Below are 124,691 nucleotides of genomic sequence, written 5' to 3'. Positions count from 1 at the left end.
TGCAAATATTGCAGAAGTTAAAGAAGAAAAATTGAGGGGGGTGTCAAGACACTTGGGGTTGATACCAAAAGAACAGTCTGACCTGGGGACAATTGTGGTCCCCTCCCCAGATGTGGACACCAAGGGTGGTGTAGGAGCTACCATATTGATTTTGAATTTTGAGTGAAGGGTGTGTATGTAATTAGGTGCATGTAGTATTGTGTGAAGGAAGAGAATTGTCTTTAGAGGACAGGCTGTGAATACCCCCTTATATTGTGAGACACAAAGGGAAACATTCAGAGAGGTAACAGCTGGGTTTAATGATAAGTTCACAGCATCCCTTGATCCAGTGCTTTAGACATCACTGGGAGTAATTATCATTTTGGCAAGCCCCCTTATATTGTGAGACATGAAGGGAAACATTCAGAGAGGTCACAGCTGGATTTAATAAGTTCACAGCATCCCTTGATCCAGTACTTTAGACATCACTGGGAGTAATTATAATTTTAGCAAGTATCTATTGCCTCCTCCATAAAGTAACTGTACTTGTACTTGAAAAATATCCATGTACTTGAACTTAAGTGTAGTCACCTGTACTTAAGACCCAACCCTGTCAGCCATATTTCTTGTTGTTGTCTGAGCACTACCTTAGCCAGCTTGAGCTACCTCTAGTGGTGGCTTAAATCTTGTCATCTGCTAAGGCAGGACTAAATCACACTCAACAGATCTGTCAGGTTTGAGACATTTTATAAAACAGGCTTAGCCTTAGCATTTCTTCAAACTAAGACCATGCTTAGCAGGTATATATATACTAGCTCTGGAACATAAGCAGAGGAACATAAGTGAACAAGGGAAAGGGATTAAGCAAGTGAATAAACTAATAGCAGAGGCAAATTATAAGTTGAAATTATATTACATTAAATTATATTATTAAATTATAAGTTGAAATCAGAGGTGGACTAAGAAAATGTTACATAAACAGAAAAACAGAAATGAACTAAAGGAAGGAGTTGAAAATTGGAGAGTAATGTAAATCAATGTGAATGGTATTATATCAGCACTAACAAAATTAAATAACTACTGGAGAAAGAATAAGCCTGACACTGGGTCTGTTTAAAGTAAATTATGAGACACAGTGGAGACAATAAAGATAGGGTGTAAAGAGGTATAGTACAGAGAAGAAAGGAGAGGGAATTATGTTCTTGGATATAATGGCAGATAGAGCTGAGCAGAAATCCTAAAGAATTAAGGGAAAGGGAAGAAAAAAGGGAAATTGTGTAGTGGTATATGTGCCATCTAAGACCAATGCTTGAACCAAAGAAGATTATGAGAAAATGATAATAGATACATACATATGTTTAAAGATGTTAAAAAGAGACTGATAATAATGTAGTGATGGGAAATTTTACCTGAAAAGAGTGTGGGGTACATCTAAGGAAATAAAAGTCATCTGTTAGTCTTCTTTATGTTAATGGGAATAGATTTAATTCTTTAAGATGCTCTTTGTAAGATTTGTTTCTTAGGCTTGATATAATTTTTGTTACTCTATGCTGAACTCGTTCCAATTTATCTATTTACTTCTGGTAATAGGGGTACCATGCTCAAATCCATTATTCCAAAAGGAGGTGGACCAAGGAGTTATACTGAGTGAGAATCATATCTTTAGATTTATATTCAAATGATTAAGCCAATTATTTTGTTCGCTTTCTTTACAACTTCTGAACATTGTTGGCAAGGTTTTAGGCTGTTCGATATTGTTAGTCCTAAAATCAATTTCCCTATCTACACTTTTAAGTTGGGTATCATTCATAATATACTTTGCTTTCTTGTTTTAATACCCTATATAAAGCACTTTACTCTTCTCTGCATTAAAACTCATTTGCCAAGTTTGCCCCCACTCTGTCAATTTGTCTAGATTGTTCTGCATTTCTTTTACTTGTTCATCTGAGACTATGGTATTTGCTATTTTGGCATCATCAGCAAACTTCAATATTGTACCAGTAACGGCATCATCTATGTCATTTATATAAACAAGAAAGAGAACAGGTGGCAACCCATTGAGAGAGAGAGAGAGAGAGAGAGAGAGAGAGAGAGAGAGAGAGAGAGAGAGAGAGAGAGAGAGAGAGAGAGAGAGAGAGAGAGAGAGAGAGAGAGAGAGAGAGAGAGAGAGAGAGAGAGAGGGAGAGAGAGAAATTAATTTTCTCATATTTGTACCGTGATATATGGAATAGCTATAACCACAAGTTTACACTAAAACCATTAGAGAACAAACTTGATACATATACACACCTAGGTGACAACGGAGACGCAAGTTGGTGGGTCCCTGGTGTGGTGTGATGTGAGAGTCTGGATATAATATGGAAAAAGCTGCATTACCAAACACACAATCATTCATCATTGCTGGGAGGCATCCTAGAATTATCTCAGCAACCCCAGGGCAACTGTGGCAATTTGAGGTGATGATTTTCCCTTGATCAACGAATGGAAAAATACACCAGTGTCCTTGAAGGATGCTGTTATTCTTCCAACCTGTTGTGTCCCCTGATTGGAGTCTGCTGAAGACCTTCTCAAATTCTTGTGTTATTAGTTCAAAGTTGAGTTTGAGAAGCTTTTGCTCATTTGTGAAGACATCATACTCATTCCAGTTAGGATTGGCTGATAAATCCATAACATGGAATAATGTTGGCTTTTGGTAAAACATCTGTGTCTTCAGTTTTTCTTGTTCTCTTTTATTTTCAACCTTATCTTGCATAGTTTTTTCCTTTTCATTTTTACTGCATCCTTCATTCTTTTGAGTCTTTTCTTCCTCATTAATTTCTTTGTTCCAATCTTTCATTTTTCCATTATTCTGATTAAGGGAACTGGTTTTATTTTCATGTCTTTTCTGTTTTGCCCTATACTTAAGTTTTCCTCCAGTCTCTTCTCCAGCTTTCATTTTTCTTTCTTCATCTCCTTCATTTTTTGCAACATCAGCCATTTTTTCACTTTTCTCCATTTTGCCTTGCTCCTCTAGTCTCCTTACAGCTTGTTCCACCCGACCTAATGATTCTATGACTGCTCTGCTCTTCCATCTTCTCCATCTTTCTATAATCTGCTGTTGCAGTTCACCATACCTCTGGCATCTCACACACTGCACATTATTACACTTGTCGGTTTCAGAATGACTAGCTGAGCATCCACTAGAAGGTAGGTGAAAAAGCAAGCTCCTGACCAAGTGGAGAAGAATATCATTGAGTGGGAGATTAGTCTCCTTCTTGTATAGGTATAGGAGGATCAAGGAAGCAAAGATGGTGCCAAGAAGGAGAGCAGGCAGGAATGGAAGGGAAGGATCAGGAAGCATAGTGAGAAAATTGGAGCAACAGTCTAAGAATCCCATTTTTTTTTTACAGCACTTTTGTTATATTGTTAGTCCATCTGCTGATCTATGTCTTTTGGTTTAGTTTGGTTGCAATCTAGTGAATCTGCCATCAACACACTTGTCTCTTGTGGTCAGATGCTGCTTGTCTCTCTTCCCTTTATCTACTTTATGGGATGTTATGGCAGAATAATTACCAGTATTTCTGAGCTTGCTTGATCTTGTTATTGGTGGTACTACTCAACACAGCACTGCAAATATGTCTGAAGAAGGTCCTTTATAAGTTCAGGAAACTAAATATTTTTTTAAAGTCTTATATAAATCTCTGGAGTAGTTCTTACTGAAATATCACACATCAGCACTAACAGTAGATGTTTTGTTTACATTCTCCTCCTCTCTCTCTCTCTCTCTCTCTCTCAGTGAGCTGAGGCTTGAAACTTAAGCTGGAAGTCACCCAGTAAAGACTGTCGATGTAGCCTTTGGAGTAGCGTTCTTTACACACACCTGCTGAAAAAAAAAAAAAAATGTAAAAATTAAGAGTTCCTTTCCCCTTTTCCTACCTCTCTCATCCTCAAGCCTATACTATTCTCTCCAGTATTAGGGAACCCCTATCTCTCATTCTCTTCCAAAAATTCATTCTCTTAGAAATTTCTCATATTTTCAACCACACACATATCTCTTTTCCCCTTAATATGCAACCCCAACAAATACTCAGTTTTCTAATTAGAACTTTTCTCTCATCCCATTCCCCTCTTCCACTGTATTCTACCACTATCACTAGCATCTTTGTTCTTGATACTGGAGTGACAGTCCAGTTCACCAGGGTGCCTTCTCAAGTGGGCATCCAGCTAAAGAAAATGCAGGATGTCCTTCAGGATGACACAGTTAACCCTGCCTCAGAGTACACCCTGAGTTATGTTTAGAGTAAAATCAAGCACCATATAAATACAGTTTAGAATCCCTTATCTGAAATTCCTGGGACCAAAAGAATTTGGATTTTTCTGGTTTTTGGAATATTTTCACTTAAGATGGGACAGCTTAGGGGGATTACATCGAAGTCTAAACACAATACAGCTTGTACGTATACACTGAATGTAGTTTTACAATGTTTCTTACAGTTTCTTACTGTAATTTCTCTGGAAGAGGCCATTAGGCCTATTAGTCCAGCTCTGTATTTCAGGGTCGGTTGTGCCAGTAGTGGTGGCAAGTCATTATATTTTTTATACTGAATTTAAGTTTTATGGTTAAAGATCAAATCCTGATTTCCCCATGCTCTATCTTAATCAATTTCAAACTTTATCACTGTCTCAGCATTGATTACATATTTAGATAGTCCATTCCAATCATTAGTAAATCTATTACAAAAGTTCTTCCCTCTATCTAGCCTTAATCTTTATTTATAAATTTTCATGGGATGCCCTCTCATTCTCCCATCTTCCCATATTATGAAGATGTCCTTACACATGTCCTGGTTATATACTCCAGACAGAATCTTGTATGTCTCCTCAAAGTGTAAACACGACAGTGTGCCCACAGGAGGAGGCAGTAGACACCTGCCGAAACGATAATTACTCCCAGTGAGGTCTAAGGCACTGTTCAGGGGGTGCTGTGAACTTATCATTAAACCCAGCTGTGACCTCACTGAACGTTTCCTTTTGTGTCTCACAACACAAGGGGGCAGTCACAGCCTGCCCTCTAAACACAACTCTCTTCCTCCACACAAAACTACAAGCACAAGCAAATTATCTTGGCAACTCCTACACCAGCCTCGGAGTCCCCATCTGGGGAGGGGACCATAAATGTCCCCAGGTCAGACTGCCTTTCTGTCGACGACCCTAAGTGTCTTGACACCCCCTCAACTTTTTCTTCATTAACTTCTGCAACATTCATGGTCTAAGATCTAATTTTCAATCTGTAAAACACCACCTCTCCTCTTCTAAACCTCATCTTCTTTTCCTCACTGAAACTCAGGTGTCTGAGGTAACTGAGAGTAGCCCCTTTTCTGTTCCCTCCTACTTTCTCTATCCTCTCGTACCCACGTTCTTTAATCTTTCGAGTTTTCCCCCATCTGGCTACAACTACAGAGTCACTCTCATACTGAATTTATCTGTGCTGTATACCTCTCACCTAACTCCTCTGACTATGAGAAATTCTTTGACCACTTAACTTCCAAAGTGGAGCACATTCTGACCCTCTTCCCTTTTGCAGAGATCTCCACTCTTGGAGACTTCAATGTTCACCACCAGCTTTGGCTTTCCTCTCCCTTCACTGACCATCCTGATGAACTAGCCTACAACTTTGCTATCCTCCATGACCTAGAGCAATTGGGGCAACACCCTACTCGTATTTCTGACCGTCTTGGAGATACGCCCAACATTCTTGACCTTTTCCTGACCTCTAATCCTTCAGCTTATGCTGTCACCCTTTCTTCTCCGTTGGGCTCCTCCAATCACAATCTCATATCTTTATCTTGTCCTATCGCTTCAATCCCTCCTCAGGATCCCCCTAAGCGAAGGTGCCTCTGGCGTTTTGCCTCTGCTAGTTGGGGGGACCTGAGGAGGTATTTTGCTGATTTTCCTTGGAATGACTACTGCTTCCGTGTCAGAGACCCGTCTTTGTGTGCTGAGCGCATAACAGAGGTGATAGTGTCTGGCATGGAGGCGTACATTCCTCACTCTTTTTCTCGTCCTAAACCTTCTAAAGCTTGTTCTCGTGCTATACATGATAGAGAGGTGGCCCCCAAAAGGTACTTAAGCCTTCCATCACCAGAATCTCATGCACTTTATATTTCTGCCCAGAACCATGCCAAGTCTGTTCTCCAACTAGCGAAAAACTCCTTCATTAACAGAAAATGTCAAAACCTTTCAAGATCTAACTCCCCTCATGATTTCTGGCATCTAGCCAAAAATATCTCCAATAACTTTGCTTCTTCTTCTTTCCCTCCTCTACTTCAACCAGATGGCACCACTGCTATCACATCTATTTCTAAAGCTGAACTCTTTGCTCAAACCTTTGCTAAAAACTCTACCTTGGACGATTCTGGGCTTGTTCCTCCCTCTCCTCCACCCTCTGACTATTTCATGCCACGTATCAAAATTCTTCGCAATGATGTTTTCCATGCCCTCGCTGGCCTAAACCCTCGGAAGGCTTATGGACCTGATGGGGTCCCTCCTATTGTTCTCTGAAACTGTGCCTCCGTGCTTGCATCTTGCCTAGTTAAACTCTTTCAGCTCTGTCTGTCAACATCTACCTTTCTTTCTTGCTGGAAGTTTGCCTACATTCAACCTGTTCCTAAAAAAAGGTGACCGTCCTAATCCCTCAAACTACCGTCCTATTGCTTTAATTTCCTGCCTATCTAAAGTTTTTTAATCTATCCTCAGCAGGAAGATTCTTAAACATCTATCACTTCACAACCTTCTATCTGATCACCAGTATGGGTTCCATCAAGGCCACTCTACTGGTGAACTTCTGGCTTTCCTTACTGAGTCTTGGTCATCCTCTTTTAGAGATTTTGGTGAAACTTTTGCTGTTGCCTTGGACATATCAAAAGCTTTTGATAGAATCTGGCACAAAGCTTTGATTTCCAAACTACCCTCCTACAGTTTCTATCCTTCTCTTTGTAACTTCATCTCAAGTTTCCTTTCTGACCGTTCTATTGCTGCTGTGGTAGACGGTCACTGTTCTTCTCCTAAATCTATTAAAAGTGGTGTTCCTCAGGGTTCTGTCCTGTCACCCACTCTCTTCTTATTATTCATTAATGATCTTCTAAACCAAACTTGTCCTATCCACTCCTACGCTGATGATACCACCCTGCATTTTTCCACGTCTTTTCATAGACGTCCAACCCTTCAGGAGGTAAACATATGCAGGGAAGCCACAGAATGCTTGACTTCTGATCTTTCTAAAATTTCTGATTGGGGCAGAGCAAACTTGGTATTGTTCAATGCCTCAAAAACTCAATTCCTCCATCTATCAACTCAACACAACCTTCCAGACAACTATCCCCTCTTCTTCAATGACACTCAGCTGTCGCCCTCTTCTACACTGAACATCCTTGGTCTGTCCTTTACTTATAATCTGAACTGGAAAATTCACATCTCATCTCTAGCTAAAACAGCTATAAAGTTAGGTGTTCTGAGACGTCTCTGCCAGTTTTTCTCACCACCCCCAGCTGCTAACTCTGTACAAGGGCCTCATCCGTCCATGTATGGAGTATGCTTCACATGTCTGGGGGGGGTTCCACTCATACTGCTCTTCTAGACAGGGTGGAATGAAAAGCTTTTCGTCTCATCAACTCCTCTCCTCTAACTGACTGTCCTCAGCCTCTCTCTCACCGCTGCAATGTTGCATATCTAGCTGTCTTCTACCGCTATTTTCATGCTAACTGCTCTTCTGATTTTGCTAACTGCATGCCTCCCCTCCTTCCGCGGCCTCTCTGCACAGGACTTTCTTCTTTCTCTCACCTCTATTCTGTCCACCTCTCTAACACAAGAGTTAACCAGTATTCTCAATCATTCATCCCTTTCTCTGGTAAACTCTGGAACTCCCTGCCTGCTTCTGTATTTCCACCTGCCATTGACTTGAATTCCTTCAAGAGGGAGATTTCAAGACACTTATTCATCAATTTTTGACCACTGCTTTGACCCTTTTATGGGACTGGCATTTCAGTGGGCATATTTTTTTACTGGATTTTTGTTGTCCTTGGCCAGTGTCCTTCCTACATAAAAAAAAAAAAAAAAAAAAAAAAAAAAAAATAGAGCAAAGTTTTGATGCTCAATTTATAGCCACAGGAGATATCAAACGGTGGCAAATTGTCACACATGGCAACTTGCATGCCCTGAAGATGTTATGCTCAGTTTCTGAGTCAACAAGAGACTGTAAGATGCAGTGGGGGGAGATGTTTCTCCTACACACTCATGCCTGTTTCCTCCTTGCTGCTACCTTCTCATTTCATCACTCACATTTAATTCTTCTTTCATTATAATGGGTCTTGGTAAGCTTAACAATAAAGAGAAGAGTGTTGTAATGGCCTTTGTTTGAGAGGGGCTTGGTAGTTGTGAGACTGCAAAGATCAGTGGCAGCCGCAACATGGGTGGCGAAGAGTGCACTGGCGCTGGGAACAGCCATCACTCCCAAGAAAAAGAAAGGCTCTGGGTGAAAAAAGGAGATATATAGAGGAATAGTAAGTTGAGAGGACATATGCCTTGTAAAAATAGTTGCTGCACCCTCTTTCTATCAATCAGTAGAGGCTTGTGAGCTGCAAGGTAGCAGGGAGTGACAGTTGCTCCAACCGCTAGCGTAGCTTTCACCACCTATGTGACAGCTGCTTCTGATCTTCCTTTCAGTCAGACAATTATTGATTCCCCCCTCAAACAAATGCCATTAGAACATCTCTTCTTTGTTGTTAAGCTTGTGAGAACCCATTATAATATAAAAAAGAATTAAATGTGAGCAATGAAATGAGAAGGTCACAGCAAGGGAGAGATAGGCAGGGGAACACGGGAGAGACGTCTCACCCCACTGTGCCTGACAGAGTTGCCATGGATGATAATTTGCCATTTTACAACTTCCATAGCAATAAATCAATCAATGAAGTTTTGATTTATGGACACACTGTCATGTTTATAATTCATCATTTTTTGTTGCTGTGTAAATCTCCCACCACTTTATGAAATTTTCCATCTGTGATGTATAATAACACCATTAACTCATAAACTGCAACAGTCCTCATGTGAGGTTATCTTCAAGATTGTGGCAGTCCTCAATTGATCCTGGGGTTTTAATCGCATTCAAAAACTGTGCTGACACTAGTACCAGGCTGAAATTCCGTCTGGATCTACTGAAACATGGCAACTCGCCATTCAATCACACCCCACATCACTACACATGCCAGGACACACTCAGCAACCATGAAGGGAAGACATGGTGTAAAAGCTTGTTTTTGGCCACCAGCACCACAACCATCACCATCACCAGCACCTCCACAGCCACCATCAGCATCTCCACAGCCACCACCACTGCTGCACCACCAAGAGCAAGCCAGAAGTGGCCATGAGGTGCCGTAGCTGTACCAGGAGGGAGAGGGGGTAGGGGTTGCAGTGGCCTTGAGCTAAAAAATATATGACCAAACACAGATTCAATCAGTCACTCTAAAGACAACCCTCTTCCTCCACAAAAAAACTACAAGCACCTAATAACACACACACCCTTCACTCAAAATTTTAAAATACATGGCTACTCCTACACCAGCCTCGGAGACCCCATCTGGGGAGGGAACCACAAATGTCCCCAGGTCGGACTGCCTTTCTGATGACAACCCTAAGTGTCTTGACACCCCTCAACTTTTTCTTCATTAACTTCTGTAACATTCGTGGTCTAAGATCTAATTTTCAATATGTAGAACACCACCACTCCTCTTCTAAACCTCATCTTCTTTTCCTCACTGAAACTCAGGTGTCTGAGGCAAGTGATAGTAGCCCCTTTTCTGTTCCCTCCTACTTTCTCTATCCTCATTTTCGATCCAAAGCTGGATGTTGTGTTTATGTGTGCAACGATTTAACCTGCTCTTGTGCCCATGCTCTTGAATCTTCCGAGTTTTTCACCATCTGGCTAAGACTAAAGAGTCACTCTCAAACTAAATTTATCTGTGCTGTACAGTAAAATCCCTCTTATCCGGCATCAACGGGACTGCTGACATGCCGGATACTTGAATAGAAGTGAAATTATGTCCACAATCACCACCCTACACTCATGCATCTTACCATAACAAAGATCAGCTGATCTTAATCAGCAGCTGATATGATCAGCTGCTTAAGTGTAAGCACAACACGTTTCCTCTTTTCTACAATTTTAGGCATGATGAAGGCATCAGGCAATAAACAGTGCACACGCGGGACTGAGTCACTGAGTAAACACAGTGCAGTGGGCCGCGGGTGGCGCGAAGCAATGCGCTCTGGTGGTGAGGGGACAAAGTATGCCTCACGCAGGAATTTTAATCAATTTTATGAGTGCACATTGATTTTTTATTGATTTTAAGGCGCAGGGAAAAATGTGCCGGATACTCGAAACTGCCGGATACTAGAATGCCAGATGAGAGGGATTTTACTGTATATCTCTCACCTAACTCCTCCAACTATAAGAAATTCTTTGACTACTTAATTTCCAAAGTGGAAAACATTCTAATTCCCTTCCTTTTGCAGAGATCTCCATTCTTGGAGACTTCAATGTTCACCACCAGCTTTGGCTTTCCTCTTCCTTCACTGACCATCCTGGTGAACTAGCCTTCAACTCTACTATCCTCCATGACCTAGAACAATTGGTGCAACACTCTACTCATATTCCTGACTGTCTTGGAGATACGCCCAACATTCTTGATCTTTTCCTGACCTATAATCGTTCTGCTTATGCTGTCACCCTCTATTCTCTGTTGGGCTCCTCCAACCACAATCTCATATCTGTATCTTGTCCTATCACTCCAATCCCTCCTCAGGATTCCCCTAAATGAAGGTGCCTCTGGTGTTTTGCCTCTGTTAGTTGGGGGACCTGAGGAGGTATTTTCCTGATTTTCCTTGGAATGACTACTGCTTCTGTATCAGAGACCCGTCTTTGTGTGCTGAGCACATAACAGAGGTGATAGTGTCTGGCATGGAGGTGTACATTCCTCACTTTTTCTCGACCTAAACCTTCTAAACCTTGGTTTAACACAGCTTGTTCTCATGCTATACATGATATAGAGGTGGCCCACAAGAGGTACTTAAGCCTTCCATCACTAGAATCTCATGCACTTTATATTTCTGCCCAGAACCATGCCAAGTCTGTTCTCCAACTAGCCAAAAAAAAAAAAAAATAAATAAATAAAAAAAAAAAGTGTCAAAATCTTTCAAGATCTAACTCCCCTCATGACTTCTGGCATCTAGCCAAAAATATCTCCAATAACTTTGCTTCTTCTTCTTTCCCTCCTTTATTTCAACCAGATGGCACCACTGCTATCACATCTATTTCTAAAGCAGAACTCTTTGCTCAAACCTATGCTAAAAACTCTACCTTGGACGATTCTGGGCTTGTTGCTCCCTCTCCTCCACCCTCTGACTACTTCATACTACCTATCAAAATTCTTCATAATGATGTTTTCCATGCCCTTGCTGGCCTAAACCCTCGGAAGGCTTATGGACCCTCCTATTGTTCTCCAAAACTGTGCCTTCGTGCTTGCACCTTACCTAATGAAACTCTTTCAGCTCTGTCTGTCAACATCTACCTTTCATTCTTGCTGGAAGTTTGCCTACATTCAGCCTATTCCTAAAAAGGGTGACTGTTCTAATCCCCTCAAACTACTGTCCTATTGCTTTAATTTCCTGCCCATCTAAAGTTTTTGAATCTATCCTCAACAGGAAGATTCTTAAATATCTATCACTTCAAAACCTTCTATCTCATTGCCAGTATGGGTTCCGTCAAGGCTGCTCTACTGGTGATCTTCTGGCTTTCCTTAATGAGTCTTGGTCATCCTCTTTTAGAGATTTTGGTGAAACTTCTACTGTTGCCTTGGACATAGCAAAAGCTTTTGATAGAGTCTGGCATAAAGCTTTGATTTCCAAACTACCCTCCTATGGTTTCTATCCTTCTCTCTGTAACTTCATCTCAAGTTTCCTTTCTGACTGTTCTACTGCTGCTGTCACTGTTCTTCTCCTAAATCTATTAACAGTGGTGTTCCTAAGGATTCTGTCCTGTCATCCACTCTCTTCTTATTATTCATCAATGACCTTCTAAACCAAACTTCTTGTCCTATCCACTCCTACGCAGGTGATACCACCCTGCACTTTTCCATGTCTTTTCACAGACATCCAGCGCTTCAGGAAGTAAACATTTCATGCAGGGAAGCCACAGAATGCCTGACTTCTGATCTTCCTAAAATTTCAAACTTGGTATTGTTCAATGCCTCAAAAACTCAATTCCTCCATCTATCCACTCGACACAACCTTCTAGGCAACTATCCCCTCTTCTGCAATGACACTCAACTGTCCCCCTCTTCTACACTGAACATCCTCGATCTGTCCTTTACTTATAATCTGAACTGGAAACTTCACATCTCATCTCTAGCTAAAACAGCTTCTATGAAGTTAGGTGTTCTGAGACGTCTCCACCAGTTTTTCTCATCCCCCCCAGCTGCTATCTCTGTACAAGGGCCTTATCTGTCTATGTATGGAGTATGCTTCAAATGTCTGGGGGGTTCCAATCATACCACTCTTCTGAACAGGGTGGAATCAAAAGCTTTTCGTCTCATCACCTCCTCTTCTCTAACTGACTGTCTTCAGCCTCTCTCTCATCACTGCAATGTTGCATCTCTAGCTGTCTTCTACCGCTATTTTCGTGCTAACTGCTCTTCTAATCTTGCTAGATGCATGTCTCCCCTCCTCCCGCAGCCCCGCTGCACAAGACTTTCTTCTATCTCTCACCCCTATTCTGTCCATCTCTAATGCAAGAGTTAACCAGTATTCTCAATCATTCATCCCTCTCTCTGGTAAACTCTGGAAATCCTTCCCTGCTTCTGTATTTCCACCTTCCTATGAATTTAATTCCTTCCATAGGGAGGTTTCAAGACACTTATCCTTGAAATTTTAACTACCTCTTTGGATCCTTTTCTGGGACTGGCAGCTCAGTGGGCTTTTTTTATTTACTGGATTTTTTGTTCTCCTTGGCCAATGTCCTTCCTAGATAATAATAGAAAAAAAAAAGAAAAAAAAAAAAAAAAAAAAAAAAAAAAAAAAAAAAAAAACTGAGCTGGTAGACCATACATGATTCATACTAGAACTTATAATAATAATAATAATAATAATAATAATAATAATAATAATAATAATAATAATAATAATAATAATAATAACAACAACAACAACAACAATAATAATAATAATAATAATAATAATAATAATAATAATAATGATAAAACAAAAATTGAAATGCACACTTTAACGTACAAATGTGAAGACATTCCATACATTTCCTTCATCCACACATACATACTACCACAATATCAATGCTATAAACAAAAGAATATAATCTTGCACTCAAACTAATTTGTGTATCATATATCTGCCCAAAATTGATTGAAAATATCTAGAAGATACTCAACAGTTGGTGGAATGTTTATACTCATCACACATCCATCATAATAATGAGTTGAGTTGTAATAGCCTGAGAATTCTAATTTATGTGGTTTTCATTTCTGTCACTTTCCTAAGACACGTGACAGCATTTTAGTGCCATGTGCACTGTCTTTTAATGGCTGAATTCCACTCATTTTTTTCCCATTACAATGTCACAGTATCATTAACATTGACAATATAAAAGTATGCATAGAAACAATACATAATGAGTCACAACATGGAGGAGATCACAACAGCAGGGTCTTCCTGCACGTGCACATCTCCATCCCTTTTGCCCATTCATATCCTATAACTAGATGGTTGACAGGGATAAAAATTATATGGGTAGATGCAAGAGAATGAGACAAAGATGCTCATGTACATTACCTTGAATTCTGTAAGTTGCAAAAAATCTGAATCTGCCACTTGACAGAGATAGGCTATGTCAGGGGTCCCGCAGTTTATGGGTTAAAAACTTTTGGATTTTGGAATTTCAGATTAGGGATTTTCAACGGTAGTAATATAAGTGCTCTGTTGGTGCATTGCTATCACCATGGCAGTCCCAGCAACCTTTACTGTGTGTTTTCCAGAACAGTGATTATACTTATGGGAGACACATTACATCTCGTGATGTGGTGGCAATGCAGCTCAGGCTAAGCTATTGAAATTTCTGAAAGGTTAGTAATACCCTGTTTACTAACCATGGTTTCCATCTAACTACCTAATATTAAATCACTGATCTCATAACCATAAATACATCATGTACACATTACAATACTCTGCATATGGTAAACACTTCAGTCATCCTTATTGCTAATTCTCAGTCTTGTATTAGAATTATACTGACAGGTATACCTGCAGATATGTGCTGCCCTTATATACAGTATTTTATGGCTTACAAGATGCACTTTTTTCCAAAAAAATACCCTGAAAAATATTTGTGCGTCTTTTAAGATGAATGTTGCATTGTGCTTCACTGTGTGTATTTACCTACGGTAGTTTTATTTATATAGTTGTATATTTGTATTGAGTGCTCCAGCAAATTTGTGATGAGTGCTGAGACAATAGATAGTTTTATGAAAAGGTTAAATGAATTTATGGATAATGATGATAGATGATCAAATGTAGGTTTACAGGAGCTGCCTTGTGTAGGTAAACCAGCCTCTTGCAGACTCCTTGCTTCTTGTGTTTTTATGTTCAGTGGTGGGGTATATGGTGAATGTGTTCTTGTATGAGAATGACTTTTTTTTCCTAGAAATTTCTTTCCAATATTAGGGTGTGTCTTACAAGATGCAGCGTCTTGTAAGCTGTAAAATACAGTACCTCTTTGCACTGCACTCCTATTGCTATCTTATGTGCTAACAAAGGGTAGCCAACCAAAGGCCACACACTGTAGCACTATGTCAAGCAGTGTCCACTTACTGCTAAATTTATGTCAAACGGGCAGCATGACCTGTCTGCCCTTATCTATTGGTTCCTCAACTCTACCACACTAACAGATATTCTTGAAGAATATCCAAAGTTTGCCCCCAGATGGTGGTGCAGTGTGTGTGTCTTTCATTGGCCAGTCCTTCGGGTTATGATTAGTTAGCTAAATATAAGTTTGATTTCGATTTTTAGCAGCTTTCAAAATTTTTTATGTGCAATTTCCTTCATATAAATACTTTTATCTTATGCCCAGAGTAGGTTGGCAGGCTCCACCCTTTTCTTTTGTTGTACTTCTATATACAACAATAAACCTACAAATCAGTGTTACTGGCAAGCTAGGTGAGTGTAAGGGAAAAAAATTGGGACCTAAAGAAGAAAAATGAAGGGTAATTGAAAGCAGATTTATCAGGGAAATTAGTACCATATTTGCCAATGCATTAAACACATTTTTTCTAAAAAAAAAAAAAAAAAAAAAAAAAAAAAAAAAAAAAAAAAAAGTATCAAATAATTAGTGTGCATCTAATGCAGCTGTAGTACAGATGCCTAAGCCTGAAAGCCTAGGCTGGTATAGCTGTGGAGCTAAAGCAGTAATACACTAAACACAAATATTGTTACTAATAATATTACTACTAATAAAATACTGAAAAACAGCCAAATCATCACATTAGCACTAACTTCCTACAAATCCACCAAAGATGTAAATAGACAGAGGAATTTACTGGCATAAGGAAGCTCACATATCTCATGTACCTCCTCCTCAGTATATGCAACCTACACTAAATATGTCTTACATTATCTAATGGCTACTATTTCTTAATAAATGTTTACAGTATCTATAAATAAAATAAGTCATGTAGAAACATAAAAAACAGAGATGTGAGAACCACCAAAGCAGTTTGTCTGTCGTTTACAATATTGAGTGGATGAGAAACCAACACAATGGTGAAGTGCTACTGATGTTTGATCATGGCAATACAAAATATCATGGCAAAAAGAAACAAGTTTCACATCCTGTCAGTATTTCTCTTGACCAAAATATAAACAAACCACAGAGCAGCTCCAATTGCAGATAGGAGTAGGTTATGAGTTTATTATGTTAACAAATTCTTTACTGTTAATTTTGCCAGAATTCAAACCCATGGTGGAAAAGAAACTACAGCATTGCTAAAACATTAAATTTAAGCTAATGTAGTAGCCTACCAGTATTTACTGTTACCAATGTATTTCTTTTCAGATATGGTAACTCTGATTTATTTTCCTTTAAAGGTTAATATAATGATAATCCAGTATAAACTGTATTTGCATTAATAAAACTATTTATTTTCTCCTACAAATTTTTTTCAATAAATTTATGAAACATAATACATTTTTTCCCCAAAACATCCTTATAAAACAGGGGTGTTTCATGCAGAGGTGCATCTAATATGCTGGCAAATATGGTATATATATATATATATATATATATATATATATATATATATATATATATATATATATATATATATATATATATATATATATATACTTTGTTACTATTGGACTGATACTCTTATAACTTACAATGAGAATGATTCAATCCTACAGGAACATACCTTGTTCTTGTTCTTGTTGGGGCTCTAATGGGCCCATGCAGGCTGTGGTGCCACAGCCTCTAGTGCCCCAAAAGTGCTGGGAGCAGGTAAGTTATCTGGTTAGATTCTGGTGAGTTGTCCAGTCTTCTGGAGGAAGATTTAGGTGTGCATGAGTGTCCTGAACCACCCAGATCTGCTAATGATGCCCTGTGGATGTAGAATGATGCTAGTGAGTGGAGGAAAGCAGTGCAGTGAGAGTGATAGCAAAAGCAGTGTAGCAGCAGGTGTTCTGGAGTGTCTGGCTGTGGAGCACCAGGGGCAGTGTGGGGTGTCTATTAACCCCAGCCTGTGCATGTGGGCATTGAGGTGGCTGTGTTCTATCTTGAGTTTGGTGACTGTAGTGTCTAAGACACAACTGGAGGAGTGGGTCCACCATTGGTGTTATTTGTTCTGTCTGATGCATCCAAGTGTTGTGTACTGTAAAGCATCTTTCAGGCGCCTTTCCCAGGGTAAGTTGCAGTCTTTCTGTAGATTGATCAAAAATCAGTCTGGTCCACAGTAAGGTCTACAAGAGAGGGATGGGAATGGGCCTCAATTGCTGCTCTGTCAGCCATGGTATTCCTCACAATGCTGATGTGGGAAGGGACCACTGAAGGTGGGGGTTGATACCTAAGGTGGTCAGTTGGGATAGGAGGGTCTGTATCATGAAGCAGAAAGAATGGTGTGCCTTAGAGATGTAATGCTGAACAAGTTGAAGGGCAGCGAGGGAATCCAAAAATAGAGTGACTAAGCAAGGGGGCTTAATGGTAACAACAAATTTCAGGGCTTCCTGAATGGCAAACAATTCTGCAGTGAGTATGGAGACAGTGGCTAGCAACCTCTTGGCAGTTACAAGGATCTGAAGGGGATCTACACCATAGCACCTACTGATGGAGGGGACAGGAGACAGGAGCCAGCAGTATATATGTGTAGAAAGTTGTTGTAGTGAGTGTGTGATGTCCTGCCAAGCACTTGGCAGCTGGCCTTGGCCCATGCTGTCTGTATGTGGAACACCCAAGAAACTATTGAAGAGAGAGAGAGAGAACCAAGAGCCCTGTGGGGAGGTTTTCTCTACAGTGAGAAAGGAGGGTGGGGTAACCTGAAGGATAGTAAAGGAGAGGGCTGTATCTAAAAAAAAAAAAAAAAAAAAGAGATGTGGGCTTGATTTGGTAAAGGACCATGATGTGGTTCCCTACACTATTGGAGGAGAGAGAGGAAGGCATGGCTGCTAGGAGTGAAGTTTGGTATAGGCACAGACATGGAGGGTAGAGCATCAGTGTGACAATGAAGATAGAGAGGACTCTGCCTGAAGGGCTGTGACTGGGGAAGACCTTAAAGCTACAAAAGCAATGCAGAGGGATGAATTTCTTACTACTTCCAATTTTTTAAGTAGAGAGGGTGAGGCCACTCCATAAACCTCAAATTTGCAGTCCATGCGACTGGATATAAGTACAATAAAAGTAAAGGGAAATACACCTGTCTGCATCCTGCTTGACACCTGCAAGAGACTTAATGAAGTTAAGCCTACTGAGGCAAGAGGTCACTAGGTACTTTATGTGGTGGCTCCAGGTTAGGCAGGGGCCATCCAACAGTAACCCAAGGAACTTGTGGTGGATTTTGAAAAGGATGGGGAACCAATGATGGTGACTACTGTGATGTTGGGAATATGGCTTTGGGTGAGGCAAAGAAGGATAGACTTTTGGGTACTCACTGTCAGGCTACAACACATTGTGGACATGAGTGGATATTGTCAAGCCCATGCTGAAAGTGAAGCTGAGCCTCATGGAAGCCAAGCAAAACAGGAATATGTTATCAGTATAGAAATGCTTGTGTGCATGGCAGCAAGGGAAAATCAGAAAGTAAGACAGTGAAGAGGTGAGGACTGAGAGAACCCTGTGGGACACCTCTGGTGATGGGATAAGGCCTGGAGTAGGTATTACCTGTCACCAGAAAGGACATGGAAGACAGGAAGGACTTAACCCAATTAAGAGGGGACCCTCTGAGTCCCAGGAGGGAAAGTTTTACAATAATGGCATCATGTGAAGCGGAGTTAAATGCTCCCTTAAGATCAAGGGTTAATCTAGAAAAGACACCCATGTAACATACAAGCACAAAACTCACATGTCACATAGAAGGCTCGGTGACCTTGCCATAAACATAAAAAATTTGGGGAGATGTGTCTAGTATGTCTGTAATAGCACTCAACTGTGGTGAAACTCGACATTTTCTAAGTCCAGCAAGCTCTACACCAGTCAAGAGTAAAAGTTTAAATTATTTTCTATTGTTAATAACTGGGATTTGTGGATGGCAGCATATTAAGATTTCATGGTGTCTATAGAGCTGATCCTTCCAATCATGAACTGCCATTCATGAGGCCACTAATTACGGCTTTCCACAGTAGGTTCAATCATACTTTTCATTTGTTTTAGAGACACATCAGGCATTCTGACAGAGGCTCACTGTCATTTAATGTTAATGTGGCTAGTCAGTGGAAGGTGATGTGACATTGTGCCAGTGTTTAGCAGGAAAATAAAGTCACTATGAGGGATATTTAACAATATTGTTTATAATGTGATATATAGACATAAAGAAGAGGTTCCACATATTCATTAAGGAAGCTGCCAAATTCTATCCATCTCAATCACTTTGATAATCTCCACACCACATCAGTAACTCACACCAGTAAGGCATAATGGTATAATTTTTGAGGTCCCTCATTAAGTTTGGTTAGTTATACTAGGTTAATTTCCTAGCAGGGTTAAAAAGGGGCCACAGTCCCCTTGCTAGGTTTGGTTAGGTTAATGTCCTAGTAGGGGGATGGTGTCCAGGGGAGGGCACAACCTTGCTGGCCAAGTTAGGTTAGGGTCCTAGGGTCCTTGGGGGTAGAGCTCCCAGCTACGTTTGGGGCATTAAAAATATTAAGGGAAATTCCCTTTGATTTTTGAACGCCCATATTTCACTTATTTCCCCCCCCCCACACACACAAAAAAAAAAAAAAATACAAAAAAAGAAAAAATAAATAAATAAAAAAAAATCCCCCAGGACCCCAAGCTTGTTTGAGGGGTTAGGCGGGGTTGGGTGGGGAATTTCTTATTGAGAAATACCAAATCAAGAAAGGATGAGTGAGCTGCTTTTGTCAAATTCTTCCTGGATGTGGTACTCCTGGTGGAGTAGGGCAGCCTGGGTGCCCCTGTGTGACCGAAACCCGTACATGTGTGTGGAAAGGTGTTCGTGTTCAACCACTGTTAATCTGTCCTTTACAATGCGTTCGAGGTTAGAACGAAAGCTAACAGGCCTGTATGAGGAGGCCTCTGAAGGGTCTGGAACTTACCTTAGCAGACTAGCTAAGTACCCTCAATCATTCTATCTGACGCGTAACCTCCGTTGGTCTCTGGGGCAGGAAAATTATTTAGTTTGTTTATTCATTTGACTTTCAGCAACAATACTCATTAGATCTGCCCTAGTATTGGTTCCCACTTACTGTCGGGTTACTACTATCTACTTCTTGTCCTCTTCAAAGAGCTGATGCTGATGCTGTTCATTCGGCGCAAGGCAACAAACGCGAGAACTATCGAATCTTTTCTACCGGACATTGGTAGCTAAAATTTTTAGCAACCCTCCTAAAACTGAAAATTACTAACAAACTCTAGAAAACGTAAGAATAATATCAATGAAAGTAAGCTGCACTAATTTCATATAATTTCAGCCGAAATATAGCCATTAAAAATGCCTTTACTCCGTGGTGAAGAAAATGGTAATAAGTAATAGTACATTTTGTCGTCTTATTTTCGAGATCCAAACATAATGGTAATAATCATCACCATTTTTTTTTTCTATAACACACTCAGCTAATTTTCGGAGCTAATCAATAGCGAAACGAAGTGTTGTACGGAACAGTTCTTTTATCAGTTACCCTGAACCGAACATAGATTGTTTTACACACATAAAGCGTCTCATAAGGGTTTCGATTTTCTGCTTCTCAGAGCTCCGCCCACTTGAACACTGAAGAACAAATCAATTGGCAGTGGAGTTGCCTGACGTGATGCCCAAGGAAAAAAAGTGTCGTATATTTCAATGACAATGAGTCCTTCATATTGACCCCAACAGCCTTAACCACTCGCTCCGTGAAGTTTATGTTATTTAAAGGTCTTCCAGGTCTTGTGATATTGTCAGTTGAATTAAAATAATAATTTAGGGCCATTTTTTTTTCTCTCTCTACCTGAAGGAAAGAGACAGGCAGACACATTAATCATTCTCAGTGATCTGCAGTTCTTCACAAGCGCCTCGGAAACAGGCATTTTCCGACGCATTACTTTGATGCATGTCTACTGGGAGCTTCGGAACCTTGCACCCCGGGCCGCAAGCTTTCTAAGGCCTTGCGAGAATTGTGAGCGGGCAGCGGGGCGGAGCGAGACACAACCACTCGAGGGCAGCGATTTTTTTTTTTTTTTTTTCATATAAGAGGGACACTGGCCAAGGGCAACAAAAATCCAATAAAAAAAAAATGCCGACTGAAATGCCAGTCCCATAAAAGGGTCAAAGCATTGGTCAAAGATTGATGAATAAGTGTCTTGAAACCTCCCTCTTGAAGGAATTCAAGTCATAGGAAGGTGGAAATACAGAAGCAGGCAGGGAGTTCCAGAGTTTTTTTTTTTATGTAGGAAGGATACTGGCCAAGGGCAACAAAAATCTAATAAAAAAAATGCCCACTGAAATGCCAGTCCCTTAAAAGAGTCAAAGCAGTGGTCAAAAATTGGTGGATAAGTGTCTTGAAACCTCCCTCTTGAAGGAATTCAAGTCATAGGAAGGTGGAAATACAGAAGCAGGCAGGGAGTTCCAGAGTTTACCAGAGAAAGAGATGAATGATTGAGAATACTGGTTAACTCTTGCATTAGAGAGGTGGACAGAATAGGGGTGAGAGAAAGAAGAAAGTCTTGTGCAGCGAGGCCGCGGAAGGAGGGGAGGCATGCAGTTAGCAAGATCAGAAGAGCAGTTGGCATGAAAATAGCAGTAGAAGACAGCTAGATATGCAACATTGCGGCGGTGAGAGAGGGACTGAAGACAGTCAGTTAGAGGAGAGGAGTTGATGAGACGAAAAGCTTTTGATTCTACCCTGTCTAGAAGAGCAGTATGAGTGGAACCCCCCCAGACATGTGAAGCATACTCCATACATGGACTTATAAGGCCCTTGTACAGAGTTAGCAGCTGGGGGGGTGAGAGAAACTGGCGGAGACGTCTCAGAACACCTAACCAGAGAAAGGGATGAGTGATTGAGAATACTGGTTAACTCTTGCGTTAGAGAGGTGGACAGAATAGGGGTGAGAGAAAGAAGAAAGACTTGTGCAGCGAGGCCGCGGGAGAAGGGGAGGCATGCAGTTAGCAAGATCAGAAGAGTAGTTAGCATGAAAATAGCGGTAGAAGACAGCTAGAGATGCAACATTGCGGCGGTGAGAGAGGCTGAAGACAGTCAGTTAGAGGAGAGGAGTTGATGAGACGAAAAGCTTTTGATTCCACCCTGTCTAGAAGAGCAGTATGAGTGGAACCCCCCAGACATGTGAAGCATACTCCATACATGGACGAATAAGGCCCTTGTACAGAATTAGCAGCTGGGGGGTGAGAAAAACTGGTGGAGATGTCTCAGAACACCTAACTTCATAGAAGCTGTTTTAGCTAGAGATGAGATATAAAGTTTCCGCTTCAGATTATAAGTAAAGGACAGACCGAGGATGTTCAGTGTAGAAGAGGGGGACAATTCAGTGTCACTGAAGAAGAAGGGATAGTTGTCTGGAAGGTTGTGTCGAGTTGATAGATGAAGGAATTGAGTTTTTGAGGCATTGAACAATACCAAGTTTGCTCTGCCCCAATCAGAAATTTTAGAAAGATCAGAAGTCAAGCGTTCTGTGGCTTCCCTGCGTGAAATGTTTACCTCCTGAACGGTTGGACGTCTATGAAAAGACGTGGAAAAGTGCAGGGTGGTATCACTTGCGTAGGAGTGGATAGGACAAGAAGTTTGGTTTAGAAGGTCATTGATGAATAATAATAAGAGAGTGGGTGACAGGACAGAATCCTTAGGAACACCACTGTTAATAGATTTAGGAGAAGAACAGTAGCAGCAGCAGTAGAACGGTCAGAAAGGAAACTTGAGATGAAGTTACAGAGAGGATAGAAGCCGTAGGAGGGTAGTTTGAAAATAAAAGCTTTGTGCCAGACTCTATCAAAAGCTTTTAATATGTCCAAGGCAACAGCAAAAGTTTCACCAAAATCTCTAAAAGAGGATGACCAAGACTCAGTAAGGAAAGCCAGAAGATCACCAGTAGAGCGGCTTTGACGGAACCCATATGGTGATCAGATAGAAGGTTGTGAAGTGATATATGTTTAAGAATCTTTCTGTTGAAGATAGATTAAAAAACTTTAGATAGACAGGAAATTAAAGCAATGGGACGGTAGTTTGAGGGATTAGAACGGTTACCTTTTTTAGAAATAGGCTGAATGTAGGCAAACTTCCAGCAAGAAGGAAAGGTAGATGTTGACAGACAGAGCTGAAAGAGTTTGACTAGGCAAGGTGCAAGCACGGAGGCACAGTTTCAGAGAACAATAGGAGGGACCCCATCAGGTACATAAGCCTTCCGAGGGTTTAGGCCAACAAGGGCATGGAAAACATCATTATGAAGAATTTTAATAGGTAGCATGAAGTAGTCAGAGGATGGAGGAGAGGGAGGAACAAGCCCAGAATCGTCCAAGGTAGAATTTTTAGCATAGGTTTGACCGAAGAGTTCAGCTTTAGAAATAGATGTGATAGCAGTGGTGCCATCTGGTTGAAATAGAGGAGGGAAAGAAGAAGAAGCAAAGTTATTGGAGATATTTTTGGCTAGATGCCAGAAGTCACGAGGGGAGTTAGATCTTGAAAGGTTTTGACACTTTCTGTTAATGAAGGAGTTTTTGGCTAGTTGGAGAACAGACTTGGCATGGTTCCAGGCAGAAATATAAAGTGCATGAGCTTCTGGTGATGGAAGGCTTAAGTACCTTTTGTGGGCCACCTCTCTGTCATGTATACCATGAGAACAAGCTGTGTTAAACCAAGGTTTAGAAGGTTTTAGGTCGAGAAAAAGAGTGAGGAATGTACGCCTCCATGCCAGACACTATCACCTCTGTTATGCGCTCAGCACGCAAAGACGGGTCTCTGACAGGGAAGCAGTAGTCATTCCAAGGAAAATCAGCAAAATACCTCCTCAGGTCCCCCTAACTAGCAGAGGCAAGACGCCAGAGGCACCTTCGCTTAGGGAGGTATCCTGAGGAGGGATTGAAGCGATAGGACAAGATACAGATATGAGATTGTGATCGGAGGAGTCCAACGGAGAAGAAAGGGTGACAGCATAAGCAGAAGGATTAGAGGTCAGGAAAAGGTCAAGAATGTTCGGCGTATCTCCAAGACGGTCAGGAATATGAGTAGGGTGTTGCACCAATTGCTCTAGGTCGTGGAGGATAGCAAAGTTGAAGGGTAGTTCACCAGGATGGTCAGTGAAGGGAGAGAAAAGCCAAAGCTGGTGGTGAACATTGAAGTCTGCAAGAATGGAGATCTCTGCAAAAGGGAAGAGGGTCAGAATGTGCTCCACTTTGGAAGTTAAGTAGTCAAAGAATTTCTTATAGCCAGAGGAGTTACGTGAAAGTTATACAGCACAGATTAATTTAGTTTGAGAATGACTCTGTAGTCGTAGCCAGATGGTGGAAAACTCGGAATATTCAAGAGCGTGGGCACGAGAGCAGGTTAAGCCATTGCGCACATAAACGCAACATCCAGCTTTGGATCGAAAATGAGGATAGAGAAAGTATGAGGGAACAGAAAAGGGGCTACTGTTAGTTGCCTCAGACACCTGAGTTTCAGTGAGGAAAAGAAGATGAGGTTTAGAAGAGGAGAGGTGGTGTTCTACAGATTGAAAATTAGATCTTAGACCGCGAATGTTGCAGAAGTTAATGAAGAAAAAGTTGAGGGGGGTGTTAAGACACTTAGGGTCGTTGACAGAAAGGCAGTCCGACTTGGGGACATTTATGGTCCCCTCCCCAGATGGGAACTCCGAGGCTGGTGTAGGAGTCGCCATGATGATTTTGAAGTTTTTCAGTGAAGGGTGTGCGTGTTGTTAGGTGCTTTTATTTTGTGTGGAGGAAGAGAGTTGTCTTTAGAGGGCAGGCTGTGACTGCCCCCTTGTGTTGTGAGACACAAAGGGAAACGTTCAGTGAGGTCACAGCTGGGTTTAATGATAAGTTCACAGAACCCCCTGAACAGTGCTTTAGACCTCACTGGGAGTAATTATCGTTTCGGCAGGTGTCTACTGCCTCCTCCTCCTGATGCAAACGTGTAGGTGAAAACAAGCCGATGTGCGTGTATTGTTTTCAATAAAAATCTCAAACATACAGAATTATATGCATACAAGTCAGCCATGAGTGAAAACAATTATTAAAACTGTGTTGCGTGAATTGTTTCAAATTAAGAGAATTGCTTGCAATGAGCGTGAAACAGTCTAGCCTTTCAGTGGCATGCGGCATTCTGACAGACCAGGTAAAGGTGTCTGAATGGCTTTCCTGTCTTAGGCCACGACTTCCAACACATCATTGTGTTCTGGTATAATGTCATAATGCAGTGTGAGGTCATGACTGATACAACCAATTCACGTTAAAATACTCTGCAGAGTGGCCTGTATTTGCACATGTCATGAAGTAAGACAGGTGTGAAGAAGCGATACACGAGATAGAATATTCCCTTAACATGGTGGAATCTGAACAGCAGGTCAAGGGACCTCGCTCTCGCCCTTGTGAATAACCTGTGACCTGAACAGCTGCTAGACGTGCTATCTAGTACGTCACAGTTTCCCTTGTTCCATAATCGCCAATAAAAGACCATATTTCGTTATATTATAATACTTGCAGTCTGTCTAGACGAATAGTAAACAGTAAATAGGGACATCTAAGAGATGGAACGATTATAAAACGCGGAAATAGTGTGAAAATACCAGGAAAGAGACGCTTTGATATTTCATTTCATAATTGCCGTATGTACAGTACCATGCCAGCAAGTTTTATTCATATTTGGCCAACATCAAGCATCATTTTGACCCGGAATATCTTAACCAGGCTACGGCATATTGCTATATGCCTCTTCTTTAAATGTAACAACCATTAAACAAGAATAACCAATGTTATGTCTGTTTCCTTCGATCGGAAAAAAAAAAAACAATCGGCTTTATACGATCACTTTTATTCAATTGACAATATCACAAGGCCTGGAAGACCAGCTGTTCACTTATAAATAGCATAAATTTCAAGGAGCGGGTGGTTAAGGCTGTTGTAGTCTCCGTGAGAGACCAGTTCATTGCCAATGAACTGTAAGACACTTTTTCCTTGGGTAGCACGCCAGCAACTCTGCAGGTCTGTTCTTAAGTGGTCAAGTAAGCAGAGCTCCGAGGAGCTAAAAATCTAAACCCTTATAAGAACTGAAGAAGACGCCTTTTACTGAAAACAATGCAAGCACATTAACTTGTTTTCACCTAAAATGTTTGTATCGCTGCCCGCGAGTGGATGTGTCTTTCGTTCCGCCCTGCTACCCGCCTACGATTCTTGTAAGTCCTTGGAAAGCTTGCAGCTGGGATCAGACCAAATTTGAAAGGTTGGGTTACACATATAATTGCTGCTCCCTGGGAGGCTCTCAAGATCTATCAGTACGTACCTTCAGGCGGTATCAAAAGATAAGTGAATGTGTGAGCGTGAATTGGTCGTGTCAAGAGGAGGCAGAGTGGGAAGTGAATGGAATGTGAGAAAATGCAAGAGTGAGATAGACACAGAAGTGAAGTGCGTGAGACCGAATGAATGGAAGAATGAGATGAAACGAAAGAACACTCTGGAATGGTACAAGGAGAAAGAGGCCCCAATGTATGAAAGGTGGTATGATGGAAGCCTGGGTGGTGATCTCTTCTGAGCTAGGGCACAGTGTGAATGTGAATGCAAGGAATTACAGATGGTCTCAGTACCGCAGCAAAGTATGCTAGATGTGTGACATGGGAGATGAGGAGACAGTGGAGCATGTGGTGCTGAAGTCTTTTTTAACCTGTTTCGCTTTGTATCGCTTCGTAGGTTATCTAAACTTCTTTCGTCTGTCATTAACTTGTCAATTTTCTGCAATTATCCTCTGTCTTTTTTCCCCAACTCTGCATCAAAAACTTTTTCTTATATTTCACAATTTCATCTAATTTCTCTCTCCAAACAAACCTAAAACCGTGGTAATCTCACCATCCTCTTCTACTAGTCTCCTATGCCATTCTTCCTAACCTATAATGGTCATAACCTCTTCCTTCAGCTGACTTCTCTCTCTTCCTCATACTCATCACATTCTCCTGTCATATGCTCCACTGTCTCCTTTACTCCTACACACAAGCTGCAGCTATGCTCTTGCTCCTCCCTTTTCCTACTATTTACCTCTAAGCTGCCTGTCCTTGACATAAACAACAACTTGCTTATGTGCCATCCTATCTTCTCTGGCTTTTGTTTCCTCGCATGCCATTTCAAAGATTTTCTCTTCATCCCTGTCTTCCATCTTCTCCATCCATTTTCCTCAATCTTTCTAGTTATATCTTTAACTGTTAGTCTGTTCCAGTCTTCCTTCAGGTTTTCCCTTTTCTTCCACCTATTTATCTCTCATCTCCATGTAGAGCCTGGCCCGTCTTCCATTTGCGATTTTCTTTGCCCATCTTTCTTCTCCTAAGCCTTCCAGTCTTTTCATGAAGACTAATTTTCCGTCGGCAACTCTTTCCCTAAAGGTGCTCCAGCCCATTTCTCCTCTTACAGGCTCCAATCATGTGTTTCTAAGGGCTCCTAATGCTCAGTTTACTCGGCCCATTCAGTTTAACAAACTCGACCCATCGCCTGTGTCAACTCGGCTCACCTTTTGCATAGTGTTTGTGAGTAACAGGCTACAAAGGATCAACTCCAGCTGGTCCTTTTGTAGCCTTGCTTACGCTGATTCTGACAGACGAACAATTATTATCATAATGTAGCATCTTGGGGAACTACAACACACACGAGATCATCTTCATAGCTTAATAAGCACATGTGTATCAAGCCTTCCCGTTTATCAGTAAATGGTATGAAAGCTGTTTAATATTATAATTATTAAACAAAACACCATATGTAATCATCACACCAACACCTAAGTGTCTCATTGTAATATTCAGTTCTTTACAATGTTTATTTTAGTAAAAGTTGCTTCGTATATGCAGTTCAAAACCTTGAATCATCTTCGAGTCTGATGCATAGCTTACTTGATCTAGTTGGGTTAAGCACCTTCACATTACTGCTGGACTTTGCACAGTTGGCACAGTATGGCTAACCAGTGCTTGAGATGCTGTAAGACTGTGCGTCCCCGACAGTACTCCAACAACATATTTTTTTTTATCTTTATACTCGCACAATGCCATGTGGGAAGTTGCTGGCTGTAACCAATTGTTTGAGATCACTTTCAATCTTGATAATAATCTCGTATCTCTCAAACTTTAATTAGTTCTACACATTTGACAGGAAGCACAGCAATGTGATGGCTGTAACTTATACCAGCATCGGACATGCGGAAGTAGCATCGGCTGGGATCAGTACAGGGCTGCTGTTAAACAAGGTGATATTGAATGGATGTGTCACTTTTGTATTCAAGAGAAAGAAAGTTTTAAGGAAGGAGTGGCGAATGATATGGAAGCTGGTGCAGTTTCTAATGAGAATATTGAACATTTTGAAGGAGCAGTGTCAAATGATAAGGATATGACTGATGTGTCTAGTGAGAATTTGGATTATTTTGAGACGCGGTGTTAAATGATACGGAAATTAGTGATGTATCTAGTGAGAATTCGGATTATTTTGAGAGTGAAGTTGCAGACAGTAGTGCTTCTTCAACTGAGGATCCTCTACCGAAGGAAATGTCTCCCTCAGGTGAAACTCTAACATATGAAAAGATAATGTCATTTTCGCAAAGAGGACATCATAAACTTACCGAGAGCACTGGATACTCTTATACACTAAAAAGAAAAAAAAAAAACTAAAGTTTATATTCATTGGCGGTGTGTGGTTAGAAACAAAATGGTTTCATACCTGGCGACCGTCAAAGATGTTGGTAATACTTTTATTAAAAGGGATGCTGAACACTGCCGTCCACCAGAGACAATCGCTGCCCTAATAAGTAAAGTCTCAACACTTATAAAACAAAGAGCAAAGGTCGACATCTTTCGCTCTGCTTCATATATTGTCGACGAGGTGCTTCAGGAGCATTCAAATCCTAACATTCCTATTTCATGTTTACCTGCTCATTTAAGTCTTGCCAGGCAGGGAAATCGTAAACGGAAGGCTAATCTACCACTAGAACCACAAGACCTTGACTTTGAAATTAGCTATGACCACATTCCTCAACACTTCTTGCAATGGGACATTACTGTCGGAGAGAGACGCCATTTATTATTTGCCACAAAAGATCAACTGAAGTTGCTATCTAAAGCGAAGCAATGGTATGCCGATGCTACTTTCAAAATCGTGCGCAAACCGTTCACAGAACTCTTTAGCATTCATGCATTTGTAAAATATGATGGACAATAAAGGCAAGTTCCTCATTTATTTGCGCTTATGTCAGGAAAAAAGCGCAGAGATTGAAAAAAAAAGTTTTTTATAAAACTGGAGAGCTGATAAGTGAGCATGTCCTTAAAGCTGAAGAAATTATGGAGGGAGTGCATGGCGTGCGATTCCCAATATTTTACCACGTGTAATCTGTGGTCGTGCCTTCCACTAGGAACAGGGAATGTGGAGGAAAGTCCAAGAATTAGGCCTTCAGAGTTCTTACACCAATGATGTCGGCACTCAAGTTTTTAATGCAGTTATTGTCACTACCATACATTCCACATGAACATATAGAGCTTTTTGTTAGATTTTACAGGAAAGCTGGAGGGTCACATCAACTTATAAGCTTATTAAATTATATGAAAGACACTGGCCTCCATACACATTATGCACTTTTGGTAGAAACTTTAGTGCCCTCTAAGGGGTGTGATGTTCCCTTGTGGCACACGATAATTACAAATCCTATCACTGGATTAAGAGAAATACAAATACTGACACTTTTATGATTTTTAATAAATAATGGAATAATCCGAAATAATAATAATAAAAAGAAAGCAATTCAGAAATACAAAATAAATGGTAGCGTATTCTTCAATTACATAAAAACTACGATGGAGATATTTTCGCGACTACTGAGTTGCGGGGGAGACCAGAGAATAAATAAATAAATAACAAAGATATATACCCAAAAAAATATGTATAGACCTGAGGACAGTCTCACACGGTGATCTCGAACCAGGTGGTTTCACTAGTCCCGTGGAGAAAACCAACAAAAACAGAACGAAAAAAATGCGAATATCTATCCACTCAGAAATAGTTTATCAACAGGAATATCTGAGGAGAATCCGAGAGGGTCTGAGGAGAATCCGAGAGAGACTGCTTTAGTAAAATTATTGTTAAATAAACACTTACTTAATATTACAGGAATGGAGGGGGAGACTATCAGACTGCATGCTCACCTGAGGAGAATCCGAGAGAGACTGGCTTTGCTTGTGAGGAAATCGGCGGGAAACTAAGGATAAAAGTTTCCAATGGGGAAATTTATTAAGTTATAATTTTGTTTTTAGTGGGGAGGGGGGGCGACTAGGTTGTGAGTTCAGGGATGAAAAATATGAATAATTAAGTTACTGTTTACTTTATAGTTGTTACTTTAAGAAGTTTAATTCAATGGACTTTTGAAATCAATTGGGGAATTAGTCAAAGTCTGGTATCTCTTCCCGGCTTGCGTAGCAACAGGGGTAACAAGGCAGCGAAGCAAAGAAGACTTATCAGATTCGTCAACCTCATTGGCGCGGCGTAATTATCTGGGATTTGTTTGAGCTGGTTTAAGACCTTACCATTATAGAACTAATTTTATCGTATTAAGGGCTCCCCATTCTCTGGGATTAGGTGAAAAATTCGCCTCTATAACCTGGCCAAGCAGGAGAAATTACGTTTATTCACGGGGTAAATTTGTTATAGAAGTGGTCAACACAGTGACGCTGAGGGGGGGGGGGGAAACAAGGACAAAAGGACACTGAGGAGAGGAGGGGAAGGGGGGGGGTTAGTCACATGGTACTGAGATTCTGGTCATCCCCGCATACTACATGGGCCTTAGCCTAGGAAAAAAAATAGAAATATACATAATTAATTTCCCAGCACTACACGAGCCTTTCATCCGTTCTAGAATTTTTCACCTCTCTCTTTTCTCCTTACCAAAAAAAATAAAATAACACCTTCACATCCGAGTAATTAGAAACTCCCCTCACCACCACATAACCAAGCCAGGCTGACGAACTGCACGTGATCTCTGTCGGGAAATAACTCTGACATTCTCTCCCATACAATGGCTTGTGGGCCATATCACCACAATGTCCCTTGGAGACATAACTCGGCTCTTTCTCTCATCTCAAGGAAAAAGAAAAGAAATTCCACCCCAACCAGCCTCTTGACCTCCTGTGGTGTGAGGACTTAACCTTAAGTCACTCCGTCATCTCTGAAACGAGATTCGGCCACCCCAGTACTCGGTTCCTTCCACTCGGACAGTCATTTACTCATCCACACATTCACTCATACCACGAGATACTATAGATGATTACGCGAAGCGCTCGCCACGTCCTGAAGTAATCCACCACAGTATGGCCCGAACGGGTTGTCGAGTGCAGTAGTAGTCTGCGAATTAAAGTGGTTCCTTATTCCTTCTCAAATTCTTACATCACCTCTCACATAGTACCCATACCCGTCATACCACGATTCATTACAACCAGTCCAGCCAGACCATGCAAAAGTAAGGGGGGGGACTCTATTTACCCCAAGCACTCTGCTCTTTTCTATACCGTTCTTCCAGCGACATTAACATTCCTCAATATAGCGTCTGGGATGGTTACGCACTCTAGGCGGTAACACTTCAGTTTCTATATCAGGTTGGAACACTGTGTCTTGAGCCGCAACTACGTACTCTTCCTCACTGTGAAACTGTTTGATCTTTTCTGCCGCTCTTTGCACCATCTTTCCCGAGAAAGGGTCTTTCACCACATAACCACCGCCTCCTCTTAAAACTTCCACCACCTTATATGGGCCGTCCCAACGAACACACAGTTTCTTACACACTCCTGACTCTGTAGTTTCTCGCTTCACCCACACCAACGCCCCAATGTCTACCTTCTGCTCCTTGCGTTTCCTGTTGGCCGCATTACGGTATTTCCGAGTCATTTTCTCGTGTGTTTCCCGGATCAGCCGGCGGACCACATCCACGTCTTGCTCGTCACCATCAACTGCGGGTAGCCTGGCACCCACCACTCGGGGCGCATGCCAGGAGAAAAACGCGAAGAAAGGTTGTTGGGCGATACTGGTATGAACGGCGGCATTCATAGTGGCCTGACACACAGGGAGTAGGCGAGGCCACCGTAGCGGGTAACCTCGGCACATGGAAGCCAAGATGGATTTGAGCGTGCGATGGAGTCGTTCGGTGATGGCGTTCCCTTGCGGGTGGTAGGGAGTGGTGTAACAGAGGGTGATGAGGTGTTGCTGGCAGAATTGTTGGAAGATCTGGGAGGTGAACTCGCCCCCGTTGTCCAGGACGATGGAGTGAGGAGTCCCGAAGTCGGTAATGTACTGCTGCAGCGCCTCTACAATTCCCTCTGATAGTTTGTTTTTGAGTGGATAGAACTTCACAAATCGGCTAAAGTGATCTACGATAGTCAACACATATCGGTAGCCACCACTGCCTGCAATCATATCCGTCAGGTCTATACCTATCCTATCTAAGGGCTTCTCTAATGAAGGTAATTCCTGATAAGGCTGCTGTAACCCTGGAGAGGTTTTAAATCTTTGACAGGTAAGGCAATTCTTTACGTACTGGGTTACGTCAAACTTGAGATTACACCAGTAAAACAATTCTTCGGCCTTTTTAATTGTCTTTTTCTGACCCAGGTGGCCAGAAAGCTCATGTGCATGTTTTGTCAATACTCAAGAAAAAAAAAATCATAGTTCATTACTATTTCTCCTCCTCTGGTTTTCCTCTTAATCATTGTTATTCATTACTCCTCCTCCACCTCCTTTCTCCTTGCATTATTACTTATTACTCCTATCCTCCTTCTTTCTCCTTCCTATACACAAAGATTCCTGCTCCTCCTCCTCCTCCATTCTCCTTGCATTATTACTTATTACTCCTATCCTCCTTCTTTCTCCTTCCTATACACAAAGACTCCTGCTCCTCCTCCTCCTCCATCCTGAACGTTCTGTGCCTCTCCAATCATCACCTGCTCACCACCATGCACGTGCACGCCCTCCTTTGAATGTCTTGCTTGGCATCATCATCACCTTCAACATTTACAATTATTTCCAGTCTCCACCTCTTTCGGTTAGTCGCGAAATAAATGCCACCGCTGCTCACCAGTTTAGTGCCCTCTAAGGGGTGTGATGTTCCCTTGTGGCACACGATAATTACAAATCCTATCACTGGATTAAGAGAAATACAAATACTGACACTTTTATGATTTTTAATAAATAATGGAATAATCCGAAATAATAATAATAAAAAGAAAGCAATTCAGAAATACAAAATAAATGGTAGCGTATTCTTCAATTACATAAAAACTACGATGGAGATATTTTCGCGACTACTGAGTTGCGGGGGAGACCAGAGAATAAATAAATAAATAACAAAGATATATACCCAAAAAAATATGTATAGACCTGAGGACAGTCTCACACGGTGATCTCGAACCAGGTGGTTTCACTAGTCCCGTGGAGAAAACCAACAAAAACAGAACGAAAAAAATGCGAATATCTATCCACTCAGAAATAGTTTATCAACAGGAATATCTGAGGAGAATCCGAGAGGGTCTGAGGAGAATCCGAGAGAGACTGCTTTAGTAAAATTATTGTTAAATAAACACTTACTTAATATTACAGGAATGGAGGGGGAGACTATCAGACTGCATGCTCACCTGAGGAGAATCCGAGAGAGACTGGCTTTGCTTGTGAGGAAATCGGCGGGAAACTAAGGATAAAAGTTTCCAATGGGGAAATTTATTAAGTTATAATTTTGTTTTTAGTGGGGGGGGGGGCGACTAGGTTGTGAGTTCAGGGATGAAAAATATGAATAATTAAGTTACTGTTTACTTTATAGTTGTTACTTTAAGAAGTTTAATTCAATGGACTTTTGAAATCAATTGGGGAATTAGTCAAAGTCTGGTATCTCTTCCCGGCTTGCGTAGCAACAGGGGTAACAAGGCAGCGAAGCAAAGAAGACTTATCAGATTCGTCAACCTCATTGGCGCGGCGTAATTATCTGGGATTTGTTTGAGCTGGTTTAAGACCTTACCATTATAGAACTAATTTTATCGTATTAAGGGCTCCCCATTCTCTGGGATTAGGTGAAAAATTCGCCTCTATAACCTGGCCAAGCAGGAGAAATTACGTTTATTCACGGGGTAAATTTGTTATAGAAGTGGTCAACACAGTGACGCTGAGGGGGGGGGGGAAACAAGGACAAAAGGACACTGAGGAGAGGAGGGGAAGGGGGGGGGGTTAGTCACATGGTACTGAGATTCTGGTCATCCCCGCATACTACATGGGCCTTAGCCTAGGAAAAAAATAGAAATATACATAATTAATTTCCCAGCACTACAAAACATTCGAACAAATGTTTAAAAATGGCACAGTAGAATTCATTTAAAGTCAAGGAAAGGAAAACTAAATCTTTATTTGCTTGTACAGCTACTATAAGATGAGACGAAGATGGTTGATTTACAGGTGCGATAGCTGTCTGAAGGAAAGGTCTTAAGAAAACAACAAAATAAATAATAAAAACGTCATGGACAAATAGCGAAACTGTGGAACGAATATAACAATGAAAAAAAGATCAGCAAAGCAGGTACTAAAGGCAACTGCCCATCACATTGCTATATATGTTTCCTAATTATGTGTAAATTTCATGATGTTTAGCATCCTTTATCAGTATGTTTTTATTATTTTATGAATTTCAGCTTACAATTTTTATTGTTTTATGAATTTTGACTTACGTTTTTTTGTTGTGAATTTTCACACTACCTTAATTTTACCTGGTTTTAGCATCTTTTACCATTTTATTTATTTTTTTTATTTCATGAAAGTTGATTGATTGATTGATACATTTATTGTTGCATTAATAATGAAATACAACAAAGGAGGAGGACGGACCTTGCCACCCACCCACTGGGCAAAGACTTAAGAGTAGAGCATCAAAAATATAAAAATATAGTATACATTACAAGAATATAAATGAAATAAAAACAGATATTGCCCACCTTATTGTGTAAATATCCTACAATCTAGGAGCAAACGTAGGATATTCCTTGAGTATATCCCTGAGAGTGGCTGAGTCTAAGAAATGGTCAATGAGGGTATACAAGTCATGTTGACCTTGCAGCCTAAATTTAGCAAAGAGAGGACATTCTGTGACATAATGATGCAGAGTGTGTCCCCTTGGTGCAGCACACAGCACACAACACACACCAGAAAAAGCACTGACTTCCCAAAAGTATTTATAGCCTGAGCCTCATTGCCACCCTATCACGTGATGCAGTGTGTCTCCCATAGGTGTAAGCACAGCTCTGGGAGACACATACATAGTGAAGACTACTGCCACTGCCCCTATGGCAACAAAGCTCCAACTGATCACTAATGCTACTATGTACAAAGTCCTTAATGCTACTCTTAACATAGCCCAGAGTGTACTCAGCTCCAGGGTCCACTGTGTTGTCCTGAAGGACACATTGAGCAAGGCGGTCAGCCTCTTCATTAAGCAGGATACCCACATGAGAGAGTATCCAGGTGAAGTGAACCGTGGCATCAGCACCTTCTAGGGTATGGATGAGATCAAGACATTTATTAACTAGATCACAGTTCATGGGGGAGGTAGATTGGAAAACATACAGTGCAGCCTGACTGTCAACAAAGAAGAATACATCCTTACGAAGAGGCGCCACAATATGGAGTGTCTCCAGAACAATATACTCGTACAGTTCTGCCCTAGTGGAGGACATGTGTGCAGGGAGCCGCCTGGAAACCTCAGTGTCAGTGTAGTGATTGGCAGAAATGTAGTCGCGGATAAACAGCCCACATCCGGACCTGCTGCCATTGACTGAACCATCACAATAAACATGAATAGCCTGAACATGGGGGTACTTGGACAATTTAGTCATGAACATGTCTTGCAGCACATGAGTAGCCAGTCCCTCTTGGGCTGATGCAGTGAGTGAATATCAACACTGACATGGTGAGGGTTCCAAACGGGTTGGAACGGTGGCATAACAACATTAACACAAGCCTCGGCTATACCTACACTTGTAAGAACTCCCAAGATCTTCCTGAGGTATGGAGTTGTAAGAGTCCGAGGATCACAATTAAGTGGGGTCAGTGATCCCTTCAGAAAGTTGGACCCCGTGCATAGCATCCAACCAACAGTATGACAAGTAATTTTCTGTATCCTACACATAATACTTGGCAGGTGCAGTTCAGCTCTGAGGACCTCAATCCGAGCAGTCCTTGGGCATCCCAAAATTATTCTCATGGCTTCATTCTGAACAAGCTCCAGGGGATGGAGCTGGGTGGCACTAAACTGTATTAAAATAGGGGCTGCATAGTCAATGAGGGACCATACGATAGATATATAGAACATCCTTAGGACTGGAATGCCAGCCCCCAGGCCCCTGTTTGCTAGCAGCTGAAGTGGTGCTAGCCGTGGCAGACAGAGGTCTTGAACATAGTGTACAGTGTGGAGCGACTTCCTGAAACTCAGCTGTACACCCAGGTACTTGTGTGTATGAACTCTAGAGATGGGAACATTATTTACAGTGGGCGGTCGAGAGACCTTCCCTTTGGCTTGAAATTTGGTTTTACATTCATTAATTACAAGTCTCATTTGAACACACAATGCTGCTAGTTATGACAGAGCTAATTGGAGAGTCCTGGGTGTGGGGCATTGGAGGAGTATGTCGTCAGCATAGATGAGGACCTGGCTGCCCTGTGGGAAGGAACAATGTGCAATTTTGTCCGCTAAAACATTGAAAAGCATTGGACTAAGGACTCAATCCTGTGGTGTTCCAAGCTCAAAGACTTCCTTGGAGGAGACTGCACCTTGAAACCAAACCTGTGCTGTTCTATTGTAGAAATAGTCCCTGATCCATCCTAATAATCTACCTTTGACACCTTTGAGAATGAGTTCCTCCATAATAACATCTTTGTTGGCCCTATCGAAGGCACCGTTGAGATCAACGAAAGCTCTGCAAGTAGCATCCTTATTTATAAGGCACTCAACAAAACAATGACTTGTGGAATGACCTTTTAGGAAGCCATGTACATTGCCAGAGAGTACATGGCCCACCTTATATATAAGCCTGTTCAATATTATCCGTTCCATCATCTTACACAGACAGCTGGTAAGAGAAATGGGGCGAAAGGTGCCATCACCTTTGGGGATTGGGATGATAATGGCTGTTTTCCAGGAGTGGGGAAGCTTGCCTGCAGTGAGAGACATGTTAAATAGGTCTAAGACAGGGTTGTCTACCTTTACCTCCAGGTGGGCATTGAGGATGTCATAGATAATGCCATCCTTGCCAGGAGCTGATGACTTGCCCAAGTTAACTGCTGAGAGAAGTTCATCATGTGTGATAGGCACACAGGTATCATCTGGCAGAGAAACACTGTGGCGAATCAACTCCATCCTTTGTGGTCTTTGCCGGTCAAGCTCCTCCTGGTGTTCCACAGGAAGGCCAGAAAAAGGATGAGGCTTCCTTCCACTGCAGGACGAGCTCTCATGCCCTGCCGGCAGGATCAGGGTCACACACCTGCCGCCTGGGCTTGTCCCAGACACTGTTAACGTGGTGCCACACCTCCTGGAGGACCAGGTCCTGCACACCTGGTCCAGGAAGGAGATTCAGTACTTCTTTCTTTCCTGCTGCCTCAGATCTGTGAGGTGTCGAGCCACAGTAACCATAGCATCCCGTGACTCTGTGTCTGCTGGGTTAAGCTGCCAATGTCTCTGATAGGCAGTGAGCGTCTGTTGACAGTTCAGGATCACAGGGTTGGTAGCGTAAGTCCAGCAGCGTGGAGTGTGGGTCCTTGCCAGAGCCCTTGGAGTAGCGATTAATCCCTTGATGGTGTGTAGCAGTCCGTCGTACAGTGCTTCTGCGTCGGCATAGGAGCCCTTCATGGCAAAGTACCACGCCATCACATGGACAATGAGACCTGCCATCCTGGATGGTGGCACTGTCAGGCGTTTTCTGGGCACTGCTGGGGCAGACTGCACTGGGAATGTCGTCTCCAGGGTGAAGTGGTTGCTCAGCAAAAACCTGACAAGAAGGGTTTTGGCAGTATATGTTGGCTTATTGATAAGGGCTACATAGTCAAGTCTGCCTCCTTGTACATGTGTGGGTGCATGATCCCCAGAGAGCACTACTGTATCTGTGGTGTCAAGGAAAGCCTTCCAGCCCACACCATTAGCATTGGTGGTGAGATGGCTTCCTAATTCTTTATGCCTGGCATTAAGGTCACCCATGATAACAGTCTGCTCCTCAAGGGCATAATCAGGGAAATTTGCAACATTTAAGGCACCACCATGAATGTACATGTTTACAAAAGTAAATAACTTCACCCAAGGTGTACAAGCAAACAGTAATAAATTCAATACCCTCGGTGACCCCCATTTCCCTGAAAGTAACCGGAATCCCGTGTCTAATGTAAGTAGCCATCCCTTAACTACTGCCGTCACCACAACTGAAGGTGTGGGAGGCATAACCCCACAGCTCAGGCACCTGTGGCCCTACCTCCTGTAAGGCAATATGCCAGGCTTATGGAGAAGGACGTGAGAGTGTAAGTCAGTGAAGCGAGCATGTGGACCATTGACATTCCTTGTTAAGGTTCGGAAAATCTTACCATTCATTGTGATGGTGTTGCACCCGGGTCTTTAGGTCGTCCACGTCCTGTGTCAGGAGTGTTAAGCTTGTCGCCCACCAGATCGGAAACGACACTTCTGAACGGACACGAATCATTGGAAAAAAATCTAAACCATACATTTGAACGTGCTAACGCCCACCTTATCGGATCAGAAATGAAACGACACATTGGATCAGAATGGAAACAACGCGGATATCTTGGAAAGAATATTTTTCTGATAGTTCTGATGCGTCCGAGAGACTGTGCATGCGCAGAACTTAAAAACACGTACAGATTGTCCCACAAAAAAGAGGCCCGAACTTTGAATTGATATAACTTTCAATCTATTGCATGTAATTCGGTTCTGTAAATATAGTTTCTTGAATACAGCTTTTGTCTATCAAAGTTCGGGCCTTTTTTTTTGTGGGACACCCTGTATATTGCGAATATCAAATTATATCTTACCTGAGAGTCGCAGCCAGTCGTTCCTCTGCAGATATACATTTACAATAATTAGTATTTTGCTTGCATATAACTGGTTCCACAATTGATAGCAGTTCAATAAATTTGTCGTAACTCATGCGGAAATATTGAAAAAACTTTTTATCATCTCTTTTCAAATGAGGAAACAATGTGAAATATTCTCCTTCCTGTTCTCTAGATGCACATATAGGATGTATCCACTGTTTTTCTTGTTGTTCTTCTTCCTCTGCAGCTACTAAGGTAAGGGTTAAAATGAGAACTTCTTTGTCACTACTATTATCAATCATTTTAGTATTTAGCAGGGAATCACGCCAGAGCTGTGGCACCTTTCTGTGTCGAAGTACTCTCAAGACTGAGAGATAAACATAGCACCCACGTCGTTTCCAATCCGATGTCGTCTGAGCTGGTGGGCGTACTGAACGTCGTGTCGTGTCCGTTTCGAGGCTTCGTAAGCTTCCGCGGCGTTTCCGATCCGATCTGGTGGGCGACAAGCTTTATTGTATTTACAAAAATCAAGTTTTCTTTCAGTTATCCTGAAAGTACTGCTATTTTCCTTTATACTGCTCTTTCAATAATGTCCTTGTAATTTATATATTCTTTTGTGTCCTTCACATCCAGATTGTGTTTACAAGTAATCATATTTGCTATTTATGTATAGTATGTATTTGTTGATTACGCTTCGTAAGAATGTAACTTTCAACAGTTGTCTTCCATAAACTATTAAATTAATTTTGATTAATGCACAAAGCTCTATATTGGTTTAGCAAAATTCATTATTTGGATATGCGTGTGATGGGTGTGGTATGGGCCGAGTTGGAATACCGTGGTCCGAGCTAGTAGTAGGCCGAGTTGGCAATGGGCCGAGTTGGTAGTTACCATAGGCTGACGGCATTAGGCTGAGATAGCGATGGGGCAAGTTGGACTATAATCATCTGGAACGCCACATTCTCTCCAGAAACTTCTTCACAGCCTCAATCGTCCTCTTATACGTTCCTCCACAAAGTCCCAGCAGCAGTACCATCCATTCCTATCCTGTCTTCTCCACTCTGACTGGTACATTTATTGTTGCATTAATAATGAAATACAACAAAGGAGGAGGATGGACCTTGCCACCCACCCCCTAGGCAAAGAGTTAAGGGTAGAGTATCAAAAATATAAAAATAGAAATTATACATTACAAGAATATAAGTAAATAAATAAATACAGATATTGCACACGTTGCATAAATATCCTACAGTCCGGGAGCAAACGTAGGATATTCCTTGAGTACATACCTGAGAGTGGCCGAGTCTAAGAAATGGTCAATGAGGGTATACAAATCATGTTGATCTTGCAGCCTAAATTTAGCAATGGGGGAACATTCCGTGAAATAATGACGCAGAGTGTGTCCCCTTGGTGCAGCACAGCACACAGCATACACCAGGAGAAGCACTGACTTCCCAAAAGTATTTATAGCCTAATCTGAGCCTCGTTGCCACCTTGTCGTGTGATGCAGTGTGTCTCCCATAAGTGTAAGCACAGCTCTGGGAGACACATACATAGTGAAAACTACTGCCACTGACCCTATGGCAACAAAGCTCTAATTGATCACTAATGCTACTATGTACAAAGTCCTTAATGCTACTCTTAACATAGCCCAGAGTGTACTCAGCTCCAGGGTCCACTGTGTCGTCCTAAAGGTCACATTGAGCAAGCCGGTTTGCCTTTTCATTAAACAGGATACCCACATGAGAGGGTATCCAGGTGAAATGGACCGTGGCACCAGCACCTTCTAGGGCGTGGATGAGATCAATACATTTATTAACTAGATCACAGTCCATGGGGGAGGTAGACTGGAGAGCATACAGTGCAGCCTGACTGTCAACAAAGAAGTATACATCCTTATGGAGAGGCGCTACAATACGGAGCGCCTCCAGAACAGTATACAGTTCTGCTTAAGTGGAGGACATGTGTGTCGGTGTGCGTCAAGGCTCCACAACATCGTGTTTGTTATTCATAATATTTGTTAATGAATTTATTAGATTAATCAAACAAAACTGTGAAGTGGACGGCTTCCTGGCTTGGCTACGTTTACTTGTACTTTTGGATGATACGGTACTCTTGGCCACTAATAGAGAAAACATGATCTATAAAATTAAGCTTTTAAATAAATTTTGTGCAACACATGGAATGAAAATAAACGAGAATAAAACTAAATTTTTTGTTATTAATGGGGATAATGATAATAAAGAAGCCATGCACGTGGATGATATGAGTGAGTGCGTGTGATTATTATATTTATTTAGGTAGCCCTTTTACTGCCGATGGATCTACAACATCAGCTATTAAATTACACGCACATAATAAGTTGTGTCAAGCACTTAAGTTTGTATCATTCATAAGTAAGAATAATGATATACCTTTTTATGTTAAAAGCAAAGTTTTCCAAGCTGCTTTTATGTCCACTATTTTATACGGATGTGAATCATGGTTAAATGGTGATATTAACCCTATTAATAAACTATACATGTGGTGTATAAAACAGTTGTTGGGAGTCAGAAAAACATGTAATGATTTGTGTTTATTGGAACTTGGGTACCCTTCGTTACGTTCGCTCATACCGTCTAAGCAGCGCAAATTTTTCAGTGTTATGTGGAGGGATAGGAAGGAGATGTTTGATGATCCTCTGTCTCATGCTATTCGAATCATCCTGGACAATAACACGTTAACTTCGAAGTACATTAGGGATCTGATAAGCAATGATATTAATGATATAGTGAACGCAATAGAAGATCTTAAGTCAAAGACAATATCCTCCGAGTCTAATAGAGTAAAAATGTACAACACTATAAATCCTGATTTGGCAGTACATCAGATATATAAGACTAAGTTGAAAATCAATGAAAGTGAACGAATATCATGGACAAGATTTCGAGTCAGTGCTTATTCCCTCGCTATTGAGGAAGGCCGCTGGAACAGACGGGGCCGAGGTCGTTTGCCAGTGGAAGAACGCCTGTGTTCCTGTGGCCAGATACAAACTGAACGACTTGTAGTGGAAGATTGTGCCAGAACTTTAAATATACGTCAGCGATACCACTTGTCAACCTTAGAAAACTTATTCATAGAGAGGACTGACGTTGCCACAGTCTGTACCATAGTTCATGAAATTCTCACCGGTTTTATTTAAAGTTTTATATTTAGTTTAAAAATGAACTTTTTTTTTTTAGCTTTATTACTGTTTCAGAAGTTATTTTATGTTTTTAGACTCTTAATTTCTTTAAGAATTTATGTAGAGTGCGTTAATGTTTAGTGTTTTAACATGGAGCTTTTCCTTATTAGGTAGGTTTGTGCATACGTTTGTGTTAGTTTCTATATTATGTGGACCATTTTATGTTTTAATGTATATTGTGCTGTGTACAAAAAAAAAAAAAAAAAAATTGTGGTCAATAAAAATATGAATATGAATATGATATGAATGTGCAGGGAGTCGCCTGGAAACCTCAGTGTCAGTGTAGTGACTGGCAGAAATGTTGTCGCGGATGAACAGCCCACACCCGGACCTGCTGCAATTGACTGATCCATCACAATAAACATGAAAAGCCTGAACGTGAGGGTACTTGGACAATTTGGTCATGGACATGTCTTGCAGCACATGAGGGAGCCAGTCCCTCTTGGGCTGATACAGTGAGTGAATATCAACGCTGACACGATGAGGGTTCCAAACGAGTTGGAGCGGTGACATATCAACGTTAATACAGGCCTCGGCTATACTGGCTTAACTCAGTCAGAGATCACTTGCATCATCTCTCTCTCTCTCTCTTGTCTTTCTCATATCTCTCAGGTATGTAGGGACAATTAATGTGCAGGATACTGTTCGTTTTTTTTTTTTTTATCCTTATCTTTATTTGGTTTGTCAGACTCCACTCCAACTTGTGGCGCTCTGCAGATCCGACAGTAATAAAAAAAAAATGCATAACATTTGTTATTTCTGCTATTGCACAATTAACTTGATGTTAAGGATGTGTAAAGCTAAAACTAGGTAATAAGACTACAACTTAATATTGTAATAACACAGTGACGCTTAAACATACTAATGCAACACTTAATATTGTGAATAGTGAATATCACAGTGATGCTTACATAAACATACTAATACAACAAAAGTTCACACACAGTAATAAGGGTGATTATATTAACAATGTAGGTACTATGATGCTAAAATCAATAAAAAAAAAAAAAAACAGTATTGCTGACTCAGTAGTACAATGTTTTCTTCCTTTCTTTCTGCTTTTTTTTTTTTTTTTTTTTTTTTTTATCCTACAGGAGTTGCCCTTTCAAAAGCCTGACTCATGAGCGATCCCGTCGCCTGTAGCATCAAGATCAAGATGTGTGTGTGTGTGTGTGTGTGTGTGTGTGTGTGTTGCTGATTCCAACAGTAGAGCTTGATTCGCGGCCAGAACATAATAGGTATGTCTTGAACATAATCATTCTTCACCAATACTTCCTTGTTATCTGGCCTCCAAAACTTGCCACAAGGTTTAATATCTTCACGCCCAAACCCTTCACGTTTTTATTACGTACAGGAGGTGGTTTTGACCCGATATTTGTTAAATTGAGTGATAGACGAGTGCTCACCGGGTTGACTCGCCCGGTTGGCTACCCAAATTTAGCACATTATTCCAGGCTATTGAGGAGGCACTAGTAGTTATATAAGAGCAGCACAGATCTGAAGGTACGCCAGTTAACTATTAAGTAATGCAGAAACAGATCAAGCAGGGAAAAATAGTGACTGACTTGTGTATCATTTTCAGACAAAATTCATTGAGTATTAGTGTTAGTGCATTCACGAGTGAGTGTTATGAGTAAGAAAAGTTACAATGAAATAGGAGTAAGCACAAATTTATAGGAGGAGATGGTGTAGTCTAATTGAGAAATTGGTAAAGAAGTGTGCCCAGAAATTGATGCAAGGTTGATTTGAATGACTTGATTATTCCAGTGCCACAACTTTGGTAAGGAGTTCCTTATACTGACGCAACGTATTGAGAAGAATCTTCTTCTGGCCTCTTTTGTGCTGTGGGTGTGGTGGATTTTGAACCTGTGCTCTCTTGTGTTCAGAGGTGCCAGAGTGAATATTCCATCTGGTGATACACCGCACTCATTGCGGAAAAATTTTCCAGTACTTCAGAAGATCAGCATACATTGGATGCCCCTGTACAGAGTACAAGTCTAAGCTCCTGAGTCACTCTTCATACGATACTTCAGACAAGCCTTCAGTATGGCATGTCCAGGTTCTTTGTACTGATTTGAATAGGAGTAGGTCTCCTGAAAAAACCTGTTTCCCACACATAGGAGGCATGTTCTATTAAGGATGAACATGAAGTCTTGGGATCTGCAAAGGGTGCTTTTAAGTAAATTGGCAGACATTCCAGAGACCTTGTTAACAGTAGACCTAATATGGTAGTGGAATTTGAGGCAGGAGTCCACCAGTGCGCCTAAGTCCTTGTGTTGATCTACCATGGTGATGGTGTGTCCTTGGAAGTAATCAGACAGTGTGCTAATATGCTGCCAAAGCACTGCACCACATTAAAATCTTAAAACAACACACTTGTCCTAATGGGGAGTTTTTGGAACTAAACCGTTAGATGTTGTTGCTGCTCATCTAACTGCAGGAAAGAGCTAAAATATTGTAGTAAATCCCAGGTGTGTAAAGATGCATAGAACATTGATCATCATGATACTATTGAAATGATGTATTGAATTTTCAATATCTGGTATGGATAATATTGAGAGAATCTGGTCAAATTAATTATTTTTTTTGTGTGATTATCGAGTAAACTGCTAGCATTATCTTAAATAAAGCATATTACAAGTATAAAAACTATTGATTTGGACAGTAAAAAAAAATAAAAAATCACACTGTACTATACAGTATGACACAACCTACTCAGTAACATCGTGATATATGGCTCAAGTTTTTTTTTTTAGCATCCCTCTCACAAAGCGAGTGACAATGCAAAGTAATCGAGAACCAAAACAAACATCTCTCAGGCAGTCCTGCTGCTGTTGTAGTGTCCAGCTACCATAATCCATTGCTTAGGGTGTAGTGGAGATGGGCACCGCAGCAACATTCAACTTCTTGTCCAACAACATGTTTCTTAAGTTCAACCAGTGCGGCCGAGTCAGGTGTTTGTTTTGATTAGAGATACAGCATTACTATTACCAGGACACTTGAGTTGCCAATTTTTTTAATTAAAATTGCTGTTTCCATAAACTAGGAAGGAGATATGTGTAATTTGGACTTTTGACTCACAGACATGTTGCCTTTATGTTTACTGTCATCTAGATTAAGACGTTTCCAATCAAAAGTGTATTCATTTGGAAATCTTAAGATGACCAAATAAATCTAAATGCCAATTCACTAGAAAATCAACTTATATACATTTGTTCATGGAAAGAGTTTGATTTTACTTGTTTTACTACTTAGAAGGGATTCGTAGAAAAAATATATTATATAAGCCCATTGCATCTTCATATAAATAGAATCTGATATTGCTTGTATGTGAGAGAAGAGTTTGTGTCTGTGCTGCCACCTGGTGACAACCACTAGTTCTGAAAACTCCCCATTAGTGTCGATGCCCCAAGAGTTAGCGACCTCACAGATGTTGTCAATGTCATTTTGGCAAGAAGAAGTTCCAAGGGCCAGTGATAAGGATGTAGATGGGCAGTACTTTAACTAGATCTTTAGGTCACCTGCAAATATTTTGCTGTTGTTCTGTATAGTGGATCACAAGTAGTTGACATACAGCAGGAATAGCAAAGTCCCCAGTACCGAACCCTGAGGCACACCACTCTTCATGTTCCTGAAACTGCTTTTAACACCAGCGACAGGAACACACATGGTTCTACCAAATAGGAATGAGCTGATCCAGTTCAGCAGAGTGCTGGTGATGCCAGTGCTTCAGAGTTACTTTGTGGGGTTTACCATGTCAAAAGCTTTCAAGAAATCTATTAAAGTTACATCAGCTATGTTACCAGCATCAAGCCCAGTTGAGACGAAGTCATAGGTTAGCAACAGCCAAAAGCCAAACTGGTCTGCAGAGAGTATGGTGTTTTGTTCAAGGTATGCATAGATATGTTCGGCCACAATCCTCTCTAAGGTCTTACAACAAACTGAAGCAAGGCTTATTGGTCTGTAATTTAAGGGAGTAGAGCAGGATCCCTTTTTGAAGATTGGTATTATGTTGGAACCTTCCACAAGCTGGGAGAGTGCCCTCAGTTAAGGTTATAGAAAAGATTTTAAATATAGGGTAGGCAAGGGATGGGCAAGATCTTAGGGGGTTCTGGGGTGTAGGTTGTCTGGCCCCATGCTCAATTTGGGGTCAAGAGATGAGAGGCCATTGGGGGACACCATGGTACAGTGGGACTGTGTGCTTTGGGGGCCAAGTGGTCATCAGGCGCATGGGTTCGAATCCTGGCTATGGTCCAAGGGTAGGAAGGGCATCCACTCGGGGTAACTGTTCCCAAATGCCAAATCCAAAGTCCTTCATCAGGAGGCACCGTCTCAGCCCTGACAGACTAGGGAAACTAGACGAAAAGTCGATAATATATATATATATATATATATATATATATATATATATATATATATATATATATATATATATATATATATATATATATATATATATATATTTGAAAAAAAAAAAAATAAGATGACATGGCAGGGTAAGTAATATTTACATAGCTGATGGGGAGAAGGATTTGGAGAACTATCTTTGAGTACAGCAGAAAAACTGCTCACAAAAATGTCAGCCATAGCACTGCAGTCTTCAACCAGAGACCCATTGGGATGTGATAGGGGCCCCACAGAGGGAGAGGCTACTTCGTGCTACCTATTAAAATTCTTCGCAATGATGTTTTTCCATGCCCTCGCTGGCCTAAACCCTTGTAAGGCTTATGGACCTAATAGGGTCCCTCCTATTGTTCTCCAAAACGGCGCCTCCGTGCTTGCACCTTGCCTAGTCAAACTCTTTCAACTTTGTCTGTGAACATTTAGCTTTCCTTCTTGCTGGAAGTTTGCCTACATTCAGCCTGTTTCTAAAAAAGGGTGACCATTGTAATCCCTCAAACTACTGTCCTATTGCTTTAATTTCCTGCCTATCTAAAGTATTTTAATCTATCCTCAACAGGTAGATTCTTAAACATCTATTACTTCACGACCTATCTGATTGCCAGTATGGGTTCTGTTAAGGCCACTCTACTGGTGATCTGGCTTTCCTTACTCAGTCTTGGTCATCCTCTCTTAGAGATTTTGGTGAAACTTTTGCTGTTGCCTTAGACATATCAAAAGCTTTTGATAGAGTCTGGAACAAAGCTTTGATTTCCAAACTACCCTCCTACGGTTTCTATCCTTCTCTCTGTAACTTCATCTCAAGTTTCCTTTCTGACTGTTCTATTGCTGCTGTGGTAGACAGCAGTCTACCACACCACTGCACCACTGCATCACACCAAATGTGAGGACAAAACACACACACACACACACACACACACACACACACACAGAGTTTTAGATGCTGTGGTGCTGCACCACCATGTCACACCAGATGTGAGGACAAAGGACACACCCACACAGTCTTAGATATGATGGTGCTGCACCACTGCACCCTGGTGAATGTGAGGACAAAGCACACACACACACAGTTTTAGATATGATCAGAATGCTAGGACAAAACATACACACTTGCACTGTCTTAGATATGGTGCTGCACCACCATATTGCTACACCCTGCTGAATGTGAGGACAAAGCACACACAATCGCAGAGTCTTTGATGCAATGGTGCTGCATCGTTGCATCCTGCCAAATGTAAGGACAGAACAAACACACTCACACAGTTCTGTGCTACGTGGCAGGAATAAATAAGTGTTTTCCAGCATTTTCATTACTGAAAGTTTTGCAATTCTCGAGTTTAATGCTATGCTGGAAGAAAGTAAGTGTGAAATTAGATAGGATATTGTACATATTTATTTTGATTCGTATTTAAGTCCCAGGAGCTGGAAACGAGCAAATTATATGTGTCCCTCTGACATCCTGATGTATCTACAGCCATGTTTACAAAAGAGGTCCAGTTGAATCATCAGCTAAAAGTTGATAGTTGTTGATAGATGTGGAGATGGTTGACCTACTCTTAAATAAGGAATTGGGAGGATCCCAAGACAGACTCTCAGGGATCCTCACTGCATATAGATCTAGAACTGGTAGTTATTCTGGCAATTAATATTTATTGCTATACCTGTAAGAGGATCATTGGTCCAGCTTAGGTAAGATCACTATCTTCAAATTGTGCAAATTTTTGGACTTGTATTGTATGAGATACTTAATCAAAAACTTTAGCAGACTTGAAAAGGATTACATCTACATCAGATCCATTGTCAAGCCAGAAAGAAATTATTAATCATTAACTATCCTGTCTTGTTTGAAACCAAACTGGTTATGAGAAAGCAGATTATTATGCTCAAGATGGTGAGTAGTAATGTGCTGCAGTATCTTACAGCATACAGAAGTAAAACTAATTGATCTATAATTGAAGGGAATGTAGCAAGAACATTTTTGTGAATATAAGATTAATTATGGATTATTTCTAAGAAGGGAGAATCCCTAAAAGAGGAAACTTAGAAAAATGGTATATAGTGAAATCCAGTTTTTCATGGTTCACTTTTCACCGGTTCACTTTTACATGTTTTTTTTTTTATTGTAACCTATTTTTACAATGTGGGAAATCCCACCTTATCGCAAAAAAAACAAAAGGCTATAATATTTGACAAAATACAAGCTAGATCGTGGCGTGGGTTGAGGAAATATCCAGATGTATTGGTAGGTTGCACATAAATGGCTGGAACCTTACCAGTAGTCACTCCAAACACTATATTTTGACTTGCCTCTAATTGGCTGCTAGAGATGCACCTTCTCCAAAGAAAGGAGTGAGACCACACTGCTTCGCCATCATGCACTTTTGAGTTCACCGTGTGTTTGTGCCTTAGGTACATTGCCATGCCCACTTTAGCTTCTCCTCACTTATTTTTGCTGCTTTTGTCTGTTTTTCTGAAGCTCCTGCAATGCCACCCACATGCTTTGTATTATGTAAGCCTTCTGGTGCCAAAGAAGTGAAGAGAAAGAAGGTTATGATGCTGCAGGAGAAAGCTGAGCTTCTCAGCATGCTGCAGGAAGGGAAAAGCTATCCTGCAGTTGGGTGCCATTACAGAGTAAACGAAAGTATGGTTAGGTCCATAAAGAAGAATGAGGAATCCATCAGGAAAGCTGTTTCAGCAAAATTTTGCCTGAATGTGAGGAGGGTGTCTTTGGGCAGTACCTATACTGATTTTTCTTATTAGCAGAGAAAATAAATAGGCATTTTAGGGGTAGTGTCAATATAAAGTGGATTTTAGCACTTCACAGGTGGCTTTGAAACACAACCCTGTGAAAAACTGAGGGTTCACTGTACAGGGATAGTGCAAGTGAGGAATATGAGGATAAAAGCTGAGGATGTATTCTATCTAGACCTGTTCTAGAGTTTACATTGATATCAGAATAACCCTGAGTTATTTACTTTAAGGACAAATGAACATGATAAAAATGCTCATTAAAGAACTGGGAAACTGGGGATCTTCATTAATATACACATAAGGAAATTCATTGGCAAAAGTTTCCCATTATAAAACTGTTCTCAGTCAGGGAGCCATTTGGGAAATCCTTCTAATATAGGAGTGAAAGCATTTAGATGTATTCACGCTGATAAAAAGATTGTTCATATTCTAAGAGGTTATATAAAATTTATGATACTGTGAGTTGCAGTTGTCTTATCCTACTAGGACATAAACTGCAGCCAAGGAATGTCTTTTCTCTTTCACACCTCATTGTAAATGTGCCATGCATGTGCACTTTCTACCTTTAAATGTGATGAGGGGTTGACATAAAATTAGGAATGAGAAGGAAGCTTGTTGGGCATGCATATACACATCTGTAAGTGGATGAAAGATCCCTAACAACTTATGAGTTTATAGCATGAACTGAAAGTTTAATAAGTCCCAATCAATATCCTTAATATCTTTTTCAAGTATCATAACTTCTTTTGAACCATGTTTTTTTCTCAACCACAGATTCAGTCATAAGTGAATTAAACTGAGAGTGGTAATGAGATACAATAGAGCAATGATCAAGAAAAGCTGCTAGCACAACCATGCCACCAATTCTTTCATGCTCAAAAAAAAGAAAAAAAAATTATTCAATGACTAGAAAGTACAGTATTTAACTCACTGAACTAGCTCAAGAGTGATAAAAATCTGAAAATTGCTGAATGAGCAGTGTATTAATGAAAAATGGAATCAGGTTTGGACCAGTTAACTTCAAAAAGATTAAACTCATCTATTATGATGACTTTGACTCACATGAAAATAAAGCTAATACTCATGTAAGTGTACATTGTCAGGGTTATTGCTGACTGGAGCTCAATATATTATGATATGTAACTTGTAAGGAGCTAGGTAAATGCAGCCAGCCCTCAACACTGGCAGGGAACAGGTAATTGAGACATTGGTGAATAATTGGTGCTCCCTCTTAAAAAAAACTCACAATCTCCTCTACAATGGTGTGTAACCTTTTAAAACACTCTTGACTCCTCTATGGCTTTGTTTAAGTAGTGAAAAACCTTGTGTATGTGTATTTAACAAACATTTTATTTAATAATTAATAAAAAAAAGTAAAATAATGATGAATATTGTGATGTGGTCTCTTGCTCCATCCTCCTAACTCAGCATCACCAATTTGATTGCTAATGTTGTCATCACCACACACTCTTCCATTCTGCTTCTGTATCATCATCACTGGAAAACAGATGTGCTATATTCATATGGTATTGGAAGGTTTCTTAAGGGCCATGGTGAAAATATGATGATATTACCATGAACATGATTATGTGTGAGTGAGGATGAGGGAGAGATGATTGATAGCAGGCAGTTCAATGTGTGCACAATTGGCTGCCAGAAAGCTGTGAAATTTGCAATGCTACTGGCCAGTCAAGGGAATGTAAAAAAATAAATAATAATAATAATAAACGGTTTATTCTTTAGGCAGTCAACAAACTGAAAATGTACATTGGGGTGGGGGAATACTTGACATTAATCCTAAAGGTAAGTCAAATCTAGAAGAGACTATTGATTGATGGCTCGCACCATGGTGGGAATCGCACTGAGTCTGTACCGGTCCGTACGTGGCGCCTTTAGGGGCGTTATCTTATTGTGGTGTCTGGTGGCACGGGTAGGGCGAGGCGCGTCAGGCAACAGCATGTTTCTGAGACGTGGATGATTCAGAAGTCCCCTTCCAAACTTCTCTAGGGCCTCACTGTGTGTGTGTGTGTGTGTGTGTGTGTGTGTGTGTTTGTGTGTGGTGAGCTATGCTGTGGTGTGTGTGAGATTTGAATTGGTGGCAACTCTTGAGGAATTTAGTTTGCATACTTTTCCCTTTTGATGCCAATTTGTGAATCAAGTCTGTTAATGTTGAATCTAGAATGTTGAGGGCTGACTGTACTTGGATTGCATGCTGTCTTAATGAAAAAATTAACTTTTCTTATCCTATGCAGTGTATAATATAATTAATTTGTCAGCAGGAAAAATATATGTGCCTTTATTACATGTTACTAGTGATACTATAATAATTTTTTATTTATTGTTTTCTCTAATAAAGGAAAGTCTTATTTTGCTTTGCATGTGTATATGGAGGCCAGATTGATTAGGCTTGGAGGATGAGTAGTGGAGGGGGCCATAGTGAATAGGGTTGGAATAACTTGAAATCCACCTTATATCTGCTGGAGATGGTTCAGGGGCTGCCTGCATGGATGGTGTTTAGTCTATTCCAGTAGTGGGTGTAGGGTTAGCTTTTTCACTGTTGCTTTTGATTGTTGATCTTGATGTCTGTTGTCTATTTATGAGCTTGTCATATTATTGCTATTGCAGTTGATGTTGATGCTTCTTAGAGGGAAGGTGGAGGGGCCTGCCATTTCTGTGCTTGTATGGGTTGCTGAGCTTGCTGAGGATGTGGGGGAAGTGGAACCCCTATTATGTCAGTGCCAGTACTGTCCATTAAATGTGATAAACCTCTGTTATGGTTCCCACTATATAGTCCTTGCTTTTGTTGAATTTTACTTTCCATCAGTGATTTCTTTATTATTGTTGTTAACTTACTTATGCACTTCTCCATTCTATGTTAATACTACATTACCATTGATCTTTTTGTACTGGATCCATATACATACTCTTTGCAGGCTATCAGTAATTTTAGTGGTCAATTTTACTTTTAAGGCTAAAAATTCCTGAAAATAATACACAGTTGCCTTTAGGAGCTGAAAGTCTTTAGCAACTAAGGATTGGTGTGGCAGTATTCCTAGTGTCTAAAATTATTTTTAGCAAGTAAGATGACAACAGCTCACTTTCCGGCAAACAAAAGGGACCTTCCATGAGTATAGTAATGCTCAAGCTGATCAGGTGATTTCTGCCTGCCCCTGGTGGCATTTTATATGTGATAGATTTTGTGAGGGATGCATTAGGAAGTCACACTGCAAAGAATAAGATTCAGATGAAGGCCATAACTTCAGTACAATGTAGCAAACCATTTTCCATGCCATCACTCAAACACTCTCTCTCTCTCTCTCTCTCTCTCTCTCTCTCTCTCTCTCTCTCTCTCTCTCTCTCTCTCTCTCTCTCTGTCTCTCTCTCTCTCTCTCTCTCTCTCTCTCTCTCTCTCTCTCTCTCTCTCTCTCTCTCTCTCTCTCTCTCTCTCTCTCTCTCTCTCTCTCTCTCTCTCTCTCTCTCTCTCTCTCTCTCTCTCTCTCTCCTTTTTGGGTTATACACGCCTTTATTCATCAAGAGGAGTCAAGAATAATTTTTGCATGTTGTGTGATCCTTGGTATTGTCAGTGTTATTGATGGCATGCATATAAGAATTACCACATTCAAAGAACATGAGGCAAAATATGTAAATAAAGCATGAAATAAAACTACTATAATGCAATTGTAGCTCATGACACTGAAATCCATTTTAAATGATGTTTTGGGAAGTCTGTGTGTGTGTGTGTGTGTGTGTGTGTGTGTGTGTGTGTTTACCTAGTTGTATTTACTTAGTTGTGAAATACAGGACAAGAGCCACACTAGGCTCGTGCCATCCCGTCTCCATATCAACTTTTATCTAGGTTTTCTTTAAATTTATGAATTGTTTTTGCACACACAGTCTCATGCTTAAGTTCATTCCACACTGTTATACTTCTGTTGGGGAAGATATGTTTCTTGATGTCTCTTCTACAAACACTCCTTTTTAGTTTCCTTCCATGTCCTCTTGTGTCTTGTATCTGGTATCATGAGGTCTTCTCTGTCCAACTTTTCCATTCCTTCCAATATTCTAGATATTGCTATCAAATCACCTCTTTCCCTCCTTTTTTCTATTGTAGTCAGGCCCAATCTCTTCAACCTTTCCTCATAACTATACTCTCTTAACCTTGCAGGGATTCTAGTTGCAGCTCTCTGGATTCTTTCTAACTTTCTTGTATTCTTTTTCAAACTTGGTGACCACACTAATGCTGCGTACTCCAATCTCGGACGTATCATTGTTGTTTTCAGTTTTTTTTTATCATATCTTCATCAATATAGGAGAATGCTATCTTGATGTTTCTCTGCAGATTATATGTTTCTCCTATAATTTTGTTCATGTGCTTCCCAAACGACAAATTATCAGTAATAATTACTCCTAGGTCTTTTTCTTCTGATCTTATAGAGATTTCCTCACTCCCTAAGTAATAGTTACCATCTGGTCTTCTCACACTTTTTCCAGACCTCATCACACTGCATTTTTAGCATTAAGCTCCATGTTCCACCTCAATGACCATTCATTTATCTTAATTAAATCCTGATTTAAAACATGGCAGTCCTCTTCATTTGTTACTTCCCTCATAATCTTAGCATCATCAGCGAAAAGGTTCATGTAACTTTCTACACCTGTCATATCATTTACATAAACTGTGAACATAATAGGTGCAAGTACCGAACCTTGTGGGACTCCACTTATTACCGTTCTCCAGTTCGACCTGCTGCCTTTAATTACTGTCCTCATTTCTCTGTTTGTCAAAAAAGTCAGTCATCTACTTTAACTGATCCACAGAGTCCTCCAATTTTTTTTCCAATTTCCATATTAGTCTTATGTGCGGAACTTTATCAAATGGTTTTTTCTCAGATTTAAGTATATGCAGTTGGCCCATCCATCTCTCTCTTGCACTATATCTATTATTCCTGAGTAGAAACTTATCAAATTTGTAACACAAGATCTTCCTTTTCTGAAGCCAAACTGTTTCTCTGTTATCATCTTGTTGTCTTCTAGGTATTTCACCCATCTGTTCTTGATGATCTTTTCACAAGTCTTCGCCACCACACTTGTGAGCGATACAGGTCTATAATTTAATGGATCTTATTTACTTCCAGTCTTGTGAACTGGGGTAATATCTGCCCGTTTCCAATATATGGGTACTCTACCTTTTACCAGGGTGGTGCTAATTATATTGTGCAGCGCTGAGACTAATTGTGAGCTACACTCTTTTAAAATCCAACTCGATACACCATCAGGACCCATTGCTTTCCTTACATCCAGGTCTTCCAACATATTCCTTACTTCTACTGATGTTTTAATCTCCTTTAGGTCAGTCCCTTTTTCTAACACTGTCCTCTCACCTCTGAAATAATTTTCCTTAGTAAACACAGAGTGGAAGTATCTGTTAAACACTTCAGCTACCTCTTTTGGGTCATCCACTTTCTCTTCCCCAGCTTTTACCATGCTTATTTCGTCTTTACTCTTTAAAAATTTTCCATTGATGAATTTATAAAATAATTTTGGTTGGTCTTTACATTTCTCCACAACATTCTTTTCAAAACTTTTCTGCTCATCTCTGTGAGTTTTGACATATTCATTCCTCTTCCTTATGTAATTGTTCCACAGGTCCAGACTCTTGTTTTTCTTCCTCTTGTTCCATGCTTTTTCTCTCTCCATTCTAGCTGTTGCACATCTCCTATTGTACCAATCTTTTTTGAAAGGGTTCTATGCTGATCTTTTGGGTACCCATTTCTCTGCTCCCTTATTATAAATGTCCAGGAAAGCTGTCCACTTTTCCTCTGTGTCCTCCTTTTGAATAACTATGTTCCAATTCACTTCACTGAAATACTCCCTAAGTTGTCCAAAGTTAGTCTTGCTGTAGTTTAGCCATTCTCTTCTGTGGTCCTCTTTCCTTATACTGAGGTTATTATCCATAACTGTGAACTGAATCAACTCATGATCACTTTTTCCTATTGGGGTTATGTATTTAAGGTCTTCTACTATTTCTTGTTCCTTGGTGAAAATTAATGAAGTACATGAGACTTACTGTAGGTCAGTTGAAATGTGCCTTGAATTTTATGAAGCAAATCACCTCTGCTAGAAGGGAGCTTTCACATGAGATACGCTTTGCCGCTTCACGCCACCAGACTTTAAAGAGTACGACCAACCACATGAAAGTAACTGAACATTTTACACCCTACGCTACAGAGCGTAGGGTGCGAGAGGCAGGCATGTGAAAGCTCCCTTCTAGCAGAGGTGATTTGCTTCATAAAATTCGAAGCACATTTCAACTGACCTATGGTAAGTCTCATGTACTTCATTAATTTTACGTCAGCAAATCACACCTCTGCTAGAGGTCGCTTCCCCGTGAGGTTTTGAAGCCATGTGGATGTCGAACTGTAGACATGCAGAGAGGATAAATGATACAAGCAGTAACCAAACTTCAATATAATAAGAAATTTACATAGCCATGGACCAGATGACAAGAGACAACATCTCCTATGCAAACAAAATGAACAGACTATTGAAGGACAGCATCTTGGAAAGGATTGTGACTTGGGACAATCTCCTTGTCATAGAATTTGGCAAAAGTGGCAGCCCTGGACCATTCAGCCCTTGCCATGATGTGTCTAATCAGTAGAGCCATGGCTTTGGCTTTTGATGCAGCTGCAGGCTGAACACTACCCGCTGAATACTGGCTGGAGTCTATGCCCGACAGAGAGAGCACTGTTCGAATCCATCTTGCAACAGTGTCCCTCGTTACATGCTTGTGGGGATTGATAAAACTTAGGAGTAACTTCCCATTCTCCTGATTTGCAGAATTTCTGAACTCCTCTGTCCTAGCAATATACATTTTCAGAGTTTCACACACACACAATCTAATGTCTGTAGAATATGCTTTAAAGGTCACAAACTGCACATTGAACTTTGGCCTGCACTGTTTAATAGTTTCCCCTAACCAAACACAAACAGAATCCTGCCCAAAACTAATATTCCTCAGCAACAAACAGTGCAAAGTTTGTATTCTGGCAGCCTGCGTAAGTGCCATCAACATCACAAGCTTCAGTGTTAAGTCCTTCAAAGAGAGGGAGGACAAAGGATCCATGGCACGCAGATGCTGTAGCACCTGCTGAACATCCAAAGTTCTTGCATACCTAGGGACAGATGGCTGCAAGTTAAAAACTCCCCTTAAGAACCTGGTGACAAGAGGATGGCTTCCTGCACTGCAACCATCCACAGTAATGCCCAGGGAGGAAAGTGCACCCCTGGCAGTGTTGATTGAAGTATAACCAACACCTCTGAAAAGTGACAGAAAATTCACAACATCAGTTACAGTGGGAGCAAAGGGATCGATGTTCCAGCTACTACAAAACTGTAGCCACCTGTTGACATGTGGCTGGTACTGCCTCACAGTCGCAGGTCTTCAGGAGGCAAGGATGATGTCCGTACCTGCCTGAAAAATGCCCCTGTCTCGCAGACGTTGCTGGATAAGAGGCAAGCCATCAGTCGGGTGTGTCAGAGAATGGGGTGTTCCTTCTCCGTCGATGGGTGACGCAAGACGTGTGCCCCCCTTGGAATCAGCCGTGGTTCCTTGACCAGCAAAGTGAGTAGAGTCCCCATCCAGGGCTGGGAAGGCTAGAGAGGCAGTACCATCCACCCCTTTGCTGACTCTGCTTGAATTTTCAGTAGGCACCTGGCATTCAGAGCAAAGGGTGGGAAAAGGTAGATTAGTTCAAACTGCGACCAGCAGATGGAAAAGGCATCAAAATGTTCTGCTTCTGGGTCAGGTTTCCAGGAGCAGAAACGAGTCACTTGAGCATTCAGTCTAGAAGCAAAGAGATCAATGCTCGGAACCCCAAATACTTCAGAAAGGGCCCTAAAGAGTTTTTCATTCAATTTCCACTCATGCCTGTCATTGAATGTCCGAGATGCAGCGTCTGCCATGAGATTGACTTTACCCGGTACATGAGAGCAGGTAAGCCAGGTATCATTCACCGCACACCACTCCCAAAGGTCACGGCAAATGTCATTACACAGTGAGGACCGTGTGCCACCCATTTCATTGACATAGTTCACCGCTGTCGTGTTATCACAAAACACCCGAACATGTTGTCCTTTGAGAAGAGATGCAAATGAGCGCACTACCAGGAAGATGGCTTTGAGTTCCTTTGTGTTGATGTGCAAGGCAGATTCTGATAATGACCATCTCCCATTAACTTTTTGTTAATTGAGGTGGCCACCCCAACCTAAATTCGATGCATCAGTATACAGTTCCAATTCTGTACCCTTCCGTAAAATCTGTCTGTTTTGCAATGCAATGTGAGATACCCACCAAAGCAAGTCCAATCTCATCTCATGAGTGGCCACCATCCACTTGTCAAAGTTACCTTTTGTGTCTTTTAACACAGCAATCTTAGCACATTCTAACCGCCTGTAATGCAGTTTCCCCACCTCTGCTGCTGGAACAGTTGCAACTAATAGCCCAACAACTCTGGCCACATTCTGAATTTTGGCTCTGTCACTATGTAACAGTTCCTCACAGCATTGTAGTATCTTGTGTATCCTACGATCAGGTAATGTTACTGTCATAGTCTCAGAATCTAAAATGTTCCCCCAAATACTCCAAGCGCTTAGTGGGGACCAAGACAGATTTGCCTTCGTTAATACAGAAAACTAACTTCTTGAGCAAGTCAACAGTGGCACGCACACTCTCACAACATCCATCAAAAGTGCTGTGACAAATAAGAGTATCATCAATGAAACTCGTGATGATATGTCCCTTCTCTCTAAGTACAGCAAAAAAAGGTTTCATTAATTTAGTGAACAGATGGGGACCATCCACAACCCCATTAGGGAGACACGTGAATTGATAAATTTTTCCTTGCCACTTGAAACACAGAAAACGTTGTTGCTCCTCAGCTATCTTAACAGAATAATAGGCGTGCCTCATCTAAAAATTTATTAAATATTGCCAGGTTAAGGATCATCCTAAACCCACCATCCTTCTTCCGTCTTAAGAAAATAGGGGGAAAGAATTTGCCCCTCCTGTCTCAGGGTCTCCTTGATAACCCCCATACCCAAAAGCTGTACAATTTCCTGGCAAACAATTTCCTTTTCATCGACATTAAACACATACTCAACTTCCTCAGCAAATAGGGGATCAATGTTAGCAACATCGGTATCTAAATGGCAATGCTGAACAATAAAATATTTGGATCACTGGTAATGGCAAGCCACTCATGTACAAAATTGTGAAGTCTGCCAGCTTGAAAAGGATGACTCACCTCAGTTACTGCCGGGGATTGTGACCCCGGCCTCGGGAGTTTTTTGTCTCAGGACCCTGCCGTGAGAAGGATTGCCGGTGCTCACTCCAGGGACCATGCGTGCGTTGGCCATATGGATGAAACCTGGACATAAAACCCCTGTATGGCAGTTTCCCAGAAGAGCCCCTAAACTTGCCAGGACCAAACTTCGAGGTAGAGAGCGGTTTCCTTGGAGCAATCTTACTCCTTAACTTCTCAGACTCCTCAATGAGTGAGACATCATCCCCAAACAGAAGACGAGTCATGGGCACCTTGTCTGAACAGAGGTGAGCATACTTCTGGTTAATTTTGTGCTTGAGGATGAACTGGTGAACCAGGTTGTTCTTGTGATTAGCATGACCCAGGAGTGCCAGGGCACCAGTAAGCATGCCCACTTCCTGGGCAACATCTGGTTGGCCAGTCAGGGTGATCTTGTCAAGCACTGTGAGTGACTTAGTCAAAATTGTGGCAGCCTTAATAATGTCTTTTCCAACATCCTTCAGACGGAAGTCTGCCTTCTTGGCATCTGTCTTCCGTGCATCTAAAACTTGCGAGTTGCAATCCACGGGCGCTAAGGCATGACAGTTGTCTGGCCTCTTGGCTGCAGCATCCTCCAAAATCTCCTTATACTCCTCCTCTTGCAAGCCGTGAACAAATACATGGTTAACCATATCAGCAACATGCTGGTCAGTACCATCAGACACCTCATCCACAGGACCATAAGCCCTGGCACACTGCAGGAGAACACTGTCAGGCTGCCCGTCATCCTGCGAGACACAATCATCACTGGAAAGGTAATGCTCAGCTGGAGTAAAGCCAGAAAATCCCGTGGATGCGCCCGAGGGAGGCACCACACGGCCAGCAGGGCCAATGTTTACATTGGCGGCCGCCGCGGTGTCATCAGCCCCCCGACTGGGGCCTAAGTTTCTTTCCTACTTCAATTTCTCCATATCGCTACGTAAAGCAGCCAAAGCGTCCATCACCATGTGCCAGGGCGGTGCAGATGTCTCATCCCATGGGCTAGAAGGCAGGGAACATGTGTGCTGGGAAGCAGAGTCACCGCCATCACCAGACGTGACCTTGGGGCCTTTTGTTTTCGCCCTGAAGAGCCTCCCACTGAGAAGGGCTGCTCCTGGAGCTATTCCTATGCGAGGATCCTTTCCTCACATGCCTGGCATGTTCAGAATCGCCCTCCTTACTCGACCTCTGTTTGCTGGTGGAACTGCCCGGGACATCCGACATGGTGGCAGCGACAGCAAGGCGGCGGTGCAGCTCAATGTGAGAGTCGTCAGCTCCACAAGTGCATCAACAAAGCACTTCCCTCCCTGCTCCTAAACGGATCACGGGTGGTGTTGCAGCCAGCCCCAAACTGGGTCACAGGCTGTAGCAAAGCCTTTCCGCTCCAGAAGGATCACGGGAAGAAGGCTGCCAAACTCGCAGCTGCTGAAAACCATCTGGACGGTGCGAAGGAAACACAGCAACTGGTGGCGTGAAGCGGCAAAGCGTATCTCATGGGGAAGCGACCTCTAGCAGAGGTGTAATTTGCTGACGTAAAATTAGATCGAGCCTTGAAGGTGCTTCATTTCCCCTAGATCTTGTGTCATCTGTAACCCATGTCAAGAAATTTTCAATAGCCAAGTCTAGTAGTTTGTTCCCCCCATGATGACTCACTGCCTTCTGTGGTCCAATTCTCCCAAGATATCTCTTTACAGTTAAAGTCTCCCATCAGGAGTGTATCATCATTTTCCTCAAGCAGCTCTGCCAAACATGTCCTTGTGTCCTGAAGCATTTTCTTATATTCATCCTCTCTCCAAAAGTTGGAATAGGGGGGAACATAAGTCACCACAATGTTACGGTACCTTCCGTTATTCTGTCTTAAGCTTATTTTCAATACTTCTGCCTCCTCCACCCCATATGTGACAGATTCCACTAATAAATCCTTCCTAACTAGAAGCATCACACCTCCTCCCCATTTATTCTATCTATTTCTCATCCAGAGGTTGTATTTTCCTTCACCAATATTTAATATATCCCCTTCTCTTGCCAATTTAGTTTCATCAATTCCCATGATGTCCGGTTTCTCTTTTAAAGTCTTCTAGTTCCAACACTGCTGACATTAGTCCATTTATGTTTGTTTATGCTACTTTTAATCTTCCCCTTTCACATTTACTTCCCTCCTGTACCACTTTCTCAGCCTCATGCCCATGACCCTCCAAAAGAATTGCTTTTTCTCCACCTCTGATAGTTTTCCATTTTTTTTCATTTGCTTCTTTTCTTACTTCATTTATAGTATGTCTCTCTTCTCTGGTTCTATCTTTTTTTTATTCTTCCACCTTGTTTGTATTTTTCCACCTTGGTCAGTTTTTCAGGATTTACTCAGTGTTTTTTCAGCTGCCACTTGTGACCTAAACCTTATTTTCATAGGATGCTGTCCACCCTCAGCACATCTACCCAGTCTTTTAATTTCTTTGATCTCTCCTGTCAGCTCTTTTCTTCTTGTAATATCTCCACTGATTTTTCTACACATATCTTTTCCTTCTTTTCTCTTTCAGTCCACTGAGGTGTACACTCTTCCTTCAGGCCGAATACCACAACAGTTTTTTTTCTTATCCACCGTGTCTCTCACCAACTTTTCTTTCAGTTTTATAACTTGAACAACTTTTTTCTGTTAGCTTTGTGTCATTTGCCTTGGTTTGTTTCTCCACAATTTTCCTAGAATCGATCTTTTCTTACTCTTGTTCTTTCTTCCAATTTTCCTGTTTTATGTTTAACTCTTCCACTTTGCCTTCATATTCCATTGCTTTCTTTTCACATAACATTAGTTTTTAATGTAGATTGTCATATGCACTTTTCCACACCCCCTTCTTGGTGATCAAAGTTTCAACCATCTTCTCCATCTTGCCAAATCTATCCTTCATTTCCTTCATTTTGGTTTCCAGTGTTATAATTCTCCTTCTCATCATTGCTTCCCCAACCCTTCGGTCCTTTTCCCCAAATCCCAAGAAGTCTCTCTGTCTCACCTTTGGGATGGTCCCTGTTGGTGTAAACAACATAGTGGAGACCGAAGTAGCCCCCCTCTTCACCGCTCATTATAACAATTTAGCTGCTCTCTACAAAACACTTTTGGAGATGGGACAGCAACGAGTAAAACCAGTGTGAACTCTCACCTCTGTATTTCCACTAGGGCATCTCTCAGTGACGTAGATGGCTGGATTTTTAGGAGCACCTGTTTGCATTGACTTCTCTGTCCACCATGACAGTGTGTGTGTGTGTGTGTGTGTGTATTTACCTAGTTTACCTAGTTGTATTTACCTAGTTGTGGTTTATGGGAGGGGAGTAATCTCATAGTATCCCGTCTCTTTATCTATCCAGTTTGGTCTTAAAAGCATGTACAGTTACGGCATTGACAACATCTTCACTGAGTTCATTCCATTTGTTCATACTTCTGTAAGGTAAACTACTTTTTGATGTCTTTTCTACGGTTAACTTTCTTCAACTTCTTACTGTGTCCCCTTGTACTCTGTGTCTAAATTTATAAAACATCCTTTGTCCACATTTTCCATACCATTTATCATTCTATAGATGTTTATTAAATTCTCTCTCTCTCCTATTTTCAAAGGTAGGAATTTCTAACATTCTTAATCTCTCTTCATAGGTCAGCTTACTCAACTCTGGATTCGTCTTAGTGACTGCTCTTTGCACTCTTTCTAATTTTATAATATTCCTCTTTATATGAAGAGACCACACCACTGCCACATTTTCCAGTCTTGATCTTATGGAAATCAACAACTTTTTATCATTCCTTCATCTAAATATGAGAATGCCATTCTTATCCTTTTAGCAAATTCATCGTCTCTCCAGTAATTTTATCAATGTGTCTGTCTGGATTCAAATTTTCAGTAATTGTTACTTCCAAATCCACTTCCTCTTTTGATTTCTGTAACTTCACACCATCCATCTCATATTGATATTGTATTCCTTTCTTACTCTTACCAAACTCCATTACTTTACATTTACTTAAATTGAATTCCATTTGCCAAGTGTACTCCATCTGTGTATCTTATTTAAATAATCTTGCAGTACCATACAATCATTTACATTTTCTACCCTTCTCATTAGCTTAGCATCATTTGAAAATAAGTTCATATAACTGTCTATTTCTTCATTCGTGTCATTCACATATATTACAAACATTATCGGTCCCACCACTGACCCCAGTGGAACACCACTAGTTACTTTCTTTCAGCCAAGAGGAATTGTGGTCTTGTATTACTGTTCTGATCTCTCTATCATCCAGATAATCCACTCCACTCATCCACTCCAGCAGTCTTCCTCTAATTTTTCCATAATTTTTTATCATCCATAGCAATCTTCATGTGGTACTTTGTCAAACGCTTTCTTCAAGCCTAAGTAGACACCATCCACCCATCCATCTCTCTCCTCCACAATATCAATTACTATTGAATAAAAGGACAATAAGTTCATGGAGCATGATCTTCCCCTCCTAAATCCAAATTGACAACTTACCAAAACTTTATCTCTTTCCAAGTGTTCCATCGATCTCTCCTTTATTGTTCTTTCGCATAATTTTCCTACAACACTAGTCAAGGACACTGGTCTATAATTTAGTGGGGTTTCCTTATTTTCTCCTTTGAATATTGATGTAATATTTGCTCTCTTCCAATCTTTTGGTACTCTTCCCTGTGATAGTGATGTCACCAATAGACTGTGAATTTTATCAGCCAGTTGTTCTCTACATTTCTTCAATATCCAGTTTGATACTCCATCTGGACCAGTTGCTTTATTTATATCATGGTCTTCCATCATCTTAAGTATTTCCTCGTAACTGACTGGGACTGTACTTAGTATATTCCTCACCAACTTATCCCTTCCAGCATCAAACTCCCCTTCCACAGTAAATACTGACCTGAAATTATTGTTCATAACCTCTGTCATGTCCTGTGCATCCTCATAGATTTTTTCTTCAGCCTTCAATCTTGATACACCTTCCTTCTTTTTCATTTTCCCATTAATATGTCTAAAGAACAGTTTGTTTTCTTTATACATTTATCTATTATATCTCTTTCATAGTTTCTTCTCTCCATTCTTATTATCTCAACGTACTTATTTCTAGCATCAATATATTCCTCCCATCTACTTTCAGTTTTCCTCTTCCTCCATCTATTGCAAGCATTTAGCTTACAATTTCTAGTTTCTCAGCATTTTATATTGAACCGTTCTTTACCCTTTCTATATCTTGTTCCTCCTCTAGGTGTAAATTTCTCAACAGCAGAATTATATATCCTTATAAATTCATCCCATTTTTCTAGAACATCTGCATCTTCAGAGTCTTTCCAGTCCATGGCAACAAAGTATTTTCTTAATTTTTCAAAGTTAGCTTTACTATATTTAAATATTTTCACCTTATAATTTTCATCAATGATTACATTTTCATTTTTCAATTTAGATTCCATCAACACATGATCACTTTTACGTAGAGGGCTATCATATTGTATAGTTTCAATAATTTCCATGTCCTTGGTAAACACTAAATCAAATCTTGATGGTTTATCTCTTCCACTAAATCTGGTATCACAATGAACCCATTGAGTTATTAAGTTTTACAGTGCCCAGTTTAACCGTTTGTTACTTGATGAGTTTTCACTTCCAGTAGTTGTTAATGTCTCCCAATTTATCTCCCTACAATTAAAATCACCAACAATAACTATATCACTACTTTCCATCACTATCTTTTCAAGACCTTTTAACACATCTACCAACATCTCTTCGTGCTCTTCTTTTCGCCAAGCACTGGTCATAGGTGGCACATACACTTCTACATAATTCATTATCCTTCCATTTCCACTTATAATCATCACTTGTAGAATTTCAGACTTGTTTTCACTTTTTATTACCCTCTCCACTTTAGCACAGTTTCTAGTCAGAATGATCACTCCCCCTCCTCCCTTGTCACTTCTGTTTTTCATTCATAAATCATATTTATCATCACCAGTGTCAGGAGTTTCCCATTCATTTTTCCATTTTGTCTCACATAATACAGCAACATCCAGTGCATTTCTTTTTAATAGCTCATTTAATTCCATATCTGTTGACATTAATCCATTTACATTAGTATAACGTACTTACTGTTTGATGTACCATTTCTTTATTCTCATATCTCTTACTCTCCAGAAAAAAACTTTTTCTCCTCCTCTGTTTGTTGTTCGTTTTTTTTGTTTAGTCTCATTGACCAGTGTGTGTATATGTGTGTGTGTGTGTGTGTGTGTGTGTGTTTTATAATGATAAAAAATAAATTAATATAACACCTAATTTAGCTAATACCAGTCATCCCACAGCCCCTTGTAGGGAGTAACTGTAATTTAACAAGTCTTTTTGCATTCAGCACCCAACAGTTATTTGCAGTAAGCAGAATTTAAATCTTGAATTCAAGCTAAGGTAACTTAACCAAGTCATCTCCACACCCATTCATCGGGAATAAGTGGAATTTCACAAATCTTTTTGCATTCAGCTAAACTTAACCTAATTGAGTCATCCTGCATTATGAGTAAGTGGATTTAACAAATCTTTTTGCTTTCAATCTAAATTAACCCAAGCAGGTTATCTCCACTGCTACTTGCAGGGTATAAATGAGATTTCACTAATCCTTTTGCATTCAAGCTAATGTAACCTAACCATGTCACTCCATAGTCAAAGTAGAATTTAACAAATCCTGTTACATTTAACCTAACAACCTAACTCAGCCACCCCAGAGCCCCTTGCAGGGAGGCTTTTTCTGGGGATCATGGAGGGTCCAACTGTATGTACATTTAGTTTGCTGGAATGGGACTGAATTTTCAATCATTGTTAATAAGCATAAATAGACATTGATAAACATTAATAATAATTTTTTTTAATTGCTCTCTCAGCTGTGATTAATCTTTTAAGTGTATCTGCACCATTGAAAATTAGTGCATTTTTAGAAGGATTATGAAGTTGGGGGTCAAGGTAGATTTGGTACCACTGAAAGGGGTCATGTGCTGCAAAAGTCTGGGAAACACTGTGCTAGTCACAATACATTTCATTATTAAGTAATTGGTAAAGATTTGTCTTGTTTACTGGTCAGAGTGAATGTTAAATTTCTAAAGCCAAGAGTTGCAACTGTTTTTTTGTATCAAGTTTTGATTCCAAGACTCACCCCCCCCAAAAAAAAAAAAAAAAAACCCTGTTGTACAGGTTGATCACCATTTTTTTTCCTAAATGTTTGGCCTTCAAGACTTGACTTATACATGAGGAAATACAGTAAATGTAACATTATCAACATCCAGTAAAACATGCATTTTAATAATTTAGGAAAGATTTAATTAAAAACACTAGGACTGCAGTAATATATTAATTAATGTACTTAAAAAATATCCCTAAAACAAAAAGCTTGAAACACACACATTTTTTTATCATGTCCTCTATATCTTCTTGCAGTTATGGCATCCAAATTACCTGTGGCATCAGGCTTATACAACTACGCACGCCTTGCTGTCAACTCAACTACTTATGCCAAACGAATGAACCGACTCAGCAATCACATTTTTGGAGAGGTTGTGCGGCCCACTTCCAAACCGTAAGTGAGAGAATCTAATCATGTGAAATGCTCTGATGCTAGTTTTAAAAAATACAAGCAGTTGCTTAGGTGTCCTTTGGGTGTTTCTAGGAGCTCCCAAATAGAGTAAAACTTCTGAATATGAATTTTTCCAAGTATGAATGGCATATGAATGTATTTTTTAAATATGCTGCCTTGGTCTGTTTTTATGACATGTTTTTATGACATGTTGAGTTCAGTAGAATTGGGGGTGCAATTAACCACAACAAAACAAGTGGGCAAATGGCAACTGCTCAAATAACCAGCAAATAAGAACAAGTTGAAATTAAATCCACAAACATGTCAATAAAAATCTTCAGGAAATCCTTGGCAACAAAGCAAGGTTGGTTAACAAAAACTATTGAGGTAACAGGCAGTGACCAACTAACCCAAGGCAGATTACAGAGGGTAACATAATCATTAAGGCAAAAGTGGAGTAGCTACCAGACTATTTTCCATCAATTAAAAGCTGGATTGTTTACTGAGGAAGATTCTGAAGCCTTTGAACAAAATACTTAAGAATATGAACAGGAAGCAAATCATAGTGAATACTATGTATTTTTTAAATATGCTGCCTTGGTCTGTTTTTATGACATATTTTTATGACATGTTGAGTTCAGTAGAATTGGGGGTGCAATTAACCACAACAAAACAACAAGTGGGCAAATGGCAACTGCTCAAATAACCAGCAAATAAGAACAAGCTGAAGTACTATACATATAGTACTTAATATTTTAATTAAAAAAAATAAGTACACTGTAAAATGAAAGGAAACAAAGATATGTACATTAAACTGAATTTTGGGTATAATGCCCCCTTTAAGGCTGCTGCCTTCCTCCTCCTCCTCTCTCTCTCTCTCTCTCTCTCTCTCTCTCTCTCTCTCTCTCTCTCTCTCTCTCTCTCTCTCTCTCTCTCTCTCTCTCTCTCTCTCTCTCTCTCTCTCTCTCTCTCTCTCTCTCTCTCTCTCTCTTTCTCTCTCTCTCTCTCTCTCTCTCTGTTAACATAACTGAGAGAGAGAGAGAGAGAGAGAGAGAGAGAGAGAGAGAGAGAGAGAGAGAGAGAGAGTGTGTGTGTGTGTGTGTGTGTGTGTGTGTGTGTGTGTGTGTGTGTGTGTTGCATCAGCCACTGTCAAGGTCACTGGTTGACACACAACAAAAATCCCTCTCTCTCTCTCTCTCTCTCTCTCTATGGACATAGAGAATTTATGTCTTTAATGACGCATCTTTCTACTGTGTGTTCATTATATCGAGGGTTTATGACAGTGTTATTCATTAATTTTTGCAAGAGAGCCACTTCGGTTAAACACATTGATTGAGAGAGCCGCAGCTACTGCAAGTTAGTGTAACTCAACTAAATTAAGTAGTACTGAGCTGCTAGTGCAATATACGAGTAAGTAAATGAGAAAAATTAGACATGGTAATATTAGCCTGCATATCTTGTTATTAATAGCAAAATAAAGACCAAACTTACTTAATGCTGTGATGAGCGGAAGTGTGCTAGCTGCTGCTTAACTCTTGTCATGGAATACTTGTAGTTTGTCACTGTAATCCTTGTAAGACAATCCAGATGTCACTATTGTGTTTTTGTTTAACCACAAATCGATCCATCATAACGGACACTACTTGACTGCACTTTGGTTTCAAGTAAAACTAGCCCATCGCAGCTAGCTTCCACAAGCAGCAACAGTTAAGTCATTACTTTCATATATGTTGCTGCAGTCTCAAATATCTGTTGCCTATTTTCAAACACAAATTTCCAAGAGTAACGAAATATGTCCAGTCTCCCCTGAAAGCTTGGACTCAACTGATTCAGCAAGACCACCTACGCCTAGAGCTAGATGTGTCCCTGATCAGTTTCCCGTAGTGGACACGTATGATTTCTGTACGACTAGGGTAGAGATGTTAGAATGTTATCTCTTACTGTGACTTCATCTTCCATCTCAACTCATGAAAATATGTATCTTACTTGAAAAATTATTTTTCTATATATTTTTTTTTAATTAATTAATTTATATATTTTTCGAGAGCCGTGAATTGAGTCATCACAAGCCACCAGCGGCTCATGAGCCGTGCAGTGAATACCACTGGTTTATGATGATTTATAATAATTGAAAGAGCAATCCAGGCTCTTTGGGCCAAAGGACTGAGCCAGTGGGGACATCTCATAAAAATCCGTGAATGTATAAAACCACGAATACCAAACTGGGAATGTGTGGGGGAACATTGTATAGTACAAGTACAGTGTACAGTACTTTTGTGACTACAGTAAAATCCCTCTCATCTGGCATTCGAGTATCTGGCAGCTTCAAGTATCCGGCACATTTTTCCCTGAGCCTTAAAATCAATAAAAAATCAATGTGTACTCATAAAATCAATTAAAATTCCCGCGCGAGGCATACTTTGTCCCCTCGCCACCAGAGCGCACTGCTTTGTGCCACCTGCGGCCCACTGCACTGTGTTTACTCAGTGACTCAGTCCCGTGTGTGCACTGTTTATCGCCTGACGCCTTCATCATGCCTAAAGTTGTAGAAAAGAGGAAGCGTGTTGTGCTTACACTTAAGCAGCTGATCAGATCAGCTGCTGATTAAGATCAGCTGATCTTTGTTATGGTAAGATGTGTGAGTGTAGGGTGGTGATTGTGGACATAATTTCACTTCTGTTCAAGTATCTGCCAATATTCAAGTATCCAGCATGTCGGTGGTCCCGTTGATGCCGGATAAGAGGGATTTTACTGTAATTGGTGCTTGGATGTGTTTGGGTGGATTCACATGAGCCACTTTTTGTGGTTAGTGGATACCACAAAAATTTGCCACCACAAATAATGGTCCCCACATGAAAATGGTGAGTAGGAGTACCATGCACACAAGTCACTTGGTGGCAGCCACTGTGTCATTATGGATCTTGTGGAAGTAGCAGCTGTTTGCACTCTTTTCATGAAGATGAAGCGCAAAAAGCGTAGAAAGTAATGGGTGCACCCCATAGTTAGCAATAGAGTATTGCGGAAAGCATTCCACACTTTATTTTGCTTTAATATTCTTGTCACTGTATTCCTTCAGATTCATATCATAAAGTGCTGCTCTCTTCTCCACCCATGCAATCAATATTTTCGTTGAACAACTCTTTAGCCATTCTTCCCACTCAGGGAAATGAGTGCTTGATGCTGTGACAGACAGGACAAGAAGCAGCAGGAGGCAGGTTGGCAGTAACTGATAGTAGTTTGTGTGTATGCTGCCATTTGAAATAATGATTTCTATCGCTGGCCACTGTGGCCGGCCACAGTGGTGTGGTCAGAAAAATGGCTCAAAACTCACAACTTTTTTGTGGCTGCCATAAAAGAAGTTGCATGTGTGAATGGAGCCATATAGATATGTGTTCTACATTTGAACATTTTCTTGTGGTGGCCACTGACTACAAAAAGTAACTCATGTGAATCTGGCCTTGCAGTGTTACTGATGGTGTGTTCTTTCATTTGCTGTCTTTGTTATGGTGTTGTGTGTGTGTGACTGACCATGTGGTGTGTAGATTGTGCCTTATTTTGCTGCTAAAGTGCTAGCTATGTCTCCCAAGCAGCCAATGAATTCTGGTGTGAGTCCTAGCAGTAAGGCTAAGCATGCTAGAATACCAATAAGACTTGCAAAGGTAGAAATTGTTAAGAGGCACAAGAGTAATGAGTGAGTTATCCTCTCTGACACATTAACTATGCATTGGTGAGGGTTATGCATATTTTAAATGTTTAATTAATATGAAATCATGTTCTTTGTATGCTGTTTTCTCTTTCAGCTTGCTTTATCAACAGTTGTACAATATAGACGCATTTGTTGTGTTTGGTACAGTAAAATCCCTCTTATCCGGTATCAACGGGACCGCTGACATGCTGGATACTTGACAGTTGGCGGATACTTGAATAGAAGTGAAATTATGTCCTTCTGATCTTTTCAAGCTGAACCACTCATGTAACACTTTGTCCATCATTTCACCACGATGATACTGCAGTGTGTGACGATTTTCCGCTGCCTTTGGGGTGTTGGTGGCTTTCATGTAATCCCGCAACTTTTTCGTTTGGGATTTAATGTCATAAATAGTTGATGAGCCCACACCATATTCCACCATTAGTTGCTGTCTGCTTTCACCTCTCTCTAATCGTCGACAAATGTCTACCTTCTGCTTAAGCACAACACGCTTCCTCTTTTTTACAACTTTAGGCATGGTGAAGGCGTCGGGCGATAAACAGTGCACACGTGTGCACACGTGTGATTTTACTGTATTGTACGTTTTAGCTTGAAAAGTTAATTTTGAGAAGGGTCATGGAACCTAACCCCTTTTTTGCCATTAGTTATGTGTTTTGTTATACAAAAATTTGCTATGTGAGCTGTTCAAATGGAACCTAACTGCTTGTATCATCAGGGCCTCCCGGAATCAGATGTATTAGAAATGTCATGAGTGTCATCGGTTTATCTGGGAAAACAGCTAATTTGGGATGGCTCAAGAACCAAGTATGCTAAAATATTGGTGGTCAAGATGTGTTTTAAAATCCCACATCAAATCTTCTGTATCATCTGCAAACAGCATTAAGAGAGAGAGAGAGAGAGAGAGAGAGAGAGAGAGAAGGAGAGAGAGAGAGAGAGAGAGAGAGAGAGAGAGAGAGATTAATATCTTTCCTTCTTGAGCTGTGTTTATATTCCTTTAAAACCTTGTTCTTTGCTTTCTCCCAGGTCAATGCGTGTAGTCAAGTTGTTTAGTGAAAGGCCACTTGACCTGCGACCTGAGATTACTGACTACTATCCCACGTCACACTGAGACATACATCCTCATGATGACTCTCAGGAAGGTGAGCATGGACCCCTATCATTATCTACTTTAGAAAAGTTCTAAATTGTTGTATAAAATTTTTAGTAAGTGTTTAGTCACTGTGAAGTGTCTTAGCATAACCCTATTATACATAGGAGCAAAGTTCTTTGTATAATCAAGTGAGTTTTATCTCCTAGAGAAATTCTAATTTTTCTTGACATTCCATTATAATGGCAGTACTACTACTGAAGATATCTATATAACCATGGCCATTCTGCTGATAGGATGTAGAAAATGTTGCTGTGTTCTTGTTTTAGTGGTTTGTATTTACATGGTCTGTGTTGGCATTACAAACATGTTACAGAACATAAAAGGACTATTTAGCAATATAGTGATCTTGAAAAGGTTTTCCAGTTGGTTTCAGTAATCTTTTTTTATTATTTATTATCTATTTATTTATTTATTTATTTTTATCTAGAGGATGTACTTATTGCAGGGTGTGGAATTTAGTCTGTTTGCTGTGTAAGCCTACATCACTTAATAAGCTGATTGTTGATTGGTTATTGGTGTATATTGACAAGTCTGATTTTTATTATTTTCACTGTTTTACATTGATTTTCCAATTATTTAATATTTTTTTTTTATCATATCTCACAAATACTTGAGGGTACCAACTGAGTTAATTTTTGTTTTTGTTATTTATTAACCATAGTGCACCAAATTTTTATGAGCTATTAGCCTCCTTTAGAAGAGTTTATTTGTTTAATTTTTCTTGATGAAAATAAAAAAAAAAATGGGTGTTAGATGTTTTAAAATTTTGAAAACATTTTTTTTCTGGATTTTTTATGATAAACTTATCACAAGATACTTTGATGGTTTTCAAAGAAAATTGTGACAATTTTTCATTCTTGGTTTTGTTTGCCGAGAAAAAATGTTTTTTCCCTCAACTGGTTATTTCTTTTAAGCTAAAAGTAAAAAAAAAAATAAACATTCAATCAAAATTCTGTCTCAGCGCTTTTTAGGCATTTTAAGTCCCCTTTCTAATGACACTGGAATCATAAAAATCAGACAGTAAATGGCAGAGAAATATGCCCTGAAAATGCAATAAGCTGGTTTTGAAATATGGGGCTTTAAAGTTTTAAAGGGATGTGTACTTGTTTTTCATCCATATGTAGGTATATAATACTAGCAATTTTTGGTGCCAAGTATTATAATGTATTTATTTTGACTTGTAGATAATTTTAAGCCATTAAGAAGGCACCTGGTCCCTCTTCTTTTGAAATATTATTCACTCATAGTTGAGGGTCTCAGAAACTGTTACCTCCCTCACTGTAGCCAGGTTGTGTCATACTGACTGGTGGTGGTACTAGCTGGTACTAGAAAACACCTGGCTCATAATCTTCACTCTTCTGGTCACTGAAAAACACCTGGCTCATAATCTTCACTCTTCTGGTGACTTTTCTTCTCCTTTGGATGGTGCGACTTTTCAGCAGATTGCCTTCTGGTTCTTATTCCAAATAGGTGCACTGGCAGGGAGGAAGTATGCTCAAAGTTGTGCTCCATTATGGTGTTCTGTGCCATATAAATGACTCTCCTGAATCCAGCATACTTCTTGGAGCACTTTAGCCACTGTTCGGCATGCAATGGCTTATTTGGGTTTTGCACTTTGCTTTTCAGGCACCTGCCAGTGAGGTCCACATTGTTTAGGTCTTTCTACACATTTCTTACCAAGTCTCTCTTCTGGCAGCTTCTTTGGAACCATGTGATGGAGGTTTTTCTCCTGTAGCTTTTGTTCTATTATGAAAACACCAAGATATCCCTTCTTCAGGGCAAAGACTGGTCAGAATTCTCATCAGAAGAGGTCAGGTAGGTGTTAGAGGGCAAGAATTGCTTTGCTCATTGTTTCTGCATCAGTATTTACATTATCCTGGATGTTTTTTCCATATTAGGATGATACTTTCTTTATGACAGCTTCAGTGAGTATGTTGGCACCCACCACCCAGGATTCTTTTTCTTATCATCTTCTCTGTCTTGGTTTTCATTAGAGCAAGCTGTTCATTTTTCAATTTTTGTAATCTTGTTCCCATTCTCTTATGGACATGGTTAATACACTCCTCTTTCACAACAGGGATTTCATAAGACGCTCCTCTGTCATTCAGAGCTGAAATAGCTGTGAAGGAGCTCAAATCTTCATAACCAACAAAAGGGTGACATGCTGGAGATTGTACTTGACTAGACCTCAACCACATACTCACTGCTGTCTCAGGTTTCATAGCACCAACATCTTCAAAATTTCTGGAGCATAAGTGGTCCTCCTTGTCTGCTTTCTTTCCATCACAGGTGTTACAAAGGGCCTCAAAGTCAGTTACAATTCCTGTGTTAATCTCTGTGACAAAGCCGAGGCTCACGTGTGACTTGTGCCTTCGCATCATCCAACTTGCGTTGAAACTGACTTATATGTCTAGTATGTCATTTTCATTTGGTATGACAACCAAAATCCTCAACATATACTTGCATTCAGGGCAACAAACAGATTTTCTGTCTTCATATCCATGTACAGGGAGGTCCCAATGATATGAGCACTTACAAATTCGTCTCTGTGCATCTGAATCATCGTACATCACCATACAGCCTGGATGAGTTAGTGGGAAGGTACAGGAAGGTGCACATTTTAAACTTTGTAATTTTACTCACTGCAGACTGAAACTTGTATCATCAGATTTTTTTGCTCTTAGGAAGAGAATAGTCTCTAATTTATGTATCTCATATCATCAGTTTCTTTTATAACGGATGTTTGTATAATGGAACCTTCCTGTATTTATCCATATTGTCATAAAGGAAATTGCAATACCTCCTGTATACTTCTTTGGCCATTGGGCTTAGGCCCACCTCACACGAATCTATGAATGGAGTAAGAAATGTCAAGTAGATTTTAATGTAGATAACTGTCATGTGATGAAATTTGGCAGAAGTTCAAAGTTGCAATTATAAATCAGATAACACAATTCAAGTATCTGAAAGAGAAAAGACTTGGGTATAATAATAAACAACAGGCTATCACCAAAAGACCATGTAAATGACAAAGTAAGGAGAAAAGACTTGGGTATAATAATAAACAACAGGCTATCACCAAAAGACCATGTAAATGACAAAGTAAGGAACATGCTCTACTTAATGACAAATGTGAGGATAGCATTTAGATATATAAATGAGGAAATTATTAAGAATAAGGAACATGCACGTTGACAAATGTGAGGATAGCATTTAGATACATAAATGAGGAAATTATTAAGAATAAGAAGCATGCACCACTTGTTGACAAATATGGGGATAGCATTTAGATATATAGATGAGGAAATAATTAAGAAAATAATCATGATAGTTGCCACTAACTTGGGTCAGCCTCCCTAAACTACTACCTTCATAGCTTAGTGCAGGGCTCAGAATCACCTATGGTCCTTTTGGTCTCCTGCAGTGATTAAACAAATTAGGTCACTGCTCCATCTTTACCTGAGCACAGAGAAAGGAATAACAAATGCCCCAACAGACACTGAACACACTTCATTTGCTGAGAAACAATCATGCAACCACATTCCGTGGGGTATAGCTACGACAAAGGGACTACAACTATAATTATTATAATGTTCTGTGAGCTACCATCTTCTTGAGACAAAACCACCCACACTCACAGAACATTACTTCCTTCTGCTGAACAGTAGCATTTATGAGAACAGCCTCCCAAAAGATGGGCCCAATACCACCCAGAATTGGTAAAACCCGGGGAGGGAGTAGACTCTATTGTACAGCAAAGAATCTAAATATCTTTTGGATCCAAAAGCTCTCAATAGAATTCTGAATCCCAGTAGCAATTAATGACACAGGGCACTATAGATACAAGTACATGCAGCCAACAGAACAAAAGGGAGAGCCAGCCAACCACTCTCTGATATGCCAAAGCACTTGGCCAGTAAGCCCAGGAGTTAGTGTGAAACGATATTTAATTCATATTAAAGAGGCCACAACAACAGGCAGGCTCCTGGAGACTCATACTTTACCTATATCAGCAGGGGGTTACTGCTTTAAATATGTAAATAATGTCTAATCAAACAAAGGCCCTCTAAACTATATATCCCCCCTTAGTCTCCTTGCCTTGCTCTGCCTCAAATGTGCACATCTTTTCCCTGGCCTGGCTGAACACCAACTGCCTGTGGGAAAGTGACTTGGTAGCTTGTCTCAGCCAGTGACCCATGGGGAGGGGGAGGGGGAGGAACGGGGAGGGGACGAGGAGGTAGCAGGCAGCCAGCCCCTGCACTCTACCCTATACTGCTCTCTCTCACAACAAAATGCTTATGTTTTAAAAATTCTAGAGGCTTTATCTGGGGAGCTGGGTCAAAAAAAAATTACACAGTAGTGTAGAGCACCCCCTCTCCTACACAATGCTGCAATCTCAACTCCCAAAAAGAAAACGGGATGAGGTAAATGAAGTGGGGAAGGTTAACATTAGATTTACATAAAACCTACAATAATTTTAAACGTCCCTCTCAACTCAATGTGTCCATGACTCGTACACATCCTGCGCTCCTCTCTCTCTCTCTCTCTCTCTCTCTCTCTCTCTCTCTCTCTCTCTCTCTCTCTCTCTCTCTCTCTCTCTCTCTCTCTCTCTCTCTCTCTCTCTCTCTCTCTCTCTCTCTCTCTCTCTCTCTCTCTCTCTCTCTCTCTCTCTCTCTCTCTCTCTCTCTCTCTCTCTCTCTCTCTCTCTCTCTCTCTCTCTCTCTCTCTCTCACTCTCTCTCTCTCTCTCTCTCTCTCTCTCTCTCTCTCTCTAATTGTGTGTTCTTGTATAATGCAGGAAATGGGTGTGGTTGTAGCAAAATGGTGACATGTGTCCAGGTGTAGAAGGGGTAACATGGTGATGGGCGAAAAAAAGTGTATATATTTTCCCAATATGTGAATGTAGGTACAGGTGGGGAAAAAGTGATAGGGAGGAAACAATGAATTTTCCCCATATGTGAGTGCAGATGGGATAAAATGGCAGCTAGCCAATACCAAATTGTACTTTCCTCATATGTACTGAGTGAAAAAGTGGGAGTTGTCAGTGACTGAATGGATATGGTGGTGAGCATGGGGTCAGACTGAACAACATCAAAAGACAGATAATACCTACCAGTGCACTTGGGGTAGGACAACCTCCTATGTGGTACTTTGTCAAATACTTTTTTGAGGTCCAACCAACCATCTCTCTCCTGCACAATGTCTATAACTCATGAATAGAAACTCAACACATTTGTAGTACATGATGTTCCTCTTTGAAAACCAAATTGTCTTTGTCAACACATTGTTTTCTTCTAAATAATCCATTTGTCTTTTACATAACTCTTTTACATATCTTAGCCACTACACTTGTTAATGACACTAGTCTGTAGTTTGAGGGATCATCCTTATTTCCTCCCTTAAAAATCAGCACTATATCCACTCTTTTCCAGTCTATTGGGACCTTTCCCTCTTTTAATGAATGTATTATGATTCTGTGGATCTTTTTGGCCAACTGCTGACTATACTTCTTTAAAATCCAGTTAGATACTCCATTTGGGCCTGTTGATTTCCTTACATCTTGTTCCTCTATTATCTTCTTTACCTTCTGCACTGTAACATTTATTTCACTCAACCATGCATCAATCATTTCTTCATCCTTCAGCTCCTGAAAACCACTCTCCCTTGCAAAAACCTTTTTCTAACAGTTATTCATCATTTCAGCCATCCTTCCTGCCTCTTTCCATGTGTGTGTGTTTCTCTCTCTCTCTCTCTCTCTCTCTCTCTCTCTCTCTCTCTCTCTCTCTCTCTCTCTCTCTCTCTCTCTCTCTCTCTCTCTCTCTCTCTCTCTCTCTGTCTCTCTCTCTCTCTCACACACACACACACACACACACACACACACACACACACACACACACACACACACACACACACACACACACACACACACACACACACACACACACACACACACACACACACACACAATTTGGATTTAGGAGAGGGAGATTGTGTGTTAAAAACATACTGAGTTTTTATTCTAGAGTGGTGGATATAATGCAAGAAAGAGATGGATGGGCTGATTGTGTTTATTTAGACCTAAAGAAGGCCTTTGATAAAGTGCCACACAGGAAATTGTTGTGGAAGTTGAAGCATAATAGTGGGCTAAGGGGGGCCCTGCTGAGATGGATGGAAAATTTCTTGACAAACAGAGAAATGAGAATAGTGGTAAAAGATAAAAAATCATCATGGAGGCTTCGAAGTCATAAGTGGAGTACCCCAAGGCTTAGTACTTGTACCAATCATGTTTGCAGTCTATATAAATGATATGACGGAGAGTGTGAACAGCTACATGACCCTTTTTGCGGATGATGCAAAGTTGCTGAAGAAAGTTGAGAGTACAGAGGACTGTGGAAGGTTACAAGAAGACCTGAACAAGATATCAGAGTGGAGTTATAGATGGGAAATGGAATTTAATTTAAAGAAGTGTAAAGTAATAGAATTTGGAAAAAGTACAAGAAGAGTAAAAGGAAATAATGTGTTGAATGCTGTAAGGTTGAGTGGAGCAGAAGAGGAAAAGGATCTCGGTGTTACAGTGACTGGGAACCTGACCCTGGAGAGACACATTAGCAAAATTACAGGAGAAACCTATAACTTGTTGAGAAGAATAAGGCAAGCCTTTGCATATATGGATGAAGAGATGGTCAGGAAGATGATTGTGTCGCTGATAAGACCTAGACTAGAATATGCAGCAGTAGTGTGGTTGCCATACAAGAAAAAAGGATATAAGGAAGTTGGAGAGAGTTCAGAGAGCAGCTACAAAGATGGTACCATGTATCAGGAACTTGTTATATGAAGAGAGACTGGAAAGGATACATCTACCAACTTTGGGAAAGAGGAGAGAAAGGGGAGACTTGATTGCGATATATAAAGCATATGAGGGAGTAGAGAAGGTGGACTGGAGTGACTTAATGGTCTGGGATACATGGGACACTAGAGGACATGGGAAGAGGCTGAAGAGAAGTGCTTGTAGAAGAGACATCAAAAAGTATAGTTTCCCATATAGAAGTATTGATGGATGGAACAGTCTGGATGAGGAGATAGTAAATGCAGAAAGTATACATGGATTCAAGGCTAAGTTGGATATTAAAAGATATGGAGATGAGACAACACGAGCATAGATCTTTTCCCATAAAGCACAACTAGATAAATACGACTAGGTAAATACACACAGACACACACACACACACACACACACACACACACACACACACACACACACACACACACACACACACACACACACACACACACACACACACACACACACACACACACACACACACATACTCTTGGACCATCTTAGTGAATGACGTACAACGGGAGCTCTTGGACGACAGGGATACTACCTAGTTGTTGTGCTGGTTGAAAGTTTTATGACTCATTGCTGTCCCAAGTAAAATTTTATAAGAAATATGAAAGGAAAGGAAATAATTCAAAAGAAATGGGAAACTATACTTTTTGGTGTCTGTAACAAGAGCCGAAAGGTTTGTTTACGTCGGACAGCTGATCATGGCGGCCAGTAGGACACCCACAGGAAGAGGAGTCCTGGATTTTAGTGGTTTTGCAGAGGATGATGGCCAGTTGCAGGAGAAACTGAATGCAAGGAAATTAACTATGCTGGAGGTGAAGGTTGAAGAGATATGGGAGAAGGTAAGAGATCTAGAAATAAGAAATGAGAGGTTGGAACAAGAAAACAAGTCACTCTGAAAGGAATTAGAAAATGAAGAGAAACTGCTGCAGAAAGAGATACATGATAAGGAAAACCAAATTAAAATGCTGGAAATGAAAATGGGAATGATGGATAAAACAATGAAGGCTAGAGAAATACAAATGAATATGCTGGAGGAAAGGATGAAAAAGATTGAAGTCCAAGACAAAAACAGGGATAAGCAAATTAAGGAAAGCCAAGAACAAGTTAAGGAAATGGCAGAAAGATCCATAAATAAGTGCGAGGAGTTGGAGAAAAAAGTGTTATACAGAAGTAGTGAAGGACCAGAGGAGTAAAGAAGGCTTGACTAAAGAGGTTATAAAGGTTATAAAGGAAAAAGAAAACCTGGTAAGAGACACTAGATTAAAAGAAGAGTGTAATGATCTTTGGACTGGAAGAAAGTGAGATAAAAAATTGGTTTAAAAGAGAAGCAGAACAAAGAAAACAGGTCAATTACTACTGAGTGTGATAAACGAAGAGCATACAAAGCTGGAAGATGAAATAGAGGAGGTGTACAGGATTGGTAAATACAATCAAGGAAAAAGTAGACCATTGAAAATCAAGCTAAAATCCCAAACAGCAGCAGAAGAAACATAGGCAAATGCATGGAAGCTAGCCAAAAGTAACGAGCTTAAACAAGTCCGGATTAGAAGAGAAATGAATGAGGAGGAAAGGAAGAAACTTAATGAATTGAGAAGTGAAGCAAAAGAAAGGAATGAACAGAGAACACAAGAGGAAAGGAACTTTTTTTCTGGAGAGTAATGGACCTAAGGTTGAGGAAGTGGTACATGTGAAGAGTGGAAGGTGCAGAGGCACAGCTCTAAGAGAGGGAGGGACATGGACAGTGGCATACACTAATGTGGATGGTTTAGTTTCAGTGATGGATGAAGTGAATGAATTTATAAAAGCAAATGAACCAGACATAATGGCAATGGTAGAAACTAAACTAAGAGATTCAGAGAGACCAAATTTAGGAGGGGGAAAGTACAATATGTGGATAAGAAACAGATGTGGAAAAGGAGGAGGTGGAGTGATGATGCTTGTTAAAAAGGGTATCAGGATGGAGAATGTGGAAAAGGCTTGGTGGAAGGCTTAAACTTACAACTAATAAATGGAAGAAGAGGATTACGATATGTCACAGTGGTGTATGTCCCACCAAAAACAAAGACCTGGAATAGACAAGAGCATGAACAGTTGCTGAGTGAGACAAAAGAATGGCTTGTAAAGAAAATTAAAGAAAACAACAAAATTGTTATAATGGGAGATTTTAATTGTAAAGAGATAAATTGGGAGGAGCGGAACACAAGAGGAGGAGAAGACTCATGGGGAGATAAGGTTCTGAAACTAGCAATGAACAATATTATGACACAGTGGGTTGAGGAAAACACTAGATACAGAGGAGGAGAGGAGCCATCAAGACTTGATCTGGTATTATCAAAAGAAACAGATATTATAGAAGACATGAACTATAGTTGTTCACTAGGAAAAAGTGACCATGTCATGATAAGGTTTTGTATTAAAGAAAAAAGAGAGGAAAGTAGATGTGAAGATTATAAAAGTGAAAGATTTAAATATGGTAAGTCAAATTTTGAACAAATGAGGAGATAGTTTGGTGAAGTGGACTGGAGTACACTTATCACAGCAAGTAATGTGCAAAAGAAGTGGGAAGCTTTCATCAATATTTATGAAGAGGGAATGAAAAGATATGTACCAAAAGTAGAGACAAAGAGAAGATATAACAATGACTGGTATAATAGAAGATGTGAAATAGCTAGGGAGGAGAGGGAAATGGCATGGAATAGATGGCAGAGGAAAAATACGCAGGAGCTATGGCAAAACTACACAACTACAAGAAATGAATATGTAAGGGTTATTAGAGAAGAAAGGAAAAATTTTGAGAAAAATGTTATGGACAAATGCAAAGAGGAACCAAAACTATTCTTCAGATATGTGAACAGTAAAATGAAAAATAGAGAAGGAATAAGCAAATTGAAGGTGAATTGTCAAATGTGTGAGGATCCAGCTGAATTGGCAGAGATAATGAACAGGAGTTTTCAGTCAGTATTCACAAAAGAGAAAACATTTGTGTGGCAGAGTGAGATGAGTGAAGAAATGGGTCTGGTGGAAATCCAAGTGACTGAAGAGGATGTCCAGAAACAGATGGAGGGACTAGATGTTAGGAAGGCCCCTGGACCTGATGGAGTGTCAGGATGGATACTAAGAGTGCAATCAGCAGTTGACATGGGTAATACATAATATTATCGAGAGCTCGCTAATTGAAAGCAGAGTTCCAACTGAATGGAAGAGAGCCAACACAGTGCCAATATACAAAGGTGGTAGTAAAAAGGAGCCCTTAAACTATAGACCCGTGTCTCTAACAAGTGTGGTGTGCAAAATGTGTGAAATATTGGTGAAGGATAAATGGATGCAGTACCTAGAAGGAAATGAAGTGATAATAAAGCAACAATTTGGATTTAGGAAAATTTCTTGACACAGAGAAATGAGAATGGTGGTAAAAGATAAAAAATCATCATGGAGGGAAGTCATAAGTGGAGTACCCCAAGGCTCAGTACTTGCACCAATCATGTTTACAGTCTACATAAATGATATGACTGAGAGTGTGAACAGCTACATGACCCTTTTTGCGGATGATGCAAAGTTGCTGAAGAAAGTTGAGAGTGCAGAGGACTGTGGAATGTTACAAGAAGACCAGAACAAGATATTAGAGTGGAGTTATAGATGGGAAATGGAATTTAATTTAAAGAAGTGTAATGTAATATAATTTGGAAAAAGTACAAGAAGAGTAAAAGGAAATTATGTGTTGAATGGTGTAAGGTTGAGTGGAGCAGAAGAGGAAAAGGATCTCAGTGTTACAGTGACTGGGAACCTGACCCCGGAGAGACATTAGCAAAATTACAGTAGAAACCTATAACTTGTTGAGAAGAATAAAGCAGGCCTTTGCATATTTGGATGAAGAGATGGTCAGGAAGATGATCGTGTCACTGATAAGACCTAGACTAGAATATGCAGCAGTAGTGTGGTTGCCATACAAGAAAAAAGGATATAAGGAAGTTGGAGAGAGTTCAGAGAGCAGCTACAAAGATGGTACCAAGTATCAGGGACTTGTCATATGAAGAGAGACTGGAAAGGCTACATCTACCAATGTTGGAAAAGAAGAGAGAAAGGGGAGACTTGATTGCGATATATAAAGTGTATGAGAGAGTAGAGGAGGTGGACTGGAGCGACTTAATGGTCTGGGATAGACGGGACACTAGAGGACATGGGAAGAGGCTGGAGCAGTGCTTGTAGAAGAGATGTCAAAAAGTATAGTTTCCCATATAGAAGTATTGATGTATGGAACAGTCTGGATGAGGAGATTGTAAATGCAGAAAGTATACACCAATTGAAGGCTAAGTTGGATATTAAAAGATATGGAGATGGGACAGCACGAGCATAGATCTTTTCCCATAAAGCACAACTAGGTAAATACACATACACACATGCATGCACGTGTGCACCACACAGCTGATCGGACACTTCCACAGCAGCTGCAAGAATCTACTTAGGTTTGATTCTGCAGGGGAGCCAAACTTTGAGTCCTGTCTCCATAATAGGGTCTTGTGCGAGATGTGGGCACAGGGGAAGGGGAAGTGTTATTAGAGGGATAGCTGAATGGGAGAAATGAGAGAGCGACACTGGGTAAAACACTGGTGGTCGGTGATATCAACAGGGAAGATGGTGACTGGCAGGAATCCAAATATTTTTGAGGGTTTCAAGGAACAGGACCTCAGTGCAGTGCACACAAATAAACGAATGTGGAAAATTGAAGAAGACAATGTGAAAATATGAGAAGAAATATGTAGCTTAGCAGTGATGATAAAGGTGTGGAAGGAAGAAAGAGAAATGGGTGGTGACAGTGTAAAAAAGATATCCAGTGATATATTAGAGATGAAAAGAGAGAGTGATGGAAAGAGAAAAAGAAAACAAAGAACTGGGAGAAAAGACGACAAAAATAGTGAACTTAAATAAGAAGTACTGTGAAGAAATTAAGAAACTCAAGGAAGAGGACAAAGAGTTAAAGAAAACTTTGTATGAGAGGAGTTAGGGTTAGAGAAGTGAAGGAGTTAGTGATAGAGGAAATCAAAAGTTGGAAAGAAGAGAGAGAACAACAAAAGGTGGGTATAGAGGAGATAATAAGGCAACAGCAACAGGAACACAATAAGGACATGGAAAAGAAAGTGATTAAAATAATAAAGGAAAAAAGTAATCTTGTGAGAGACATGATACAGAGAAAGATGTGTGTGGTGGTATTTGGGGTTAAGTAGAAGAACTTGTCCAAGAAAATAGCTAGAGAGAAGGAAGAAGTGAAAAAGGGCTAAGGAAATTATAGCAGAAGTGGCAGAGGAAGGAGAGGGGATAATTGAACAAATTGAAAAGATAAAGTATGAAAAAATGAAACAAGACCATTGAAAATAAGATTCATATCACAAACAGCAGCAGATCATGTCTTGCAAAGAATAGGAAAATTGGCAAAAGTAGAAGGAATGAAGGAAATATGGATAAAAAAGAGCCAAAAAACAGTGAGATAACACAAGAACAAGCAAAGATATTCACCTGGAAAGTTGTGGACATGAAAGTGAGGAAATGGTGGCACAAAGATGCCAAGCAAGATCACTAAGCAGAAGTTTAAAGATTATGTATACTAACATAGATGTTTTGGTGTCAAGCTTATTGGAACTTAAAGACTACTTAAAGAACAATAAACCAAACCTGGTATGTTTAACAGAAACCAAACTAAAAGAAGAAATAAAGTTGGGATTTACAAAGGAAGGATATAGCACATGGAAGAGACAAAAAAAGGAAAGGGAGGAAGAGGAGGAGTGATGATATTAGTAAAGGAGGATATTGTTGTTGATGAAGTAGAATATAGTGATGGAATGGCAGAAACATTGAGTGTTGAGATTAAGATCAAAGGAAGTGAAAAAGGAAAATCATTATGGCATACCACCAAAAACTAATGCATGGGAGACCAGTCTCAGGTCAGGGTTCCTAGTGAATGGATGTGTTTAGTGAGCAGTGACCTGACGCTAATATAACTGGCTACTGTATACATGGAGCCTTGTGTTGCTGACTCGTCTGGTTGTGTTAGTTCTCCTGTTCTCAAGGCCTTCGTTGCAAAGATCCCAGAGGTGGAGGCTGAGTTCCATTGAAGGATCTCAGAGGTGCAGGTGGAGTTTCGTGAGAGGATCTCAGACCTGCAGGCTGAGTTCTGTGAGAGGATCTCAGCACCTGTGGGAGGGTTGTGGCCCACCGTCACCTTACCTAGTAAGGTGACAGAGGAGCAGTGGTCAGGTGTGTAGGGGAGCCAAAAGGCTGAAGGTCCTCAGGGTGCCTTGTGTGGAGACAAAGAATCCCTTCAGTGTGCTGGAGGAAGTGAAGGAGGAGGAGGTGGACATGGCAGGAGGAGACAAGAAGGAGGGGGCAGACACAGTTACCCTGCCCTAAGGTAGAGTGCTTGTGCTTAGTGATAGTCAGGTTAGGCACTTAGATAGTGTGTTTTATGCCAGAGATAGGAAGCGTAGGTCGAGGGTGTGTTTGCTGGGGGCTGGGATAGGGAAAGTAGTGGATAGGCTAGACACGTGCTTGGAAAATGATGAGACCGAGCCCATTGTTTTTCTCAACGCAGGAGGGAATGACCTTGGTAAGGTCAAGAGTGAGGAACTTCAGGAGATTTTGACAGGCTTTGGATAGGTTTAGGGATGAGGGAGGGATCCCTGTGGTATGTGGTGTCTTGCCCAGGAGGGGAGTTGGTGCTGAGTGGCTGTCCAGGGCTATTATAGTGAATCACAGGTTCACGAATTATAACAATAATGGATGGATGTTCACCGACAACTGGGAACTCTTCTATGGTAGGGACGCCTTGTACACCAGGGATGGAGTGCATTCATCACGCCAGGGTGTTTGGGTTTTGGCTAGAGCACTCGAGTAGGAGGTAACTGCACTCCAGCGCTTTTTAAGTTAATCAGGAGGGAAGAAGGGGTTGTGAGGTCAAAACAAAGCACAAATTAGTTAAATCTAGAAAGGTAACTAGCTCAGGGAAGGTGAGAAATAGCTTAAGTGTTTACTACACAAATTGTAGAAGTATTTTGAATAAAATAGACTTGCTTAGAGGAATAGCATGTGTAGAGAACTTTGATATCAGTGCTTTAACAGAAACTTGGTTAGATATGTCAGGAAAGGTGTTTAATCCAGAAGTTAAGATAAATGGTTATATACTGTTCTATAAAGACTGGGAAAACAGGAGAGGAGGAGGCATCGTGTTATATGTTAGAGACACATTACAGTGTTGTATTAACAGTAGAATTAAAACAAATACCAAAACAGAGTCGATATGGGAAGATATTAAGGAAGGATCTCAGTCAGTAGTAATTGGAGTTGTGTACAGGCCACTGAACAGTACAAAGGAAATTAACACTTCACTGTGGCAGGAAATAAATAGAGCAGGAAGGTACAGTCAGGTATGTGTGGTAGGAGATTTTAATTTTAGGAATATCGACTGGAGTCTGACAGTGGGTAACAAGGAAGCAGAGGAATTTCTTAAGGTAATTCTGGATAATTTTTTAAAACAGGTAGTTGTAGAACCCATAAGGGGAAACAATATTCTAGATTTAATTCTTACTAACAGGGAGGAAGCAGTCACGCAAGTAGAGGTTGGAGGACAGCTAAGTAACAGTGACCATTGGGAAATTAGGTACAAATTAAAATGGGAAGAAACTTTTTGGAACAAAAACACTAGTAAAATACCTGACTCTAGGAGAGCAGATTTTGAGGAATTAAAAAGGTACCTCCAAGGAGTTGATTGGCAACGGATGTAGAGTGAGGTCAGGTCCTGGACAGACTTGAGAGAGATAAGGCAGGATGAGAGAGGTGAGGTGAGGTGTGAGGGTGTAGGACAAGAGGAGGGAAGATGTGTCTGAAAGGGGAGGAGAAGAGAGAGAGGGGGAGATAGGTATGAGTATGTTGAAGGGTCAGGTCATGCTGAAATGGGAGAGGTAAGATTGAGACGAGTAGATGAGGGATTGGAGATGATGGAAGGGGCTGAGATGAGGAGATTAGGTAAAGTAAATGTAGATGAGTTGTATAAATATTTTGTAAATTGCATACAGGTCAGTTAGCAAACGTCCTGTATAGAGCAATAAGATCACAGAAAAATGATCCTAAATGGATGACTGCTAGGTTAAAACATTATATAGGGCAGAAGAGGAATATATATAAGAGATTAAGGGCCACAATATAACAAATTAGAACAGTCAGGAGGTTAATGATGAAAGCTAAAGGCAATTATGAATTAAAGGTAGCCAGCCAGGCAAATCCCAAGGGATTTTATCAGGTATACAGGACGAAGAATAAGGATACTATAGGTCCATTAAAGGCAGCAGATGGAGAGCTGGTTAGTTTTGGGGAGGAGATTAGTAAAATTCTGAATGAGTATTTTTTAACTGTCTTCACCCAGGAAAACATTTATTTTATTTTATTTTTTTTTTATGTAGGAAGGATACTGGCCAAGGGCAGCAAAAATCTAATAAAAAAATGCCCACTGAAATGCCAGGGTCAAAGCAGTGGTCAAAAATTGGTGGATAAGTGTCTTGAAACCTCCCTCTTGAAGGAATTCAAGTCATAGGAAGGTGGAAATACAGAAGCAGGCAGGGAGTTCCAGAGTTTACTAGAGAAAGGGGTGAATGATTGAGAATACTGGTTAACTCTTGCATTAGAGAGGTGGACAGAATAGGGGTGAGAGAAAGAAGAAAGTCTTGTGCAGCAAGGCCGTGGAAGGAGGGGAGGCATGCAGTTAGCAAGATCAGAAGAGCAGTTGGCATGAAAATAGTGGTAGAAGACAGCTAGATATGCAACATTGCGGCAGTGAGAGAGGGGCTGAAGACAGTCAGTTAGAGGAGAGGAGTTGATGAGACGAAAAGCTTTTGATTCCACCCTGTCTAGAAGAGCAGTATGAGTGGAACCTCCCCCAGACATGTGAAGCATACTCCATACATGGACGGATAAGGCCCTTGTACAGAGTTAGCAGCTGGGGGGGTGAGAAAAACTGGCGGAGACGTCTCAGAACACCTAACTTCATAGAAGCTGTTTTAGCTAGAGATGAGATGTGAATTTTCCAGTTCAGATTATAAGTAAAGGACAGGCCGAGGATGTTCAGTGTAGAAGATGGGGACAGTTGAGTGTCATTGAAGAAGAGGGGATAGTTGTCTGGAAGGTTGTGTCGAGTTGATAGATGGAGGAATTGAGTTTTTGAGGCATTGAACAATACCAAGTTTGCTCTGCCCCAATCAGAAATTTTAGAAAGATCAGAAGTCAGGCGTTCTGTGGCTTCCCTGCGTGATATGTTTACCTCCTGAAGGGTTGGACGTCTATGAAAAGACGTGGAAAAGTGCAGGGTGGTATCATCGGCGTAGGAGTGGATAGGACAAGAAGTTTGGTTTAGAAGATCATTAATGAATAATAAGAAGAGAGTGGGTGACAGGACAGAACCCTGAGGAACACCACTGTTAATAGATTTAGGAGAAGAACAGTGACCGTCTACCACAGCAGCAATAGAACGGTCAGAAAGGAAACTTGAGATGAAGTTATAGAGAGAAGGATAGAAACTGTAGGAGGGTAGTTTGGAAATCAAAGCTTTGTGCCAGACTCTATCAAAGGCTTTTGAGATGTCCAAGGCAACAGCAAAAGTTTCATCAAAGTCTCTAAAAGAGGATGACCAAGACTCAGTAAGGAAAGCCAGAAGATCACCAGTAGAGCGGCCTTGACGGAACCCATACCGGCGATCAGATAGAAAGTTGTGAAATGATAGATATTTAAGAATCTTCCTGTTGAGGATAGATTCAAAAACTTTAGATAAGCAGGAAATTAAAGGAATAGGACGGTAGTTTGAGGGATTAGAGCTGTCACCCTTTTTAGGAACAGGTTGAATGTAGGCAAACTTCCAGCAAGAAGGAAAGGTAGATGTTGACAGACAGAGCTGAAAGAGTTTGACTAGGCAAGGTGCAAGCACGAAGGCACAGTTTCGGAGAACAATAGAAGGGACTCCATCAGGTCCATAAGCCTTCCGAGGGTTTAGGCCAGCGAGGGCATGGAAAACATCATTGCGAAGAATTTTAATACATGGCATGAAGTAGTCAGAGGTTGGAGGAGAGGGAGGAACAAGCCCAGAATCATCCAAGGTAGGAAATTAAAGGAATAGGACGGTAGTTTGAGAGATTAGAGTGGTCACCCTTTTTAGGAATAGGTTGAATGTAGGCAAACTTCCAGCAAGAAGGAAAGGTAGATGTTGACAGACAGAGCTGAAAGAGTTTGACTAGGCAAGGTGCAAGCACGGAGGCACAGTTTCGGAGAACAATAGGAGGGACTCCATCAGGTCCATAAGCCTTCCGAGGGTTTAGGCCAGCGAGGGCATGGAAAACATCATTGCGAAGAATTTTAATATGTGGCATGAAGTAGTCAGAGGGTGGAGGAGAGGGAGGAACAAGCCCAGAATCATCCAAGGTAGAGTTTTTAGCAAAGGTTTGAGCAAAGAGTTCAACTTTAGAAATAGATGTGATAGCAGGGGTGCCATCTGGTTAAAGTAGAGGAGGCAAAGAAGAAGAAGCAAAGTTATTGGAGATATTTTTGGCTAGATGCCAGAAATCACGAGGGGAGTTAGATCTTGAAAGGTTTTGACATTTTCTGTTAATGAAGGAGTTTTGGCTAGTTGGAGAACAGACTTGGCATGGTTCCAGGCAAAAATATAAAGTGCATGAGATTCTGGTGATGGAAGGCTTAAGTACCTTTTGTGGGCCACCTCTCTATCATGTATAGCATGAGAACAAGCTGTGTTAAACCAAGGTTTAACCTCTGTTATGCGCTCAGCACACAAAATACCTCCTCAGGTCCCCCCAACTAGCAGAGGCAAAACGCCAGAGGCACCTTCGCTTAGGGGGATCCTGAGGGGGGATTGGAGTGATAGGACAAGATAAAGATATGAGATTGTGATCGGAGGAGCCCAACGGAGAAGAAAGGGTGACAGCATAAGCAGAAGGATTAGAGGTCAGGAAAAAGTCAAGAATGTTGGACGTATCTCCAAGACGGTCAGGAATACGAGTAGGGTGTTGCACCAATTGCTCTAGGTCATGGAGGATAGCAAAGTTGTAGGCTAGTTCACCAGGATGGTCAGTGAAGGGAGAGGAAAGCCAAAGCTGGTGGTGAACATTGAAGTCTCCAAGAATGGAGATCTCTGCAAAAGGGAAGAGGGTCAGAATGTGCTCCACTTTGGAAGTTAAGTAGTCAAAGAATTTCTTATAGTCAGAGGAGTTAGGAGAGAGGTATACAGCACAGATAAATTTAGTATGAGAATGACTCTGTAGTCGTAGCCAGATGGTGGAAAACTCGGAAGATTCAAGAGCGTGGGCACGAGAGCAGGTTAAGTCATTGCGCACATAAACGCAGCATCCAGCTTTGGATCGAAAATGAGGATAGAGAAAGTAGGAGGGAACAGAAAAGGGGCTACTGTCAGTTGCCTCAGACACCTGAGTTTCAGTGAGGAAAAGAAGATGAGGTTTAGAAGAGGAGAGCTGGTGTTCTACAGATTGAAAATTAGATCTTAGACCGCGAATGTTGCAGAAGTTAATGAAGAAAAGGTTGAGGGGGGTGTCAAGACACTTAGGGTCGTCGACGGAAAGGCAGTCCGACCTGGGGACATTTATGGTCCCCTCCCCAGATGGGGACTCCGAGGCTGGTGTAGGAGTCACCATGATTTTAGAATTTTTGAGTGAAGGGTGTGTGTGTTATTAGGTGCTTGTAGTTTTGTGTGGAGGAAGAGAGTTGTCTTTAGAGGGCAGGCTGTGACTGCGCCCTTTTGTTGTGAGACACAAAGGGAAACGTTCAGTGAGGTCACAGCTGGGTTTAATGATAAGTTCACAGCACCCCTTGAACAGTGCTTTAGACCTCACTGGGAGTAATTATCGTTTTGGCAGGTGTCTACTGCCTCCTGCCTACTGCCTCACTATTTGGCATATCCATGCAGGATATGCCAAATAGTGAACAGATGTTTAGAGCAGATGAGAATGAGAAGCTGATAGATATTTCCATAACTAAGGAAATAGTGGAACAGGAGATAGATAGGCTAAAAAAGTTCAAGACACCATGACCAAATGAAATATATCCCATAGTACTTAAGGAATGCAAAGAGGTTATTAGTGCGCCATTAGTTTTTGTCTTTGGGAAATCACTTGAGTCAGGTGAGGTACCAGTAATGTGGAGGCAGGCTAATGTAGTACCCATCTTTAAGAAAGGAGATAAAACTTTAGCGTCTAATTATAGACCTGTCAGCTTAACTTCAGTTGTAGGTAAAATATTGGAGTCAATAATAGCGAGGAACATTAGGGAGCATTTAGACAAAACATAACTTGATAAATCAGTCACAGCATGGCTTCATGAAGGGGAAGTCTTGCTTAATGAACTTGTTAAGTTTTTACAGTAAAGTGTACAAGTCAGTAGATAATAGTGATGGTTATGACATCTTATATCTGGACTTTAGTAAAGCATTTGACAAGATACCCCATCAGAAGCTCCTGAGAAAGGTAAGAGCACATGGGATAGATGGGATGGTGTTAGGCTGAATAAGGTCATGGCTAAGTGACAGATGACAAAGGCTCTAAATGCGAGTGGGATCATGTAATTAGTGGGATGCCACAGGGATCAGTATTGATGTTTTTAATATATATCAATGACTTGGATAGTGGAATTAGTAGTGATTTGTGGATGACACAAAGATAGGTAGATTAATTAGGTCAGAATCGGATGCCATCACCTTGCAGGCAGATTTAGATAGGGTGAATGAATGGATGGACAGATGGCAAATGCAGTTTAATATCAACAAATGCAAAGTACTTAGCATAGGTAGAGGAAACCCACACAGTAGGTACACAATAAACAATGAAATTGTGGTAGGTACAGGGTACGAGAAAGATTTAGGAGTTATAGTTAGCTCTGAACTCTGTCTAGGAAAGCAATGCATAGAGGCCAGAAACTGGGCAAATAGGGTATTAGGATTAGTTTTTAGGAGTGTTAAAAGTAGAAGGCCCAAAGTAATATTAAAGTTATATTTGGCGCTGGTTAAACCTCATCTAGACTACACTGTGCTGTTCTGGTCCCCACATTACGGGAAAGATATAGGTCTATTAGAATCAGTACAGAGGAAAATGACTAAAAGGATACAGGGGATGAGGAGTATTCCTTATGAGGTGAGATTGAAGCTGTTAAATTTACATTCTTTAGAGAGATGTAGGTTAAGAGGGGACCTGATAGAAGTCTTTAAGTGGTATAAGGATTATAACATGGGGGAGGTAACCAAAATTCTTAGGATCAGCAACCAAGGATAGAACAAGAAGTAACGGATTCAAGCTTGAAAAATTTACATTTTAAGAAAGAGATAGGAAGAAATTGGTTCTCAAATAGAGTGGTAGATGAGTGGAACAGACTCAGTAATCATGTTGTTAGTGCTAAGACATTAGGGAGCTTTAAGAGAAGATTAGATGGGTTTATGGATGGGGATGATAGGTGGAAACAGGTAGGTATATTTCATACAGTGACTGCCACATGTAAGCCTGGTTGCTTCTTGCAGCTTCCCTTATTTCTTATGTTCCAATGTTCTAATGTTCTTAATAAACTTGAAAACATGCAACTAGAAACAAGAAATAGTATAGAGGAAATGATAAGAAAAGTAAAAAAATGCTCTTAGTAGCAATTTCAGCTCTAAAGGAATTAACTGGGAGGAGATGGAAGTGAAAGAAATTGTTGGGTCATGGAGTGAAGAACTTGTGCAAACCATTATGGTGAATACAGTGAGACAGTGGGTGAACGAACCTACGAGATGCAGAGGAGAAGAAGAACCAACACAGCTGGACTTAGTGTTTTCAAAAACCCAGAAAGAAGACCAAGTATGCATTGTCTGAGTCCACTGGGAAGAAGCGATCATGTGATGATAAAAATAGTACCACAGGAGGAAAAAGTGTTGCACAGGAAAGAACAATACAGAAATGGGAGACAGAACTATGGTAAGGCAAACTTTGCAGAGCTTAATAAATTTTATGGAAAAATTTACTGGAAAGAGCTATTTGAAGTAAAGTAGTGCAAGAAAGTATGAGATTTTTTTGAGCAAGTATAGAGAGGGGGTGTAACAGTTTGTACCAAGTTATAAAGTGAAAATAGGGAAGCATGAATGGTATAATGCCAGGTGTGTAGAAGCAAAGGGTAAAAGGACAGGACATGGAAGAAAATGATGAGAGAGCTGAACAGAAATGCTAGAGAAGAATACAGAAAAGCAAGGAATGAATATAGTAAAATAGGAAGAAATGAAGAAAGAAACTATAATTTAATGCTTTTTTATTTCCCCCTTTGTATATTGGCACTATGTTAGCTCTTTTCCATTCCTTTGGTACTTTTTCTTCTCTTAACGATGTTAACTCTTTTCCATTCCTTTGGTACTTTTTCTTCTCTTAATGAGCTATCAATTATATCCCATATGGGTTCTTCCATTTGTTTTCTGCATTCTTTAATATTCATCCATTTACTTGATCTGGTCTCATAGCTTTCCTAACATCAAGCTCCCTTCTAACATCCAGTATCCCTCCCAATCTTCTGATATATTTCTTTATAATTTCTTCATCTAGATATATAAATGCTGTCCTTAATTTTCTCAATAAGTTATATGTTTTGCCTGTAATCTTGTTTATGTGTTTCTCTGGTAACAGCTTATCACTAATTATTACTCAAAGGTCTTTTCTTCTATTCTTTTGCTGATTCTCTCATTCCTCAATGAATAATTCCATCTGTCTCTTGGTACTCTTGCCAAATTCTATTGCACTGTATTTTCTCTGCTTTGAATTCCATCTGCTGCTTTTGGTTCCACTGCCAGATCTTGTTTAAGTCCCATTGGAGTGCTGTGCAGTTTTCCTCTTTCTGTTTTTCTCATTAACTTGGTGTCATCTGTAAATAAGCTTATGTAACTGGCTATTTCTTCTGGAATATCATTAATGTACATAACAAACACTTGAAACTTTCTTCCAGGCTGACCTTTGATCCTTGATTACTGTTCTCATCCCTCTGCCTCCATCCACTTTAGCAGCCCCCTCACAGTCCTCCAAAAATCTTCAGCTTCCATAACAGCCTCCTATGTGGTACTTTGTTGAATGCTTTTTTGAGATCCAAATAAATACAGTCTTCCTTCTTCACAATGTCTATAACTTATGAATAGAAACTCAATAGATTTGCAGTACATGATTTTCTTCCTTGTAAACCAAATTGTCTGTTTGTCAATATGTTGTTTTCTTCCAAATACTTGATCCATTTGTCTTTTATAACTCTTTTGCATATCTGAGCCACAACACTTGATAATGACACTGGTCTGTAGTTTGAAAGGTCCTCCTTATTTCTTCCCTTGAAAATCAGCACTATGTCTGCTCTTTTCCAGTTCATTGGGACCTTTCCTTTTTGTAATGAATGTATTATGATTCTGTGGATCTTTTCATCTAGCTGTTGACTACACTCCTTTGATATCCAATTTGATATCTCATCTGGACATCCTGCCTTCCTTTTATTTTGATCTTCCATTATCTTTTTCACCTCCTGCACTGCAACATTTATTTCACTGAACACTACGTCAGTTACCTCCATATGCTCCTGCTCGTGAAAACCACTCTTTCTTGTAAGAATCTTCTGGAAACAGTTATTCATCACTTCAACCATCCTTCCTGTCTCTTCATATACCACTCCATCAACTTATAGTTTATTTATTCCAACTTTGTTCTTTAACTTCCCATTCACATATAAGTAGAATAATTTTGGTTGGTGTTTACATTTGTCTATGATGTTCTTTTTCAGAATTTCTCTTCTCCCTGTGTATTTGTATATTTTTATTCCTCTCATCCACATATTTCTTCCACTGGTCACTTCTTTTATTCTCCATCTATTCCATGTCCTTTTTTTTTTTGCTCTCACCTCCTCACGTGTTATATTAAACCAGTCTCTAAATTCTTATGTAGATGTCTTTGGCATGTACCTCTCTGTTCCTTCATTATATACTCTTATCTCGAGAAAAACTATTCACTTTTCTTCTACCTTCTTTGCTTTATCAAATTTACTCCAGTCAATCTCCTCAGAGTATTTCCTTAATTCAGTGAAATTTGTCTTACTATAATTCCACCTACCTTTTCTATAGCCATCCTTCCTTCCTACTTCCATTTCCTCTTTCATTCCAAACTCAAGTAAAATAGGTCACTTCCCCATTGGGGTCCTGTGGTTGAAATCTTCAATAATTTTGGGTTCTTTTGTGAACAATAGATTCAATATTGAGGGTTCCTCATTTGTTCTGAATCTCATATTTTCTCCACCCACTGTGTCAGAATATTGCCCCATTACTAATTTCAGCAATCTGTCTTCCCACGATAGTTCATTTCCTTCTGTTGATCAGCCCTTTCAACACACCTTACAGCTGAAATCCTGTATGAAGACTATATCATCACTTTGCAATCAAATCTTCCATATGTTCATTTATATCCAGTAACATTTTTTCATAATCTCCAGTACTTCATGATTTTGTTTTTTGGTGGAATGTATACAACTGCAGTCTCTCCTCTCTCCTCTTCTCTTCCTTATCCCCACCCACAACACCTCTGTGCTGCCTTAACATAAGCCACCTCATCAACCACTAGGTCCTTGTTCACCAACACCACCACTCCACTGTCTTCTTTATGTTTTCTATTTCTCTTCCATGTATTGTATCTTACACCACTTATTGTGAGATTCTTGAATGTATCACTTAATTTGGTCTTAGTGATCCCCATAATATCTGATTTGTATCCTTCCAAATAGTCATTTAACTCTAGTAGTCCAGACATCACCCCATTCACATTTGTATATGACAATTTTAGCTCTTGCTTCTCCTCTCTGCCACCCTCACATACTATTTCCTTCATGTCTGTGACCCTCCAGTAAAACTCCTCTATTTTTGTTCTGGTCACATTTTTTTGCTTTGGCTTCATTCAGCAGTTCATTTATCTTAGCTCTGTCTTGTTCATTTATGTCTCTTTTTCACCCAGACATTCTTGTATTGATCTCTTCTTGCCAATTTCCATGTCCTAGACAACACTTCTTCTGCTGCAATTTACAATCTGAACCTCATTTTTAATTGGTGGTTGAACCTCAGTTACTGAACACTTCCCTTTTCAAACAAAATTTTGAACTCATAATTGCTTCAGTTGCCATACAATAATTTGATTCTTGAAGAAAGTTACTTGATTGCAAATATTAAAAGAAAAAACAAAAACTGCTGTTTATTACTAGTTTATAGTTTCTATAAATATTTCCTCCAATTTTATATATTTGGAGGGAGCCACAATGGGTGACAGTAATTCAATCTTTGAAATAAGTTAAATGTGATCTCGTTGAAGAGCCAATGTAAACAAATAGTTTTTGGTGCTCAGGAGTAATCCTGTTCCACCTGTGGTTCTTTCTATGACCCACAATGCCATCACTACTGCACAGCTGGATTTTCCCAGCAGCTTTTTTCAGCAGCAAGATGTGTGGTTGTTATGATGACCTTCATTTCAGCAGTGAGTTGCTCCTTTCTGTGTCACTCTGTAAGGCTTCCCTCACTTGATTGGTGACTAAGAGAATACTTGCACAGTCTAAACAGTGTCTCCTGATGAGTTTTGTGTCACTAGGCTCATTGAGTATGTCCTTTCTGGATAAATAATTTCTGAGCTGGAGATGTTGTGGAGCAGCCATCTTAGCATTGGGAACATTGGTCATTAGCCACTTAGGGTGGACAGGTGTTCAGGAATGGATTAATCTATTTTACATTGATTCCTATGGGGAAAATAGTTTCGGTTTCCGAACATTTTGGATTTTGAACAGCTTTCAGGAACAAATTAAGTTCAAGAACCAAGGTTCCACTTTATTTACCAATTTTGTGCACCTCCTCAATTTCTTCATCCCCACTTACTTCCCTCCTCTTGCATCTCTTTAGCTAATTTCTCAGAAGTCTTCCTTTCCTGTTTCTCCCTCATGCTTCTTTGATATCACTCTCCTTTAATCCGAAGGCAATTACACATTTTTTCCTTTCTACTTTTCCTTATAAGGCCCTCCTCTTTAATTACTTTAAGCACAGTTTTGGTACTGCTTCTTCTTTTACTTCTTTCTCCATGATCTTAATAAATTGAACACATTTTTTAATTCCTGAGCCTTTCCAAGCTCAGCATTGTTTTCATGCAAAATCCTGTTTTCTCATTGGCTTTGACTTTTTCCTCATCTTCTACATTTACTTGCAGGTTACAAAATTTCTTTTTCCAACTCTGCATACCTCTTTTTTTAAATCTTGGTTCTCCATTGCAGCACCATTCTTCAATTCCATTTCTTCCAGTTTCTCATTCATATAATTCAACATATTCTCCAGCATTAACACTTCTGTGCATAATTGTATCTACAAGTCTTTTCTTCAGAGCTGAATCCAATAAAACTTTTCATTGTCATCATCAGTTGTGAATAAACCAGCCTCTACCCATTCACAGAGCTTTCTTCGAACACTCATTTGACCACTGTACTGTTTAATACAGTCAATAGACTACTGTTTTAGACAGGACAGTACCTAGCACAGCTCCTACCCATTACCAACCACTAGGTTGCTGTGACTGCATGATGATTTGACAGAAGGTGGAGCAGCCTTGCACATGTCTGTCTAGTCTGGTTTCTTTTTGCACAGGCACTTAGCTTGGGGTTCCTTCCCTTGAAGACCTCTATATAGCTCCTTCAGCTTTGGGAAAACTGAGGAATATTCACACAGCATCATGCTTTGTCCATCCGTATACAATACCAGTTGAGGGTTGTAGTTGTACTACATTAAATTTTGTTGACACATTTTTCAACAGGAATATGTTTCAGTGGATTTTCTTAAAACAAATTCCTATTTTATTTTGTCTAACCTTCTTAGAAGTTGTAATATGAAGTCAAAACAATTTAAATTCAAGGAATTAATGCCAAGAACCTATTTCATTGTACACATTTAAAATTAACAAATTGTGAACTTGTGTTTTAGCAGCAGACAGTGATTGAGATATGAATGACAACTTCAGATGGCCATAAGACTAACAGTCATAAATTCTGTTAACTATGACAGTTAGCTAGGGTCAACTATAAGCACTATGAAGAATATGGGTCCAGGTGTTTTGCTAGTGTCAGTCAGCATAGTGACACCTTTACCAGAGATCCCAAGGGATACAACCATGGAGGCAACCCAGGGGCACAACTTTGAGCATAAGCCATATCTCTAGTTAAAGCAGCACCCAAGGAAGACATCTGTAAATCTTAAGAGAAGACTGTTACAGATACACTCTTGACAGTTGCAGATGATGAAGTTGAACTGCCAAAAATATCCATCATAGAAATGCCAAACATGCCCAACAACAGTTACAACCAAAACATCTAACTGGATGGAACTCAAAGAGTTCCATCCAGTTGGATGGAACTCAAGAGTGCTACTGCTCATATCCCAAGTGATTTTCTTGAACAAGATATTCACCATGAAGGTCACCATCACTTGACATTTAGTTCTCTCCAGCTTTCCTTTTTGAGCAAGTCCAAGATTTGAGTCATTGGTGGAACTTTTAAAGTTGTCAGGGAACCATTTGTGCAGCTTGTCAGTATTCATAGCCACATCAAGTCTGGTGATTGTATAAAGTAAGTGTGCTATTATTTGTAGTTGTGTCATGGCAAAAGACCACAATTTACATACGAGTAGTTGTCCTGGATGGTATTATGGAACTTTTCTCATCTGACATCATGGTTGAAAAGATTATAGTAGATTTTGAATGGGCTTTGTGGAAGACTCTTCATAAGTCTTTATTGTATATTCCTGTGTTTGGGTGCTAGTTTCATGGGGCATAAATTGTGTTCAACAAAGTTAAAGAATATGGGCTGTACTCAGCATATGTTCATTAACTTTCTGTCCATAATTACACAGGGTGTAACACAAGTTTTTGCAGATATTGCTACAGCTTAAAGTACAGCTTAATCTAAGTAAAAATTGTTTTATGCACATATGCATTTTGAGTGGTTGTTTAGCCATGGTGTGAAATTCAAGTGTGGCCTTTTGACAGATACAACAGACGAGCCAGGTGGGTATCTGAGGTGTGATATGTAAACCTGATTGTCAGTTAGTGAAATTGTTAATTATTCAGTCATGATTTCTACAAGTTTTGGAGGTTTACAGTATCCCATAACAAGACGAATGATAGCAACGTGGAGGTGATTTACCAGTAAACATTACACAATGATGGTATGGATGTAATGAACGATAAATAAAATAATAGGCTGCATAGCAGCACCATGCATTGCCTGACCGGACAGGGAGTGGGAAGAAGAGAGGCTAGCAGCAAATCAGCTGATTGCTAGTCAGTCACACGCAGAACCCACTGAGATAGTGAGTGAATGTGTTCAGATTGTATTGCATAACTTAAGGTAATGTGGAGTGTATGGACAGGGTGTTTCCCTGCCATGGTTATCCGTCTGTCCCAGCCATTGTATGTCACCCAACCACACTTGAATTTCACAACATGGCTAAACAAGGCCTCAAAATGCATATGTGCAAAGAACATTTTCGACTTAGAATAACCTGTACTTTCACCTCTCGCAGTATCTGCAGAAACTCGTGTTACAACCTGTATACATCATTTCATGTCACTGCCCAACCTTCCACTCTCATATCAATAATGCTTTTAACCAGCTGAAAGGCAGATGGCCTCAGGCTCAGACTGCTTATGCACAGCTCCATAAACTCAACTTTTTTTTTTTTTTTTTTTTTTTATGTAGGAAGGATACTGGCCAAGGGCAACAAAAATCTAATAAAAAAAAAATGCCCACTGAAATGCCTTGAAAAGACATGGATAGCCACCACATCACATCCACCTTCTAACTGGTCTGTATAATAGAGTAGTGAGGATGAATAACAAAGTTAAGGGTTGGCACCATTGCCTAAATCACAACCCCTCCACTAATGGGATGAATCTCTACCTGCTAATTAACACTAAAATGATGAGGCAAAGTTACTCCCTCTACAATTAAGGCTAAGCACACAGAAAAAAATATGTAGGATCCTGAGTAAGAAAACCAACTCTAAGCAGCAAAAGTTCAAGTAACTGTGGACATATGAAAAATCATGACATTATTACATCAGAATACCTAAGGAAATGCAATGAATTATCAGATGCTGGAGAAGACTTTACCTGTTAACCAGTACCTAAAGAAATGCAGTGAATTAGCAGACCCTGGAGAAGATTTTATTTGATGACAACTGAAATAGCCTGCCAGAACTTCAATGTATAAAGAATAATAAATATTTGCTGTATGATGCTGTATTTATTTATTACTACATTGTGGTAACTAACTCTGTGGTGAATGAGTCTTCCATTTTTTACAACAGTCAGTGCATTTGAACCAGAGTTGGTGCATTCACACTAGGTTGGTGGTGCATTTGGTCTGGTGTATACAGGGGATGGTGCATTATGTCTAGTATCCTGGTGGTGTGGCAATGTATCACCATCACATCTAAAACTGTGTGTGTGTTTTTTTGTCCTCACATATAAAAGTGTGGTGGTGCAGTGCTATTACATCTAAAACTGTGAGTGTGTGTGTTTTATCCTTACATCTGGAGTGATTTGGCAGTGAAGCACCATTACATCTGCCACGATAGTGAGACACCCCTCACTTGGATACTGTGAAACTCTGGGGGATGCTGTACTTCCTAATCCTAATCATAGCTACTTGAATTCCCTGCATCATTATGCTGCCCAAGAGCAGTCCTAAAACAGGATCAGAACTGTGTGATGGACCAATACCAGGTGTTACATGTCCCAAGCAGAGCATTTCAGTGAAAATGTCTTACAGCATAGCAACTTACCACCCAAGAGGAGGACAGCTGAAAACGTAGACAGTGTTGAGCACAGCAATCCCAAATAACGGTTTTATGTCATGATCATATAGATTAAAAGCAAACTGTGCTCAGTGTCTGATTGGGCTAAGAAATTTTATGCTTTTCTCCATGCTGAGTTAACTTAATATTTGTATAGTGTAGGACATAGTTGATATGATCTCTTAACCCAGACCAGATACTGAACACAGCTTGCTGTTAATCTAATGATAACAAAATCATGTTATTTGGGATTGCTGTGCTCAGTCAATTTTGACTTTTGCAGAGGAAGTCAATTTTGCCTTAAGAGGAAGGCCTCACTTGGAGTGGATGAACTGTGTGAAGAGAGCACTGAATAAAAGAGGAATGACTAGAGTGTGGGGTATTCCACAGGAAGTACCCTGCATCTACTGTGGTCTAGGGATTGGAGTAAGTGCAGAGTAGAGAACAGTCTCATTATGAAGGGGCAGGGGTAAACAGGAATGGATCTAAAAAATCTTTTTTTTTTTTTTTTTTTTGGCGGGGGGCGATGGTAAAATTTCATAAGTTAGTGGCAGCCTCAAGACAGTAAAGACTAGTGGATAGTGATGGCAGTTCTTTGCTTAAAAATCTGCAGCTTCCAAACAATCAAGATATATGTGACAAATAAATTTTTCTTGTGTCTATATATGAAGTGCAATCAATATTTAAGCTGGCAAGCAATAAGAAGAAACAGTTCAAATTGAACATCCGACCATTGAAAAAGCAGATCTGAACAGGTAGAAATCGTCACCACACAAGCCTTCAATGAAAACAAAATGTTTATTTTGATATGTAAGCAGCAATTGGGTGATCATAATACAGGTCATATATAAATTACAAACCTAACCTTTACCAAAAGAGTTAATATGTAAAATTGGACACAGCTGAAGATAAAAAAAGAATTCTTATAGGGATAGAGTTAATATGTAAAATTAGACACAGCTGAAGATAAAAAGGAATTTTTATAGGGCTTCTTTTACATGGGATTGAGGTAACACATTTGTGAAGATTGTCTGATTTAAATACAAATTCCCAAGTACTCAACAAGTGCCCCACTAAGCAGAGTAGTTGGTGGGTTTTTTCACTGAATTTGCTTATCACTCGACTGAAATAGGGATGTCATTGTGGACACAGACGAGGGCAAACCCGTTCGGACGCTCTTGGCAGACAATACTTCTCAGATAGGTTTTCAGTATTTTCAGTGTGAAAAGACCATGGGTTCTGCGTTGATATGTAAGCAGCAATTGGGTGATCATAATACAGGTCACATATAAATTACAAACCTAACCTTTACAAAAAGAGTTACATATATGTTCTGGAAGTGTCAACAGAGTTTTCAAGAGAATGGCAAGATTGGGGAACATGCTGGTGCTGGCATGTGCCTGGACTTCTTTGATAGTTTGGAAGACTGGAACAGATAATGCCCAGCACTCTGTTTCTGCCTTCACGAGTGTCAGGGATTTGATGTTGAGCTCATAGAGCTTCACTGCTTGAGGCACAGGTGCAACATCCATTTCAGGGCCATTGAGGAGCTACTGTACTTGATGGCTCATAAGATGCATGGGCTCATAAGACACCCCCCAGTTTTGGCAGACCTTGAAAAAAAAAAAAAAAAGATAAATAAGCAGATTTAAGCTCCGAATATGAAGTGAAGGATTTCACCTGACATATTGAAGACTCTCACATGCATTTAGATCATTATTAGATACCAATATTTTGCATTTAAAAACTTTAATATTTTCTAGCAGCCTTTGTACCAATCCTGTTGTGAGATGTAAACATGTACCTGGCATATGGCATCAGCAGTGACTGTGAAAGACTACAGGGGTAATGAAGTTTGTTCATAAGAATGTTAAAAGATAGGTGCAGTTTTAATTGTACGAAAGTGTATCTTACCTCAAGGAGTAATGGCATCACACTGTAGAGAATACAATGAAGCTTGCCCGTGTCACTGGGTTCTGCGTGTAACTGACCGCATGTTTGTTTTGGTACATGCAATGCGTGGTGCATGGTCACTTAGGCAAATTCTTCCTAACTTGTGTCATTTTATGTGAATTACCGGTAAGTATGACCTATTATACATTGTTACCTTGAAAGAAAGAGTTGTTTTGTGGTGTAGTACCAATCATCACTTTCTTTACATGTGTGAAGATGTCTGAGATTTGATTTTAGAGCCTCTGTTGCCATAGACTTACCACCAACCACTGCCTCATTGCTGAACCTTGGCCTCATAGGATGCAGGCTCATTTCCTGAGACTTTTGGAGAAAAGGTGCGTCTTATGAGCCATCAACAGGCACTGTGTTGTCATAGAACCAACTCTTCAACTCAGCCAAGATGTGGTTCACGAATGGAATGTACACTGCCTGCTGATAGTACTCCTCTGCATTCTTGCATGGAACATTTGATTGCTGGATCTGTCATCCACAGAGTTGTGGCACAGGGATGGTGTCATGCGATGACCCCACCTCAACCAAAAGCCCTTCCACTTTCATGAACATGTCATGGAAATGGTTCTCCACATATGCTCTGAACTTGGCAAGAATGGTCTCAATGCCACGAATCATGGCATAGGTCGCCATCTTTTCTCTGAAGAGTTTGGCTTGGCTTGAAAGTATGCGCAAACATACACTCCATTACAACCAGTCCAATGAGAAAATGAGGATCACATATGGAGATGAGGAGCCCAGCGGATGCATCAAGTTCTTCCTCGAGAAAAGCAGTGAAGACAGGAAGAAATTCAATGAAAACCAGCACTGCATCATGCCTCTCAATCCACCTGGTGGGGCACAGGGGACCAAGCTTTTGGCGCTTGGCTGAGATAAGCTTGACAACCTCTGTGAAGCGGAGAGAGTGCATATTTGAAGAATGAAGAAAGTTGTACACTTTAATCAGTGTTTGAAGAGTGATCTTCCTTTCCTTGATGTCACACGCCTTCGTCAGTACTACATTCAGCTGGTGGTTAAAGCAATGGATTGGCTTGGCCAGGGTGTAGTTCTTCATGAGTACTGCGGCACACCCTTTGAATTTTCCTGTCGTAGCACTTGCTCCATTGAAACCAAGTCCCCTGCACTTGGCCATGCCCAATCTGAGGTCTTCAACAGTGCACAAAAGGAGCCAGGTTAAACTTTTACTGGTGAGGTCTTGGGCATACACAAAGGCAAGGAAGTCTTCCCTTATTTTCTCTTCAAAGTGCTGAATGATGATAGTGGCCTGTTGTTTGCCTGATACATCCATCATCTCGTCCATGAGCATGGCAAACGTCATTTTTTTTTAATACGCCAACAAATATAGCAACTACTTTATAACATTTTATTAGTTTCTTTTTAAACAGATGGTAATTTGTTTTAATACAGACAAAAGAATTCAACTCCTTCATTTGCTCTAAAACTTTTCTTATTTGTAAGATATGAGGCCTACTATTATTCAGCAAAGAATATATTTTTTTTTTTTTGTATTGCAGTGTCACTCACCTGCAATACTGATTAATTCATCATGAATCATCTTGCTAATCAGCTTTGAGTTTTTAGCAGTACTTGTGAGGAGGCGCTTGAGTTCATTGCCCCCACCTTGATTTGATAGCACAGCAACACTCTGAACACACCTCCTGTTATGCTTGCAACAGTCAGATAATAGAGGCAGCATATTGTGGCCACAGAATAATACTGTTTCAGTTACTGGAACAAGCAGGTGTCTGTTGCTTTCGATCTGCTCCTTCCTCTTTCTGTAAATAATGGCATCATTAGCCCTTGTTGGGTGATGGACAGTGTCCACAAACTTCCATTTTCACCATAGTGATCCTGTGGTAAGCATTACATTTATGGCTGCAAAGCAAGTCAGTGGCTTTCTTGTATTTAATCATTGGCTGCAAAATGAGGGTTCCTAGCCTTGTCTGTCCACCAGTCCCAGCTGTATCTGTGTTGAACAAAACAGGCGATGCAATAGCCACCTATCTGTGAAGCTGAGTACTTGAGCCATGGATATGTGAAGCACCATCTGGGTTGAAATTGCCTCTTATGGTTGCCTTTGTAGGTATAAGGCAGTGTCTCAACAGATGGGGCCTTCTGATTAATGACGGCGAGTTTCTCTGCATCCATTGCCCTCTTATTCCTCACCATATTGGTAATGTCCACTGGAGCGGGTAGTGTGCCACTCGAAAGGGCACGAATCCCTTCTCCATCCTCCGTGTTGGGCTCATGTTGGCTATCAGAAGCAGCAGTCGAAGTGCTTGGCGTTGGCTCCACCTTGTTGTTACTCTTCTTGGGCACTTTTGGCTTGAAGAAGCTCATTATCTTCATTTGCTTCTTTGTGATTGTGTAAGAAGATGCTGTGACTGTTGTGATGACTCATGGCTGTAAATGCAATTGTAACAAAGAGAACCAAATTATAGGATGAGATGTCAGTAACTTAATAACTCACTCTTAGTAACTCAGAAAACCACAAAACAAAACAATTCATGGATAACCAAAACACCCAAAAAAAAAAAAATAAATAAATAAAAAAATAAATAAATAAAAAAATAAATTCACGACTACATGAAACAACAACATTTTCACACACACACGAGATGCACATCAAAATCCAATGATACTATTATGTCCACCAACACAAGGTACAGAACACACCTTTTAAAAGACACTACTTCATATCCCCAGCCCTTTACTTTCATCCCTTATATTATTTGCCTTATACACACAAGAATGAGGAAGCATGCCCTTTTAATTTTTACATGTCTGGGATAGAAACATATATAGTTGTTTTTAATTTAAACATTTTAAGCCTTGAGAGACTATGAAGGGCTCAGATCTCCACTATCATTATACTGTCACTGCTGCTGCTTCTACCACTATATCTACTATTGCTACTATTACTACTTACAACAACAACAATAATAATGATGATAACAGCAATAACAATATGTAATAATAACAGCAATAACAATAATAACAATAACAATAACAACAATAACAATAATAATAATAATAACAATGATAATGATAATGATAATAATAATAATAATAATAATAATAATAATAATAATAATAATATAATGGCAATAATAACAATAGTAAGAACAACATTATTATCAGTATCAATAATAATGATAATAACAATAATAATAATAATAATAATAATAATAATAATAATAATAATAATATAATAATAATAATATAATAATAATAATAATAATAATAATAATAATAATAATAATAATAATACATAGGTAATACTAATAATGAAGGTAATAGCAATGATAGCAATAATAATAATAATAATAATAATAATAATGATAATAATAATAATAATAATAATAATAATAATTTGTAGAAGTAATACTACTAAGGAACTGCTACAAGGCCAAATACCGTATTGCAGTAGTTGCACCGAGGAACTACTACAAGATCAAATACGTATTATAGTAGTTGCCAGAGAGATGACAGCCAGTAGTAGTAGTAGTAGTGATAGTAGTAGTAATGGTAGTGGTGGCAGTGATGATCTGCTGGATGCTGCAGCTAATATTCGGGCCCTGGGGGTGTAGGTGTACACCTTTTAGTCCTAGAAGAATGTAGTGAGGTTAGAAACCAGGTAATCTGAGTACCTATTCAGGTTAATTTCCAGGAGTGTTAGAAGTAGAAATACTGAGGCATAGGCTGAAGTTATTCTTTATTATATTTTGGCACTAGTCAGGCTCCACCTTGACTATTCTGTGCAGTTTTGATATCCATATTATAAAATGAATATAGGAAAGCTAGGATCGGTGCAGAGAAGAATGTTGATGATAGTAGGCTTTGTGCCGCCACACTGGATTCCAGATGGTGTAGCGTAACTGTATTTTCAGATTCGATGCACCAGGCCATCTAGGCTATTCTGGCGGCAATGATGCAATGCGATAATAATGCATCTACATAGTATGGCTTTTGACATGAATTCTGTTGGTAAAGTGAGAAACAGAAAGGTACAATCTATGAGTAGAATATCATACAAAGCGGAGATGAAGAAATACAACTATAAAGGTGTGGGTGGAAAGATGATTCTCCGTCATCAGCACCCACGCCGCCATGCCAGTAAAAACACTCTATCCAGTAATACATTAAGATTTGGCCAAAGTTGAACTTCTATTTTTATGGAATGACCTATTTATATACTGTATTTGATGGCTCACAAGATGCACCTTTTCTCCCCCAAAAAAATTCTCAGGAAATGAGCCTGCATCCTATGAGGCCAAGGTTCAGCATTGAGGCAGTGGTTGGTGGTAAGTCTATGGCAACAGAGGCTCTAAAATCAAACCTCAGACATCTTTGCACATGTAAACAAAGTGATGATTGGTACTACACCACAAAACGACTTTCTTTCAAGGTAACAATATATAATAGGTCATACTTACCGGTAATTCACATAGAATGACACCAGTCAGGAAGAATTTGCCTAAGTGACCATGCACCATGCATTACATGTACCAAAACAAACACACGGTCGATTACACGCCGAACCTGGTGACACGGGCAAGCTTCACTGTGTTCTTTACAGTGTGATACCATTACTCCTTGAGGAAAGACGCTTTCATACAATTAAAATTGCACCTATCTTTTAACATTCTTACCTTGCATACATGTAAAAAAAAAAAAAAATGAAAATAATGAGAAACTTTTTTCTTTTTTCTTTTTCTTTTTTTTCAACCTAAAAAAGAAAAAAATTCTAATAATGATCTAAATGCATGTGAGAGTCTTCAAATGTCTGGTGAAATCCTTCTCTTCATATTCAGCTTAAATCTGCTCATTTACTTTTTTTTTTTTTTTTTTCAATGTTTGCCCAAAACTGGGTGCATCTTATGAGCTCATGCGTCTTATGAGCCAACAATTACGGTACTTCTGACATCTTCAACAACAATATACTATCAGTTGCAGGGGAAAGATACATGAAAACTACAAAAATCCATGGGGGAAAACTCACCATGGAATTCAGCATGTTACATTAGAAGCGTCCCAACCTCTTTCCGGTCTTTTCAATGTTGCCACTTTTGTAAAAATGAAAATCCCATTAAAATTCCCATTAATTTTGAACAGCAAAAGTATACGTTTTTTCAAAGTTCTAAAAAAAAAAAAAAAAAAACTCAGAAGCAGGAAAATGCAGTTTGCACTTTATAATTATCAACATAAGAAAACAAAGAATATTCCGTGTTCCATAATTTTCTTCCCGAACAAAGACTAAAAAAAGTAACAGCTCCTTCCTTTAGGACAGTGCATCAACTTCAAATACCTTCTGTCCCTTTCATTTAAGGCAACTAAAAAGCAATGATTTGATCTCCCTCTTCCTCTTCCCCTGAACTCTCAGCATTGAAATTTTTAAGCATGTCAGCAGTAGGTTCAAAACTGACACATGACTGAAAGTAATGAGACAGTCCCCATCTAATTTTCAGTATTGCCTCGACTAATTTCTCAGAACGGCGATTTCTCAGTTTTGAGTGAACAACATTCATCTGTGAAAAGATTCTTTCCACATAGGCATTTAAAAAAAGGGAGATGTAATAATGCCATTGCAAGACCTGAAACATTTGGGAAACTTTTCTCTCCTGCAGAGTCTCACTTCGGCCCAAAAATCTATTACATTATGCAGGCAACTTTTGGGCATTGATGAAGTCCAAGGTTACTCCATTAATTTTCAGGATCATCCACATCTTCAAATGTGGACGTAAACCTAACACCAATAGCCCCCCCAATTAGAGACGTCACAGTGAGGCTGGTAGATACCTATCAGCGCCAGCATTTTTAATTGTCTCCGATTTCCTGGGGCAAAGGGGTGTCTTAGCTAAATTTGAAATCGATGTGCAGGAAAAGTACAGCATGAATTGCTGCACAAGTGTATCTAAAATTAAAAACATAACCCTTAATATTAATATTCATACTTACTGGTGTATGATAAGGCTTTGTTAATTGAATTATAAGATAAAACTAAAAATAGGTAATGATTTTTTTTTAAGTAAGTATAAACAGTAAAAATAAAAGGATGTTGACCTCGGCTTGTGCATTTTATCTGGGAATGTTGAAAAATATCAGATATCACTGACACGTCCTGTATATGAAAGTAATCAGTGAAATAAAAAAAGAACAGCACCGCTGGCGGACGTACGACGTACTTATCTTGATCATGATTCTTCAGTTAAAGAAAGCGCCGCGCGCCGTTAGGAAGGAGTGTAAAGTGTAAACAATAGCCTCTCAGTTCTGCCGATACAAAGGCCTTTACTTTGCTTTACTATATCCAGAATAGGGTATAGCTCGTTCCTTCAGGAATTTTCTTAATTCCGCTGTAGTCCATGATTGTGGCGGTGATGTATCCATTGTGCAGGTTAGTCGAGTAAGCGTGGTCTTGTGTTTTGGTTTGCTCGCTGCCCAAGTACCCGAGGATAGTGATCGTACTGCAAAAATAAAATCTCTGATACAAAATTATATTTTCTTTACATTAAATGGATTTGCCTGTTGTTTAGTACATGAAAATGCAAGTATATATTAGTATACTTCCATTGAGGTCAGTAGAAAATTACAGATTGCGTGCCTTGATACATTTATAGGCTCTTTTAAGAATATCATCTGAAATTATGAATAGAGGCTCAAACAATGTCATGTGCTGTCAGTTATCACAAAATTAATTGACTTAAAATTCAGACGCATTACTGTGCAACAATAGACCTTTGTAAGCTTGTAAAACCTTGCCCCAAAAAGTATTTATTTTCCGGCGAGAATTAAAAATTCTAGCGCTATCTGGTATCAAAACGCTGACTGCGACGTCTCTAATTAGTTTAAACTCAGCTGATCTGTCTGTTGTGCAAGAGTATTGCCTTTGCAACAGCACCCCTAATTTCGGTTCTTCTCACACCAGCCTGAATCTGTTGACAGCAATGGTGCCAGCAGTTAGTTTCTTGCAAATTTTGTAGATTCCACAGAATTTCCCACAAACTTTACAAATTCCCACAAAAAAATTCCGCAGATTAAGGCCAAATTTTCCTTCCCCATAAATAGTCCCACGTCAGACTGTCCTACAAATTTGTGGGAATTTCCCACAAAGTGGCAACACTGGGTCTTCTTGTCCCCTATCAGCTGTGCACATTGTTTTCTTTTATTTATTTAATCAAGAAGTATTTTTAGAGCTAACTTCTTTATTTTGTTCATTCATGCACTAAAATTCACTTTCGGCTTGCATGTGAGGAATGAGGTCAAAGATTTTTTCCTAGGCCTTTAAATCTTGCTCTATAATATTCAATATATGATTCCATAACTTAAATACTGAAAATAAATAAAAAAAATCCTGAGTTCTCCAGAAAAGCAACAGAAAGGTATCAATTTTTGTTTTGACTCTCAGAAAGTTGACATTTTAGCAGAGGGGGGGGGGGTTGTCCGACACCCCCGGCGCCTCCTTCCCTGGGTACTGCCCTGTACGAGTTAGATTGTTAGATGAGTGCGGGGCCCATAAGAGCGCGGGGCCCTGGGCACATGGCTGTTGTGCCCTGGCTGAGCAGGAAGGTGAAAAATTACATCAGACACTGAAAAAAATTTAAATCTTGCCTGAGCATCCCATCCACCTTTGCATAGTAAAGCCCAAGGAACTTACAGAGGAGGAATTTTTTAAAGTTTGGAGAACAGTGTCCAGAGCTATCTAGCGGTGGTGACCGGCTTTGCTCACCAGCTCTCTAGCTTTTTAGGGGTATCTTAAATATATTTTGTTTTCTCAATTCATGGGTATTTCAAATATTTTAGTTATCCTAATATTTTTTTGGGGCGGCCCGGGCCATCAGGCCCAGTCCCCCCTTCCTCACGCCTTCATATGCCCACATTCGATGACACATTATGTATTATAGTTACAGCACATTATAAGCAAGTCAGTTCTGTACCCACTATCTGCATACAGTCGAGATTTCCTGGGGGGGGGGGGACCCTGGGCAGAGGGCCACACCTCAGATTAATCCTATGTTGTAATATAAGAGAATTAAGGCAAATATTTTTTTTTCCTTCACAGTATGGGCTTTTCCGAGATGAACACCAAGATTTCAAAGAAGAGATGATTCGGCTCCGAATACTGCGTGGGAAAGGCAAGCCAAAGAAGGGTGAAGGAAAACGTGCCAAGAAATGATTAAGGACACCAATGCCCTCTACACAGCTTTTATTAACTTTGTAAATGAATAAATAAATAAATAGAGATAGATAGAAATATCTCTGGTTTTATATATATATATATATATATATATATATATATATATATATATATATATATATATATATATATATATATACTATAAACTAATCCAAAATACATATACAATATAAAAAGGGTAAAAGACACTAACCCATAAGGGTACAGCAACATGTATAAAACAAAATAGAGAGCTATACGTGAGGCAAAACACTGAATAGTAATAAAAAAAAAAAAATGTATAGTCAATAAAGCTATATGGTAAGACATTTGTAGGCACTGAGTTATGCAAAAAACAAGTGGAAAGAATAATGGTATAGTGTAGTAAAACAGATCTGGTGTGCTCTTGCTGGCAGGGAGATGAGGACTGACAAAGGGTGGCAGCATGGGAGTAAGACTGGTTGGACTGGGAGTAACCTGGAACAACATTTCACCTTCTCAGAAGTTCCTCACTTCTGCACCAACAAGAGCACACCAGGTCTGTTTTACTACACCATACCATTATTTTTTTCACTTGTTTTTGCTTAACTCAGTGCTTACAATTATGTTTTACCATTTATCTTTTATTGTCTACACATTTGTTTTTTTTTTCAATACTATTCCAATATTTTGCCTCACTCTATAGATCTGTTTTGTTTTATGCATGTTGCTGTACCCCTTTAGTGTTTTATCTTTTTTATATTGTATACAGAGTATAACGAGTTCCGAATTTTCAGAGATATGAGCAGTCTACTTGCAAAATCAAATTGCGCTCTCGATATTGTTCCCTTTGCTAACCCTAAGTTCAAACTTGGCGCTACGTGCCATATTTACCTATAAATATGCCGCTTCGCCACTACCCACACAGCACAGCAGCACAGTAAAGAACTGCTCTCTGCCCCAGGACACAAGCCCTGTAGCAGTTTATTTTGAGATAGTAGTTTAAAATTTAAATTTAATTTAAATAACATCTTACTGCACCACAATGACATCGCTCATAGCGTATGGACCTCCACCAGTCGGCTTCTGAGAAGCAAAGAGACTGGAGGGTTGTGCTACATGGTGTAGGAAGCCTGCTCCATTACATTAAGTCCACAAATAGGCAGACATACCCGTCTTATGCTTTCAGCCAGCCATCTTAATAAATTATATGAATAAAGACGTGTATAAGCCAAGAAGGAGAGAGGGAGAAAGGAAAAAAATGTGCATGAGAGAGTCTCATAACTTGGGGCTACACCTGCTGGACTTTGGCTACACTCACTCAAGTCCATGAATAAAGAAACAAATTTGTTTTATGCTTTCTAACAGCCATCTTGATTAATTACATGAATAAATGCGTGTATAACCCGAAAAGGGGAGAGAGAGAGAGAGAGAGAGAGAGAGAGAGAGAGAGAGAGAGAGAGAGAGAGAGAGAGAGAGAGGCATCCTGTTTCAACCCGGGTCATACACTTTGCATATTTGAGTTATATGTTTAGCAGAAGCCTCAAGTCTGTCACTACTCAGTTGTATCACATCACCCATAAGGCATGGTGTTCTCTCTCTCTCTCTCTCTCTCTCTCTCTCTCTCTCTCTCTCTCTCTCTCTCTCTCTCTCTCTCTCTCTCTCTCTCTCTCTCTCTCTCTCTCTCTCTCTCTCTCTCTCTCTCTCTCTCTCTCTCTCTCTCTCTCTCTCTCTCTCATGGTATCAAGTAAGCAAGCAAGCATTACATTGCAGAACATATGACACTTTTCTTTGTGTAACGAGAAATTACGACTTACCAGAAGCCTTCCAGAATGTATCTTGCTTGTCCTTTGAACCATCTGTGTGTGTGTGTGTGTGTGTGTGTGTGTGTGTGTGTGTGTGTGTGTGTGTGTGTACGAGTATATATATATATATATATATATATATATATATATATATATATATATATATATATATATATATATATATATATATATATATATATATATATATATATATATATATATATATATATATATATATATATATATATATATATATATATATATATATATATATATATATATATATAGATAGATAGATAGATATATATATATATATATATATATATATATATATATATATATATATATATATATATATATATATATATATATATATATATATATATATATATATATGCTTAAATGTTTCTTTTCTTCTTCTTCTTCTTCTTCTTCTTCTTCTTCTTCTTCTTCCAGAGAGAGAGAGAGAGAGAGAGAGAGAGAGAGAGAGAGAGAGAGAGAGAGTAGACTCATCCTCAATCTGTTACAAAGTGAGAACAAGCTATCTACAACTAAATAACTAAAGAAGACATGAAAACTTGAATACTTAGTGTATAGTATGCACATTAATTGAAAACCTAAAGCATATCCCAAGGTACTATAGTCACTGTAGTCTTAGCCTGGGCTCACATGAACTATTTCAGGTGTCGGTCTGGAGACAGATTTATGTGGCAACACCACTCTGACATCTCAAGAAAGGATATTTAGCAGCTGGTTGGTTTTCTCTGATGGAGTGACATCACTAATGATGTGCTAGTGTGAACCCAGCTTCAGCCAATCTACAGTCCTTCTCCTCTACTTTTTCCTTTTGGCAGGCCAACTGGTTGATCCACTCAAAGTTCTTGCCATTTTTCCAAATTTTTCTACTAAAGATATTTTAATTACCTTATCAATCAACCTTTCAATTAACTGAGGAGTCTTCTGTCACTCACAAGCCCTTTGGAATCAATCAGTTTCCAGCACATTCCTTCTACCAATGGTAGTTCTTTTAAGCTAAATCTTGAAGGCAATGATCTTATTTAGAAAAAAAAAATATGTAGGCAGCATGGTAGAAAGAAAACAGCCATTCATAGGAAGCAAAGAAAACATCCTAGGTGTGTATTATTTTTTATAACATTTCAAGAATACATAATTACCTGCAGGCAGGAAGTTCCAGAGATTACTAGAAAAAGGGACAAATGATTGAGAATACTGGTTAACTTTTGTATCTGAAAGGTGGATAGAATAGGAATGAAAGAAAATAGAGAGCCTTGTGCAGCAAGGCTGCAGAAAGAGGGGAGGTATACAATTAGCAAGATGAGAAGAGCAAGATGAAAATAGCAATGAAAGATAACAAGAGATGCAACACTGCAGTGATGAGAAAAAGGAGGAAGACAGTCGGAGGATAGTTGATAAGAAATGCTGTTGATTCCATACTGTCTTGAAGAACAGTATGACTGGAACACTCCCATACATGTGAAGTGTACTCCATACATGGAGAGATAAGATCCCTGCACAAACTTAGCAGCTGAAATGGTGAGAAAAACATGGGGAGATAACTCAGAATGCCCAACTTCATAGAATCTGTTTTTAGCTATAGATGAGATGTGAAGTTTCCAGTTTAGATTATCAGTAAAGGACAGACCAAGGATGTTCAGTGTAGAAAAAGGAGGACAGTTGAGTGTCATTGAATAATAGGGGATATACTATTTATTTGTAAGGGTGTGATGAATTGATAGGTGGAGGAATTGAGTAAATAAGGCATTTGGTAATACTAAGTTTGCTCTGCCCCAATCAGAAACTTTAGAGATCATGTCAACCAATCTGTGAACTGTTTAATTCCTGAAAGGTTGAAAGTCATCATCAGATCCACTAGGCTTCTGAGGATTAAGGTCAACAAGGGAAGGGGAAAAATCACTGTAGTTGTTGCATCAAATATTCACAGGATGAAGGAGAGAAAGGAATGAATCCTTGAAGCATTCAAGGTAGAGTTTTTAGCAGTAGTTTGAGGGAAGAGTTCAGCTTTAGAGACATACACAAGATGGTAGTCAAGATGAAATAAGCAGAAGTCATGAGGGACATTATATCTAGAAAGATTTTGACACCTATTGAAGTTTTTGGCTAGCTGGAGAATAGACTTGGCATGATTAAGGACAGACATGTGAAGTGCATAGATTCAGGTGATGGAAGGATCAAGTGCCTTTTGTGGGCAACCTCTTGATCATTCATGTATAGCACAAGAACAGGCTGTGTTAAACCAAATTTTGGGAGGTTTAAGGCGAGAGATAGAATGAGAAATGTATGCCTCCATGCTAGACACTATCACCTCTGTTATACACCCAGTACAGAGATGGGTCTCAGACGTGGAAGCAGTAGTCATTCCATGAAAAATCAGAATACCTCCTCAGGTTCTCCCAATTAGCAGCAAAACATCAAAGGCACCTCCACTTTGGAGGATCCTGAGGAGGAACCAAAGTGGTGGAACAAAATACAGATATGAAGTTGTGATCAGAGAACCCTAAAGGAGAAGACAGAGTGACAGCATAAGCAGGAGGATTAGAGGTTAAGAAAAGGTCAAGGATGTTGGGCATATCTCCAGGACGGTCAGAAATACGAGTAGGGTGTTCAACTAGTTGCTCTAGGTCATGGAGAATAGTTCACCAGGTTGGTCAGTGAAGGAAGAGGAAAGACAATTTTTTTTTTTTTCATGTAGGAGAGGCAATGGCTAAGGGCAAAAAGAAGGAAATAAAAAAAAAGGCCCACTAAGGTGTCAGTCCCAAAACAATGAAACAAATAAAAAAAAAAAAAAAAACTGGAGGATAAGCTTCTTGAAAGAGTTCAAGTCATAGGAAGGAGGAAATACAAAAGTAGGCAGGGAGTTCCAAAGTTTACCAGAAAAGGGAAAGAATGATTGAGAATACTGGTTAACTCTTGCATTAGATAGGTGGACAGAATAGGGGTGAGAAAATAGAAAGTCTTGTGCAGTAAGGCAGCAGTTAGTAAAACCAGAAGAGCAGTTAGCATCAAAATAGTGGTAGAAGGTAGCCAGAGATTCAACACTACAGCAATGAGAGAGAGGCTGAAGATAGAGGAGAGTTGATAAGACAAAATGCTTTTAATTCCACCCTGCCTTAAAAAGCTGTATGAATGGAATTCCCCTCATACATGTGAAGCATACTTCATACATGGACAGATAAGGCCCCCTGTAAAGAGAGAAAGTGAAACTAATGTCATGGGAGATGTAATTAGTGAGAAATATCTTTTATCAATTTGAATAAGGTTTCCTTTATTTGTGTATTTGTTTAAGATATCTCCATTCAATTTTTTGTTTAAAGTTAGTATTAGGGTAGCTGCCACCAGTCATAGGATCTAAGCCTGTTGTGGTTTTATTTTTTATTGCAGTAGCATGTTTCTTAGTCAGTGAGGGTAAAATTAGGCATTGGGATTCCCATGAAAAATTTTTATTTTGAATATATATATATTAAAAAAAAAAACAAAGTAAAAAAAAAATAACACTAACAGTTTCATTGAGTATTGGTTAATTTGGTAGATTGTTACTTTTTGGAGCTGTGGGACTGTTATTCCAGAGAAACAACACTGAATTAGTTACTGAAAGATTTTGAAGAAAGGATTTTACATTCAGCTTGGGTGGCCTCACCAGTTTAACTAACATCAGTTTGACATTATTTTTTGGAAAGAAGCATTCTGAATTAAAATGTGTTGGTTTTACATTATGATGTTTGTGTATCATTGATGTTCATGACTACCACATAAATAAAATATAGTTATAGAAGTGTATATATATATATATATATATATATATATATATATATATATATATATATATATATATATATATATATATATATATATATATATATATATATATATATATATATATATTATTTCTGTGGTCATCATGAACATCAGTGATATGCACACATTATAATGTAAAACCAACACACACACACACACACACACACACACACACACACACACACACACACACACACACACACACACACACACACACACACACACACACACACACACATATATATATATATATATATATATACTCGTATATATATATATATATATATATATATATATATATATATATATATATATATATATATATATATATATATATATATATATATATATATATATATATATATATATATATATATATATAAAAGAGACGTGCCATCAAATACAGTATATACATGGTGTAAGGCGAGTTTCTGCAAATACTGAAAGAGGGGAAAAGAGGGGAAAGAGGGGGGATCCTGAGGGTGGACTGGAGTTATAGGACAAGATACAGATATGAGAATGTGATTGGAGGAGCCCAACAGAGAAGATAGGGTAACAGCATAAGCAGAAGAATTAGAGGTTAGGAAAAGATCAAGAATGTTGGATGTATCTCCAAGACGGTCAGGAATATGAGTAGGGTGTTGCACCAGTTGCTCTAGGTCATGGGGAAGATATTCAGAATGTGCTCCACTTTGGAAGGCAAGTAAGAATTTCTTATCGTCAGAGGAGTTAGGTGAGAGGTATACAGCACAGATAAATTTAGTTTGAGAGTGATTCTGTAGTCATAGCCAAATATTGGAAAACTTGGAAGATTCAAATGTGGGCATGAGAGCAGGTTAAGTCATTGTGCACATACGAGTAGATGCAACATCCAGCTTTGGATTGAAAATGAGGATAGAGAAGGTAGGAGGGAACAGAAAATGGACAACTGTCAGTTGCCTCAAACACCTGTTTTAGTGAGGAAAAGAAGTTGAGATTTAGTAGAGGAGAAGTGGTGTCCTACAGACTGAAAATTAGATGTAAGACCGCAAATGTTGCAGAGTTAATGAAGGAAAAGTTGAAGGGGATTTCAAGACACTTAGGGTTGATACCAGAAGAGCAGTCCAATCTGGAGACATTTGTGGTCCCCTCCCCAGATGGGGACTCTGAGGCTGGTGCAGGTGTCGCCATTTTGATTTTGAATTTTGAATGAAGAGTGTGTGTTTAATTAGGTGCATGTAGTTCTAAAGCAGACCTCTTGTCCTATCCACTTCTACACTGATGATATCACCCTGCACTTTTCCACGTCTTTTCATAGACGTCCATCCCTTCAGGAAGTAAACAATTCATGCAGGGAAGCCACAGAACACTTGACTTGTGATCTCTCTAAAATTTCTGACTGGGGTAGAACAAACTTGGTATTTTCAATGTCTCAGAAATTCAGTTCTTCCATCTATCAACTCAACACAACTCCAGGCAACTATCCCCCTCTTCTTCAATGACACTCAACTGTCCCCCTCTTCTACACTGTCCTTTTCTTATTATCTAAACTGGAAATTTCACATCTCACCTCTAGCTAAAACAGCTTCTATGAAGGTAGGTGTTCTGAGATGTCTCTGACAGTTTTTCTCACCCCCCCCCCGTCCCCCTCAGCTGCTAACTCTATACAAGGGCCTTATCTGTCTATGTATGGAATATGCTTCACATGTCTGGGGGGGGTTTCACTCATACCACTCTTTTAGACAGGCTGGAATCAACTCCTCTCCTCTAACTGACTGTCTTCAGCCTCTTTCTCATCGTTGCATCTCTAGCTATCTTCTACTGCTATTTCCATGGTAACTGCTCTTCTGATCTTGCTAACTGCATGCCTCCCCTTGTTCCGTGGCCTTGCTGCACAAGACTCTCTTCTTACTCTTACCTCTATTCTTTCCATCTCTCTAATGCAAGAGTTAACCAGTATTTTCAATTATTCATCCCTTTCTTTGGTAAACCCTGGAACTCCTTGCCTGCTTCTGTATTTCCACCTTCCTATGACTCGAATTTCTTCAAGAGGGAGGTTTCAAGACACTTATCCTTCAGTTTTTGAGTACTGCTTCGGACCCTCTTCGGGAACTGGCATCTGAGTGTTTTTTTTTTATTTTGTATTGGATTTTTCTTGCCCTTGGCTGGTGGCCTTCCTACATAAAAAAAAAAAGAAAAGTTTTATGTGAAGGAAGAGAGTTGTCTTTTGAGGGGAGGCTGCGACTGCCCTCTTGTGCTGTGAAACACAAAGGGATACGTTCAGTGAGGTCACAGCTGGGTTTAATAATAAGTTCACAGCACCCTCTGATCCAGTGCTTTACCTATATTTACCTGTACTTCCCTGAGTACCCTCCCTTTTTTTGCACCCTTGTTCTGCCACTGTATAGATATGCTTTCCTTAGTTCTGTCTATATTCCTATCGTTTTTTCCTTCCACTTAATCTAAAGGTGATGTCCCCAGCTGTTGAATGGATGTGGGTATCATCTCTGATATTTTACAAAGTAATTATTTTTTTATCAAGAAGGATGATTATTTACATAAAACAAAGTTTATAGGTAACGTGTAATAATGGGTAGATGTGATGCACCTATTGAATGTGTGGGTATTAGCTTTTCTGAGCGACCTAGGCATGCATCGCTCTAGCTTTTTATAAGCCGCAGTACTAAGTTGATTGTAGATTGATCCCTCCCTGCTAATCATACCTTATTTTTTTTTATTTATTTTTCTTTTAAATATCTCTAGAAGCCTTTTAACTTTTGTCTTCATTGAGGTGGCTCTTAAAAATTTGAACCTTTGTTTCCTAATACAAGAACTACTGGCGTCAGAAAGAAAAAAGTATTCTTCTGCTCTAAGCTCCTATTATAATTCAAATATACACACACACACACACACACACAAACACACTTATTGAGCGTATATATGGGCAGGAGATTCTCTCTTTCACATGTTTCGTTAAATGTGATCACTAAGTCAACAATTAAGAGCAAAAACACAAACAACAATATTAGTATTAGCGATGATGTAGCTGCACCGGCAGTCTTCATTAGCTCTCATGTGATCTGTTTTACTGATCACACCCATCATCGTAGGGTCAAGAAAAAGCAGTTCTCTCTCTCTGACATTTATTGATGAGGTAGGCATGACCCTAAAAACTGCTAACAAGTTCTTGGTCTCAGTTTCTTACAAAATAACATTATACACTGATATTAAACACTTTCAACATTTTACAGTATTCATTAACAATACATGCAGTCAACTTGGTACTATGACAATAAGTTTTTACTACAAAATTAAAGTGTTTACCTCGTTCACCTTCCTGCCCACATTTGTCTGACCGCGACTTGGCTGTGAGGCAGTAGACACCTGCCAGAACGATAATTACTCCCAGTGAGGTCTAAAGCACTGTTCAGGGGGTGCTGTGAACTTATCATTAAACCCAGCTATGACCTCACTGAACGTTTCCCTTTGTGTCTCACAACACAAGGGGGTAGTCACAGCCTACCCTCTAAAGACAATTCTCTTCCTCCTCACAAAACTACAAGCACCTAATAAAACACACACCCTTCACTCAAAAACTTTAAAATCATAATGGCAACTCCTACACCAGCTTCGGAGTCCCCATCTGGGGAGGGGACCATAAATGTCCCCAGGTCGGACTGCCTTTCTGTCGACGACCCTAAGTGTCTTGACACCCCCCTCAACTTTTTCTTCATTAACTTCTGTAACATTCGCAGTCTAAGATCTAATTTTCAATCTGGAGAACACCACCTCTCCTCTTCTAAACCTCATCTTCTTTTCCTCACTGAAACTCAGGTGTCTGAGGCAACTGACAATAGCCCCTTTTCTGTTCCCTCATACTTTCTCTATCCTCATTTTTTATCCAAAGCTGGATGCTGCATTTATGTGCACAGTGACTTAACCTGCTCTCATGCCCACGCTCTTGAATCTTCTGAGTTTTCCACCATCTGGCTATAACTACAGAGTCACTCTCAAACTAAATTTATCTGTGCTGTATACCTCTCACCTAAATCCTCTGACTATAAGAAATTCTTTGATTACTTAACTTCCAAAGTGGAGCACATTCTGACCCTCTTCCCTTTTGCAGAGATCTTCATTCTTGGAGACTTCAATGTTCACCACCAGCTTTGGCTTTCCTCTCCCTTTACTGACCATCCTGGTGAACTAGCCTACAACTTTGCTATCCTCCATAGCCTAGAGCAATTGGTGCAACACCCAACTCGTATTCCTGACCGTCTTGGAGATACGCCCAACATTCTTGACCTTTTCCTGACCTCTAATCCTTCTGCTTATGCTGTCACCCTTTCCTCTCCGTTGGGCTCCTCCAATCACAATCTCATATCTGTATCTTGTCCTGTTGCTCCAATCCCTCCTCAGGATCCCCCTAAGCGAAGGTACCTCTGGCGTTTTGCCTCTGCTAGTTGGGGGGACCTGAGGAGGTATTTTGCTGATTTTCCTTGGAATGACTACTGCTTTTGTGTCAGAGACCCATCTTTGTGTGTTGAACACATAACAGAGGTGATAGTGTCTGGCATGGAGGCATACATTCCTCACTCTTTTTCTCGTCCTAAACCTTCTAAACCTTGGTTTAACACAGCTTGTTCTCGTGCTATACATGATAGAGAGGTGGCCCACAAAAGGTGCTTAAGCCTTCCATCACCAGAATTTCATGTACTTTATATTTCTGCCCGGAACCATGCCAAGTCTGTTCTCCAACTAGCCAAAAACTCCTTCATTAACAGAAAGTGTCAAAACCTTTCAAGATCTAACTCCCTTCGTGACTTTTGGCACCTAGCCAAAAATATCTCCAATAACTTTGCTTCTTCTTCTTTCCCTCCTTTATTTCAACCAGATGGCACCACTGCTATCACATCTATTTCTAAGGCTGAACTCTTCGGTCAAACCTATGCTAAAAATTCTACCTTGGACGATTCTGGGCTTGTTCCTCCCTCTCCTCCACCCTCTGACTACTTCATGCCACCTATTAAAATTCTTCACAATGATGTTTTCCATGCCCTCGCTGGCCTAAACCCTCGCAAGGATTATGGACCTGATGGGGTCTGTAGCCGCACCAGCTGGGCATCAATTGGCTCTCAGGTGATCTGTTTTACTGATCACACCCATCATCGTAGGGTCGAGGAAAGGCATTTCCCTCTCTGACGTTTATTGATGAGGTAGGCATGACCGTAAGAACTGCGAACAAGTTCTCGGTTTCAATTTCTTACAAAATAACATTATACACTGATATTAAACACTTTCAACATATTACAATATTCATTAACAATACATGCAATTGACTTGGCACTATGACAATCAGTTTTTACTACAAAATTAAAGTATTTACCTCGGTCACCATCCTGCCCGTCTTTGTCTGAGCGCGACTTAGCCGTGAGTGATGCCCGCAGGCCACTAGCAGGTTAACCCCACACTACTAACAAGTGAGCATCGGCTTCGGTGCTTAATATAGCATTAAATACTGATACTCACACATATTACATGTTTTCATGCAAATAGAAAACTATTTAACATTTCACTTATATATGCCGAGGAATAATCACATGAGGTACATACGCTTTACATACAGTAACATGGCTCCCCTAAATTGTGTAACAATTTACCTTAAATTAAAATTAGTATGTACCTTAAAACTAGGATTAGCACTTGCTCCTTGGCAGGGATGCTCCGGTCTATTATTATGCATTACCTTCTAACAGCAATACTAGACTATTTATTGGCCTCTCTATGATGGTCCTGTTTGCCTTTATGTGTCTTCCCTGGTTGTCGAGATTACAGTCTGAAACCAGGACCTTAACCTTTTTTACTAGGCCATCATGATCATGAGATACTTCTGTTACTCTTCCCAGTTTCCACTGGTTCCTTGCTAAATTCTGATCTTTGATGATAACTATGTCATTTACACTGAGATTCCTCTTTGGTGTTGTCCACTTATTTCTAAGTTGTAGGAATTGCACATACTCCTTTTTCCACCTGGACCAGAACTGGTTGGCCAGGTATTGTGCTCTGCGCCATCTCTTTATGCAGTACAGGTCCTTCTTAATGAAAATGCTTGGAGGAGGCAGTACTACCTTTGTTTTCATAGTTAACAAATTACTGGGTGTCAACGGTGTAAGACTTTCTGGGGAGTTAAGATGGTCCACAGTTAGGGGACGACCATTAACTATATTTTCTGCTTCAACTAGGAAGATTCTCAGATCTTGGTCATCTAACTGGGTACCATGCTGATCAAGCAACACAGAGAGTACATTTCTCACTGTGCGTATCTGCCTCTCCCAAACACCTCCCATGTGACTGGAATTGGGTACATTCATGTTAAAAACAATCCAGTCACATTGATCTTTCATGAGTTCTTGTCTGACTTTATTGTTATTTAATTCTTTTAAGCATTTCTCATACTCTGATTTGGCTCCTACAAAGTTAGTTCCTTGGTCACATCTCAACTGTCTTACAGGCCCTCTTCGTCCTACAAAGCGACGGTATGCACTTAGGAAGGAACTTGTATCCATGCTGTTGGCTGTCTCTATGTGCACAGCTCTACATGCCATGCAAGTAAAGAGCACTCCATATCTTTTAAGCTCTTTACTCCCCTCTTTGACATAGAAAGGGCCAAAGAAATCTACTGCTGAGTATGTAAAAGGAGGTGATGGTTCTAGTCTGTCAATAGGCAGGTCTGCCATCTTCTGTCCCTGTGTTGTACTTCTAACTTTACGACAGATAATGTACTTTGAAATGTGCCTTGATACTAGGGATGATCCTCCAACTATCCAGTATCCACATGACCTGATTTCATTTAAAGTTATGCCCCTGCCTTGATGATTTGTCCCTTTGTGATGGTGGCATATTATCAGCTGGGTTATGTGAGATGTTTTGGGGAGGATGACTGGATGTTTGGATTCATCTGTCAGATTAGAAAGCCTCAATCTTCCTCCTACTCTCATGATACCATTTTTGTCAATGAAGGGATCTAACTTATAGAGGGAACTGGTCTTGTCTATCACTTTTGTTCCCTTGCCATTGTCTCCTTTAATTAAAGAATTATGGTTAGCAGATGATTCCAGTACATTTATTTCCTTCCGGAATGCCTTTGCTTGCAGTTGTTTTATAATTACATTTTCAGCTTCTGACACTTCTGCTACATTTACTGGCTTATATGTGTTTCCCTTTACTTTAGTAGTGCCATCACCTTTTCCTCTGAAGCTGTTCAGAAGCTTGAGGCATACAGCAACTGCCCTCTTTGCTTTAAACCAATCAGAAAAATACTCAAGTCTTTCTAGTATATTTGTGGGCTGTTGTGTACCTACAGCATGGCATACAACTTTCTTCACTTCTGGATCATTCTCATTTATGACCTTGTACTGGGAATGGCTATCCATTTTGCTATGTTGCCAAAGGAATTCTGGGCCATTCCACCAGATCTTGCTATTGCACAATTCATCTGCTGTCATGCCTCTAGATGCATGATCTGCTGGGTTATACTGCGTCTCTACAAATTTCCACTGATCTGGTGAAGTGTGATCTCTTATTGTTTCTACTCTATTTGCAACATATACATGGAATCTCTTTGCTTCATTTGCAATGTAACCAAGGACTACTTTGCTGTCTGTCCAAAATACTTCTTCCACATTATTATACTCAAGTTCTCCCTTCAAGAGTTTATGGATTCTAACTGACACCACTGCTGCTGCTAGTTCTAGTCTGGGAATTGTTATGGTTTTTAGAGGTGTGACACGTGACTTTGCCATTACTAATGCACAATGAATTTGGCCAGTACTGCTAATTAATCTAATATATGAGCACTGGCCATATCCCTCTTGACAGGCATCTGAAAAGTGATGGAGTTCAACCTTTTCTACTTCCCCAAAGTCATCAGGTTTGTAGCATCTAGGTACCTTTAACTGATCTAGTTTGTGCAGCTCATCCTTCCATTTTAACCATTTAAGTTTGACATAATCTGGCACCTCATCATCCCAATCAACTGCATTCTTACATAATTCTTGTAAAATTTGCTTTCCAGTCAGTATGAGAGGTGACACTAGACCTAATGGATCATATATAGAGCTCACTGTTGACAGAATGCCTCTCCTGGTGAGTGGCTTGTCTTTCAGCTTTATTCTAAATTGAAATGTGTCAGATTCTATGCACCACTCAACTCCCAAAGTTCTTTCTATAGGCAGTGTGTCTTCATTCTTACTAAAATCCAAACTTTTAATTCCATCTGCTCTCTCATGAGGAGAAATTGCAGCTAATACAGCTTTGTTGTTTGACAGGAACTTATGAAGGTTAAAACCTCCCTTGTAACATAATTCTTTGCTTTGCTGAATAAGAGTGACAGCTTCATCCATTGTAGCTACTGACTTCAAACCATCATCAACATAAAAGTTGTTTCTTACAAACTTGGCTGCATCAGATCCACATCCATAGTCATCTGCAGCTTTCTTAAGAGCAAAGTTGGCTACACTTGGAGATGAAGTAGCTCCAAACAGGTGAGCTGTCATCCTGTATTCAGCTATATCATTATTAAGGTCACCATTTTCCCACCAAAGGAATCTTAACATGTCTCTATGTTCTGGGTTGACCTTCACTTGATGGTACATTGCTTCTATATCACATACAAGTGCAATGCTTTCTTGCCTAAACCTACACAACACTCCAATAAGTTTGTTGGTAAGGTCTGGGCCTTGTAACAGGTGACTGTTTAATGATTGGTTCCTGTAGTTTGCACTACAGTCAAATACAACTCTTAACTTCTTTGGCTTTCTCGGATGATAGACTCCATGATGTGGAATGTACCAGACCTTACCATCATTCCTAACTAAATCCTTTGTCGGTACAACCTCTGCATAACCTTTTGTAATCATATCATCCATGAACACTTTGTAATCACCTTTGTGTTGATTATCCTTCTCAAGTTTAGCTCTTAACTTCTTGAGTCTCTGCTCTGCTAATAGTTTGTT

General features: G+C 39.9%; 2 protein-coding genes across 3 annotated transcripts; one reads left to right on the top strand and one right to left on the bottom strand.

The window, feature by feature from the left end:
• Window positions 1-51,998: 51,998 nt before the first annotated feature.
• On the top strand, window positions 51,999-111,412 carry LOC135114291 (small ribosomal subunit protein mS33-like). The gene is given in 5 exon segments (XM_064030180.1): window positions 51,999-52,123; window positions 66,192-66,330; window positions 71,060-71,129; window positions 71,131-71,175; window positions 109,970-111,412. Coding segments are annotated over 5 exon segments (471 nt in total). The 5' UTR covers window positions 51,999-52,020; the 3' UTR covers window positions 110,084-111,412.
• LOC135114290 (uncharacterized) lies at window positions 55,810-60,906 on the bottom strand. Of its 2 annotated transcripts, XR_010275481.1 has the most exons (3): window positions 58,698-60,906; window positions 56,863-57,106; window positions 55,810-56,711 (listed from the first exon to the last, which is right to left on the bottom strand). XR_010275481.1 is itself a non-coding variant. In XM_064030179.1 (2 exons), the coding sequence occupies exon 1, from the start codon at window positions 59,384-59,386 to the stop codon at window positions 58,703-58,705; it is 684 nt and encodes a 227-aa protein (XP_063886249.1). In that variant the 5' UTR covers window positions 59,387-60,906; the 3' UTR covers window positions 55,810-57,106; window positions 58,698-58,702. The 2 variants fall into 2 exon arrangements, 1 of the variants encoding a protein (XP_063886249.1); XM_064030179.1 differs by having other exon boundaries at window positions 55,810-57,106.
• Window positions 111,413-124,691: the final 13,279 nt, after the last annotated feature.

The sequence above is a fragment of the Scylla paramamosain genome, chromosome 27 (assembly GCF_035594125.1).
Source record: "Scylla paramamosain isolate STU-SP2022 chromosome 27, ASM3559412v1, whole genome shotgun sequence".
Lineage (NCBI taxonomy): Eukaryota > Metazoa > Arthropoda > Malacostraca > Decapoda > Portunidae > Scylla > Scylla paramamosain.
Note: the sequence above shows the minus strand (reverse complement) of the source record. Positions and strands in the feature narration are given on the sequence as shown.

Excerpts from the sequence above, each read along its gene's own strand:
- LOC135114290 (XM_064030179.1), bottom strand. The coding sequence starts at position 59,386 with ATGGTTAACCATGTATTTGTTCACGGCTTGCAAGAGGAGGAGTATAAG.